At 39.5% G+C, this 115445-nt stretch overlaps 2 protein-coding genes across 2 annotated transcripts; both read left to right on the top strand.

The window, feature by feature from the left end:
- The first annotated feature begins 40065 nt into the window (after positions 1-40065).
- Positions 40066-57808, top strand: med1 (mediator complex subunit 1). The gene is made up of 16 exons (XM_057825804.1): positions 40066-40206; positions 42413-42519; positions 42596-42674; positions 42748-42802; positions 42882-43014; positions 43109-43137; positions 43211-43282; positions 43360-43434; positions 47475-47638; positions 47706-47817; positions 47887-48011; positions 48087-48214; positions 48327-48528; positions 49867-49962; positions 50074-50179; positions 52368-57808. The coding sequence occupies exons 1-16, from the start codon at positions 40089-40091 to the stop codon at positions 56146-56148; spliced, it is 5382 nt and encodes a 1793-aa protein (XP_057681787.1). The 5' UTR covers positions 40066-40088; the 3' UTR covers positions 56149-57808.
- A 7163-nt stretch (positions 57809-64971) lies between these two features.
- Positions 64972-107631, top strand: LOC130909971 (SH3 and cysteine-rich domain-containing protein 2-like). The gene is made up of 11 exons (XM_057826946.1): positions 64972-65348; positions 78156-78498; positions 82422-82516; positions 91421-91505; positions 91581-91693; positions 91769-91832; positions 94173-94228; positions 94354-94442; positions 100651-100702; positions 103928-104065; positions 104423-107631. Exons 1-11 carry the CDS (start codon positions 65259-65261, stop codon positions 104519-104521), a joined length of 1224 nt encoding a protein of 407 aa, XP_057682929.1. The 5' UTR covers positions 64972-65258; the 3' UTR covers positions 104522-107631.
- Positions 107632-115445: the final 7814 nt, after the last annotated feature.

Below are 115445 nucleotides of genomic sequence, written 5' to 3'. Positions count from 1 at the left end.
AAAAGCAGTCATTTTAAAAAAGGAATTGTGTAGTTTTAGACTAATATTTAAGTCCATTTAGCAATATTCCACATAACACTTTAGTATGCGAAAGTGACAATCCACATTGTGCATCCACATATGTCCATCAGAATTTGGAAAGCCGATACAGGTGGCAGTCATTGGCAGCAAATCGCCATGCGGACTCCACGAGCACGTCCTCGCTCGCGCTGTCACGTCGTTGGCCCTCGTGCAGCTGCGCCATGCATCCCGCAGCAGCCCGGCCAAACGCGGGCCCTTGTGGGAGGGCCCCGGTGTTTCTTTGCTAATTCCGCCAGCATCTGTTCATTACTCTGCGCCTGCACAACCTGCTGGAAAAAAACAAAGCCGCATTTTTTAATTCCTTACATGTGAATAATGTATTTTCATTTTATATTTTACGCTTATTTTAATGCATTAGTTGCATTTATGAACAGAGCTCCCTTGCAAAGATTGAAAATTTAGGGCCCACGGATATTAATAAGTAATAACAAATCAATTAGTTTAAGCATGTTTGTCGAAATCAATGTCTTCAAAATGCATTAATATAAATACCGTGCAGGATATAATTCAATTAACCAGGTAACTTCATTTTTGTATTGGCTTGAATCTCCACCTGAATAATTTTACAATTATCACTGTCATGCATTAATTAGTCTACATTTTTCCAAATAAAAATAAATAAATAAATAAATAAAACACAGGTGTCTATACAGTAGCAGTGCATTAAAAATAAATAAATAAATAAATATATATATATATATATATATTGGAGGAATGATTATATTGGTATGCGTGCGTGTCTTATATGGACATACTTTTGCACACACCCAAAGTTGCATTTTTATCTACAAACACAAAAGATCAATTCTGATGAATATATTCCACTCAACTCAACAATTTTATTTAATAAATAAATAATAAAACACTCTAAAACAGTACAAAGTGCTAATTAAAGTTAAAAAGAATGGAACAATTAGGTTTTACAATTATCTGTGTCGACATATCATTATAAATTTACCTTTACTGTAGATTGTATACAGTAAATATCTCAAATAAATAAATAAATAAGCAGTGGGGTTAAGACTACTCCAATTTGTGTTCATTTCAAGCAAATCACTAATCAAAAAAGCCCAACAGGGAAGTTGGGTTATCTAACCTCCCAAAATTGTGTTACTTACTCATAGATTGTCCATCCCTTTTTGATCAAATTAAATAACCCAATAAGAAGTGTAATTAACTGTCATTTGACCTGTTTTGCAAACAAAAACAGCAGTACTTACTGAGTCACTGAAACATGATTCCATCGCTGCCAGCCCCTCACATTTTAAATGGACTGGACGTCTGCCGTCATCAATGGCAGTGAATGAGTTCAATGTTTTTTGAACGTAGAAAAAAAATGCCTTAATTCTTATATATATATATATATCCCTTTCCCCTGTAGCTGGTAATTTTCAGAAAGGTGCAGTTGTATGTCAGCGCAAAACATAATAAGCATATTCATACATGTTATTGTTTGTTATGCAGCTCTTGTCATTGAGCTCATTAGCTTGTGCAGGTGTACCTAATGAAGTGGCCGGTGAGTGTCTATTATGCAGTGGTGTTTGCTGCACAGATGGCAGGAGTGTTTTTTTTTTTTTCCCAAATTTATTTATTTATCTTTCAGGGAGTGTGAGGAAATGAGGAGGGTGAAGGAGAGGCGAAGAGGAAGAGGAGGGTGAGAGAGGAAGAAGCCGCCGTGGCACGGTCACGCGGGCAGCAGTAATTGGCGTCCATATTGAGGGGTTTTGCAGTGCTGCGGGGCGGGCAAACTCCCAGCTGGACCCGTCACATGGTATTCAGTCCAACTCGTTGCCTCCAATTTTTTGGGTTCTTCTTCTTCAGTCTTTACTCTTCCAGCCTCAACTAACACTACTTTTTTTCATGTTTTTTTTCCCCTCAAATCACAAGTACATTTTTCATCTCACCTTTCTCGGCACACGGTCACTGCCGGTTAACACACTTTCTCAGTACATCACACTCTCGCTTGGCTCTTTGCTATTGGGTGGTCAGCTTGTTATAACACACAGACACTCTCAATACTCCACATAGTTCTTGAAAATTTGCACTGGACAAAAGTTTTGACACATATATGCGAAAGAAAAACGTTTGTATTTTCTTTTTACCCTTCAACGGTGAAAAATACTTGATTACAGTACTGTCATCTATTGCTATTAATGAGTTGATGAGGAGCCAAATGCAAAATGGTTTTCTTCTGAGTATCTGTATTCTGTGCCGACATGTCAAAAAACTGCATTTCCATTGATATAGCACTCCTAGAATAACAAAGATCTTAAAGTTGGATTTACGTTTGTACGGGGGACGCCATTTTGTCCAGTAACACCCTGTGCTGTGCTGAAATTGGCTTTACATTTTGTGTGCAAATCATTGTTATCAATCCACAGTGATGCTAGTCATGGTAGCGATACATTAAATCTAGTTAACAGAGGACACCCCCCAGGGGGAGAAAAAAAATCGAAATGGTAAACAGTTTAACACTGTATCGCTGCAATTGATTAGATTTTTCAACACAAATCTTCAAACAAAGTAATTAATTTACACCCTTGCAAGAGATAAACAAATTAGCACCAGGCTAACACCAACACAAAATATATTTTTAGTTGAAATCATATTATGGGATTTTTTAACCCCGCCCAAAATCCTCAGAAAGGCAGTGATGTTTTTCTGGTCCTTATGTTCATGCCTTCACTGCTTGGAGACGTGAGCAGTGTGGGCTTGTCAAAGACTAATGAACATCTGTCACTGAATTCAAACACACAGATGCTCCTAACACACAAACACGCACGCACACATACACACAGTCACTTTAATCGCTGGTCTGGAGTCCTCAGCCGCCACCCGCAGGTTTCGACTTTGACCTCAAAGCGTGTTTGACCTTGTACCGATTTCACCTAGTTGGCCACTGTCTGTCAACCCAAGTCCTTGTATCTGAAATGACAACTAGCAAATGAGGTGGCCAAAATATTGTAAACAGCTAGCGGGTGGATGAATTGCAGTCCTGCACCTCGTACATATATTGTTGAATTATCACCTAATAAATGAGCTGTAAATAAAGCAATACAAAATATATTTTTTAGCATAATCAAACTATATTTGCATTTATCTACAACTTTCATTCTATGGATTTTCTCTAAAAAGACAGATTGTACTTCCTGGAAAAATACAATTCATGTTGCACCTTCTAGAAAAGGAAAACTACTGATGTTGCCCTTTCTGTAAAATAGAAAATATTGATGGTTACCTTCCTGAAAAAAGCGGCTTATTGCTTTGAAAATACTTTACAAACACAAATTACTCATGAGTTGACAAATCATGTTGCACTTGCCTAAATATACACACTATTATTACTGCACTTTCCAGAAAAGAAGACAAACCCTTAATGTTGCACTTTTCTAAAAAAAAATAAAAAGAATTACATTCCGACACAGAATAAATTACTATTAATATTACCGTATTGGCCCGAATATAAGATGGCCCTGATTATAAGACGACCCCCTCTTTTTCAAGACTCAAGTTTGAAAACAGACTTTTTGAACACCAAATTATTTTTTTTATACAGAAAATAATTACAGTACATCTGAAACAAATGATTCTAACAATATATTTGAGAGAAAAAGCATGTTGTTTTGCCTCATTCAGATCTTAATATCTGAACATTTAAATATGTAAACTAAAGTGCAATCACATTCATAAATGAATGGCTTCTGGTTTTTGAAATGTAAATAAACCAATCTATTCTCATAAAACAACAAAATTGCAATAACTGCATTAACCATCAAAGTGAAGTCTTAATGTAACTGTAGTCTTGAAACAAATCTGAATAAGGAAAAACATTGCAATAAAATAATGCAAACTGGTTAAACTAGAAGCCGAGCTCTGTCATAACAGAACAACGCTTCAATGATCCCTGGCGCCATCTAGCGTCGTGAATGGGGAGAGTAGCTGAGATCTGTCATAACAGAACATCGCTTCAATGATATCTGGCCTCATCTAGCGTCGTGAATGGGTATAATGTCTAGAACGCGAATATAAAACGACCCCCTCTTTTTCAATCTTATTTCAATGCAAAAAAACACCATCTTATATTCGGGCTAATACGGGTAAATCAAAAACTTTGTGCATGAAATGTTTGCTGTAATTGTTAGTGCTTATAATGGCTTATAGTCCAGTGCATCTTATTTGTTGATTTATTTAGGTTAATACGTAGCACTTCATTTGACAGCGGCATCATAAGACCGTCATAATTATGACATGACACTATCATGGGCATTACTGAATGCTTAGAACAGATGTTATTAAGTGTCATCCAGCATGTTAGGTCACTCCATTTATGTCCAGCTCGGAACTTTTACATCCATTCAAAGTGAGATAATTTGCCGGATGACACTAAATTACATCTGTTATAAGCATTCATTAATGCTGATGACAGTGTCATATCACAATTATGATTGTCTTATGATAGTCTTATGGCGCCACTGTCAAATAAAGTGTTACGAAATACCATAACTATCAATTAATGAAAAAACTGGAACAGTAACTGAAGAAATAATTAGCACAGAACATGAATTTTGATTGTTATTTACGTCTGAAGTGCCGCAATGCATGCTAAGCGGAATGTTGGATGACAACAGTGTTGACAGAAGGTGGCAGCAGAGGTTGACTGTCTCCCCCAAGGGAGCAGTAATGGCCAAATGAAGCTTCTTAAAGCAATGAAGCTTTGAATCAATTGGCTGCAATTGGCAACAAGTATTTGATACACTGCCTATGGGTTTTCCCATTGGTAGTGTATCAAATACTTGTTCTCCCCACTGTATATCATTTGTAGATAAATTGAGGTCACTGAATGCAATGCAAGTGTCAGAATATAGAAATTGGCTCTAGTTAGCGAGGTGTGTCCGAGTGTTCTTCTTCTGCCGATTAAAGCCTACCGTGTTAACTATGCAGAAATGAACATCATCAATGAGACGTTTAGGCTCGAGCCACGCTACTGGAATTCCGAAATGCATTGCTTTCATGTGACCGTTAGTCCATTTCCTCAAACTCTCCGTACATGAAACACAAGAAAAGCCCAAGGCTTTTCTTGATGCCCTATTTTCATGCCAAAATAAGCTTCGTATTATCTTGTAATGAACCTAATAATACTGTTCTTTTAGCATATACTCTGCGCAAATGTTGCAAAATACATTTGAATTATTTTTCGCTTACATCTCCGTTCTGCCATTATCATAACCCTGTGAAAGCAACGTGTAACTGGAATTAAGATCTGAAAAAATAGAGCCAATTAGGAAAACCCAACACCACATTTGAAATCAGCTGATTCTATTTATCTAGAAATTACAAAAAAAAAAATCTCATGCACTCAAGAAAAAAAGTTTAGTCTTTGTTTGTATGCCTGTGTTATTAACGATTCGAAGCACTTCCCCGAAAACCACAGGAAGTATTGACATAGCACTTTCCTAAAATGAAGAGAGACACATTCATTGTTGCTTTTCCCAAAAAGAAGACTTGCACTTTCCGTATAAAAAAAAAAAACACACTATTAGTGCTGCACTTTCAGAAATAGATGCTATTAGTGATGTCCAGTACAATGCAAAAAAAGACTACTGTTGTTACACTTCCCTAAAAAGAAGATAGACCTGTTGTTGCATTTCCTCATCAAGTAGACAAACTAACAGTGTTGTTTTCGTCAACTATGACGATAACGAAAACATTTTTTTCATGACGATTACATGATGATGACGAACTAAAAACGTATCTTGGGAGACTAAAACATAACGAGACGAATGCCAGTTTTCGTCTGACGAGGCGAGAACGGGATAAAAATTGCCATAGTTTACGTCATAAGAACACAATGTGTGACATTTTCTTAATTTATGTGTAGTTAGCACGCGTCGTAGCAGTGCTTGTCCTCTCCAGGCTCCAGACTTGCCTTTTGTGAAACACGTGTCAGGTGCTGCTTGGTGAGTTTTTTTTTTTTCTCATCTTGGCTAGATATACTATGTTGCTTCAGCCCTTAGTGCAGCGTTGTTTTGGGCAGCCCTTTTAATTTTCGTCTTAGTCGTTTGGACAATAATACTTATTAGACTTAAACATATTTTAGTCATCTTAAAAAGTGTTTGTATTCGTCTAGTTTTAGTCAAAGTCGACTAAAATTGTTTTCGTCTGTAAAACATTGACAGACGAGCCCATATAGTAGCGTTTACAAGGACAACGTCAACACACACTCAGCAGGAAAACTACATTATTTTCAATGAATTATGCCACAAACTGTATGTAAAATAGAAAGTTGTCCGAGAGTTTGAGGACGTGCACCAGTTGTATGAGCCTAATGCCAATGCTATGCTAATGCTACGAGTTATATTTAGTGTGTGATGATCACTCAGCATAGACCTTTAACCCTTTAAGGTCTGGGCCTATTTTGTCTGATTTTGCATGCCTTTGAAGTTGCCTTTATATTTCAAAGAAAGAATTGTTTACGATGGCCTGGTTTGGTCCGTTTTTTTGTGACACCTTGAACTTCATGTCCAAATTGTTGTTTCCTTCACTAATCAATTATAAATCATCATTTTGGGCCCAAAAAGACCAAAAATTCCAAAATCGTTTTGTCAAAATTTTTAATATTGATGTCCAATTGACAACCAAACATGCGTAACGAACCGTTTTGAAACTTTGTAATATTTATTCAACATGTTAGGATGAACATTCAACCAAAAAAATTTAGAATAGTCTTATATTTGACAATTCAACATAAACAACAGGTATAGCCATAGGCGTTTTTTGCCTTTATACATGCTCCAGTCAAAACAGGTTATATACAGCAGACCTAACAGTGAAGAACAGTGAAAAAATATATACCATCTAACACAAAAAGTCTCTTTATGAGTTTAGGTATTGCGGCCCATCGCCTGATGAAAACTATGTACACACAATCAAGCTTCTTGAACACACATTTATATACACAAATTGAGAAGATTGATGTGGGAAAAAATATATATATAACATTGGGGGGAAAAAGCATTTTCAAAAATATTTACAATAAACAAGTTAAATTTTTTTCAGTCATGCCACTCCGAAAAGCAGTTTCGTCCTGGAATTAGACACGGCTACATCACACAGCTCACACTTCCATGGGGTGTCGGTCCTCTTTCCACCCTTCCATTTTCATTTCACTTTACTTTCATTGTCACTATAAATGTACATGAAAATAAGTCAGTATTTATGAAAATAATAAAGTATAAAATAAAAATATATACAGCAATAAATAATAATGGAAATCTATATGTATGACAATAGAAAAAATACCATAGCTGAATATGTGCTACATCCCTAATCTTCATATAGAAAGAAGAACACCACAAATTATAAATTCCTGCCTGGGATACCCACAGTGCACGTACGACTTTGATGTGATATGCACATATTATTATTATATACACAAACACACACTTATATTGCATCAAAATTAACTTTGTCTTGCGATATCAAAAGAAACTTTCAAAAGAAACGTTTTCAGCATGAAAAAAAAGAGTGAGTTGGTTTACCTCTGCTCGTCGATGGCGTCACCCACGTGTTCAAATCCGTCACTCTCTTCACTCAAGGACTCTTCCGAAGAAGACGATGATGACGAATTTGGACCATCCTCTTCCTCAAGTTGATCAGAAGCACAATTGCTTGCGCTAAATTTAGTTTTCCGTTCACTGTCAAAGTCACACAAAGTCGCTGCTCGATCCAGCAGTATCCAACTGGCCGTCGCTCGCCACCTCGCTGCTTCAGAACACTCCTTCCTCTCGTTCGGTTGAACCTCGCACCGCAGTTATATTTATTTTTAAAAAAACGCATTTTGTGCTTCCACTGTGACTTCGAAAGGGTTCGTTTGATTTGTGTTTTTTTCATGGAGCTTCCGTTTTGAAAAAGGACTAGAAATGATGGAAATATAGACATAAACAAATGATCCATGCAGCGTTTTAATGTTTTTTTGAGAGGACAATAAAACTATAAAACTTAAATGACAATATCTCACGTTCTAGTTGGTCGATTGACTTCAAATAATAACGAGAGTAAACCGCAACTTCCGCACTTTAAAACGAGACCAACCAACGGCATGTGGGTGACGTAATTAAAACGTGAGGGCGCTTCAAAGATGACGTGCGCTGAGGATGCGCCGGCGCGTCCTTCGACTCTCAAGGGTTAAAGGCTAAGGCAACATTGTATATTCTCTCTGGCCAAGATAAGAAAACAAAACCTAACGTTTGTGCAATTTGGAGTGACTGGAGACGACGCCGGTGAGTCGGGGTGGTGCAATATGTCACGAGTGACACAACCAGACACTGCTATTATGCTGGCTAAAGACGCATAAAATGTCACAAATTGTGAACATGTGATAGAAAGTATCACACATTTTCGTCTAGTTATGTTGTAGTCTCCCAAGACACGTTTTTAGCTCGTTATCATCATGAAAAAAGTGTTCGTTGACGAAACATTTTTGTATGCGTCGTCGTTGACAAAAACAACACTGCTTCAAAGGTCTGTGCTGAGTGATCGTCACACACTAAATGTAACTTGTAGCATTAGCATTAGCATTCAGCGCAGTGACTGTCATCTTAAAGTCTTGGAAAACTTTTTACATACAGTTCGTGGAGTCCAGGTGAGTTTAATTAATTGAAAATAATGTACTGTTTTACTTCTGAGTGTGTATTATCATCACGAAGATGGTGGTGATGTCCTTGTACACTCTACAATTATGTGCTCGTCTGTCAATGTTCATTCGAAATTGTGGGAAAACTTATTTACTTATTCATGGACTAAAACTTTTAAAGTTCACAGATGAAATTGTATGAGTAGTTTGTCGACTAAAACTAGACCAAATTTGTCTGAGTTTTTGTTGACCAAAACTAGACGAAGACAAACACATTATGAAATGACTGAAATATGACTAAGACTAATAAGTATTTTCGTCCCAAAGACTAAGACGAAAATTAAAAGGGCTACCAAAAACAACACTGCAAACTAACTATTGATCTTGAACTTTCTAAAAAAGAAGACATTTTTAAAGTTGCTTTTATCATAAATTAAGTCATACTTTCCCCTCTCTTGAAAAGAAGACAAAGTATTGATTTTGCGTTTTCTGTTGACGTTGCAAGAGAATGGCAATTCTGGGTGAGGTGTTTATTTGTTCAAGTGGACTAATTGAGGCACGGCGTCAATTAGAGTGCCAATATTTGAGGAAACACATCAGCGATGCATTTTGATGACTTTGTCAAGTGTGTCTGGGCCGCGAGTAAATGGAATGGAGTGCGCGCCTCTCTGGATTAAAAAAGATTATCAGAAGAGGATCGCAGAGGAGTGGTGCTTCCCGTGTGGCGGCTTGAGGAGTGGGGCGCGGTCATCCGCTGAATTGGGAGGGTTGCGTAGAGACATGCTGCTATTGAACATATGCTCATGCATATGCGCTCATGAATGAATTAATGCACATAGGAACATAAACACTCGTCCAATTATGAATTTAGCGACAGAGTCACTTTTAACCGGATGCCAGCGATCGCAAAGACTCTAAAAGTGTCCTAAAGGGTTTACAAGATTTATTCACGCGGGGAGTTCTTATGTGTGATTGATGGAATCAGCTGAGAACAAAATGAAGGCCTCATGTTCTTTATGACTTGTTACTGCTGTCGGTAAACACTGGGAGTTATTGTTCCGACATTTTGTGAATTTACTGCGGCTGTAGGAAAAAGAAAAATGTGCAGTAATTGGGAATTAATTATTGTGATTGTCGGCGGAGGAGAATGTTACTACATTTGTCAACTTGTGTGGCTTGATTAAAAACTTGCTTTTGTTATCCATCAGCTGTCGGTTCATATACACATTAATGATAATGATAATATTAATTATTGTATTCAAGTTTTCCCTTCTATCAATTCCTAGCAGTATTCAAGATTCATAATAACGGGTTGTATTTGGGTTTTTTTTTCCATAAAAGAATGCTTTTTCCTAAAATGAAAACAAAATGAATGAAAAGAAAAATGATTGCAGCATTTTATTAGAACAATGAAATTTTCAAAAAATTAAAAAGATTATTTTTTCTTAAATTAGACATTAGATGCACTAAATGATGACATACTACCAATGTCACAATCCCCAAAGAAAGATAGTCTTAATGTTGCACTTTCCTAAAATGAGACCGACTTTCAATTAGACATTTTTTAAAAAAGAAAACAAGTTGTAACAAACATGTTGCAATCCCCAAATGAGACTGACTATATTGTTAACTCTTCAAATTAAAGCCTGCTTTTGAAGTTGCACTTCTGTGCATAGGCGGAGTTTGACTTTTGGGGTAGGGGGGCACAAAATGTTGATGAATGACCCGAAACGCAGTTTCAGCAATAAAATTAACTTCCAAGAATAATATAATAATAAATATGTGTTTTTTATGTTTCCCATCATTTTTGAGGGGAATTCTAAATCAGGCTGCTTAGGACAGCTATACTTTTCACCAAGATCGTCATCATTGAATATGCTACGCCCACCGGTGTCAACAGGTGTACTGTCAAATTTTGCACCCCATCAGAAATTTCAACTTTGTGTTATAAATGGCCGCAAATACAGCGGTTACAAAGTAAACACTACAAGCTTTCTTTAAATAAAGGAATATTTACTTACGTACGTTTGATCATGGACTGACATGTAGAAAAGTTCTCAGACACATTTTGCAATGTTAGCTGTACACGACAACTGCACACCGCTCTATCCCTGTTTATGTCTTCGGCGTGTAGTTAAGCATCAATTTACGCCATATTCGTGTGGAACATGTATGTTTATGATGTTACTTGTTTACTTAGCACCTATGGAAAACATTGAGAATCCAATTGAATGTGAAAGAGGGCTTATTCACCGCCACAACAGCTGTGGGAGCAAAAAATTATAAGGGTGAAAAATTTGTTGTACAATTAGCGTCTTTAGGGGGGCAAAGTGAAACTCCGCTCACCATTTTGGCGGTGCTCTCTGGCTTTTCATGGTCCACATTTTCAATCCTTGGTTCTTGCTCAGTAGTTGTTGTCCTTTTGAAAGCTTAGGTTTGAAAAAATTACGTAGGCTATATCCATCTTGCCTCTTCATTCCTCAGGTGGATTTAGCTAAGCAAAGCAAATGACCGTCTAAGGTGCTAGTTTTGTTACTTTGCAGGTTTCTTGTATAAGACAACTTACTGAAAGGTTTGACTGACAGATCTTTAGTTAGAGAACAGAAGAGAGGCATCATCAACATTAACTGTCCACTGGCAGGCTGTTTATCAGCTGTCTCGAGCTCGCTGCGTATCTCTGACCTCCGTGTGCTGTGACGAGCAGACAGTACTAATCGAACATGCAGATACGATTTGCTCATATCATTACAATCGTCACTTGATCTGTTTGAAAAATAATTTTGACCAGTTAAAATTTTTAATTTTGTTCATTTCATTGTTTGTTTTATTGCTTTACAACTTTTATAGACAATATTTTACTGAAAAATTCTTCATTTTAAAATCATATATAGGAAAGTCAATTACGTGCAATGACACTTTTCTGTCAACAAGGCCCCCCATCCCCCCCCCCCCCCCCCCCCCCCCCCCCCCCCCCGCAAAATCCGCTTATGCTTTCGTGCCTAACTAAAATGCGGACAATCAAGGTTGCACTTTTCAATGCAGCACTGTCAAACGAGACAAACTTTTGAAGTCTCACTTCTCTAAAATGAAGACACAATAGTGATGTCACACGTTCTAAAAAAAAAAAAAAAAAAAAAAAGCAAAATAACTGATATCGTAATCTTCAAACAAGAAGACAAACGATTTGTTGTACTTCACTAAAATGTAGTTAAACTTCCACTGTTGTACTTTCCTAAAAAGAAACTATCTGTGCACAAAAGATTGTGCCAAGTTACTAAAAGAAGTATTATATTGTTACTAGAGTTGTCTGATAATTATTTTTCAACCATTAACCGATATTTTCCAAAAATCCCATACCGATATCAAACCAATACCGACATATGTGGTTGTGGACTTAACATATTATGGCTAATTGTATTGTGATGCCCCACTGGATGTCTTAACAATGATAAATGTTCAAGGTTTTTCAAATAAACATTCTATAAAAAAATAGAGAACAACTTTAACTGAAGTTATGGAGAAAGTGCCTATATTTCAACACTATATGTAGTTTATAATTCATTATTTTTCAATCATTTATTGTTCATTTAATTTTTGCACCATGAATGCAAAAGGTCTGCTCACATAACAAATCCTGAGCATCTTTATCTAGTGTATTTGTTGAGCTAAACTTAATGTTTGAATAGACTATTATTTTGCATGGCTATTTTGATTGGGAATGCCAGATCTCTTTACATTGAGCGCTTTTCTTTTTGTGAACATTATTTTATTTTTGACAGATAGGAATATTATTTTTTGTTGTGCTTTCACTAAATGATACTGTAGCGACTTAAATGTTCTTAACTGCCCAAATGCATGATGGGAGTTCGAGCAACCATGAGTCACAGTGGTTGTTGCAAACGGCATATCTTCTCTGCGTTGAGTACAATGCGTGGTGTTAAGAAAAAGATTTTCTCCTGTTATTCTTCCCCATGTTGCATGCCACAATGGTTATAACAGTTGTGGAGGAGATGCCACCGCTTACTCCATTAAATAGCGCGGCTCCAATAAATGTCTGCGTTACCAATTCGCCCTTCATAGTAATTGGCGGTGCTATGGACCGGAGATTCATGTTGGCTCGTTGTCGTTGGTTGGCTCGGTTCGTCAGATTTCCTCCTCAGGAAGACGTTGGCCTGCTTTTGTGGGTACTTTTATTAACAAAACAAAAGCATGTGGGGGACACAGCACTTGAACCTGCGCTAACTGCGCACTTTCTCTACGCTCTCGCTCAACCACTTTCTTCCTCACTGCTCAATCTGACAGTGCCGGTGTCATTGAAAATCACAGCGGCCCCCTTGGCGGGTGCCGGTAACACCTGCATCCACTCCACTTGCTTGTCTCTGCCCTTAGCTCTCAATATACTTCAAACGGCGCCATTGTAGTCTGTTCGCGGCAATGCTTGAGTGGGTCGTTCCGCGCATGCGTTAATTGCGTTAAATATTTCAATGTGATTAATTAAAATAAATATTTAGGCTACCGCCCGTTAATGCGTTAATTTTGACAGACCTATTATATGTACAATACATACCCTATAGTATTTCCTTGTTACAACAAAATCCGTGTCAGCCCATCTGCATTCGGCAAATGTAGTATCATTTGTTAATCTCACCTCATTTTGGTCACTCAAGTGGCCGGCGTATCAATCTGTACCTCATGTCAACACAGACTGACAGGTTGTTATAATTTGGTCCACGAATGATCAACGAAGTAATAAGAACAATCATACAATCTCAGCTACGTCTCATCTACGTCGTGCTGAATCCATTTTTCGAGATTCCGTGAGTTCCTCTGCTTTCATTTTGTAGTTTTAATTTTGTCAACACACTGCTTACTTTAACCGTAATTCATGTTGTTTTTTTCGGAACCGGAAGTTCGAGGCAGACATTGTCCAAGATTGTGCCGCTCATATTTCGCTCAGGAAACTTGTCTATACCTTGAAACGGGTAATCGGCACATGTCTACTGCCTTGTGCAAAGGCAGAGGGCTTCTACATAGAGTGGGGCAAGTAGGTATTTAGTCAACCACCAATTGTGCAAATTCTCCTACTCGAAAAGATTAGAGAGGCCTGTAATTGTCAACATGGGTAAACCTCAACGAAGAGAGACAATGTGGAAAAAAAAAAGAAAATCACATTGTTTGATTTTTAAAGAATTTATTTGCAAATCATGGTGGAAAATAAGTATTTGGTCAGTACCAAAAGTTCATCTCAATACTTTGTTATGTACCCTTTGTTGGCAATAACGGAGGCCAAACACAGATCAGTCGTCCTGGTCCCTTTGCAGAAAAACAGCCCCAAAGCATGATGTTTCCACCCCCATGCTTCACAGTGGGTATGGTGTTTTTCGGATGCAATTCAGTATTCTTTCTCCTCCAAACACGAGAACCTGTGTTTCTACCAAAAAGTTCTATTTGGTTTCATCTGACCATAACACATTCCCCCAGTCCTCTTCTATATCATCCAAATGCTCTCTAGCGAACCGTAGACCTGCCTGGACGTGTAATGGCTTCAGCTGGGGGACACGTCTGGCAGTGCAGGATTTGAGTCCCTGGCGGCGCATTGTGTTACTGATAGTAGCCTTTGTTACTGTGGTCCCAGCTCTCTGTTGGTCATTCACTAGGTCCCCCCGTGTGGTTCTGGGATTTTTGCTCACCGTTCTTGTTATCATTTTGACGCCATGGGGTGAGATCTTGCATGGAGCCCCAGATCGAGGGAGATTATCAGTGGTCTCGTATGTCTTCCATTTTCTAATAATTTTCCCACAGTTGATTTCTTTACACCAAGCGTTTTACCTATTGCAGATTCAGTCTTCCCAGCTGGGTGCAGGTCTACAATTTTGTCTCTGGTTTCCTTCGACAGCTCTTTGGTCTTGGCCATAGTGGAGTTTGGAGTGTGACTGACTGAAGTTGTGGACAGGTGTCTTTTATACCGATAATAAGTTAAAACAGGTGCCATTAATACAGGTAACGAGTGGAGCCTCGTTAGACCTCGTTAGAAGAAATTGACCTCTGACAGCCAGAAATCTTGCTTGTTTGTAGATGACCAAATGCTTATTTTCCACTCTAATTTGGAAATAAGTTCTTTAAAAATCAAACAATGTGATTTTCTGGTTTTTTCCCACATTCTGTCTCTCATGGTTGAGGTTTACCCATGTTGACAATTACAGGCCTCTCTAATCTTTTCAAGTAGGAGAACTTGCACAATTAGTGGTTGACTAAATACTTATTTGCCCCACTGTACATTCCTTTGAAGGCAACGCGCATATTGGCCCAAAACTGATAATGAATAGCAGATGTCGATATCATTTTAAAAGATAAAATCAAACAACCCTAATTGTTAACTTTGAGTCAAAATATTTTCCTACTAAGTAGTGCTTCTACGTCACTTATGCAAGGAATGGTACCTTTACCTCCTCTGTGTGAAATGACATCACACTTTCTCTGGATTCTGTGCAGTCATTTCAAACCTTGAGAGTTCCCCCAGCTGTGAGTTTACGGGATCACTGTGTAAATGAAGATAAGAGTAGCTTTTCCTAATTTTGCAAAAATAACAAACAGAAGGTGATGAAAACATAAGCTCCTTGGCAGAGGTAATAAGCGTCCGTCAGAGCCGAACATCAGAGCAAATGCGGGGGAAGCTCATCGGCGTCCGACAGAATGAATAAATCAACTCTTTCCCCCTGAATTAATCCCTCTCAAGTTGAGATTCTATTACCGATGAGCTTGGACATCTCCATGGTAACCGGAATTCCGCCGGGTGTTCCCGAGCGGCTCTGCTAGCGTGACAGGTTGCGTTCGCTTGTGTACGTTAAAACCTACGGGGAACGGATTGCGTTCTAATGCTCGGAAATACCGTGTGAAGTTACGTTACATCCGTGCATAAAGTATGGCCATGAATAGTGAACGCCGTGTGTGTGAATGTGTCTTTCCAGTTGCCAGACGCGGCCGAGTTGCCAGAGTGGGGATGCCAGAGGGAATGAAGCGCCACATGGCACGTTGATGGCGGGGCCAGCTGGGGGGGTGTGGGGGGTTCATGTGTATTATGGGTGTGTGTGTGTGTGTGTGTGTTTTGAATTGAGTTGGGGCTTTTTTTTTATTTTGCATGTTAAATTCCACAACATCTGTTCAGTAGGCAGCACCATATATACCAACTGGGCTGGTGTGAGTGGTGGGGGGTGATGGGGGGCCATTATAGTTCATATAGGAAAAGTCAGACTCAATTTAGATAGGAAATAGAATTCAATGATCGGGATTATGTGTTTGAACATTTGTAAATTATCCTCAGGGGTTTGTAATTTTATTTTTTGATTTTCAGAAAGTGCAACATCAATAATTTGTCTTCTTTTTAGGAAAGTGTAATGGCAGTCGTTTGTCTTTAGGATAAGCCATTAACTTTTTGTCTTACTTTTCAGAATGTACACATTGTATACAGTAGTTTGTGTTCATTTTTGGAAATTGCTAAATTGAGAGCGTCGTCTTTTTGGGAAGGTGAGATGTCAATAGTTTTTCTTCTTTTTTTTTAGGAAACTAACATCAATCATCTTCAGAATATCAAAACATCAGTAGTTTGTCTTCTTTATTATGAACCTGTAACAGCAATAGATTTTGTATTTGGCGGAAAACACAAGACGAGGCTGAAATAACTCTTGCAACACTTGCTCTTGCAACCCTTTTTAAAAGAAACTGCTGTATTTTAAGCCAAAAGAACTGTTGTGTTTGATAGAATAACATGTCTATATGCTGCCGTAGCAGATTCATGGCGCATTAAGCCCCGAACTATTTTTAATTTGTCCGTTTTACCCTGGAAACCCCTGTTTACAGACGTCACACAACGGCTTTTGTTTCAACCCAGCCATAAAACAAATGTAATTAATTATATTTATCATTCAAAATGTTTGTCGTTTTTAGCTTAGAATCATTAATGGATGTCTCATATTTCGTTTAAAAAAAAAACGACTTTAGAAAATTATTCATTCACATATTTTAAACTTTTCAACAAATTATGTCACAATGAAAAAAATGGTGTCTGTAAAAAAGTCATGGATATCTACCTCATAACTATCGCTTAATTGGAGGGGTGTCAAATGATTAAAATTTTTAATTGAGGGAATTACAGCTTAAAAATTAATCGTAATTAATCGCAATTACTCGCAATTCAAACCATCTATAAAATATGCCATATTTTTCTGTAAATTATTGTTGGAATGGAAAGATAAGACACAAGATGGATATATACATTCAACATACGGTACATAAGTACTGTATTTCTTTATTATAACAATAAATCAACAAGATGGCATTACCATTATTAACATTCTGTTAAAGCGATCCATGGATAGAAAGACTTGTAGTTCTTAAAAGATAAATGTTAGTACAAGTTATAGAAATTTTATATTAAAACCCTTCTTCATGTTTTCATTTTAATAAAATTTGTAGAATTTTCAATCAAAAAATAAACTAGTAGCCCGCCATTGTTGATGTAAATAATTACTTACACAATGCTCATGGGTGCTGAAACCTATAAAATCATTCGCACCCAAGCGCCAGCAGAGGGCGGTAAAACACAACAAGTACACCTTTCACTGTGCTGTCATTTTAATCTGTTTGAGCGGGGCATTTGTGCGTTAATTGCGTCAAATATTATAACGGGATTAATTTTAAAAATTAATTACCGCTCGTTAACGCGATAATTTTGACAGCCCTACTTAATTGTATTTTTTTTGTGTGTGTGTTTTTTTGTTACTGTCGCATTTTCTCCAATATGTTAGACCAGAGGTCACGGAACTGCGGAACTCGGTCCAGTTCCGGACCCCCAAGCCATCTGGACCGAATCTCAAGCTGTCGCGACTAATACACGTTGCAACAACAAAAATCATTTTTGTCTGCGGCCATGCAGAGCGGAGGTGGGCAACAAACAAAAACCTTAGCGGTGACGCGCGTGAGCCAGCCAATATGAGTGAAGCATTTGAAAGTTATTTTTAGAACAGCATGTCTCACACTCGCTTTCCAGACTCCACGGAGTGACAGCCAAATACTGAGCCGAATGAGGTTGGAGGAAGAGGCGAAAAAGGTACGGCAAATGGCATGCTCAAAACTATGCAAGATTGATGCAGAAAACTGAGTGTTTAAGGAGGAGTAGACCAACACATTTTTGTTCATTTTACCTGGCGGCAGCACAAGACCGCTATGGCTCATCTGTTCAGAGACGGTACCGCTTGTAAAGAGCAGCAATTTGAAAAGGCACTATGAGACGAAGCACGCAGCTTTTTCGCAAAGTTTCCCTATGAACTCTGCCATCCGTTCTCAAAAAATAGCGGCATTAAGGGCTCAAAATGATCGCACCTCAAGGCTCATGGTTCATTCATTCACTGCACAGCAACGCTCAAATGAATGCTCCCTCAGAATAGCGTGGATATTGGGTAAAAACAAAAAGTCTTTCAGTGACGCACTGATTGTCAAAGATTGTATGCGTGCAGTTGCTGAAATTTTGCTTCATGGAAAGCAAAAAGAAGAGATCTGTCAAAAAAATAAAGCAAGTCCCCCTGTCAGCATCTACAATTAAAAAAAAAAAGTCTTGAACATGCTCTTATGTTGCTATTTAATGATTCAATTAAAGCACTTTTTTAGTTTTATGCACCTTTTATATATTATTTACATTTTTGAATGTTGTAATTATCAGCATGGCCACGTAAAGATACGTTTGCATTTTTTGGAAAAAAGAAGCATTAAAAATATTTCCAGACGCGAGATCGTTGTAATTTTTAAATTTCGGACCCAGAGAATTTTTAATTCATGATCCCTGTGTTAGATGACAAAAAAAAATCGATCCAAACAAACAAACAAAAAAAAAACGTTTAAAAGAGTAAATATATGAAAAAGAAAACCTCGACCACTCCTTCTGCATCACGACCCTTGCTATATTACCATGTTTCACGCATAAAATCTCCAAAAAATCAAGCTGTGGCCATTCACAGCTGTGTCTTGACACTCAGTGATACATGCTACATGGAGTTTTTGAATCGAAACAAGGTAAGTACGTGATAATATCTCCTTAACGTCATGGCGTCTGTAATTCTGCTCACGCGTGCTCTCACCTCCAGAAAGGTTTAAAAAACTTTTTTTTTTTTTTTTTTTAAATACCCTCCTGTTCAAAAATTTTCATCCCCCAGAAAATTGAGATTTTAAGCTGTCCAATGATGTATCACACATGCATATCGGACAATTTTGAAAGTTGGCTAAATTGGGGGTCTCAGAGCAAGACTTCAAGTCACCTGAGTGTTTTCCGCTATTTATAAAGTACAACATCAGAAGTTTTCCTTCAGTTTAGGAAAGTTGAAAATTAATTCTTTAGGATCGTGAAACATCAGTTTTTGTTCATAAAAGTGCAGTTTGGCTACCTTTTAGGTAAGAGCGATATTGATAATTTGCTATTTTGTCAAAGTTCCTGGCTGAGCACACCAAATGATAAATTCATTATGACGGAATAAAAAACAAAAGCAGTGTGATTACATTTCCTTCACACATGTTCGTTTTGCCGCGGGCTGATTAATGTGACGTGACCATCCCGATTTGTTGTTCATCACAACAACTGGGTTAAAAGTAATTTCCAGTGTGCTCGCGTGGAGGCTTTTCCACTAGCTGCGTGCAGGTGTGTGTGTGTGTGTCAATCTCTGTCTTCACACATAGAGGTATGTACACACACACACACACACACACAACTAGTCCTCATCATCATCATCCCCGCTGGCTCTATGGGGAAACAGTCACCCCCCTACCCTCCTCCCACTTTCATTTATCTGCCCCCACTTGCCCCCCTAACGCCCCTAAGCCCCCCATCCCCACCCGTGGCAGCCGATGTCTTTCGCAGCGTGGCGCGCCATCTGTTGTGTTGCCCCCCTTCCGCCTCCTCCGCTCACAAACACACAACCTTACTAACCAACATCTACTTTGTCTTTACACTTTATGACGGCTAAATGTTCCTTCAGACTTTTGTTTGTTATAGTTTGTGTAATGTTGAAAGTTGAAGGCAATTGTAATCCTGAATTTAGGGTGGAGCCTATTTCATTTTACATTATACTTTATTTATTCGTTTATTTTTTACTAATTATTTTACCATAAACACATCATTACAACTAGTGCACATACTGTTTTATTGGTTTACTCTTAATATGTGCATTTTGAAAACAAACAAAATATACAATGAAGGTCAGTAATTAAAAATAGGTGTGTAAAGCATTCCATGAATGAATTGAAGAATGCCTTTATTGTCATTGTACTGTTGCACATTTAAATTAATGAGCTCTTTACAGTGCAAATAATAGAAGTGCAAAATACTAAACTATAGAAATCTTAAAGTATTTAGCAATAGAGAAAGATAAAATGATACAATAATGGAAATATTGCACAGAGTTTGAAATGGCAGCAACAGGGATATACAGTATGTACGAGTGGTAAATACAGTGTCATTGTTGTCGGGTGTGAGAGTTCAAGGTGTTTATGGCACATGCAATAGATTTAACCCTTTATTGCCAAATTTATCAAATTTGATACACCTAAAATTAGTAATTCAGAATTTTGACATATCTTTTTGAAAAAAAAAAAATGATGGATGCAAATCAACACTGCAGGTTCCATGAGAAAAAAAAAGCAGGATTTAGCTAGGGTTATAGATATTAGAGTGCTTATTACACATATTCATTATGACATTGATTTTTAAAAATTTGAAAAAAAAAGGTTCCATTAAGAACTAATTTTTCAAATTTTGGGATTCTCTGATAATTGCTTCATGTTGCAGGTCTTTAAGGGTTAATAATGTAAAGACAAGCAAAAATTATATACACACACCACCCAGTACTATAAAATATTGTTAAACTCTTTATCCGATTTAATCATTACATTACTGTCTATTTTATGTCATTAATTTTAATCATTTAGCGTTTTTTTTGTCTTTTTTTAAATTTGGCAAAATCAGACAAACTGATCATTTGGCAGCCTCCCCCCCCCCCCCCCCCCAATTATTAACTAATTGGTTGCCACTGACAACAGTTGACACCCGATTCATAGTGTACTTACTGTTTTATTAGTTTACTGTTCATTTGTAATTTGTAATAATTTAAAATAGAACGCTATGTACATGAATTATATTTAAAAATTACAACAACAACAAAAAATACAGTGAGCAACAAGTACTATGAAATATTCTCTTTTGCGCTCAGCAGCTAAACTATACACTGCAAATCTACATCTTCATCAGATTATTTTTTTCTTAAATCTAGTAATTTTCCTCAATCTTGTTTTGAGTGTTAAAGACTAGGTAACAGATTAATGTGTCAGATTATTCCATTTACTTGAAGTAAATATTAGCATTTGTTCATATTTAGACTATAATTCTAAAAGTTGGTAATTTTTCAGCTAAATCATGAAAAACCTGCTTTCAAATAATGTTTTGAACAATATCTTTTTTCAAATTAATTAACATTTCAGACATTTCAAAGCTATTTTAAGATTCAGTTATTTAAGATTAAATTTATTGCGTAAAATATGTCTTAATCTTGTTTTTAGCAAGCTATTTTTCTTGTTTGAAGGAATCTAAATGAGTAAAATTTACTTGAAGCACTAGCAGACAATTTCAAAGGGATTTAACTAGTTTTAAGGAAGTGTGTTTTTGCAGTGTAATTAATTACAATGTTTTTATTGAGCTAAATACAATAATTTAAAGGTTTTTTTTGCATTGGGCAAAATTAGACACTGATTATATAGCAGGCTTCTTTCCACCCAATATTTAACTAATTGTTTGTCCTTGACAATGGTAGACATCCATTCCTTTTGAACTGAGTTCAAATGTCTATCGCTGTCAATGGTGAGATTCCAATGTCCAAACGGAGGTTGGCACCTGCACTCGGGGGTGTCATTCTGGTTCATCCCGCTGATGAAAATGAATGCGCTGTGTTTGCTTTGGCTAAAAAGCGGAGTGACACCTGAACTTTGTTGAGCGGACCTTAATAAATCCTCTGCAAAGCTTCTCTTGAGGTGTAAATAGAGGAACTCAATGATGTCGACAGCTCATCTGTCAGCCAGGGGGCTTCCACTGAGTCTCCTGGAACAGAACCAAAACAATTTCTCTACCGAGGCACCGGCATGCTGTTTTATGGGGCGTATTAGAGGAAAGTGTCTTCATTTGCTGCTACCGAATAGAATTAAAGCAGCGACGAAAGGGCGCCGACATTTCCTTTTTCACAGCGAATACTCCAAACCGTCGTTTGACGCCACGCTCCTCCCGCGTTAGGGAAAAAAATAGCTTTGCAATTTAGCGGCGGCCATCTGTCGAGGTTACCTGTTTCCGATTGAGGCTCGTTTGGTAGAATTCCCCAGTAGGAGTGATGCGATACATACAAAATGGCTACCTCGACTGTACGCTTGGGTTCTCCAAATTTAGGTGTTGAGGTACGGTTCCATGGCTGTTTCAAGGTAGTCTTAGAGTTTTGAATTGGTTTTTCAAGCCAGGGTTAGGGTTTTGAGATCGCGGTTGATTGGTAAATGAGTGATTTCAGACTGGGGTAGAGTTTTAAATTAGGGTTTGAAGTATGGCTGCAGTTATCGAATATTTTAGTAATCAAGTATTGTACTGAAAATGCCATCGAATAATCGGATAAAACATTTTTTTTTGTAAAGACCAATCAAAAATATATATGGCGGAAAACACAGACAAGATTGAAAAAGCAGTTTCTCCTCTTGCACTCCTCTTTAAAATAAACTGCTGTATTTTAAGCCAAAAGAACTATAGAACAATATGTCTATATGCTGCCATAGCAGCTTTATGGCGCATTAAGCCCCCAAACTATTTTTAATTTTTCCGTTTTACCCTGGAAACCCCCGTTTACAGACGTCACGCAACCGCTTTTGTTTCAACCCAGCCATAAAATGAAGGTAATTAATTGTATTTATAATTCAAAATGTCTGTCATTTTTAGTTTAGAATCACTAATTGATTACTTTAAAAGACTTTAAAGAATTATTCACTCGCATATTTTAAACTTTTAAACAAATTACGTCACAATGAAAAAAATGGCGTCTGTAAAAAAGTCATGGATATCTACCTCATAACTATCACTTAATTGTCTTTTTTTTGTTACTGTCGCATTTTCTCTGATATGTTAGATGATAAATAATCGGTCCAAACAAAGAAAAATTGAAAAACGAAAACATTTAAAAGGGTAAATATATGAAAACGAAAATCTCAACCAATCCTTGATGTCTGCGATTTCTGCATCGCGACCCTTGTTATATTACCATGTTTCACCCATAAAATCCCCCAAAAATCCAGCTGTGGCCATTCACAGCTGTGTCCTGACACTCAGTGATACATGCTCCATGGAGTTTTTCGGTCGAAACACGGTAAGTACGTGATAATATCTCGTTAAAGTCATGGCGTCTGTAATTCTGCTCTCGCGTGCTCTCACCTCCAGATTGGGTTTTGCTGTTTAAATTTTTTTTTTTAAATGCCCTCCTCTTCAGAATGTTTCTTCCCCCAGAAAATTGATTATTTTAACCTTTCCAATGATGTATCGCACATGTATATCGGACAATTTTGAAAGTCGGCTAAATTGGGGGTCTCAGAGCGGAACTTCAGGTCACCTGAGTTTTTTCCACCATATGAGAAATCAAGATGTTTCACCTAATAACATTTTTAGACAATCAATGTCTTTATTGTAGATGTACGTTGTTGAAAACAGCCAACCATTGTATCTCAGATTTGACTGGACAAAAAAAAACAAATTCATTGCTTTAACTAAAAAAACAAGATCTTATAAAAAAAATTTTTTTTTTAATCTTACCTAAAAATGTCGTTACACTTGATAACACACATCACTTAAAAGTTTGGCGTTTTTCTCCACGTGTTTCAATTGAATTTCCATTTGTGTCAAGCTATTTTTGAAATAAATGTAGTATACCTGCTGTATTGGAGAACATTAGGCACCAGTGCTTCTTGATGTTTTATCCATCAATGACTACTGAGCTATAATTGACAGTTAGCTCTATTATGTTTTTCTTTTACACCATCATCACTCTACAGCGCTGTGGTTTTACAGATTAAATAAAGCCGGTATGAAAGACACGCATCGACATTGGTCATAATTAATAGAAACCTAGTCCTCCGCAGGGCTAACATTACGTTAGCAATGTGCAGTAAGGGTAGTCTTATTTATTAGCGCTACGTTAACTTAATTTTATTTTTTCCCGAGTATTGCTCTTCCGCTCTCAGGGTAAACGGGGTGCCTTCGGTGGAGTGGGGGCAAGGCGGGCGTGTTGCGCGGTGGCACCCGGCCGGGGTTTCAGGGGGCGGTCATCGGTCACATGGTCCAGCCGGAGGTGCGGAAGCGTCAGAGGGGCCGCGGGGGTAGTGTGATGCAAGCGCTGTCTTACAATGAATACATTAAACAGTGTTCGACTTGGTCTCCAGCTTGAAATGCTCCTACACTTTTGACGTTTTCTGCTTTTTCTTGGTGGGTTTCGCATCGCTTTCGTCGGCTTCCTCGTCGTTGCCTCTATATCCATGCGTGGTTAAAATCAAATGTATCCGCCGCTTTTCTCGTCTTCCTTTACACACGTGACGTCAGCGCGTTGTGCCGCATTGAAAGTAGTCCGGGCAAAACATTATGCATAGAGTTAGCAAAAAAATTTTTAAATCAAGTTACTCAGATTATTTGAGTAATCGTTTCAGCTTTAGTTTGAAGATTTTTTAGGTAGAGTTAGTGTTTCATATTAGGGTTTCAAACCAATGTTACGGTTTCAAAACACGGTTTAAAATGGGAAAAGATTTTCAAATGAATGTTTTCAAACTGGGATAGGTTTTTAAATATACTTTCAAACCTGGGTTTTGGTTTGAAAATAGGATTTCCAGCTGTTGGAATTCGCCCCCCCGGCCAAGCCGCATGGAAGCTGCGACAGCCGAACGGAAATGGTGCTCCGCTGCTTACCGCTTCCGTGCGCCAACCAGGAGGGCGGATATTCCGTGCGTTCACCTCTTGTATTAACCCTTTGTACTGACTCCATATTCCAAAAGTTTAAAGATGGCTCACCGAAAACAGGTTGACAATTTATTTGTCGACAATGGTCAAAAACAAGGCAAAAACAGACGACGGAGGGGCTAATGCTGGATCCAAAACAAGACTCCATAAAAAATGCTTCCGAGCAGCGAACAACGTTTGTTATCTCAGTGTTCAGTCTTTTTGAAGTCTGCGGTGCAGAAGGTGTGGCTTGGTGTTGTTTCGGGATCATCCCTCTTGACGGTTTTGGGCAGTTTAGGTTCGTGCGTGGATGGGACGTGGTTGCCACAGCGACCGACGCTGGTCTTGACGTCCCAAGCGCCCGCTATCAGCTTGTTATCCGGGCTGGGCGAGAGCACCCTGCTCTTTGTCCTTGGAGTGGCCAGGAGAACTGATTGCGATAGTTGGTGCGTCAATCTTGCTGGTGACGCACACGTTGGGCTTCTGTTATAAGATGGCGTTGTATATCTATTCTGCTTCTTTTCATTACACTATGGCAGGGGTGGGCAAACTATTCCACAAAGGGCCGCTGTGGGTGCGGGTTTTTGTTGCAACCCATTAAGAGGACACCTTCTCACCAATCTGCTGTTTTACAAGTGCAATCAGTCAATTGCAGTCAGGTGCTTCTCATTTCTGCTGAAAGGCATTGGTTAAACCTATCTGTGCTGGGTCAGTTAGAACAAAGACCAGGACCCACTGCGGCCATCGAGAACCGGTTTGCCCACCCCTGCACTATGGTGTGCTATTTATTTAGGTGTTTTAGAGTAGTACAAACAATCCTACAGTACATATGAGAAATGATATTATTCCCTGATTGATTGTATTACGTGTGTTAGAGTAATGCAAACAGTTAGACGGTGCCTACGAGAAACGGTACCATTTTTCCATTTCCCCCTCATGAGCCCTGATAAGGTGATTCACTTTACTGTGTCCAAGGGCATGGAGTGAAGTCTGCGTACACTACAGTTTGATGAATGTGTTAGACTAATGCAAACAATTATATGGTGTGCGCGAGAACGGTACCTATTCCCTTGTTTACAAACTTTTAAACCAAGGTTTTAGTTTCAGGTTAGCGTTTGAGGCTATTGATGGAGTTGATTAAGTTAAGCTTGAAGTTCAAGGTTAAGGTCTAAAGTTAAAACAGGGATAGATTTCCAAATAAGTGTTTTTAGATGAGAGTTTTGAAATGGAGTTTTAGTTTGAAAATTGGGTTTCTAGATTAATCTTTTTGGGGAATGTTTTCAGACCGGAATAGGGTTCAAACAAAGATTTTTGTTTCACTTTAGTTTTTGAGGCACTTGATAGAGTTGACTAAGTTAAGCTTTAAATCCAAGGTTTAGGTTAAAAGTTGAAACAGGAATAGATTTTCAAATGAGTGTTTTAGTTTAGTTTAGAGTTTTGAAATGGGGTTTAAACAAGAGCTATGGTTTGAAATTAGGGATTCTAGAGAGAAAATGATTTTCAAATTTTGTTTTTCAGACAGGAGTAGGTTTTCAAATATTCAAATTAGGGTTTAAAAGCAGGGGCAGATTAGTATTGCCAACAGACAGAGTTTCAAATTAGTTTCAAGAAAGGGTTGTCGTTAGAGTTATTCCGATCATGTTTTTTTGCTCCCGATCCGATCCCGATCGTTTTAGTTTGAGTATCTGCTGATCCCGATATTTCCCGATCCGATTTTTTTTTTTTTTTTGCTCCCGATTCAATTCCAATCATTCCCGATAATTTTCCCGATCATATACATTTTGGCAATGCATTAAAAAAAAAAAAAAGTATAAAACTCGGACGAACATATACATTCAACATACAGTACATAAGTACTGTATTTGTTTATTATGACAATAAATCCTCAAGATGGCATTTACATTAGATAGAAAGACTTGTAATTCTTAAAGGATAAATGTGACTTTGTATATTGTGACTAAATATTGCCATCTAGTGGATTTTTATGAGCTTTCAGTAAATGATACTGCAGCCATTTAATTTCTGCCCAAATGCATGATGGGAAGTGCAACCATGACTGTGCGTAATGGTACCAATTGATATATGTTCTCACTGTTGGGAAATAAAATAGGGTGTTAAAAAGATCAGTCACTACCTTGCTTCCCCATATTGCTTCCCACGATATTTCTAATCGTTGAGAGAGGGATTGTAAAGCTTTAGCCAATTAAAAAAAGGCTTCAAAGGCTGGCAAAATTCTCTCTACTCATTTTACGTTGCCTTTTAGCTCTATGTATACGTAATACGGTGCCATTATAGATTTAACGCGACAATGCGTGAGTGGGTAGTGCAGCGCATGCGTTAAATATTTTAATGTTATTACCGCCGTTGACGCGATAAATTTGACAGCCCTACTTTAAGCCAAAACTAAAGATTCTGGATGAGTGTAAGACATTTTGTCTGTAACGTTAAATACAATTAGAAAACGATTTAATTAAAAATATATATAAACAGTATATTAAAAAAGGCATGTCCGATATTTTTTTGCCGATTCCGATACTTTGAAAATGACGTGATCGGACCCGATCGATCGGATCGTGACATCTTTAGTTGTCGTTTCAATTTAACTTTAGGACAGGTATAGAATTTCAGATGTGTGTTTTCAAATATGGCTTCAAACCCAGGTTTAGATTTTTAAAGTTGGGTTTGACTACCACCTGTTCAATTTTTTGCTCGTGACTTTTCGACTTGTCCAATTTTGCGTCGAACATGGGGTATTGTTCAAGCCTGAAAATACAGAGTCCATTTTCCCTCAGAATAAACACACACACTCGCTAAATTAGGTTTGCAACTAATGATCTCATATTACAGTCCTTTTTATTTGCAATTGAATTTTACATTACATAAATTGTAATTTAACCTTAATGTTGTTTCATCTCCAAACCAAGGCCTCCTTCCTAATAAGTGAGAAGCGAGCCAGAGAGCGAGTGAGAGAGCGGAGCCGCCATGCAGCAGCTGTCCACCTAATTCCTCCTTAACCGGAGCGCTTGTGCTCTGATTAAGAAAGCGATCTGGCCTTTAATTTCCTCGTGACACCGCTTAATGCGCGACGCGCGTCTCAATCGCCCAGCCAGGGAGAGGCACCTTGGCGCCATCACACAAGCGGCAACAGAAAATTGACTTGAGCTTCCAATGACAGTGAGAGACGTCCAATTGAGGGCTGACAACGATCAAACTAGGTTTAACACTAGAAATTCAATTTCGCATATCCTTAGCAGCATCTGACTGCATTTGTCATTCTTCCTTTGTTTCCCTTCTCAAGTAACACTCGCGGCCCGGCTTCATGTTAGCACAGACGCCACCGATGATGCTTCGGTAAACACCACACTGCGTGTGTGTGCATGCGCCACGCAGGCCGCCATGTGGCGCGTGCGAGGTGGCGTTGCTAGGAGCGCCAGGTTGCGTGCAGACAGCGGCACACACGCAGCCTGGCGCTGGAGAAGAAAGGAGTGGAGCAATGCCAACAAGACCCCCACTCGCACCACCAGTCGCCCCCCTTGAGAGTTCAGACGGGGGAAGATGGAGATGATTGTGCGGCCTCTGTTGGGCACTTGATGTGGGGTAGGGTTTCAAATTAGTTTCAAGATGGGGTTAGAGATTTAAAGTAAATTTAGGGTATTGAATTATGGTGTCAAGATAGGGTTTTTAATAAAGATTTCAAATGATGGTAAGAATTTTAAATAAAGGTTGAAGCTTTTGAAATTAACGCTTCAAGACAGGGTTAGCATTTCAAAATAGTTTGCAGTTATGGTTTTAAGCAGGGTTCATGAGATGGAAATGACTTTTTCAAGACAGGGTTAGGGGTTCAAAAACAGTTTCAAGTAGAGATGTCCCGATCGATCGGGTCCGATCACGTCATTTTCAAAGTATCCGAATCGGCAAAAAAATATTGGACATGCCTTTTTTTAATATATATATATTTTTTAATTAAATCGTTTTCTAATTGTGTTTTAATGTTAGAGACATAATGTGTTACACTCTTCCAGAGTCTTTTGTTTAAGCTTAAGGTAGGGTTATCAAATTTATCGCGTTAACGGCGGGAATTAATATTTTTTACATTTGTCATTTATAATGTTTTGTGTTTGTCACTGAATAAACAGGTCAGTTTCTTGTTACCAACCGTTGTGTGTTTTTGAAACTCACCTAATTCAGCTGGCTAGCTGTTATCAAGAGTACTAAAACCTTTTTCAAAATGAGTGACAACTAAGTAAGGAGGCTAAATAACTTTAAACTTTATCACATGCTCAGATAGGTCGGTATCGGTATTGGCCAGTATTGGTATCGGATCGGAAGTGCAAAACATTATCGATATCGGATCAGAAGTGCAAAAACCTGGATCGGGACATCCCTAATACTAATATTTATCTTTCAATAATTACTCGTCTTAAAGATTGAGGATCACTTTAAGGTGCACCTGCACCAAATGTAGGCACACCCACATTTTTTATTGCATCACCTTCAACACCATACTTTTAATCACTCTCCATAACATTCATATAATTCATTCATTCATTCATCTTCTGAACCTCTTATCCTTACGAGGTTCGCTGGGGTTGCTGGAGCCTATCACAGCTAACTCTAGACAGATGGCGGGATACACACCGAACTGGTTGCCAGCCAATCACTGGGCACATATAGACACACAACCATTCACGCACACACTCACACCTACGGGCAATTTGGAGTGTTCAGTCAGTATACCATGCACGTTTTTTTTGGGATGTGGCAGGAACCCGTAGAAAACCCACGCATTATTTTTAAACAATAATAACGTAGAAAAATACTTGTCTTTATTAAATGCTTCATTGAGTGAGTCCACTCGAATTCACTCACGCTTTGATGCTCACAATCTCTCACTTACACAATTAATGAGTTGCCAGAGCACACGTCAGACTAGGCTATCGCTAGTGTGTAACAAGCGTAACGATGATTAACACATTTGTGTCTTTGATCGTACCGAGTCTTCATTGTCCAGATCAAAACTACAAACCTGTCAATCATCGTTAAACTTTAAGTACCAAACGCCAGCTGCACTGGTGACCAGGAAAAACAGTTTGGTGCCACTGCTTAGCAGGAGGTAGGGTGAGAGGCTGTGGCACTGTACAAGCATGAAGCAGAAAAATAGGTTTGCATGTTCAAAAAATTTTTTTTATAATATTGCACGTCCTTGTGATGCGAGTATTGCACATCTGCAATATGATATATCATTTAGGCCTACTCTAGCAACAGCATTCTCTCATTCTCACTTCGGAAAAGAAGGATTCACCGATTGCCATGTTTTGTGCTAAAATGTGAAGGATGAGGCATTTCAGGGGCCATTCAAATTAGAGGTGGGGCCAGTGCCCTTGTGGCCCCACCTCTAAAACCGCCACTGCGTACAATTCATTTGAACTGGGAGGGCTGGCAGTTAATGAACATTCGTTAGATGGAATGGATTCGACGTCTATCACCGTCAATGGTAACAAATGAGTTTTGTTTGTTTTTTTAAATAGAAAGAATCGAAATTGTTCAGTTAAAAAACAAAATTGTGATCCTTTTTTTAAACCAGAAAACCCAGCCCTTGTTTCAAGTATACAAGTTGGAGTTGGAAATGCAGTTGCAAAGTTTTAAACCTTTTATAAGATTTTAAATTAAGGTTTCAAGGCCGGATTGTAGTTGTGTATGGATTTTTTTTTCTCCGAGAGAAAGTAGAAGTTTGGAATCGGGTTTACAACTCAGGGCGTGATTTCAGATTAGGGTTCAAAGTGTGGATTTTTATTTATTTATTTATTTTTTTCCGCATACGTAAATGCGCCACTGCCAGCGAGTTAGAGAATAAAGGAGCTGCTTCGCTAGTTTCCTGGTGGGAGGAGACTGAGATCACAGCAAAGACACCCGTTTGGCTGTCAAGCGCAACCCCTCAGCTTTCAGGATCTGTTGTTTGTTTTTTCAATAGCGCAAACCGTTTTGGAGTCACGGCTGTTCAGAGTACGCATGCAGAAATGTGTCGCCGGCGCCCCATCCGTCGTTAAAGGGTTAATTTGTTGCCAATGTTAGGGTCCGCTACTGCGGAAACAAGGTTGTGCTTCAAAGCACAAAACTATGGAGGGATACGTTCAAGGGTTTATTAAATACAAACAAAAATACACAAGATCGCGGAAAAGGGGGAATAACATAGCCTGGTACTCCAGACTCACCGCTGTTCCAGCTATTGAGTCTGGCCACCATTAAGCGGATAAAATTTCCAGGGCGGAGCAAGCCAAAGCAAACAGACAGTGAAGTGGACCAATCAGCGACGGGCGTGACGAGGGACTTGCGCGCGGAAGTAAACATACGAGGAGAGCGGAGTTTATTCAACATGGCTAGCGCGAGACAGACTGTTGTCAAAGACTTGTGTCGATGTGTTTTTGGTAATTTAAAACTGATTTTACCGTGGATTGGAACATATTCTCGGCTCTCCTGTTCGCCATCTGTGTTGTTGTGGAGACGACTTCCGACGCGGAAGAGTGACGTTGCTCGTTAAGAACACATCACGCAAATAAGTGAATCTGATTTGACGATTGATTTTGTACTTGCTCGAGAGGCCGTTAATGGGCTGGGTCCCAGACTATTCTCTCAGTGTTGGAAAAATGCAGAGAGAACAGTCTGGCAGTGCCAGGCAAGGAATAACACAATGTGCCCGTGACAGTAGAGCTGAGGAAGAGAGTCCATCGTCCATCTTTGGAAATGTTTGGTTAATTTTGTTGCCGATGTTAGGGTCCACTACTACGGAAACAAGGTTGTGCTTCAAAGCAAAAAACAACAGAGGGATACGTTCAAGGGTTTGTTAAATACAAACAAACACACACGCAATCCCGGAAAAGGGGGAATAACACAATGGATCAGTTATAGTAGGTCGACAGAGATCAACAATACTAACCTAAGCGGTAGGCAGAGAGCCTGGCCTTAAATACAGTCTTGATGAACTTGAATTGGCTGTAGTTACGATGTTGGGAACGCTCTCTCTGAAACAAAACATGATTTGACCGACATTATGACAGCCGATGCTGACCAAAAATGACGTAATGTCCGGGTTATAAAATTGTGAGTCTGTAAAAGTGTCCAACTTGGGACATCTCTACATGCGTGAAAATAATGACACGAGTAAATCCTACCTCACCTTACACAGGAATTTCCCCGGACATGTGTGTGAAAGGTTTCAATTCTGACTATACAATATGTTCATATGAGTATCAAAACAAGAGTTAAGGTTTCAAATTAGAATCTCAAGGCACAGTTAAGTTTCTTAAGTAGGGTTTCACAGGCAGGTTTGAAGTTGCGAGTTTGAAATTTGGGTTTCGAGCCAGGGTAAGAGTTTTCAAGTGGTTTTGTGAGTAGTCAGGTTTTCTAATTAGTGTATTACACCAGATTTAGGGTTTGAAATAGAGTTTCAAGACAGGGTTACGTTTTTAAGATTGGATTTCAAGCATGGTTTCGGGTTGCAAGTTAGCCAGAAGAAGGTGTTTTCTCTCTGTTCTTCTCGTTGGGTCTGCGTGCGCCTTTAAAAGGGGGCGTCATGCGAACGGGCCTGTATGCAAATGAGGCGGTTATTACCCCACTGCTCATCAAGCCGCGCAGAGGAGACATTAATAGGCTGATGAATATGCATGCCGATTTGTTAATTAAGTTAATTATTCTGCTGAAAATGCATTCGTCTTCCAAGGACATCTTCCCCAGGATTTCAACCTGCTCCGCTCATTAGTCATGCGATGTTTCACGCGGGTGAGAGGAAAAAAAAGAAGGGGGGGGTGATGGTGTTGTTTTTATTTTTTTCTGGGGGGGGCATAATGTGTCTTAATGTCACGTGTTCACAACAGGATGCACTCCAACTGCTCGTAAGGGCGTCTCCTTCCCCCCCAAACCTTTTTTTTTTTTCCCCAAAAATATGCCGCATTACCCTCCCTCCAAAAAAGCTGCTATTTTCATCCTCTCTTTGGTACGCGTGTGCTTCCTTTCTAGCTCGCCGCCTTCTCCCTAATTGCATATTAAAACCCTTTTAAATGAACTTTTGCTGCCAACTTTCCAACACATTAATTAATTGTTTTAGCCAATTAAGTGGCGCCGTGCAAATGAGCCTCGTCGCAAATGGTCCTACAGGGCCCCCGAACACCCCCCCCCCCCCACCCCACATTCCTCCTCCTCCTCTTCCCGCTTCCTCTTCCCAGCTGCCCTTACACTTCAAGGCACACGGCACCACGGAAGCAGAAAGTGTGTACCCCCCTTAAGACCCCCGTAATGCCGCACTGTTTTCTGGACCGTGTCCAGCCTTCAGGCTTCTCACTGATCGCCAACTTATAGTAGAGGAGAAAGAAGCTCCTTCAAAAAAAGGGTTTAAAAGTATAATGGCTGATTGGAAAAGTAAGTGAACCACTTGTAATTTCTTATGTATCTGCATGAATTAGTTTTGAAATGTCGCCAGATCTTTGTGTCATGTTTTCATAAAAGCACGTTGGAATTTCGTAAAATGTTGTAAGATATTCATCCAAGTGACAACAATAAACAGAGTCTGATTTAACTAGTACCACATACACAATGTTTTCATATTTTGTCAGACACATAAAAACATTCAGGGCAGGGAGAGAAGCTAAACTGAATCCAATTGAATTTCTTAAATTTCTGCTAAAAATGTTGGTTGATCTTCATTCTAAATTACAAGAGTAAACTATCTGATTAAACTAATACTACACAAACTATTACATTGTCATATTTTTGTTGAGAAATACCCTAATTTCCGGACTATATAGCGCACCGGATTGTTAGCCGCACCGGCCAAATTTGACAAAATTTTAGAAATGAATCCACATACACTCACCGGCCACTTTATTAGCAACACCTGTCCAACTGCTCGTTAACACTTAATTTCTAATCAGCCAATCACATGGCGGCAACTCAGTGCATTTAGGCATGTAGACATGGTTTAAGACAATCTCCTGCAGTTCAAACCAAGCATCAGTATGGGGAAGAAAGGTGATTTGAGTGACTTTGAACGTGACATGGTTGTTGGTGCCAGAAGGGCTGGTCTGAGTATTTCAGAAATTGCTGATCTACTGGGATTTTCACGCACAACCATCTCGAGGTTTTACAGAGAATGGTCAAAAAAAAAAAAATATCCAGTGAGCGGCAGTTCTGTGGGCGGAAATGCCTTGTTGATGCCAGAGGTCAGAGGAGAATGGCCAGACTGGTTCGAGCTGATAGAAAGGCAACAGTGACTCAAATAACCACCCGTTACAACCAAGGTTGGCAGAAGAGCATCTCTGAACGCACAATACGTCGAACTTTGAGGCAGATGGGCTACAGCAGCAGAAGACCACGCCGGGTGCCACTTCTTTCAGCTAAGAACAGGAAACTGAGGCTACAATTTGAACAAGCTCATTGAAATTGGACAATAGAAGATTGGAAAAACGTTGCCTGGTCTGATGAGTCTCGATTTCTGCTGCGACATTCGGATGTTAGGGTCAGAATTTGGTGTCAACAACATGAAAGCATGGATCCATCCTGCCTTGTATCAACGGTTCAGGCTGGTGGTGGTGGTGTAATGGTGTGGGGAATATTTTCTTGGCACTCTTTGGGCCCCTTGGTATGATGAGTTCACTGTACTCAAATGGCCTCCACAGTCACCAGATCTCAATCCAATAGAGCATCTTTGGGATGTGGTGGAAGGGGACATTCGCATCATGGAAGTGCAGCCGACAAATCTGCACCAACTGTGTGATGCCATCATGTCAATATGGACCAAACTCTCGAAGGAATGCTTCCAGCACCTTGTTGCATCTATGCCACGAAGAATTGAGGCAGTTCTGAAGGCAAAAGGGGGTCCAACCCGTTACTAGCATGGTGTACTTAATAAAGTGGCCGGTGAGTGTATATGCCTTACCTCACTATAAGCCGCAGGTGTCCATGTCTTAACATTGGATATTTACATCGATGTTATGCAAACATTTTTGATTGATCGAAAATAATATTTATTAACGTATTAACACGTATCAACAGCACCAACTTGTGTTGTCTGAATGCTTAAAAACTAACTTTAAAAAACAGGTCACCACAAAGATATACTGTATAATCCACTTTACCTTTCCTTCTAAATTTTCCACCAATGTTTTCCGCTATATACATACTAGTATGTATGCATGCCTATATACAGGTAGTCTCCGGGTTACGTTAGCACACATATTTACACTTATATTCAAAACAACACACCTTTTAACAATAAAACGCCTTACAAAATACAATGTTCAAACGTCCATCTCGTCTGATCAAAATGTAAGTTTAGTAGATTAGATTAGCCAAATTTGCCTAGCAAAAGTCCGCTATCTTAAACGCTACAAATGCTAACGTGTTTACAATTTTCATAGCAAATCACTTACAAATAACTCCACAAACTGTAGCTCTGAACTTAATTACAAATGCATAAACAAACATATATTATCTGAAAAAACATACAGCCTTATGTGGGCTAAACAAGAAGGCAGCTGTCCTGTATCAATGTCAGACGAGTCTCCTACTCAGTCATAGAAGCCAAGGTGACAGTTTAGCCACACCCAACGCTGCCACCAGAGGGCAGTGTATCCTCCATCATTAAACAAAACACAAAATACTTTTTGACTTTTTGGATTTTTTTTTTTTTTTAAGCGGTTGATTCCAACTCACATGGAAATTAGGATTATGTCACCAGCGTAGGAACTCGTTCGTAACCCGGGGACTACTTATATATATATAAAATCAGATGTAGTTTTGGCTAAGCAAAGCAAAGGTGCTAGTCACATGATTTGTTTTAAAAAATAATTTTGACAATAATTAAAATACTTTGTAGGATTCTTATTCATTCCATTCATTTTTATTGGTTTTTATTGCTTTACAACTTTTTAAACAACATTTTACCAGCTACCAGGTCTTTATTTTAAATTCATATAGAGGAAAGTTAATTCCATGCAGTAACATTTTTGGGCCATGGAGTGGGGCAACGCCACAAAATTCAACTTCAAGAACAGACATCTCATCTTTCAAGGTAATTTAAAATAAAAATAGAATAGAGAATAACAGGCTGAATAAGTGTACGGTATGCTAACGTTACATAATGCATGAACAACGATCTGAGAACGTGCCAGGTATGTTCATGTAACATAGCTATTTAGAGTTATTTAGATAACAATAGCATAAAGAAAATACTAACAAGCAACAATGATATAATAATGCGTTAATGATTTGACGTACAAGTCGCTCCAGAGTATGAATCGCACACCCGGCCAAACTATGCCTATGGCCTAACTGCGACTTATGGTCCAAAACACAGTACATTTAGAGGACAGCAACGGAAAGTAAGTGAACCATTTGGAATTTCTGCATAAATTAGTTGTAAAAATGTTATTAGTAGGACTGTCAAATTTATCGCGTTCATATAATTAATGTTTTTAATTAATCATGTTAAAATATATGACGCAATTAATGTATACACAGAATATCCTGTTCATGTGTTGCCTTAACACTTTACAATGGTGACTACTACTGACAGTCATGGTGGCCCAACTTCCCATCATGCATTTGGGCAGAGCAGAAGACATTCTTTTTCTTAATATAAAATTACTATAGCTTGTACTCAAATGTATTGTGACCGCACATGAAGTAGGCCTGGCCAGGAAGGAGCTTGAGACGCCAAGGTGTCCAACCAAAAGTTTTTTAATCAGAAAAAACTGCAGGTTTCCCCAAAAGAAAATGGCCAAAATGTGGCACAAACAGTAACAAAGCAAACATTCATTCATTCATTCATTTTCCATGCCGCTTTTTCCTCATGAGGGTCGCGGAGGTGCTGGAGCCTATCCCAGCTAACTATGGGCAGTAGGCAGGGGACACCCTGAACTGGTTGCCAGCCAATCCAAACAATCAACCAAAATGTCTCAAAATGGCAACTTAGGTCTGTTCTCCTCAAAATACTAAAATGTCTTAAAATGGCAACTTAGGTCTGTTCTCATCAAAATACTTTCTTCCAAGTGTTTCTGTCAATCTCCTTCCACCTCCCTCTTCGCTTCGTCTGGTCGTCTCTTATATTGTCCTCCAGACCAGCTGCAATTAAGTGGCTTAAGCAGCCACACCTGGAGGTGTTGTGCGACATGCTGGGAAATGTAGTCTTTGGGCTGGCGGCCATTTTGACTGGATTCTTCAGCTCCGGAAAGAGAATGTAACGGCCCTCCACTACCTGCCCCCGCATGATGTCACAGTATCTTTTAAGAACTACAAGTCTTTCTATCCGTGGATCCCTGTAACAGAAAGAAAGATAATAATTTTAATGCCACCTTGTGGATCTATTGTTATAACAAACAAATACAGTACCTATGTACAGTATGTTGAATGTTTATGTCCGTCGTGTGTCTTATCTTTCCATTCCAACAATAATTTACCGAAACATATGGCATATTTTAGAGATGGTTTGAATTGCGATTCATTACGATTAATTAATTTTTAAGCTGTGATTAACTCGATAAAAATTGTAATCATTTGACAGCCCTAGTTATTAAATGTTCATCAAAATTGCACGAGTAAATTTCTTAAAGACCATGCAGATAATTTTAATATTTTTAAGGTGTCTAGGAAGGGTCAGGTTTTCAAATTACAGCTTCAAATGAGAAATGTAAAGGCTGACTAAGTCCAAAAGCAATGAAAATGTCTCAAATAAACTTGTGATTGTTTTGAACGCAAGTCAGCAATTGAACTTGGCCAATCGGCAGTGGTGCTGTTGCAACGGGAGGATTAGGCTAGGCTCGTGCCAGTCTAGTTCCTCGTGCCACCCCTCATCCCTTGGCATGGAGGGGACCCGGTGCATGCCCACCGCCTTCCCCCAGTTGGCACGCTAAGGTGAACAAGCCTGTGATTGATGGGCGCGGCTTCAACTCTTCGAAGGCCTACCATTCCCCTTCTTTGGCACCGGTCCCCATCGCCTCATCTCACTCGTGCCAAACCCAGATCTGCTGGGGAACATCAATTACAAAAAGGGGGCCGCCGCCCCTCAGTTTCCCCTTGTGGCTGTCTACGGTCGAGCTAGGGGAGGCCTCAGTAGGCCGCGCTGTGGATGGAAGGGTTGCGGTAATCGCCTTCCCAAAGGCACAAGGTTCAAGTTAGGATTTGAAAATAGGGTTTCAAGACTAGGGTTCCAAATATGGGTTTGTAAACAGGATTAAGGTTTCAAATTAGGGTTTGAAGCCCAGCCACAGTAGTGCGGCGTGTGACGAGCAGGTCCTAACGGTTGGTGGGAAAGACTCCCCTGAGAGTCGTGAGCGCGTCGGCTGGCACTCGCTCAGCTGCTCGACTGGGCTCAGGTGCGCCGTTTGGATGGTGTCTCATCCACTCGCTTAATGACGTCGCTCGGAGAGAAAAAAAATGTACACATTGTTAAAAGGCGGCATTCATCACCACGGGTCGATTAATGAGGCGCTTCGGAGGAGGGGGGGCTGGTGAGGGAAGCGCCCACCCGGACAGGGAGGGCTCGTACGCGGCAGTCAGGCGCCATCTGGAGGATAAGCAAGACATTACATTACGTTCAAGTCTAATATAATGTTATTTGTTATTTGTTAATGTTATATACTGTTACATACTAAATGCAAATTTAAGAGCTCTAGTTTTACCAGCATTAAAAAATAAATGAATATTTATTCTTTATTGTCATTGTATACAGAGCAATGAGATTTGAAACTTCGCCATATCTTGCACCACACAAAACTAAAGCAAAAGTACAGTAGGGCTAATACAAAAAACAGTATATTATAGTATACACTTACAAAATAAGTAGAGAGAAAAATAAAGAAAACATGAAGAACGTTCCAAGAACTTCAGGTTCCAAAGATCAGACAGCTTACTTGAACTGCTTGTAGCTACATTTCCTTGGGTGACCAAATGTCCTCTTTTGTCCGGACATGTCCACTTTTCACGTCCGGTCGGATTTTATAAATTCATGAAAATGTCCGGTTTTCATTATTTTTCACGGGACCAATTAGCGTGTGTTGAAATTGACTGACGCGTTGCGAAGAATGCTACGATACTGCGCTGCCTGTGACGAGTTCCCAGAGAGCCTGCCCAGTTGTTAAGACTTTTGTCACGATCAATACGTAAATAATCAAATGCTCATGTACTCAAAAGAGTGATTAAATCGAAAATACCTTTTTTCTACTCTGGATACAAATTCGCACATGCGTGCGCAGTCACAGGCTTGCTTTATCATGGCGTTAACTGTCAATTCTCATTCACAAACAAACTCCGTCCCAACAGGAGCTCACAGGCTATCGATACGTACACTTGGTAAACTTACTTTTTGGCAACTGTTGACTTCTGTTGGAGCTTTGTACTGGTGTGATCACTAAAATCCCGTTTGGTGTCGCATCGTTGGGCTGCTGATGATTGTAAACTTTAATAGCAGTGTTTGATTTTGCCTTGGCTACCGATGCTCGCTAATAGGGTAGCTGTCAGTGAGCTAAGCCGCGCTAGGCATTATAGTAAATTCCAGTTTTTCTTTTTTTTTCGTTTTTATTGTTTGATTTTTTTTTTTTTAAGAATTATAAAGCCTATTGCGTAACCTCTGACAATTTGAATTTTGTGTTTGGTTATATACTATATGGCTATAATTTTTTTTAATTAAATTTTTTTTATCCAGACAGAGGAGCCACACTTTAAATGTATTAAAGTGAAATAGGCATTTTTGAGTGAACCTCGAGTAAAATTCAAGTATCTCGAGGCCGGAAGTGTCCTCCTTTTTGGAAATCAAAATATGGTCACCCTAACATTTCCAGATAAAGTTCCTGTAATTTTGGGTTGTGGTGACTATTCCAAGAGGACATTTTCAAGTTAGATTCCATTATCACGAAGTTCTCGGAACTCTACGTTTCCTGCAACAGTTTGAAGCTGCATTTCTATTTTGGTTGTTTTGGTTGTGGGGGCTAAAATTTCACAGAAAAAAATCTATCTAAATTTTAAGTTCCAGCAACTTTAAAACAAAATTTCCCCTCAAATGTCTGTAGCAACGATTACAATGTTTAATTTTAGTTTTGGTGACCAAACATTCTTTGAACCGTCTATATAGATAGGCGGAATGGAGTAAAAGGTCTCTTGAACCGAAATTTCCCACTCTAGGAACTTTGAAATTAACGGTTTCATCTGGCCATATATCAATTCTAAATGACAGTTCTCCAACCTGCGCTTTTTGGGTGCGCATTACGGTAATATACGGAAGCCCGAATGCATAGTAGAGTTGTTGTGGGCGGGGCAGTGTCAGGGACCGCGAAGCAGACAGACACAATGGCGGCGGGGCCTGGAGTAGTGATGCAGCGCAGTCCTGCAACGGAGCTTTCTCACCCGGCTGCGCCGGCGGCGGGGCAACCTCTCGGGGAACGGCTGAAGACCGAAGAGGTCACCGGTAAGCGTGATATACGGCAGGACCACTTATCCATCACTTTGTCCTCATTGGTTAGCCTGGCGGAGCTAGCCTGGGAACGAAAGAAGGCTAACACTAAGTTAGCCATAATGTAGCTTGAGATAAACATTATTATTTTGCGGGGGCAGTAATTATTTCTACGCAGTATGCTACTCTGGTCTGTCTAAAGCAGGTCGGGTGGACGATATGTTGCTATTTTTGTGTTGTAACATAGGAATACATGGTGAGCAACCTGGGAGCTTGTACAACTTCAGTACCTCTGTAAATATTAGTAACTACGTAGTAGTAGTAGTAGTAAGCTGTTTTGAGTTGACAATAGGAGTGTGTTTTAGATGGCAGTGATGATATTTTTTATGTACAGCAAGAAAGAATATTTAAAAATAATATGAGATACCAAAATAAAAAATGTAATAAACATGACTTGCATATATTGTGCAAAAATACAGTAATATGAATGTGGATATTAATTGTTGAAAGTTAATTGATATTCTCCCATCATTTTAGGATAGTTAAATGACAATTCTTTTACAAATATGTTTGGGTTTCCCTTGATTTGTTGGATGAATTTTATTTCTGCTCGTACCAACAGCTTCAACAGTATGAACTAGGGCTGCAGCTATCGATTATTTTAGTAGTCGATTAATCGATGAACTAGTTAGTTTGAATAATCGAGTAATCGGATAAGGAACATGAAAAATTAAAATACCTGAGCTGAGCCACAAACGGTCTAAAAAAATAAAATAAATAAGGATCCGTGTACATCGAAAGGAAAATTGGCTAATTTACACTGCAAAATTCTGCTAGCTTAAATGCTATAGAATCCTAACGTTTTTTTTTTTTTTTTTTTTACAATGCTCCTAACAAATGGTTCAAACATATATTCCCACAAAAAACGGCTAAACATACGTATAAACTAAATTACGAATGCATTAAAAAACAAGAGCTCAAACAAAAACTTTGGTTATGTTGGTCTGAACAGGGAGCAGTTGGATTGAGCCATGTGAAATGAGGCAGACCAGAGTGTAGTGTATCCACCATAATCAATAAAACGAAATGCAAACACTTTCAGACTAAACCATAACAATGTCACTGTAATTAAACATTTTTTTTCTAATCAAATACTCGAGTTAATCGATTAATCGTTGCAGCACTAGTATGAACTAAACATGTTTCTTTGTAGATAATTGCAAAATAAATTTTTGCATTTGTCAAGACGTAGTACATCTTAAACCAATCAACTATAGTGGTACCCTCTACACACGAAGTAAATTCGTTCCAGGACGTATTTCAAGCTTGAGTTTTCCATAAGAATACATTATAATTCCATTAATTCGTTCCACAGCCCGAAAACCAACACTAAATCCTTAATAAATACTGCTGGTACTATTGGAAATAGCAATTACATTGAGCAAAACAAATGAATTATAAATAAAAATTGGTATAAAAATAGTAACAACAATAATAATAATATCTGTAATAATGTAAAGAATTGGGTTCTAATGTGGCGGATGAGTTTTAGTGGTGTACATGAACGCACCACGTGGCTGATGAGACAGCGTCAGCTGCAGCGGACAGTAAGAGTTTTGTGTTGCACAAGTTTTGAAATAAATGATTAAAAACCTGACGAAGCTGGCTATTTGTTTGGCGATGTTACAACTTAAAATAATAATAATTGTCACCTTAACGTATAAAGACTGGCCAATGGAGGTCGGAGGAGGTCCATCGAGATCATAGACATTTTACGGCTGTATTGTCGAGGCAGTTCACGGACGAGCAAACCACGCTCATATGTTGCCATTATTTCCATCTTCATTTCAATGGTAAGCTTCACCTTTTTTTCACCACCTGCACTAACATTCTTGGAACCCATGTTGATTTCTCTCACAAGAAAATCGGAAGTGCGTCCGTCCTGAGGGAAAACAAAGAAATGGCGGCGCTGTCGTAAATCGTTGTATTTCATGCGTGTCGTCGGAAGTAGAAACAAATGGCGAGCCAAATTTTACGTCTGATGGCGAAAAGATCGTGCGGCGAAGCGATTGTATGTCGAGGTATTTCATTTATTTTGCGTCACTGGATGAGCCATCAAACTCGTCTTGGCCTCTCCACATCTGTTGACATGTGCTCATTGTTCAGTTTGTTGACCGCCCAGTCTTATTGGACAATCTATAAAAGTTGAGCTGTTTTCCAGAATCTGAGAAGCAGAATCGCATGACTGCCTTGCTGGAGAGGCTTCACGCCAAACACAACGCGTCGCGGCCATGGCAGGAGACCAGCAAGGTTGTGCGGCAAGCCATGGTGAGACATGCGAGTCTATATAATTGTGATTAAAGTGCTGCCTTGACTTACGTCGATTTTTCTGTCTCCTTTGCAGGAGAAACGTGGGATGATGAATACTGGTGGTCACCAGCTGCTCCTCACCTGTTTGGAGACCCTGCAAAAGGCGCTCAAGGGTGAGAAAACCATTTAAAAGGTCTGCAATTTCACCACAATTAAATGATTCTTTTTTCCCCTTTGTTTTTCCAGTCTCATCTTTGCCCTCCATGACTGATCGTCTGGAGTCCATAGCGAGACAAAACATGTGAGTGTTCACAATTTCTGGGTCAGTGCAGAAAATGTTATACAGTAGGAGATATAGGTTTGTGGTGTTTTCTGCCTAGGCTGGGCTCCCACCTGAGCCCCTCTGGAACGGAGTGCTACATCACGTCGGATATGTTTTACGTCGAGGTGCAACTGGATGGCGCTGGTCAGCTTGTGGATGTCAAAGTGGCTCATCAGTGTGAAAATCCCACTGTGAGTTTTAGGAAAAATAAACAAAACAAATCTTTCTACAAGATGCTTTTCTATATGATATGTATAAAAAAAAATACAAAAATATTTCTTACAGAGCTGCCCTGAGTTGATTCAACATCTGAGGTAAGCTTAGAATTTGCCTCTGATATCCACTAGCTTATAAACTAACTTAATTTTGATGTGTCTTCCAAAAAAGGGAAAAGAACTTTGAGGAGTTTTCCAAACATCTTAAGGGGCTAGTTGATCTTTACAAGCTCCCTGGAGACAAGTGCGTAATAAAATGACATTGAATTTTTTCGACACAGCGTCGCTATACGTTTTGATTTTTGTTTTTTGTCTTTTCAGTAAACTGAAAACAAAGATGTATATTGCCTTGCAGTCCCTGGAGCTGGATCTCACCAAGATGATGCACATGTTTCGGTGAGATGGCATGCCTTGCTCCCATAAATATGTGATTTAAAAAAAAAAAACTGAGGAATGTCAGATTTAAAGGGAACCACGGAAAGAAAGACTTGTAGTTCTTGAAAGATAAAAATTAGTATGAGATATAATAATTTGATATTCAAACTCCTCTTAATGTTTTCGTTTTTATAAAATTTGAAAAATTAGTAGGTCGCCATTGTTGTTGACGACGCAATGCTGTGACATCACTGGGCAGCGCTGCCATACTTCCACAGTGTCACTTGTTAGCTACATAAACATTGCGTTGGTTCTGCCCTTCCAAGTTTAACCCGATAGATACTTCATAAAACGAGCAGCAAAAGCAATTCAATGAAAGTCTCGAGCGGGATTCGAACCTGCGATTCCCATGCTCCAGACGAGCACTTATAGGACTATACTTCTGTTGACGTTAGAATCATAATTCTCCTTATAAAGCAATTGCAACCTACATTTGCTGTCTGAATGTGCGGTAAACCTGAAAGGGAAACCCAACTGAAAAGAAAGTGCAACTGGTATGACCACGGATTAAAAAACGCGGCTCACTTCAAACAGCAAGCAGACAACAAGAACATAGGGATTGCATAAAAGGGTTTATTTAACACACAAAAAACACGTGATTGGAAAAAGGGAGACACAAAAAGAGTCCGTGACAGTAGGCCGGCCTCAATTTAGAAAAAAAAACCTGAGGGAAAACCGCAGTGAAAGCCATACAAATGAAAAAAACAAGGCAATGATGCCACTAACAACAAAGGGATATACAAACTGTCACGTGGCAGCAAGTCAATACAAGCCGCCTAGGATCGGTTTAAAGACTCTGCTGATGAGATGGAATTGCATGCAGGCACAACATTGGGAACTGATCCCACATCTCTGTAACAAAACAATCTGACCAGCAGCAGAATGAGACAAAATCATGCCAGTCGTCATACTAGCTTCGCTTGGTAGCTAGCACATCTTGTCTCCTAGTCCAAGCCAACTGCGTCATCACCCCAAGTAGGCCTGAACAATATTGGAAAAAAAGATTTTTGGGGGGTTTGCGATATATTGCGATATTGTATTCCGATATTAAAAAATACAGTGATACCTCAGCTCACGAACGCTTAAGCTCACGAACTTTTCGCCTCAAGAACATTAAATTTGCGAGCATATAGTCTCTGCTGACGAACTAGTTTTCGGCGGACGAACCAATTCACGCGGTCGAAAAGCGCCACGAGAAGCTGACGCAAGCTCACGGCGTCCCAGTTCGTCCCCTCACTTTCGTTGAGTGCGGACGTGGTTTGTGTTTGATAGACATTTTGGACCATATTGAGTGTACTTTTGCTATTATGGGACCGAAAAAGAGTTACCTACAGTCCTTATGGAAGGTGACTCGTGTTACCAATTCGCCCTCGACTGGTAATTGGCGGTGCTTTCAGTTTCCCACCGTAGTGAGAAGTGGACCGGCGAGTCACGTTGGCTCGTTGTCGTCGGTTGTCTTCGGTTCGCCCGATTTCCTCTCCAGAAAGGTGGCGGCGTGCATACAAACACCCAGAGGCGTCGGATGGCTTTTTATGGGCACTTTTATTAACAACCAAAAGCATGTGGGGGGCACAGCAGTGGAGTCTACGCTAACTGCGCACTTTGCCGGTAACACTCTCCTTCCAAACAGTAACTCCCTCCCTCCCTCCCTCCTCCTCCCACTCCATTCCATCAAGCCATCAACTACCATCACAAAGGTAAATAAAACGACTTTATTATACAGTACAGTTTATTTCTTTAATTATAATACAATAGCACATTCATTATACATAAAATAAGGTATATTTTTGTGTAGTTTTAAGGCTTATTTAGTAGAAAATTATGTTTTATGGGGACCTGGGAACGGATTATTCTCATTTTAATGGTTTCTTATGGGAAATAAATGTTCGGAAGACGAACTTTTCGCCTTACACACACTTTCTGGGAACCAATTATGTTCGTGAGCTGAGGTATCACTATATATATTTTCAAAGAAATTTTCACTAGATGACTTGAATAGCTGTTTGGAAAGACTTTGGATGACTCACCATGACCACAGTGTACAGTATTGCATCGGTTTTTTTGCGGTTAATAGGGACCAGAACCTACTGCGATAAGTGAAAAACGTAGCACCCACCCCCCCCTCCACCCCCCCAATTTTTTTTTGTGTGTGCTCAATGTATTTATTCAGATTTAGCATTGGAAAAAGATACATACAGTGGGTTCTCCCCACTGTATAAGACATGGTTTTTTCTCACTTTTTTTCCCAAAGTAGGATTTAAAAATATATATATATTTATACATTTTAATAAATGTTTTTTAAGCACTTCAAATGTAATAATTATGATTAGTTCTAAACATAACTGTCCCACCGAATCATTATTAAACAAGAACAAAGTACTGTCGCAGAAAAATGCTTGGCTTTATTAAATACTTCTGTTTACCTAACTTGACTTTGACTCTTGGAGTGACATGAAGAAATTACAAACTCCTTATGATCACTTCTGGCGTGTATTTTATATGTCTCAAACGCCCCACCCCCCACACACACACATACACCCACCCACACATTCATTCCAGCCCGCGCTTCCTTGCAGAAACTGTCTAACAAGTTAAACGATGATTGACACATTGCTGCCTGTGTGAAGTCTGCTTCTTTGGCAAGATCAAAGACATCAATAACTTTAATAAGCGAGTGCCGCAGTGACTGACAGCTGGGTGAGGGAGGCTGTGCGAGCGAATAAAGCAAAACAAAGGTTTGTGGATTGGAGGGGGGAAAAAAAAAAAAACTATCGCACGTCCTTGCAATGGGACTATCGCGCATGCGCACATCGTGATGGCGATGTTTAAACGATATATTTTTCAGGCTTAACCCCCAGCGTGCATTGCGTGCGTAAAAAAGCCTACAAGTCTTTCAGTCCGAGGATCCCTTTAAGATTAAAAAGAAATTGAGAAATGTCAAATGTAAGTAAGGTTGTTCCGATCATGTTTTTTTGCTCCCCTTCCGATCCCGATCGTTTTAGTTTGAGTATCTGCCGATCCCGATATTTCCCGATCCGATTGCTTTTTTTCTTTCTCCCGATTCAATTCCAATCATTCCCGATAATTTTTCCCGATCATATACAATTTGGCAATGCATTAAGAAAAAAATGAATACAATTCGGACAAATATATACATTCAACATACAGTACATAAGTACTGTATTCGTTTATTATGACAATAAATCCTCAAGATGGCATTTACATTATTAACATTCTTTCTGTGAGAGGGATCCACAGATAGAAAGACTTGTGACTTTGTATATTGTGACTAAATATTGCCATCAAGTGTATTTGTTGAGCTTTCAGTAAATGATACTGTAGCCATGGCCAAATGCATGATGGGAAGTGGAACCATGACTGTGCGTAGTGCTACCAATTCATATATCTTCTCTGCGTTGGCAAATAACATAAGGTGTAAGAAAAAGATCAAGTACTACCTTGCTTCCCCACATTGCTTCCCATGATATTCCCTATCGTAGGGAGAGTGATTGTAAGGCTTTAGCCAATTAAAAAAGGCCCCAAAGGCTGTCAAAATTCACTTTACTCCTTTTATGCTGACTTTTATCTCTTTATATAGGTAAAAGGGCGCCATTATAGAGTGAGCGTTAGTGGGTCGTGCAGCGCATGCATTAATTGCGTTAAATATTTTAATGTGATACATTTTTGAAAAAAATTAATAACTGCCGTTGTTGGGATAAATTTGATAACCCTACCTTAAGCCTAAACTAAAGACTCTGGGTGAGTGTAACATATTATGTCTGTAACGTTAAATACAATTAGAAAATGATTTAATTTAAAAAAATTATATATATTTAAAAAAGGCATGGCCAATATTTTTTTGCCGATTCCGATACTTTGAAAATGACGTGATCGGACCCGATCGATCGGGACATCTCTAAATTTAAGAATTGGGGTAAGGAATAGCTGTGTCATTTTGCTTCAATCATAGAATATTTAAACACAATTTCGTTCTTTGTTAGGCTAGCGACCAATGCCAATGCCGTCGAGACGATTCTACACGGCAACGTGGGCCTTCTGACAGCTAGGAGTGGCGGTCATCTTGTCACTCTTCAGTGCTACGTTTCGCCATATGACATTTTCGAGCAGGGAATGGGCGTGCACATAAACATGGCGGATGCCAACGGTAAGCCAATCAGGAAAAAGTTTTGTTTGACCCTTTAAAAAAAACATACTGTAAACTGTTTTTATAGTCCCAAGCACGTTGGGCATTGGTGTTTCCGTCACCATCGAGGGAACAGCCAATACCTACAAGCTCCCCATTGCGCCGCTCATTACTGGATCCCACGCAGTGGACAACAAGGGGTAAATTCTGTCTACGCTGTAACTGAATCAAATAGAGTGTACTGGTAGCTAAATTCGGAAATTTTTCAGAACACCTTCCTTTTCCACGGTGACCAACTCCAACTGCGTGGACTTGCCGGCTTGTTTTTTCCTTAAGATGAATCGGCCAATGCCGTTCTCTCTGTCCTTTATTCTCAGATTGGGAAATGCTACAGGTGAATTTCATAAATATTTTTAGATCCTACAAACAATTTCTCATCAGGAACAATTTGATTTTATTTTTTTTACAGCTATCCCTGTGTTTGAAAACCCCCCCAACCTGTCTGCTCTCTACCAGCTTATTGTCCAGAGTGAGCTTCAGAGCCCAGAGGAAGGGGGCACAACGCTGCCGCCCTCCCATAGTATGCACTTCTACTCTGTAAGCAGACACTCATTTTTGTCCCCTAGCATAGTACTAGGAGTTGACTAAAATCTTCACATTTTAGTTGAAGATGTTCAATATCTAATGTATTTGATTTCTGCTCCAACAGGTTCTACCAGACCAGCAGCACTGCTACTTCCTGAACGGCGACGCCCCGGTGCAGGACGGCCATTCCCTGCAAGGTGCTCTGGTGAGCAAGATCCCCTTCCGCCATCCGGCTCAGGTGCCCCTCCTGCTGGACATCATTCGGCACCAGGCGGCCTACAACACATTGATAGGCAGCTGTGTGAAGCGAACGTTCATTAAAGAAGGTAGGGGTGAAGCCATTTAAAAAAAAATTTTTAGGGCTGTCAAACAATTAAAATTTTTAATCGAGTTAATCACAGCTTAAAAATTAATTAATCGTAATTAATCGCAATTCAAACCATCTCTAAAATATGCCCTATTTTTCCGTAAATTATTGTTGGAATGGAAAGATAAGACACAAGACGGACATAAACATTCAACATACTGTACATAATTACTGTAATTGTTTATTATAACAATAAATCCACAAGATGGCATTAACATTATTAACATTCTTTCTGTTAAAGGGATCCACAAGAAAGACTTGTAGTTCTTAAAAGATAAATGTTAGTACAAGTTATACTAATTTTATATTAAAACCCCTCTTAATGTTTTCTTTTTAATAAAATTTGTAAAAATTTCTATCAAAAAATAAACTAGATACACACGAGTTTTAAATTAAATTAGAACTCAAGCCAAATGGTGTGTTTTGTCCCTCGACTGACGCCATAGTTTCCTCTTTACTAGTCCATCCATTGTAATTCACGTCATTTGAGTGCTGACTTTACAACGTTCTTGACCTCTGATAGTTTGTATATTGTGAATAAATATTGCCATCCAATGTATTTGTTGAACTAAAAAAATGTTTGAAAAGAGTTTGACCGAAGTCTTGAGTAAGTTCTATGTGTTTGTTGCATAGCTATTTTGATTGGGAATGCCAGTTCTCTTTGCACTGTTGTTTATCTGTGTGAGAATAGGGCCTCATTAATACAGATTGAAGCGCTTTTCTTTTAGTTAACATTATTTTTTTGAGATATTATTTTTGTTGTGCTTTCACTAAATAATACTTATGTTTGTTGTGAAGGAGTTGCCGAAGCTTATGCCAATAAACGGCGCGGTCCAATGAATGCCTGTGTCCATCCGCCTTTTGTAATATTCTGATATAGAATTATCCGAGGCACCTTGAAGTGCACACGGCGCCAACATGTTGTTTACGCACATGATGCGGGAGTGAGTTAGAGTTACGGCCTGCCGAGAGCCGTAAGCTGTGTTAATGTTGAAGCTCAATGTGCTAATAAAGAAACAAACTGCCAGCACGTCGCGTGTGGTATACCTTTGTTAAGAAAAAGCACAAAACAAGACACCTTTCTCTCCCTCTTAGCTCTCAACTGCGTCATTGTAATCTGTTTGAGGCAATGCATGAGCAAGTCATTCTGCGCATACGTTAAATATGTTAAATATTTTAACGTGATTAATTTAAAAAATGAATTACCGCCCGTTAACGCGTTAAATTTGACAGCCCTAAAATTTTTTATTAGAATTTTTCATCTGAATTTTTAAATCATTTTTTATTTGGCCATCAGACAATATTGGCTTGCTGCAATTTGAGGTCTGCCCTCTCACCGACTCGAGCTTCAGTGTCTCGTTCCAGCATCCTGTTAATGAATCCTTGGTCTGTGGTAAGCTCCCACCTAACGCTAACCCTGATTCGATGTTCAGTGACCCATACGCAGGTTTTAAACACTACCCCATACCTATCCATAACTTGCCTTTTTTCCCCCCCATTTCAGTGGTAATGGACGTGATTGACTCCAGACAGGTGTCCTGCAAACTATATAAGGGGCTTTCCGACGCATTGATCTGTAATGACGACTTCATCACTAAAGTGGTCCAGAGGTATTTGCCACATAAGACACTTGTGTTCATACTAATTAGTAGGGCTGTCCCAATCGACTAATTTTCTCCCGATTAGTCAGCCGGCTATTATAACGATTATTCGACTAATCTAATAATGTTTTTTTTTTTCTTACTAATTTAGCAATGAGATTTTTGTTGACGCTTATTAATTCACAAAAACATTTTCGAACACTTAAATGTTTTATTAGAGTACAAATAACCATGTAAATAAGTAATTTATATGACGAACATGACGTGCTTTTATTTTGAAATGTTCTCCGGAAGTACGTTCACTAAACCGCTAACCGTAAGCTTTACACACCGCAAAAAAGTGCAATTTTCGTCATTGCATGTGGTGTCAGTAATATATATTTTTTTTCATTTGCAAATGGTGTTAACCATCGGTTTTTCCTTTTTGAAGTGTCACCTTTTAACCGCAACTGCCAATGTTTTGTAGCAGGCTAAAGTAGGTTGTCTTTTTTCCCCATTAGCCTCAATGTAGCACTGCTAACATTAACAGTGTTTAACTCATTCACTCCCAGTCATTTTCACCGGAGCAACCCTTCGCTCCCGGCCGTTTTACTGTATTTTGGCTGATTTTGCAAGGCCCACAGAAAATTCTGTTGTATTGCTATATAAACATGGTACCCACCAAAAGAAAGATTAGACACTCTTCTTTCAGCAGGAAAAAAAAGTTAGTTCATATCTTTTTCCATTGTTTAGAAATCAGCATTGGAAAATTGCTCAGTGTGAGCAATTTTCCAATTTCTGATGAAAAAACAGAGAAATTGAGCTTTTTGCAAAAGCATATATCTCAAACATAACTTTGACTTTAACACAGCTATTTTTTGCTTTTGTGACATCCCAAACATCTGAATAATGTTTTCCTTCTACAAAATAACATAAACAACAAGACAAATAGAGCTTTTGATAGCAAAGTAACAATATATCTACACATAACTAAACTATTGAACTGAGAGATGACGCTGTTGTGGCCGCTGCTGTATCGGCAGACGGGGTAAATTTTACCCTCATCGCCGCCTGTCTCATCGAGATAGATTTTTTTTTATCTTTCTTTTGTAGAGACCACTACCTCATAACGGAATTCACCTGGGGAACTTGTTTGGGCCATGTGCCTTGTGTTTTACATAATTCTCCACATTTTTCTCACACTCCTTACTTCTTCCAACTTCCGTTTCCTGACTATTTCTCTTCATTCATTTCCTTTCATGGTCCGATATGAGTTCTTACCAAATGCGCTACTGCCCTCCAGTGGCCAGTTTTATTGCTTTAAAATGGATTTTGAGCGTTGTGCTTTGCTTTGGAGCGAAGTTGCATCAGTACCTAGAGATGTCTCTTGTGGGAAAAAAACGTAAAAGACATATAAATACATTTTTGGGACTCTGAAACAATTAAAAATAGAACGTATTTATACATTTTTGGGAGCAAATGAGTTAATATAGATGTTTTTTCTTATTTTGTGTGTCTGAACTTTAATTCTATGGCATGTTGATGACCAATAAACATCTGTGGAAGGAACTGGAGTCTCATATGCCATCAACACGTACGTGTACACACACGCACAAATGTATGCATGGTGGCAATAAAACACAGCTGTGAAAATTACCGCCCTCATTTTTATTTACCGTGCGATAAATGGACTTATTGCATATTGTGACCGGCTTAGCAACTTCAATATCGTTAGTGAGATGGAATTACGATCTGCCAGCTTTTTGTCTCTTGTCGTCTTCCAAAATAACAACTGCTTTGGGTGTTGATTCATGACCGACGTGCAGCCTGGTATGCAAGCATTGGCATTGAAGAGACAGGACACAACAGTGTACCCTCCTTTTTTTTCTTTGAAATAAGTCAATGTTTTTGCCACTCTGGTGTACTTTTTTGGCTTTGTGCCACTTTCCCTGCATGTATAACCGAGCGTCCGACATTCTCAACTTTCCACGCATATATTTTTTTAACCCTTCATTAACTGTCAACGGGATTTTGTGCTCGTGACGCATTTACGTCATCGATGACGTCGACTAGTCGGGACAGCTCTACTAATTAGGCTAGTTTTTTTTTTTCAGACTAAACCTTGTTGCATGAGTTGATGAAGCTGCTAAGATTAGAAATCAAGCATTTGTTGTGACAACCAGAAGAGTTGCGATTGATTTCTGTCGCCTTTTCTTAGGTGTATGTCCATTCCTGTGACAATGCGGGCCATCCGGAGGAAAGCAGAGACAATCCAGGCAGACACTCCGGCCCTGTCTTTGATTGCACAGACTGTAGAGACCATGGTAAAAAATAACCCACCGCCATCCGGCAGTCCCTCTTACAACATTGCAGGCGGAGATATGGCAAACACAATGGGCCTGTTGGGACTTACCGGGGGCAGCACACCCACCGGCGGAGGACCACCAGGTGGGCCTAATTTTGCCGGGCCTATCACGTCTCTGTTTGGGATGTCTCGCAATGAAAGACAGGGATCCGAGTGCCAAGCCCAAGGTGGGCAACAACAGCAGGTGCAACAACAACAGCAGCAACAACAACAGCAGGGTCAAGGCCATACGGATGACTATAGTAAAGTGACACAGAACCCAATCCTGACCAGTCTTTTGCAGATAACAGGAAGCGTAGGTTCCAGCCCTAGCTCCCAGAATGCACCTCCGCCTCACCAGACTCCGCCGCCAACATCGTCACCTGCTAGCAACACCAAGAATCATCCAATGCTCATGAATTTATTGAAAGACAACCCTTCGCAGGAGTTTGCCGCCCTCTATGGTTCAAGCCCACTTGAGAGGCAGAATTCTTCATCCGGGTCACCTCGTACGGACAGTATGGGAAGCTCCTGCCCAGGAGGAGTTGCAAAAGGCAAGAAGAAGCGACCACGAGTGCCAGAAAAGGGGGGGGTGCTGCCTGGGACTCCTGGTGCGGGTGCAGCGGCTGGCGGTGGCTTAGGCATGAAAACTCAACAGCCATGTTCCATGCCACACCACCAGCACCACGCGGTTACGCATGAGGACGATTTCCACCGCGAGCTCCTCTCCATGGACGTCGATGCATCTCAGAACTCAATTTTTGACGTTAACTTGGCGGGAGATGGGTTGGACACGCCCCACAGCATAACTCCTGCCCCAAGCCAATGTGGAACCCCACCCTCTGGTCCCAGCATGCCTTATCCGCCGTCTCACATTCAGGCTCAGCCACCGACAGGCGCCGTACCACCCCGCATGGTGCGCCTCTCCAGCTCTGACAGCATCGGACCTGATATCACGGAAATTCTATCAGATTTGCCTGAACAAACCGGTAAAAACGGCAGTGGAAGCCAGTGCGCAATGGGTGGGAGCGGGGAAGACGCGGGCCCACTGGGGACGCCTATTCGCGACTCCTCAAGTTCAGGACAGGGCAGCGCCGTGTTTGACTCAGCAGACATATTCAACACCAACAGCAATGAGAACCCGTTTACAGATGCTGCAGACTTGATTGCTGAGGCCGCGGCCACACCAACCAGCGATTCTTCCTCCACTAACTTCTTCCCCGACGCCGCTGACTTCAACCCTGAACTTTTAAACTCTGGTCACGGTCTCTCCCAGAACTGCTTTGAAGACAGTTCCCCGAGCGCTGATGGAGACATGGATCTGGGCAAGGGTTTTGGCGGCAGCAGTCAGCAGAATACGCCATCAGGTACGCCTCAGAATCCCACACCTCACGGACAAAACACCCCGGAACCCTCACTAAAAGACCCTTTTGACATGGGAATGTTTTTTGGAGGCAACAGCGGCACTGGCAAACCGCTTCTTGGGCAAGCTCCGGATTTGGGAGATACTCATTTCGGGGGCTCCCAGAGTCCGCTCATGATGGCCATGGGGTCGGTCGATTTCAAAAGTACAGAGTCCAAAGCCAAACAACAGAGCCTCATGCGCCAAAAGGATGAAAATGGCGGCAGTGGAAGTAGCGGATCTGGAATGGGAAGCATTTCCGCAGATGGTAAACAGGTGAAACGGAGCAGGACTCCATCCAGTGAGGGGAAGTCCAAAGATAAGCCGCCTAAACGGAAGAAATTAGACCCAGACGGGAAGTCGCCCTCTCACAGCTCAGGCGGACGACCGTACACGCCTCCCAGCGGCGGCTCTGGCTCCGGGGGGAGTTTGAGCGGTGGAGGCTCCAAATCCCCTGGAAGTACAGGCTGCTCCCAGACGCCACCCGGCGGGGCCACTCCTCCCATTCCCAAGATTACAATTCAAATACCTAAAGGCACAATAACCGGCGGGAAGACCTCTTCCCATAGCGGGTACACCTCTAGCAGCTCGGCCTCAAGCAGCACCGGCGGAACGGGGGGAACCAGCAGCAGCAAAAGCCACCATTCCCATTCCGTTTCTGGAAAGATCAAGTCCAAGGAAGGCTCCATGGCACAAGGCAGCAGCTCTAAGTCTGCAGGTGGTGCAGGGATCAGTGGTGGTCCATCCCAGTCAAAGGGTTCTTCACAAGGAATGAGTTCCGGAAAACAGGGTTCATCCCCAATCACTAAGCATGGACTTTCTGGTGCAGGAAGCAGCGGAGGTGGGGCTAGTAACAAGATAAAAACTCAGGGCGGTAAGCCTCCTGGCTCCTTGATGAATCCCAGCATTAAGCCAAACATCTCCCCTTCCCACTCCCGCTCAAACAACTCTGGTGAAAAACTGTCTTCCCCTATGAAAATCCAGCAGTCCCAGGTGCCGGGAACACCGCCTTCCTCGAAAGCCAAATCCCCAATGGGCTCAGGAAGTGGCAGCTCCGGAGGGTCCAAGTCTTCCTCCAGTGGAGGTATGAGCTCCCAAAAGCCAATGGGAGGGACCTCTTCGGCTTCCACATCCTCGTCCTCTAACTCCTCGTCTTCATCTGGTTCCATGGGCTTCTCCGGAAGCTCTCAGTCTCAATATAGTGGAGGAGGTGGCGGAGGTGGGGGCAGTGGAAGTGGCAGTGGTGGGAGCAGCGGTGGTGGGGGTGGCAGCGGTGGTGGGGCATGTCAGAACAATTCTAACAACCCAAATGCCAAAGGAAAGAGTCCAAGTCGAAACAAGAAACCCTCTCTCACAGCGGTCATTGACAAACTAAAAAGTGTGGGCGGTGTGGGGGAGGATGGTTGTGAAGTCGGGCCGCCTGGGGGCCCAAGCGGATCCGGGCCCCCGCCTGGCAGTGTCCCCAGCACCGTCCCTCCTTCAAACATGGGTCCCGTCAAGCATGCAACATCCTCCCAAAGCGGGGAATATAAGCGGGAGAGGTCCGATAAAGAAGGGAAGGCAAAAGTGTCTGTTTCAGGTGGGAACAGCGGTGATAAAAAGCTAATGGACCCTAAAATGGGAGGCGTTAGCGGGACCGGCCTAGCCAAGATCATCATCAGCAAACCCGACGGAGGCTCGCCCAGCATTAAGGCCAAAGTCACCCTGCAGAAAGGCGGCGAAGGCCCCGGCGACTCCATGCGGCCGCAGATCAGCAGCCTGAAAGCCTCGCCCCTGTTCAGTGGCTCCACTCCCAAACACGACCGCTCTTCCCCGAGCCACAGCCGGTCACCAGGCCACACACCACTCAACCACGACAGCGAGAGTGAATCGGGCAGCAGCTCTGTGGCCGAAAAGTCCCACCAGAACAGCCCCAGCTCCGATGACGACCAGACACCGCGACAGCTCCCAGCGCAACAGGACTACATGTGTGCCGTCCCGCTCGGCTCCGGTGAGAAACACAAGAAGCACAAAAAGGAGAAGAAGAAGAGGGAGCGCGAAAGGGAGCGCGACAAAGAGAAAAAGAAGTCTTCCATGTCCTCCGGGCCGTCATCGCATCCCATGAAGGCGGACAGCTGGTCTCGATCTCCAATCTCAGCCTCGGATTCCTCTTTGTCGATGCTGTCCTCTGAGCGGCCCTCGCGATCCAGTCCCATGTACATAAGGAATGAAGATGACGATCTCATGGACTCAGCGCTCACTGGCAACCTTTAATGTCACTGTTTGATCTTATCCATTTGAACCGAGAGGACTGGTCATGTTTCAGTGCCATTGACGGCAATAGACGAATGATTGCTGTCAGACCTCCTAGTCCAAATGGATTGGACGTCTATCGACATTAATAGCAACAAATGAGTTAATGAAATGAACGCACATAAGTCTCTATGGAAGGATGCAAGGGCCACCTTGATATTCTTTCATTGTCGGTAAAGGTGTATAGAGCAATTATATATACTGTATATATTTTACAAAGCAGATACGTAATGAAGCTAAAACAAAAAAATAAATCTTCTAGCTGACTTGCATGTCGAGCAAAAAGCGAAGCTAACATTTGCTATTTCAAGGCCAATCTTACAGCCAAAACAAGGAAGTGAAAGATTTTTGAACAACTTACCGTACTCTTTGACAAACTATGTTACTATTGTTTTTTCTCCTTTCTACTGAAAATTTATATGGGGGAAAAATCTGCATTCAAATCCACCACAGTCTGTATTTGTGGCGCATGTATCTGCAAATAGCTGAGAACAGCTCCTGCTGAATGAGTCACTTGCAACTTTTTAGTGTTATTTAGCATACATATATTTTTGTAAACTTTTAATTAACCTCATTTAACTGCTATTTATTCACATTTGAACATGGTGACTTTGAATATGCCGTTTCGTTTTTTGGAATGGTGGGGCAGACTTTGAGTATTCACTACACCATCACTCAAATACCATTTTAACTTTTAATTCTAACCAGGATGTGTATATCTATTATCTAACAAAAAATGTTAAAAGAGTGACTGGTGCGATTAGGATGTTTATTTTTTTTATAAACACCAACAACAACAAAAACTTGTTTATGTGGGGTGATGCTGTTTTGTTAAGCAATTGGTTCTACAGGTAATTCCTTCTCCCTGGATTGCTAATTAAAGAAGTGTAGGTTTTCATAAGCGTGGATGTTGGTTCTCGCCATTTTTGTATGTGTTCAATAAAAAAAAACTGAATTTGTAAGAACGTATTAACAATCTATTGTCGTGTTTATTTCAAGGGCGTAGGTTTGGTCTCAACATTGGTAGGAATGATATTACAGCATAACCTCCATGTACAATTTTTCCTTGGGATGGGACATTAATACCATATTGGCCCGAGTATAAGACGGCCGTTATTATAAGACGACCCCCTCTTTTTCAAGACTCAAGGTTTAAAAAAGAATTTTTGAACACCAAATTATTTTTTATACAGAAAAGAATTGCAGTACATCCGAAACAAATGATTATAACAATTAGAGGCGTGCGAAATTTCCGATTCATAGATGATTTGCGATTCGGCCGTGGAAGATTCGAGAACGATTCATAAACATCCAAATTCCGATCATTGAATTATACCAGTTAAAGCGGAAATAAAACAGTCCGCGCGGTCTTTGGGACGCTGCGGTCTTCGGAACGCAATGAGAAACGGACCGAGAGTAAATATCTTGTTCAACTCATGCCACTAGATAAAAAACAAAACAAAAACAAAAAAACAATCATACCTGGCTGCGGCCGACAGCCGCTACAAACAGAGACCGGTTGCTAGTTGCTACAAACATACGGCAACATATGGCTATGGTAGATATCACATATTGTAGAACTAGATGTGAAATGACAGTAACAACAGTGTTGGAACATATACAAAGAACTAGAAGCGAAATGACAGACTTGTCGCCATCTTAAAGCAGTAGATTTCTCTTGAAGGCTTTTGTAGCGAACCTAATTACTTTTTATCTAAAATATCCCTAAATCGGCAAAATCTTGACTTTAATCTATCTTTAAATTATGAAACAGTTTAAAACATTGACATGTCGGAACTAGACAGATGGGAAATTATGGAATAACGGGAACAATTTTAACAACAGTTGATTCACAACATTAAATTTACTGAACGTAGTTTAAAGCTTTTGATACAGAATGGGGACTTGAGTATTTTATTTACTGTTTTTAACTGTTTACTTGATACTAAAATAGTTTGGTTTAGCCTGAGAGGATTTTTGAACAATTTTGGAACTAGTGTACAAAACATTAAAAGTGTGGTGGAGTGCATCAATAATCGATTTATAATCGAATCGGAGCCTCTGAATCGTAATCGAATCGTTAGGTGCTCAAAGATTCCCAGCTCTAATAACAATATATTTGAAAGAAAAAGCATGTTATTTTGCCTTATTCAAACCTTAATATCTGAACATTTAAATATGTAAACTAAAGTGCAATCACATTCATAAATGAATGGCTTCTGGTTTTTGAAACGTAAATAAACCAATCTATTGTGATAACTGAATTAACCATCAAAGTGAAGTCTAACTAACTAGTCTTGAAACAAATCTGAATAAGGAAAAACATTGCAATGAAATAATGCAAACTGGTTAAACTAAAAAGAGTAGCTGAGATCTGTCATGACAGCATCGCTTCAATGATATCTGGTGCCATCTAGCGTCGTGAATGGGGAGAGTAGCTGAGATCTGTCATGACAGAACATCGCTTCAATGATATCTGGCGCCATCTAGCATCGTGAATGGGTATAATGTCTTGCCCGCGAATATGAGACGACCCCCTCTTTTTCAGTGTTATTTTAATGCAAAAAAAGCCGTCTTATATTCGGGCCAATACAGTGATACCAAACAGATTGGATGAACAGGGTTCAAGGCTACATTTGTCACGAATATGAACCTAATTAATTGATATGCTAAATCAGGGGTGCCCATTATGTCCATCACAATCGACCAGTCGTCCGCAACGCTAGTGTGGGTAGCTCGCGGCATCCAAAACCCTTTTTTTTATTTTTTTTATTTATATAGTTGATTATGGTGTATGTTGTGTTGTGTGAGCAACATATGAGGTTATGCAGCACCTGTCTCTTTCAAAGCAGCTTCTTGCTCACGTTTTTCTGATTCTATAGTTTGCAGCAGAGTTCACTATATTTCTCAGTTTAATTAACATCAACAGTAGAAACCACAAACAGAAGGACACTTCTAAGCAGCTTTCTACTCGAGTTTTGCAGGTTAACAAGTTCAAACAGATTAATGTTATGCAAACTCTGATGCAGGTCGGACTTTCAGCAGCAAAATTAGTGGTGTGTTTCCCACCTCCACAACATTGGTGTCTTTTTAAATTACTTACTGTGGCTGCTGCTGGCCGGAAAAAAAAAAAACTTCTATTATCCCTCGTATGCGGAGGAGGCGGCATGTTCTTGACCTGTATTTCTGTCCAGGTTGTGTGAGTATGAGCGTGCATGTGTTTGTTGGGGGTGGGTCAAATCATCAGCCAATCAAACGTGCTTTTTTAAATTACCTACAGTGGCTGCTGCTGGCCGAAAAAAAGCTTCTAATATCCCTCGTCTTTGAAGGGGGCGGAGGAGGCGGCATGTTGTCGACATGTATTTCTGTCGGGGTTGTGTGAGTATGAGCATGCATGTGTGTGTGTCAGGGGTGGGTCAAATCATCAGCCAATCAAACGTGCAATTGAAATCCTTACAAGACAATCTAAATTGCCTTTATAACTGAACTCATTATGTAATGCATATAAGGTTGCGCAAATGTTGGTGGGGACAATTTGAGCATTCTAAACCGTCCCTATACAAACCTACGCTCTTGTGTGTATTTACAGCAAATTCAGGGATTAAAATTAAAAGAGAGCTCTCCATTCTTTAATTTTGTTATTGTTTATCCTCACGAGGGTCAGGGGGGTGATAAGGCCTATCCCTTAGTGAACTATGGGCAGGAGGGCGGGTACACTGAACTGCATGGTTGCCAGCTAATAGTGGAATTTGCTTTCTATGCATTATTGGGGCCACGTATGTACCCTAGGGGGCAGCATTGTACCACAGAGTGCTTTGAGGTTTGCTATAGGTTAGATAAATTGTGCCTGGATTTATGTAAAAGATTGTATTAAATTTGGAGTACAGAGCGGATTTATTGTACTCCGCTAAAATTTATTGAATGGTAAATTGATTATTTTTGTAACATGCGGTGAAGACTGACTTTGCGAAAATTGGCTCACGTTCTCCCGTTGGTTTTCCGCCTCTGACATTCCCAGCACAAATGAACCCCTGGGGGAGGTCATTTAACCTTTTTGTACAGGAAAATGTCATCTTCTGCCAGGTGATGCAATAGATACACTAGTCAGTTTCAATGTCATCACTGAGCCACTGACTAAAATAGATGTCCTTTCAAAACCTTGGATATGCTTGTGTTGTGTTCTCAAAAATATTGGAAAATGGTTCAGCACCGGAATCATATTGTTTTTTAGGGTTGTTCCGATCATGTTTTTTGCTCCCGATCCGATCCCGATCGTTTTAGTTTGAGTATCTGCCGATCCCGATATTTCCCGATCCGATTGCTTTTTTTTTTTGCTCCCAATTCAATTCCAATCATTCCCGATAATTTTTCCCGATCATATACATTTTGGCAATGCATTAAGAAAAAAATGAATACAACTCGGACGAATATATACATTCAACATACAGTAAATAAGTACTGTATTTGTTTATTATGACAATAAATCCTCAAGATGGCATTTAAATTATTAACATTCTTTCTGTGAGAGGGATCCACGGATAGAAAGACTTGTAAAGTTCTTAAAGGATAAATGTGACTTTGTATATTTTGACTAAATATTGCCATCTAGTGTATTTGTTGAGCTTTCAGTAAATGATACTGTAGCCATCTGTTCTGCCCAAATGCATGATGGGAAGTGCACCCATGACTGTGCGTAGTGGTACCAATTGATATATCTTCTCTGCGTTGGGAAGTAACATAGGGTGTTAAGAGAATGATCAATTACAACTTTTCTTCCCCCCATTGCTTCCCACGATGTTTCTAATCGTAGGGAGAGGGATTGTAAAGCTTTAGCCAATTAAAAAAAGGCTCCAAAGACTGTCAAAATTCACTCTACTCATTTTACGCTGCCTTTTAGCGCCATATATAGGTAAACTGGCGCTGTTACAGATTGAACGCGATAATGCGTAAGTGGGCCGTGCAGCGCATGCATTAATTGCATTAAATATTTTAACGTGATAGATTTTTTAAAAATTAATTACCACCGTTAACGGGATAAATTTGATAACCCTACCTTAAGCCTAAACTAAAGACTCTGGATGAGTGTAACATATTATGTCTGTAACGTTAAATACAATTAGAAAACGATTTATTTAAAATATATATGTATATATTTAAAAAAGGCATGTCCAATATTTTTTTGCCAATTACGATACTTTTAAAATGACGTGATCGCACCCGATTGATCGGGGCATCTCTATTTTTTACCATTACTGAATGACACATAGGCTCCTTTGATTCAGGAAAAACTGCATAAATGTCTTCTTTGGAGCACAGAAAAATTCAGTGCTTGTTTTTTTCTGCTTTTCAACACAAGTGCATGCCTCCTCTACCACAACAAGCACCTCATTAGAACGGCCGTGTGAATTCGGAGCAATTTTTCAAATGTCAAGGGAAATAACGGGAAAAAAACAAAGCTAAAATACATCTTTGTTTCTACTGTCGGGAGAAACAAAATCTTTTAACTTGAAATTTCATTGTTATAATTTAATAAGCATTGTTTTCAAAAACACTCTTGGATAACAAAAGATTCTTCTGTAGTACTTGGTGTAAAAAGGTTTTACAACTATTGATGAAGTGCTTTGTACCTTCTTAATTAATGACTAGGTTAAAAGGAAATGAAGGTCTAGTACGCAGCCATGAAAAAGCAAAGCACATTTAGATGAGTGTGGAAATAGCTTAAGAGATGCAAACATTGTCTGACTAGGACAGAAGTAGGCCACGGCTTCAAAAAGAAATCTTCAAAGAAGAAGAATGGGGAAAACAAGCGTGTGTGGTATATGTGTTATATACGAAGGAGATTTGTCACCAATTATGAGCAAATATGCGTTCATAATGTGCAGAATGGAACGGAATCTAATATCTCAAATTTCTAATGTACTATTTTTAACCACAGAAAATCATGTTGAAAGGCTAATATGCAGAACTCCATTCCACTTATGACATTCACAAAATAAAGTCACAAAAACTGCCGTTTATAGTCAGTAATAAGAAACAAGTTCAGTTTTGATGAATTGTTGTTTATTGTTTATTTGGTTACGCTAACACAAGCACTTCCTTAAACATTAGCATTAGCCTCAGATATAGCTAATAGGGCAGCTAGCTAGCCAAAGTGTCACCCCTCAACATTGACAAAAAAAAAACTTGTTTTAGATTTTCATTTTGTCGAGAGAAAATTAAAATCATGACAATTCACAACATTATATTGCCTCTTTATTTGGCGCTAAATTACAAAAAAAATTACAAAAAAAATTGAAAAAAGTGACGACTGTATGCGTTAGCATGTTGGCTGAGTGTCCACTGTTGTTTTACTGCACTGAATGTGGCAATTTACATTATTGCTATGTTTTTTATTAGGTACAGAAACGTAGAGTGCATTTTTCTAAATACAGTGATCCCTTGCTACTTAGCGCCCTCGGTCCATCGCAGATTTTTTTTCCAATTAAAAAGTAAATAAAAAATACAAATGAGCTAACCCGAGCCAATCACGTCGTCTCACTCTACCTCCTGCTGCTCTTTGTTGGTCAGGCAGTGAACTGGAGTTGCTTATTAACGATGACATAACAGACGTTTAATGTTTGATCTTGCCACAGATGCTTGGAAGCCAAAGATTCAAAGCGCCGCGTGGGTCAATCATCGTTTAACTTGTTAAACAGTTGCTGTGGCAACTCATTGTTAGTGAACAGCTTGAGCGGATTTGAGTGGACTCACTCAATGAAGTGTATAATAAAGACAAGCTTTTTTCTACTTTAGTCTTGTGTAAAAAATAATTGGGTGGGACAGTAACATGTTTACAACTTATCATAATTATTACATTTTTAGTGCTTAAAAAGCATTTATGAAAAAAAATATATATATATACATACATACACACATATTTATATACATACATACTGTATATATAGTATATAAATATATATATACACACACACATAAGTTTTTTTTAAAATTATACTTTGGAGGGAAAAAGTGAAAAAACATACATTATGTGGATCTCTTGCCAATGCTAAATCTGAATAAATACGTGGGGCGCCCCCCCCCCCCGCCCCCCCAGGGGGGCGCAGAGCGATGCCAGGGGTGGCGCATGTGACCTCGGGGAACATGCCTTTTTTTTTTTTTTTTTTGCCGTACTAGAATAAAGTGTACTTGCACATCCACTCAGTGGGTGGCAGTGGCGCTCTCATTTTCAAAGTGCACGCAGTATTTATGAAGTAAGCAAGAGCGCTCAGCACACGGAAGAGACTCACGAAGAGCTTGAGAGCTGTGTGCAGTTATCGAAAGCCGTTTTCCGGCCGGACTCACGCAGCGACCCACTGTCTTCTCCGGTTCTCACATGTCCGCCCGAGAAGTGCCATTTTCGGCTTGAGATCGTCACGACGACCGCCCTCACCTACGGTTCTCCCTCGGCCGGCGAGAGTGCACTTTTTTCGGGCCGTTTGCCTTTTGGCTTTGACATTTAATACAGTGGTAGACGAGGAAAGACCACTGTTTACTGTGTCTAAAAATGATTATAGCGGACAGCCGGAAGCCAAATCAATTAAGATGCCACTTAAAGACATTAGACCCCAATCTCATTGATAAACCGCTTGGTTGTTTTTCAGCGAAAACGTGCCGAATATTGCCAACAATCGTCCTGCTTTGTCAGTGTTATATCAGTAAACCAGTGAGCACTGTTAGCATGCTCAGTGCAAAATAACCCCACATCATTGCAAACTGGAGGTGATACTGGGAGCAGCGAAAATAAAAACGGTCCTTCTGTCCAAAGACACTTTTTTTTTTTTTTTTCCTTCTATTCAGTTTTGTTTTTTCGGTCAAATTTTTTGGCATTTTGTCCTCATGAGTTAATGTTTCTGATCAATTTGAATTTGTTATTATTTACTGACTTTATTTTTCAGTACCAAATGGTCAAAAATGTACCTTGAGTGTATTTTTACAGTTTGGATGTGACTTTTTTTTTTTTTTTTAAATTCAGGCAAATTGATGCGCGCTAAGTCTTTTCTGTTACAAACAAAACAATGTTAATCAAGTTCTACTTTATAAGTTCATCTCTGTTATTTTCTCTAATAGAAAAAAAGGATACAATGTGAGACAGAGGTGTACTTATAATAGTTATATTATAGACAAATGATACTATTTACAGTGGCGGCAGAGTTTGGGGGGGGGGCGCGAAACATTTATGTCTTCCTTGGGGGGGCGTAACAGAAAATAATTGAGAAGCACTGCATTAAACACACACAAAAAAAATAAAAATTGGGAGGGGGGGCGCTACTTCACGGTTTTTCCACTTATCGCGGTGGGTTCTGGGCTCCATTAACCACTAAAAACGAGGTAACAATGTAGTAACTCAACATTTTTCTAAGATTTTTGCCTAGTGTTTTCTGGGATTGACATTGCCTTTCTTTTTAATTGGAACTGATTTAACTAAACAATGTTTTGACTTACGGCCATGGTCGCAAGAAATTGAACTTGTAAATTAAGACAGCACTGTGATATTTCACATCTGAAAGTTGTAAAAATAAATATAAAAAATAATAATAATAAAGAAAAATATAATTTGGTCAACACGTTTAGCAATATGCTCTACTATCAACGTCCGTTTGTTCAGCCAATCCTCGTCCACTTTATACCTGTGGGTGTTACTCAGCGAATCATTTTTGACCTATCAGGAGCGAGGCGGGCAAAACGTCACAGCTAAATCAAAGTTGCCATAGAGCGCGTTAGAAGTACAGTCTACAGTACAGTACAAGAGTGAAGCTGGAAAGTAGCCATTCACCCATTTGGATGAGAGAGAAGCCGGGCACTGTCTACACTAAGTTCCTGGCCCCGAATTGGACTTTAAACGTCGAAACAGTCACAATATCACGATGCGTCGTCATCCAAGTCATCAACTGGAACGCTCTTGACGGGATAATCGCCCGAATGTCGGCCAAGAGTACATGCGACGTCCGCGCCATCGCTTGCCTCAATTCTTCCCCGCTTGCCTCTCTTTCTCGACTTTAAACAATTGAGAATTTGATTTATTTTCAGTCGTCATGACGGAAATAAGCGAGAAGGATAACGAGCCCCAGCGGCGGGACCTCCAGAGACCACCGGCAACTGCACCCAGTCAGCCAGAGTCCAAGGTAATTGGACAACACCTGCACGGAGTATTTTTTTAAAATATCCATTTGTTACAATTGGGAGTTCATCATCACAGTTGTAACTCATCAAGTGTCCCGTGAAATTTATGTAATCAAGATTGCAGGAATATTTATTGCAGTCATTGAGACGCGACCTAATATTGGTTATTTTTAATGCTGGTAGTTGATTGAGTGTGTTTCCTAGCTTTTAATTTCAAAAATGTCATTAGTATTACTAGTATCCGTATCACCCAATATTATTCCGCTGTTTTACATTTTTTTAAAAGAAGCAATTAAAGTGACTATACCCTATTTCATTTACCTTTTTACATTTAGCGTTCATAATAAATGGATAACATAACCCAATTATTCTTAAAAATAGTCACATAAATAATGAATATAAAAATGGACAACTATTAAAATAGATCAATTAAATTGACTGAATTATTTTATATTGTAAAAATTTATTTGAAAAATAACCTAAATTTGAAAAGTCTTATTTTGTAACCACAATTGAAATAATTTAAAAAAAAAAAAAAAAAAAAAAAGGGTCTCAGCATGTCATTAAACTGCATTTTTATGTTTCAGGTCACTTTATTTGTCTTAAATTTTTTATGTTTCAGGTCACTTTATTTGTCTTTAAAAAAATAAATAAATAAATAAACCCAGTAATGTCACAATGCAGTTTTTTTAAAAAAAAAAATGTATTTATTCAATCACTCACCGAGCCATTTAAAATAAAAGTATGAAACTAGCGGGCTACAATTGAACAACTCAACTATTTTATGTCTATTATTCTATGAATTTATTCAATCACTCACCAAGCCATTTAACATAAAAGTATAAAACTCTAGTGGGCTACAATTAAACAATACAACTATTATATGTCTATTATTATTTTTTACCCAAAGTTTCAGTCAGTTGGCGAGGCTAATTAAGATCTTACATAACAACTCTTAAGCTGCTGTAATTCCTGCCATTTGACCTTATGCTTGTACAACATTGATTGCTGCATCTAAATGCTGAACACGGAAAATTCACATTCATATCATAATAAATACCTAGTCACAGCATTTCTACCTAAACGTCTGATTGTCTGCACTACCTGGAAACACGAAGCTGTAATTTGTGACCACTTGACCTGCAACAAGTCATTTTCAAAGAAACACGTCCAACAAATCACAATGAGCCTGGCAGGTGACATTGTTGTTTTTGTGCTCGCCTCCACACTACACAATGTGTGTGAGGTGGGCGTGAATTTATAGGCCAATTTCAGAACAGATGTTTGCCGTGTCTGGCCTTGACTCGTAATTCACAACAAGTGACTGGGCTTGTTGTGTGCATCTCATTGACGGCAATAGATAGCAAATTCATTTGAACTGGGAACGGTGGCACTTAACGATCATTTTTCAGGTTAATGTTTCAGTATTGACCTTTTTCACAATTATGTTACCTAAACATTTCAGACATTTGTATGAAAATCATTCTTTTGATCAAAATGAGGCCGAAACACCGTTAAAATCCCGGGATTTAAACGGACAGCTCTTGCATGTGAAAACAATTTCCCGGGTCGACTGACACAGAGATTACGCGGACATTTCACGGGTCGCATCTTAGTATAATGTCAGTATTGTCCCTGGACGAGGCGTATGAAAGCAAGCGTTAAATTCCCGGGTCACAGCACAATGGCTGATGACGTAAATATCATGGCGGGCCGATCGTCACTTTCTCTTTCTTCGCAGTAAGACGAAAAGCGGTAAACAAACGTCGCAATTATCAACATAGCAAGCTGTAAATGGCTAAATTAAACTGAAAACATAACAAAATTAAATTGCTGCTGGATAGTAGAGCCGAGGAAGAGAGACCATCGTCCATCTTTGGAAACGTGTGGTCTATTTTGTTGCAGATGTTAGGATCCGCAACTGCGGAAACAAGGTTGTACCTCAAAGCAGAAAACAACGGAGGGATGCGTTCGAGTGTTAATTAAATACATACAAAAATACTAGGGCTGTCAAAATTATCGCGTTGACGGGCGGTAATTAATTTTTTAAATTAATCACGTTAAAATATTTGACGCAATTAACGTACATGCCCCGCTCAAACAGATTAAAATGACAGTGTCATGTCAATTTGTCACTTGTTTTTTTTGTGTTTTGTCGCCCTCTGCTGGCGCTTGGGTGCGACTGATTTTATGGGTTTCAGCACCATCCATGAGCATTGTGTAATTATTGACATCAACAATGGTGAGCTACTAGTTTATTTTTTGTTTGAAAATTTTACAAATTTAATTAAAACGAAAACATGAAGAGGGGTTTTAATATAAAACTTCTATAACTTGTACTAACATTTATCTTCTAGGAACTCCAAGTCTTTCTATCCATGGATCGCTTTAACAGAATGTTAATAATGTTAATGCCATCTTGCTGATTTATTGTTATAATAAACAAATACAGTACTTATGTAAAGTATGTTGAATGTGTGTATCCGTCTTGTGTCTTATCTTTCCATTCCAACCATAATTTACAGAAAAATATGGCATATTTTTTAGATGGTTTAAATTGCGATTAATTACAATTAATTAATTTTTAATCTGTGATTAACCCGATTAAAAATTTTAATCGTTTGACACCCCTAAAAAATACACATGAGCGCAGAAAAGTGGGAATAACACAATGGGTCCGTGACACTAGGTTGACAGGGATCAATAATACTAACCTAAGCGATAGGCAGAGAGCCGGTAAGACAACAAAACAAATACACTCAAATACCAGCATAACATAACAGATTTTAAAACAAGGGAGTCATAGGTGTTGAATGGCGCCCAGCAAGTTAATATCTCGGCACCCTTCTCTTGGATCGCCTGGGCTTAAACACAGTCTTGATGAGCTTGAATTGGCTGCATTTACGACGTCGGGAACTCTTCTACAACCGTCTCTGTAACAAAACACGATTTGACCAACATTGTGACAGCCGATGCCGACCAAAATTGAAGTAATGTCCGGGTTATAAAATCGCGCCAGCAGGCCTCCCCGCACAGAGAACGCCAGTTGGCAACACGGGAAAAATCTGTGAAAGTGGGCAACACGGGACAAATCTGTGAAAGTCTGCAACCCGCGTCATTCCCGGGATATCTATACATGCTTGAAAGCAATGACGCAAGTAAATCTCGCGTCACCTTACACGTGAATTTACTGGGATATGTTGGTGAAAGAGGCTATGGTGTATCTGAAAAACGCCAGTGTTAAGCGGTTTTGCGTTTCGATGAATTCGATTGGATCGTTGCTTAACCAATCAATGTAATGATCCAGATCCATGTTTTGTTACACCCTGATAATCTATGCCAATGCAGTACTAAAGTCATCAAGCGCAAAATACTTGAATGGCGTACTGCAAGCAACACGTCACTTCCGCTCATTAATATTTATGACATTAGCTACTGTTGCTAAGGGGGGACACGCCTCCTTTTTGTACTCTGAAAGACCATGCCAACCCAGCAAAATGTTTACTGCATATGAAATGTGAATGGATTCACCAAGCTGCCGTTAAAAGTCCGCGCAAGTTGATTCATTCTTCACATTTTTTCCGCCGAATTTTTGGTTTCGGGAAATGTATGAAGAAAACATCCTTCATATGTCGGAATGTCTAGAGTCTTTCTACAACTTCCAAAAAAAGCATGCAATGTATGATCGGCATGTTCGTTTTTGAAAGATTACCGGAGAAAAGTAGCAGTATTAAGATAGTGTCTATGCGAGGGCGGGTCTATAATGTCCCACTTCTACTTTACTTCCGCTTTACGATGTGACGTCACGGTCTAAAAATAGCATGCGTAAGGTACGTCATTGAAAACACTTGAGCATTAAGATAAAAGAAATATAATTTACTATTATAATTATTAGGGTTGTTCCGATCATGTTTTTTTGCTCCCGATCTAATCCCGATCGTTTTAGTTTGAGTATCTGCCGATCCCGACATTTCCCGATCCGATTGCTTTTTTTTTTGCTCCCGATTCAATTCCAATCATTTCCGATAATTTTTCCTGATCATATACATTTTGGCAATGCATTAAGAAAAAAATGAATAAAACTCAATTCAATTGCTCCAAGTATCTTTTTTTATTGTCCAACATGACATTGTTCCACTGCTTTGGATCAAAACAAAGCTTATCAGCACTTAAAATTAAGGTACACGACGTCACTTCCATGTTCCAAGTTTTTTTCGGTGCCACACTTTGTGAGTGCGACAATAAATGGCAGGGGAGGATGTTTGTTGTTATTATGAACCAATCTTTAAACCAAAACTAAAGACTCTGGATGAGTGTAAGACATTTTGTCTGTAACGTTAAATACAATTAGAAAACGATTTAATTAAAAAAATATATATATTAAAAAAAGGCATGTCCGATATTTTTTTGCCGATTCCGATACTTTGAAAATGATGTGATCGGACCCGATTGATCGGCATCCCGATCGATCGGGACATCTCTAATAATTATACTATTACACTGCTGCAAAAACTAGTTCACTGTATGCTGATTTTACATAGTCGAAAATCTGTGTTTATGTATGGTACAATGTCAAAATCTGTGGATTTAGTATAGAACCTTGTGGAACACCGCTGCTATCTGTCTACAAGGGGTGCAAGTTAATGAAGTGGCTATCAAAAGTGGAACAAAATGGCTCTTGTCTTGGATCTCGCTGGACACGATGAAGTGTCCACTGAGTGCTTACTACAAAAAGATGGGATTTGTTTTGATATAAGAAAGAGTAAGCATTGAAGCAGAAGCGTGAAAGAAGACTTGAGGGAATTGAGTGTACATAAAATAAAAGGGGTGGGTTGGGTAGCAATGGAAATTTTGTTACTGCATAGTGTTGCCCAGGGATAGGATTGACCTAAGTTTATTGAGATATTGAGTTGAAGCATGGCTGTTTATTTATTTATTTTTTGCTTTTATCTGTCGGCAAACAGATCTGAGCCCACCAAGTTCAAATGGATTGGACGTCGATAGCTGGCAATGGCAACCAATGAGTTAATCTTGTAGAGCAGCCTTAGATGTTTTTATGCCATTTTCTGCAAAATCTGTAAAAGACACAAAACATCTCTTTGGCACTAAATTGAAAATGTTTAATCAGTTTAATTTGGATTAAAAAAAATATTTCGAAATCTCCATCTCTGTTTAAATTGTTACACCTACTTAAAATGTACTACAACGCACCTACATGTAATCTAGTAACTACTAATTTAATTTCATTAATTTGATAGAATGTTGCTGGGTTCTTGGAAGAACAACATACTACTGCTACTCCCACCTCTACTTTAGACTGCAACAAAATTCTAAAAAAACGACCTCAAAAAAAAGGCCCCAGCACAAAAATATAGCATGCACCTTCTTTTCATCCTTACACTCCTTTGCGACAAGAGCCTTGCTCTTGAGCCCGTATGGAGAAAAAATGAGCACAGAGACTAGTGCCCGAGGCTTCTATAAATAGGCTGTTGTGAAGAATGCTGGGATAAATTAATGATTGAGTAGTGGGTGTGCGCGAGGAGAGGGGTGGCGAACACAAAACTCATGCTGCTGCCACTACAATGGAGATTTCACACCACTCCCTCGCAATAGCTAGTACTATTTCTGGTTAAGGTGGGAACCTCTGGGTACATCACCATACAATACGATTTGTGATACACGGCTCACGATAACGATGCGCTCACGATATGGCGACACAATAATTATCAGGGTCAAGAAATTATTCTAGGATAGTCTACAAAACAAATAATAAACAGAAAAACAAGCTATTTTCATCCTTCTGCTGTGAATTGGAATGAGTTTATCACCACTACAGTGGTATGAAAAAGTATCTGAACCTTTTGGAATTTCTTTGTCAAAATCACACAGATGAAAAAACAGTGTCTGCTTTAACTAAAACCACCCAAACATTTATAGGTTTTCAGTTTTTTAATGTGGATAGCATGCAAACAATGACAGAAGGGGGGAAATAAGTAAGTACACCCTCTGCCTAAGGAGACTTAAAGAGCAGTTGAAACCAATTTTTACCAAACTATATAAGTCAGGTGTGTGGCTGTTTGCCCAATCACTGATGAGGGGTTTAAAGCTGCCCTGCCCATTATAAAACACACACCTGGTAAGAATTGTCTTGTTGAGAAGCATTGTCTGATGTGCATCATGGCTCGGTCAAAAGAGCTGTCTGAAGACCTGCGATTAAGGATGTCTATTTGTGTAAAGCTGGGAAAGGATACAAAACCATCTCTAAAAGTCTGGATGTTCATCAATCGCCAGTCAGAGAAGTTGTCTACAAATCAAGAGAGTTTGGCACTGTTGCTTCTCTCCCAAGGAGTGGCCGTCCACCAAAGATGACGCCAAGAGTTCAGCGCAGAATACTCAGAGAGGTAAAAAAAAAAGAACCCTACAGTGTCTGCTAAAGACTTACAGAAATAACTGGCACAGTCCAATCTCTCTGTGCACACATCAACTAAATGTAAAACTATGGCCAAGAATGGTGTTCTTGGGAGGACTCCACGGAGGAAGCCACTGCTGTCTAAAAAACAACATTGTTGCTCATTTAATGCTCCACAGAAGTTTTGGCAAAATATTTTGTGGACTGATGAAACCAAAGTTGAATTGTTTGGGAGTAACACACAACGTCATGTGTGCAGGAAAAATGGAACAGCTCACAAATATCAACACCTCATCCCCACCGTGAAGCATCGTGGAGGCAGCATCATGATTTGGGGCTGTTTTGCTGCCTCGGAGCCTGGACAACTTGCAATCATTAATGGAATAATGAATTCAAAAGTTTATCAGGATGTTTTGCAGGAAAACCTGAGGCCGTCTGTCAGACAGTTGAAGCTTAAAAGAGGATGGATGCTGCAACAAGACAATGTCCAAAACACAGAACTAAGTCAACTTCAGAATGATTTCAGAAGAACAAAATACTGTCAGGAATGCGGGCAGGCAAGTGGTGTGTGGACCCAAAAGCAGGGAAAGGGAGGCGAGGCAGGTAGACGGTGCAAAAATGATTTAATTAAGGCAAGCAAAAAACAAAGTATCAACAAATAATGTGGCGATCCCAAAAAACACCGCAGCAAACAGCAAACAAAACTCAGGTCACTAACAAAAGGCTGGGTATCAAAAACTTACTGAGGGGAACACGAGGGCTTGGAGAAACCAGACGTGGTTCGGGCGTGCACATGGACATTGACATAGACAATGAGTGAAAAGAAAATGGGAGCTTATCTACACACACGCAGACAAGGGGTAACAAGACAACGAGGAACAGCTGGGCAACACATGAGGATGCAGATTGGAGGATACACTAGGAGCAGGTACAACAGGTGAAATCAATGGGCAATCACAAGTACAAGTCACACTAGGAGAAAACTAACACAAAACCTAACAAACACACGTTCTGGAGTGGCCAAGTCAAAGTCCAGACTTGAACCCCATTGAGCTGCTGTGGCATGAACGAAAGACAGTGATTCATGCCAGGCATCCCAGGAATCTGACTGAACTACAGCAGTTTTGGAGAGAAGAATGGGCCAAGATTAGTCCTAATCGATCATCTGTCTTTAGTCATTCAGTCATCATCTTCAGTCATTGTTTTGATACTATCCTCATTAAAATATGAAAACCTATAAATGTTTGGGTGGTTATAGTTAAAGCAGACACTGTTTTTTCATCTGTGTTATTTCAACAAAGGTCAGATCACATTTGATGGTAATTTTATGCAGAAATGTGAGAAATTCCAAAAGGTTCAGATACTTTTTCATACCACTGTATACATTGCTTACTATTCTCTGAATGCCATTTGCGTGGTCACATGTCTTGGGTTTTTGTAATCTGGCATGTGTAGTATCATGCCAGGCGCACGCTCGCAGTTCATGCCGGGTGCAAAGCGATTAGTCTCGGCGTGGAACCTGAGTGTTAAATCAAAGGTGACCTCATTTGGTGTGGTTCCAACCAGCCACCAGGGCCCGGTTTGACGGGCGAACGACCTTCTGTGCAAACCATGGAGAGCGCCGAAGCCTCTGAGCGTAAACTTCGCTTCCAAAATAGTCTTGCTTGGTTCCACTCGTTAAATCCTCTGAGGCTATTTTGCAGCAAATTAATGGGCTTTTTATGCATTATTCATGATACATTTCATCTGTGAGAGGAGATGTTATTACTGCTGGCTGTAAATTTCTAGCCACAGAATGAAAGGTGTTTGAAAGTGCAACATTGGCAATGCTGATAATATTCACAACATTGCTGCCTTAACTTTAGCCAGGAAAAGAAAAAAAATATCCACTTAGTATTTGACAGAAAGCAGTCAACGCTGACAAGCGGCTCAACCTCCTTGCACAAATCCGCTGAACAAGCAGCAGCAGCCCAAATGCAGCAAGCCGGGCTCAGGAAGCGGCGTTGTCACCGCGCTCGCTCTTTTGCTCTCTATCCTCTGAGGAGGTTCTCTTCAAATTCAAGCACTGCATTTTATGCCAACTCACTTGAAATGACGTGCAAGGGCTGCTGTATATATAAAATCACCATGTCATGCCAGCATGAGCAAAGTACTTTTTCTGTAAGGACAGGTAACTGCTGCACTACATCCAAGTGGGAATTGTTCCTTACATAACCTAAAAAAATAACATTCAAGTGGTAGGAACTAAAGATGTCCCGACCAATCGGGATGCCGATCGATCGGGTCCGATCACGTCATTTTCAAAGTCGGCAAAAAAAATATCGGACATGCCTTTTTTTAATATATATATATTTTTTAATTAAATCGTTTTCTAATTGTATTTAACGTTACAGACAAAATGTCTTACACTCATCCAGAGTCTTTAGTTTTGGCTTAAAGTAGGGCTATCAAATTTATCGCGTTAACAGCGGTAATTAAAAAAAAAAAATTTAATCACGTTAGAATATTTACCGCAATTAACGCATGCGCTGCACGACCCACTTACGCATCTTCGCGTTCAATCTATAATGGCGCTGTTATACCTATATATAGAGCTAAAAGGCAGCGTAAAATGAGTGGAGTTAATTTTAGCAGTCTTTGGAGCCTTTTTGCAATTGGCTAAAGCCTTAAAATCCCTCTCTCAACAATCAAAAATATTGTGGGATAGCAATGTGGGGAAGAAAGGTAGTAGTTGATTTTTTTCTTAACACCCTATGTTATTTCCCAATGCAGAGAAGAGATATTAATTGGTGCCACTACGCACAGTCATGGCTGCACTTCCCATCATGCATTTGGGCAGAACAGTTAAATGGCTACAGTATCATTTACTGAAAGCTCAACAAATACACTAGATGGCAATATTTAGTCACAATATACAAAGTCACATTTATCCTTTAAGAATTCCAAGTCTTTCTATCCGTGGATCCCTCTCACAGAAAGAATGTTAATGATGTAAATGCCGTCTTGAGGATTTATTGTCATAATAAACAAATACAGTACTTATGTACTGTATGTTGAATGTATATATTCGTCCGAGTTTTATTCATTTTTTTCTTAATGCATTGCCAAAATGTATATGATCGGGAAAAATTATCGGGTATGATTGGAATTGAATCGGGAGCCCAAAAAAAAGCAATCCGATCGGGAAATATCGGGATCGGCAGATACTCAAACTAAAACGATCGGGATCGGATTGGGAGCAAAAAAACATGATCGAAACAACCCTAGTAGAAACAGCAAATGTATTTTCCCCTATAATGTAATTCCCACTAAGGTCTCTTATGGCAGTAATTTTCAAAAAAGCCAAACTCAAGTGATATCTGTATATAAACACATAGATTATCTAATTGAAGATTAGACTCTTGTCCTTAATCTCCAACAAAAATCTCTCCTTTAAATGATTCATTCTTTTTAGTAATCGGCAGTTGAACATATGTTGCTTTCACAAAAATCATATACTGTATGTATTTGGGATAGAAAAACAGAAAAGTAGATAAAGTATGTGAAAGGATTAGTTGACTTTTCACATCATTGCAATTTGCCACTGAAAATGTAGGCACACTTTTATCAAACTAGCATTGCTAAAAAAATGATAAACATTACTGCCACTTTTACATCATAATGACGCAAAACTGCTCACTCATTTTAACTTTTCAGAATAGAATAGAACACCTTTATTGTCATGACACAGTGTCATGAGATTCAAAGCTGCCACAATGGAGTGCACACACACACAAAGAATGGATTAAAAAAGTATGTACACAATAAAAACACAATATAAAAAAGACTTGGAATAGTGATACTCTTGCAGTATAAGTAAGGTGACCTGTGATAGCAGCATTCAGTAACACATTAAATTTGGATCTCACAGCACCAATACTTAATTCACATATGTTATGTAACATATTTTTGTATTTGAAATACATTTTTTGTTCGATTTTCACACTACTTTCTGTAGGCGACAAAACTTTTGTCTTGCCAAAATTGGACCTTTATGTCCTAAATGATAAATCTTTTTTCATTGTAACAAATATATTTTTGGACATTCAACATCATTTGGGAGGGTCTTAGCTTTCATATGAGCCATTTCTGAAACCAACGGAATAATTAAAAGTCAGGTTATTAGCAATTGTTTCTACAAAATGGATAAGCGACAAGACATATCAGGGACTGTACATTTTGGGTCATGTAGGCCAAACTATTAACATTTGTTGCACAAGAATGGCCTACAGCTATGGTCAAAAGTGTACATACACTTGCGAAGAACATAATGTCATGGCTCTCTTGAGTTTCCAGTTATTTCTACAACTCTGATTTTTCTCTGATAGAGTGTTTGGAACAGATACTTCTTTGTCACAAAAAACATTCATGAAGTTTGGTTCTTTTATAACTTTATCATGGGTGAACAGAAAAAAGTGATCAAATCTGCTGGGTCAAAAATATACATATAGCAGCGCTAATATTTGGTAACATGTCTCTTGGCCATTTTCACTTCAATTAGGCGCTTTTGGTAGCCATCCACAAGCTTCTGGCAAGCTTCTGGTTGAATCTTTGACCACTCCTCTTGACAGAATTGGTGCAGTTCAGTTAAATTTGATGGCTTTCTGACATGGACTTGTTTTTTCAGCATTGTCCACAAGTTCTCAATGGGGTTTAAGTCAGGACTTTGGGAAGGCCATTCGAAAACCTTAATTCTAGCCTGATTTAGCCATTCCATTACCATTTCTGATGTGTGTTTGGGGTCATTGTCTTGTTGGAACACCCAACTGCGCCCAAGACCCAATCTTCGGGCTGATGACTTTAGGTTATCTTGAAGAATTGGAAGGTAATCCTCCTTCTTTATTATCCCATTTACTCTCTTCAAAGCACCAGTTCCATTGGTAGCAAAACAGCCCCACAGCATAATACTATCACCACCGTGCTTGACGGTAGGCATGGTGTACTTGGGGTTAAAGGCCTCACCTTTTCTCCTCCAAACATATTGCTGGGCATTGTGGCCAAACAGCTCGATTTTTGTTTCGTCTGACCGCGAAACTTTCCTCCAGAAGGTCTTATCTTTGTCCATGTGATCAGCAGCAAACTTCAGTCGAGCCTTAAGGTGCCGCTTTTGGAGCAAGGGCTTCCTTCTTGCACGGCAGCCTCTCAGTCCATGGAGATACAAAACACGCTTGACTGTGGACACTGACACCTGTGTTCCAGCAGCTTCTAATTCTTGGCAGATCTGCTTTTTGGTGATTCTCGGTTGAATCTTCACCCTCCTGATCAATTTTCTCTCAGCAGCAGGTGATAGCTTGCGTTTTCTTCCTGATCGTGGCAGTGACAAAACAGTGCCATGCACTTTATACTTACAAACAATTGTTTGCACTGTTGCTCTTGGTACCTGCAGCTGCTTTGAAATGGCTCCAAGTGACTTTCCTGACTTGTTCAAGTCAATGATTGTTCAAGTCAATAATCACTCACAAGAAATTGCTAATTCGTGTTGCTGTATGTATATTTTTGACCCGGCAGATTTGATCACTTTTTCTGCTAACCCATAATAAAGTCATAAAAGAACCAAACTTCATGAATGTTTTTTGTGACAAAGAAGTATCTGTTCCAATCACTCTATTGGAGAAAAATCAGAGTTGTAGAAATAACTGGAAACTCAAGAGAGCCATGACATTATGTTCTTCACAAGTGTATGTAAACATTTGACCACAACTGTACATGACAAACAACCTCTTCCAGTCTAAATGGATTGGACGTCTAGCGCCGTCAATTGCAGGCAATAAGTTAAATGTACTTCGGAGGCATCCATTGAAGTAAGTGTGCATTTTTCTGCGAATAGAATGTGCTTTTATATATTTTTTAATCTTTACACCAAGGTGCTGTAAAAAAGTGGGTCAGCAGCTCTTCATCACTCACACTAATTGGCATCTACGCTCTAAGAGGAAGAAGAGCAGCTACCTGCTCAATAATATCCACTGGGCTGTTTGCTCCGGGTTACAAAGTAAGCCTTAACCTCATCACCTCCTTTTTTCTTGTAGCCGCGACGAGATGAAAAGAGGCAGATTTGCGGATAAACACGCCGCGTCCGGCGCAGGCGGGCGTGTCCGCTCGATGAAACCAATCAAACGTGAATTTTTAAAAGGCCCATCGATCGGCGTCCGCTCGCAAGGGATGGCAAATTTGTGAAGTCAGGAGCAGAGACGAGGTCGAGGAGGAAAAATCATGAGTGAGCAAGGACGTTCCATGAAAAACGGACAAAAGTTCTTGTTCTTGATTCAAAGTCATGCGTGGTCACTTGGGATTTTTACACAAGCATGCGGTTAGATAATTATTTGATGAAGCAGCATGTGGCTCATGTTCAATTTCCTTGCAGTTGCAGCGTCTGAAGCGCTCCCTCTCCTTCAAGTCGGTGATGCGCAGTAAGAGTGTGGACAACTTCTTCCAGCGGAGCAACGGCGACCCAAGGCCCCCATGCACGCTCATCATCGCCCCCCCGCCTTCACCGCCGCCCGCTCCGTCCGAGTCGCCTCTGGCCTACGAGCGATCGCCCTCGCTCTCGCCGGCCGTCAGCCCCATCCCGTCGCTGTCTCACTCGCCAATCGTCAGCCCGTCGTTGCCCAAAGTTCAGTCTGTGGCGCCAGTCAAGACGCACAGTTTCCACGAGCACGTGTTCCGTAGGCCCACCAACTGCGAGAGATGTAAACATGTCATACAAGGTACGTGGATAATTATGTTTCATTGCCATTGGATGCAAGGGCATAGGTTTGGGACATTAATAAGACCATACAGATTTGGTGAACGGGGGTCAGAGCAACATTTCTCACGAATATGAACCTAATTATTTAAAGGCTATATGATGATGATGAACTTTCATATGTATTAGTTCAAGTGATACATCATTTGATTCATTTGTTTTCAAAAACTACTAAAGAAACATTTTGAAAACTTAAAATGTCTAAAAAAAAATTTTTGTGTGCAAATTTAAAAATTGCAATACTTGAACAGAATTTAAATTATATTAACACACACAATAATCTCTTAATGCAAAAAAATAAACAATTGTCTGAAGACCACTCAACACTGTCTAAATAAATTAGGGCTGTCAAAATTATCGCGTTAACGGGCGGTAATTAATTTTTTGAACTAATCACGTTTAAATATATGACGCAATTAACTAGAGCTGAAACGAATACTCGAGCAACTCGAGTAACTCGAGTTTAAAAACTGATCCGAGTAATTTTATTCACCTCGAGTATTCGTTTATTTTGACAGCTCTAAGCATCACGTTTTGCTCGGACTACTTTTAATGCGGGACAACGCGCTGATGTCACGTGCGTAGAGGAAGAAGCAAAAAAAAAAAAACTTACTGCAGCAGACAGCCACTACAAACGACTCCGACGTTGCTAAATACTAGCCTGCACATACTACGTTAGTTGCAGGTAGCTCTGATGAGTCTCATAGAGATCACATGCATGTTGAACTAGATGCTAAATGACAGACTAGGCCGCGTCTGGGCAGCGTTAGCAAACAGCCGCCATCTTAAAGCAGTAGAGCGCTAAGCGCTAATAAAGAGCGCTAAGCGCTAATAAAGAGCGCTAAGCGCTAATATATAAGATTAACGTTACTGTCACTACTAGCTCACGTAACGTTAGCCCTGCGGAGGGCTAGGTTTCTATTAATTAAGACCACTTTCGATGCGTGGCTAACGTGTCTTACATACAGGCTTTAACATAACATAGCGTTGTGGAGTGATGAGGGTGTCAAATAAAAACTCAATAATGCTAACTATCAATTTTAGCTCAGTAGTCATTGCTGGATAAAACACCAAGTAGCACTAGTCCCTAATGTGCTCCAATACAGCCTGTATCATACATTTATTTTGAACACTGCAAAAGTTCTAAATCCTATCAGGACTTGCAGTTTAGACTAACTTAAAACTTTACTAGAACTTAAAAATGGCTTGACACAAATAGAAATTCAACTGAAAAACGTGGGAAAAAATCGTAACTTTTAAGTGATGTGTGTTATCAAGCGTAAAGGCATTTTTAGGTGTGTGTATGTATATATATATATATATATATATATATATATATATATATATATATATATATATATATATATATATATATATAGTGAATTAGTCTTTTTTTTAAATTCTAGTTACATCTGAGATGCAATTGCTGGCTGTTTTCAACAATATACATAAAAAATAAAGACATTGATTGACTGAAAATGATAAAATGTCTTGTTTTCTCATGTATATCTATAATTGCTCTTCACCTAAAAATATATTTTTTTTATCCGATTACTCGATTAATCGATAGAATTTTCAGTCAATTACTCGATTACTAAAATATTCGATAGCTGCAGCCCTACAATTAACGCACATGCCCCGCTCAAAAAAACTAAAATGACAGTACAGTGTAATGTCTGCTTGTCACTTGTTTTTTGGTGTTTCGCGCCCTCTGCTGGCGTTTGGGTCCAACTGATTTTATGGGTTAGTACCATGAGTGAGCATGGTGTAATTATTGACATCAACAATGGTGAGCTACTAGTTTATTTTTTGATTGAAAATTTTGCAAATTTTTAATAAAACGAAACCATTAAGAGGGGTTTTAATATAAAATTAAATAAAACTTCTACTAACATTTATCTTTTAAGAACTACAAGTCTTTCTATCCATGGATCGCTTTAACAGAATGTTAATAATGTTAATGCCATCTTGTTGATTTATTGTTATAATAAACAAATACAGAACTTACGTATGTACCGTATGTTGAATGTATATATCCGTCTTGTGTCTTATCTTTCCATTCCAACAATAATTTACAGAAAAATATGGCATATTTTATAGATGGTTTGAATTGCGATTAATTACGATTAATTAATTTTTAAGCTGTAATTAACTTGATTAAAAATTTTAATCGTTTGACAGCCCTAAAATAAATAAATTAAATATAACTGGAAAATGATCATAGCGTATAACAAAAATAATTAAAAATGGAGCCTTCCTTCAGGTAAAACACAACTGCTTTTGTCCACAAACACAACCAAACTTGACAAAAAAACAACAAATTGAAAGCTCCTTTGGGCTGCTTTAAGACCACATATATACAATAAAATAAAAATGAAAATTGGAGAGAAGGGTTAAACCTTGGTTCACTAAATTTCTCACAATTAACGTTAACAGTAGAAAACATACTGAAGGACACTTCTCTCTAAGTAGCTTCCTACTCGAGTTTTGCAGGTCAGCAAACTTTTACAGTTTAACGTTATGCTAACTCTGATGCAGGTCGGACTTTCAGTAGCAAAATTAGTGCTTTGTTCCCCACTTCCACAACATTGATGTATTTCTACATTACTTACAGTGGTTGCTGCTGCTGCTGCTGCTGCTGCTGGCTTGAATAAAATTCTAATATCCCTCGTCTTCGAAGGGGGGCGGAGCATGTTGTCGACATGTTGTATGTCTGTCTGGGCTGTGAGTGCGTGAGTGTGTTGGTGTCATCAGCCAATCAAACGTGTGTTTGAGGTAAAAAAATGGACTGACACATTCAGCAACAAGCCAACAACAAAGCATCCAAAGATTGTACAACAAATGAGGGCTTTTGATCGATTACATTAGTTAATCGTGATTAGTCACTTGATTTTCATAGTTAAATCATTCCTAATCCTATGTTTCGTTAGGTTGCAGACGAGTTAAAGCAAAACTTGGTAACTTTTCAACCGTTATAAAATATTTTCATAACATTTTTGATAATATGTCGACTGAAAACTAGTTGAATGAAACCTCTTTTATATCTTGAGGGGGTCTGTATCGCTTTCACCGGCACTAATGAACTTTGAGGTGGGTGGCAGGAACCCTGCCACACAAAAAAACTACAAATGTGCTGACTGCTTTACAGCATATGTCACTTCCCTCTTTTCCCATTCATTGTAGGGACTGAAGTCGATGTGAACGGTTTCGCGCAAATTCTGCAAAGATGGCAGAGCAACAGAGACAAAAAGTTTTGTCTGAGGAGGGAAAAAAGAAGGCTACCAGGATATACAGAATAAACATTGGCGCGGCGTTCACTCGCTGGCGTGACGAGTTTGGGTGGGGCGGGGGGCATAGCTACACTAAGCCACACAGTTGCTAACCATCATAGCCACGACTGGATTCATTACCTTATTACTATCCGTCCTTCACACAGCCGCTGAAAGCCGAAATGTTGTTTAATCCATCTGAAAATAAACAAAATGACAGCCAAGAAGAGTCAACCTTTTGTTGTTCATAACTTCTTAATTTCATAAAATATTGATTTATGCTCATTTTCCTTTAATCTTCAGTCCAGATTGGTTCTTAAAGCTATCAGTTAAATAGATTTGAAAAAAAGTTTTTTTTGCCAGATTTACCTCAGACTTTTTGCCTTTTAAGGGGATTATTTGTCCTTTTCTCTCCTTCCCGGAACAAACAAAGTTGATTTGTGCTTTGTTGTCAGTCCACAAATCTCTGTGCAGACACCGTCTCCAAAGCAGCGCTGATAAATGTTACTCCAGGGCCATCGTCATCTGCGCTATTCAAGCCCGACGCGTCTACGATCAGTCTCTCTCTTTGATTTCTGTAAATGTAATTAAGTTAGCCATGCGGATGTCTACGCAGGCAACTCCAAGCAAGGACTGCGGTGCAAATCCTGCAAGATGGCGGCTCATCTTTGGTGCTCGTCGGAGCTGTCCCAGCAACCATGCAATGGCAAGGTAGTCATTCTTAGTACTGTGAATTTTGCACATGACAAAAAGCCACAATACCAAATTTGAATGAAAATCTGAAAAGATACACATACAGGCCACATTTTACTATCTGACTGTATTTTACATAGAGAGATTTTACATGGAAGCATTTTATTGATAAAAAATGTATTTATTAACAAAATTTATATCATCAACATGCCCAGTTGCATCGTCTCATATATATGCTGTGCTTTCGTCATTCATATAAAAACCAGTATCGAAAGTCTCGCTGGTCTGTTCACAGCTAGTCTGAAACAACAAAAGAACTTTATTTTACAAACAACAACTACAAAGATGGAAAAAAGTAAAATTCACTTTACCTTTTATATCTAAGCTTCCTGCCGACGTACTCCTTTTAAAATCCCCATAGTGCTTAATGAACTTGGTGATGGATGTCATCCATATCCCTAGCATAGCAGCCTGGTCATATACAGTGGGGCAAATAAGTATTTAGTCAACCACCAATTGTGCAAGATCCCCTACTTGAAAGATTAGAGAGGCCTGTAATTGTCAACATGGGTAAACCTCAACCATGAGAGACAGAATGTGGAAAAAAACAGAAAAACACATTGTTTGATTTTTAAACCTTATTAAATAATTATGTTGCTGACTCAAGCTAACTCGGACATAATAAGAACTGTACAAATGTTACCATGTGAAGGACACTGAGATAAGGCATCTGGTCGGGACATTGGGAAACAAAACCTTGGACATGAGGCTTATAAAACTTATAATAGATGACATTCTTCAGCCTTTAACATATATTTAAATAATGTCTGGTTTGTACAAATGTTAAATAATGTCTGGGTGGCAACTCAAAGCTGGAAGTGTACCCAAAACAATGGAAGACAAAAAAAAACAAAGGGAACTCAAAGCCAATGCAAACAGAACTCACAAGGTCATATCATCTGTTGGCTGTAAATGCACGGACAACTGACTTCAAATTCTTCAAATTTGTAACGACATGGGACTGGTCGATTGGCCACTGTCCTGCCTGCCTGGAAAACATTTTTACGTCTGGATATTGTGGAGGATAGCTGGGGTAGATGGCGGCCGCTGTGTCTGACCACACTCGAAGAGGAACGATATCGAGGATGTTTGATCCTTCGATGTCGGCTTTCCTTATGGTGCGCTGCTGGCAGCTTCTGATTGTGCCAGGTGGGACAGTGATCGCTGGGACGGTCCTTCTGAAGGACCTAGCGACGCCAGTCCCCCAGGCCATGAGTCCACAACCGAAATGGCGATGCAACCTACTACGAAGCTGCGCAACCTTGAGATGAATGTTCGTCGGGAGTCAGCAAGGAACAAAAACTGCGACTAGGATTAAGTCAATAAAAGGAGTGTGGCGGACACGGCCTACCATCGGTCCTCAGCTATTCCCTATCTTCTGGATTGAATCAACTGAATAAACTAAGTACTAAATTATGAACTAGTCTACTGGATCTTATCAACAAAACGAGCACATTGATCGACTATGGACTATTGGGAAAATGAACAATCAGAGGGGATGGTTATTATTTTAAAAAAAAAAAATTGTGATCATTACGAAATCTGAATGTCAAAAATTTGATATTTGATATTTTCTGCATCCTTTATGGTATACTGGGGACGGGTTTCAATAAGCTTCGGCTTCTCCCGTCAGCCCTTTTCTTTTCGGGTTGAATTAATTGTAAACACATATAAATGCTGTTTGTTTGTTTGTTTGGATTGTCATGCCTGAAGGGAAAATAAATAAATAAATAAATAAAAATAAATAAATAAAAATAATTTATTTCCAAATTAGAGTGGAAAATAAGTATTTGGTCACCTACAAACAAGCAAGATTTCTGGCTGTCAAAGGGGTCTAACTTCTTCTAACGAGGTCTAACGAGGCTCCACTCGTTATCTGTATTAATGGCACCTGTTTTAACTCATTATCGGTATAAAAGACACCTGTCCACAACTCAGTCAGTCACACTCATAACTCCACTATGGCTAAGACCAAAGAGCTGTCGAAAGACACCAGAGACAAAATTGTAGACTTGCACCAGGCTGGGAAGACTGAATCCTCAATAGGTAAAACGTTTGGTGTAAAGAAATCAACTGTGGGAGCAATTATTAGAAAATGAAGACATACAAGACCACTGATAATCTCCCTCGATCTGGGGCTCCATGCACCCCGTGGCATCAAAATGATAACAAGAACGGTGAGCAAAAATCCCAGAACCACATGGGGGGACCTATTGAATGACCTACAGAGAGCTGGGACCACAGTAACATAGCCTACTATCAGTAACACAATACGCCGCCAGGGACTCAAATCCTGCACAGCCAGACGTGTCCCTCTGCTGAAGAAAGTACACGTCCAGGCCCGTCTGCGGTTCTCTAGCGAGCATTTGGATGATCCAGAAGAGGACTGGGAAAATGTGTTATGGTCAGATGAAATCAAAATAGAACTTTTTGGTAGAAATACAGGTTCTCGTGTTTGGAGGAGAAACTGAATTGCATCCGAAGAACACCATACCCACTGTGAAGCATGGGGGTGGAAACATCATGCTTTGGGGCTGTTTTTCTGCAAAGGGACCAGGACAACTGATCTATGTAAAGGAAAGAATAAATGGGGCCATGTATTGAGAGATTTTGAGTGAAAATCTCCTTCCATCAGCAAGGGCATTGAAGATGAGACGTGGGTGGGTCTTTTAGCATGACAATGATCCCAAACACACAGCCAGGGCAACAAAGGAGTGGCCTCGTAAGAAGCATTTCAAGGATATTGGACAGAAGTGGCACGTATTATGTCATATATTGCTGGGATTGATGTACCGTATAATGCAAAATTGTTTATACTGGGCATTTACCCAAGGGACTTTGTGATCTGCAAAAAAAACAGACTTTGATTGATTTTGGACTGCTACAGGCCAGGAGGCTCGTTGCGTTATTTTGGAAGAAAATGGACACACCTCCAATAAATCACTGGATTAAGGAAATGACCAACTCTGTTATGCTGGAAAAACTAACCTATGTAGTTAGAGGGAAGGCAGATGATTTTGAGCAAATATGGAAACCTTTATTGGACTTCATTGACAAATGGGGTGTACAACTACCTGTGGTATAATAAGTTGTGAAACTACTTGACTTGTGGACTGCTTTGTTTTTGTTTGTTTATTTTTTGTTCTGTGTTGTCGTGTTGCTATAAAATGTGTATAATCAATAAAAATATTGTTAAAAAAAAAAAAAAAAAAGAAGCATTTCAAGGTCCTGGAGTGGCCTAGCCAGTCTCCAGATCTCAACCCTATAGAAAATCTGTGGAGGGAGTTGAAAGTCTGTGCTGCCCAACGACAGCCCCAAAACATCACTGCTTTGGAGGAGATCTGCATGGAGGAATGGGCCAAAATACCAGCAACAGTGTGTGAAAAGCTTGTGAAGAGTTACAGAAAACGTTTGGCCTCCGTTATTGCCAACAAAGGGTACATAACAAAGTATTGAGATGAACTTTTGGGATTGACCAAATACTTATTTTCCACCATGATTTGCAAATAAATTCTTTAAAAATCAACCAGTGTGATTTTCTGTTTTTTTTTTCCACATTCTGTCTCTCAGGGTTGAGGTTTACTCATGTTGACAATTACAGGCCTCTCAATTATTTTCAAGTGGGAGAACTTGCACAATTAGTGGTTGACTAAATACTTATTTGCCCCACTGTAATTGATTCAGCAACCCAACCTGAGTTCCTCTAATCACTGGCGTGCGTGCCCGCAGCCTCACAGTACACACAAACAAGGACCCTACTCATAGCTGCCGGCAAAAATCAACTATCAAATTTGTCGGCAACTAATTTATTAATCAGTTTTAATTGATTAGTTTTGCAGCCTTACTGGATGACGTTTTCAGCCCCCCAAAACGTTGTCGCTGTGTAAACAGTATAGTCCCCAAAAATATAGTGTATGGTATTTGTAAGTGTTACCTCCGGTTTGAAATTCCACTGTAACCTATTTAGGCAGCAAATAAGCACAAGGACACATTCTCCTTATTTCGTTGTAGTAACTAATCTGCTTCTCAGTGGATGCCTATTTTCACACGGTAATAACAGCAGAGTGACTCACGGAATGCTCCACCAGCATCTGGATGCTGCAATGGTTTCCCAAGCAAATGGCGTTTGAATCTCGCTAATGGGCTTAGCCTCAGAGCTCCCCCATCCTGTACAAAGAGGATCAAGTCCCCTTTCAGAGCAAATATAAGCTGCCCCGCAAAGACGATTAAGACACTGACCAATGTGTAAAGGTTAGAAAAGGTGCAGAATTTACGAGAAAATTCTTCACGTTTAGTTGTACGGCACAGAGTGACTTTTCTATCGCTAAATCAATATCTGCCCCCAACCAGCTGGTCCGGTTTAATTCAGTGTGAAATTTGGCGCATTTGAGGGCAAGGAAGCATCCGTCGTCGCTTTCCTTTTGGGTGGCTGCGCACTCATCAAAGCGGGGATTAGACATTTTAGAAAGGAGCGCACATCCGCATAACTTCCTACAGTAGAAATGTGCTTACGTTGACGTGAGGATGAGCTGCTTCAGCCTGAAATATGCTTATTAAATATTCATTATATTCATTGATGTCCAATCCGTTTGAACTAGGAGGACTGGAGGTGAATGAGCGTGTTTCAGTGCCTTTGACGGCAATAGACTGTTATCACTAAGCTGCAAAAACTAATCGATTAATAAATTAGTTGCCAACTAATTTGATATCGATTTTTACCGGCAGCTATAAGCAGTCCCGTTTGAGTCCTTGTATTTGTGCAATGTGAGGCTGCGCGCAGCACTGTTTAGGGCAAGAAAGAGGGAGTTCACTGTAGGAGTGGGAACCTCTTGGTACATCATGATACGATACGATTTGCGATACAAAGCTCACGATAACGATGATCTGACGATATGGCGATACAACGATTATTGATACATTGGTCAGAAAATCATTCTAGGATATTCTACAAACAACTAATAAACTGAAAAACAAGCTTCTGCTGTGAATTGGAATGAGTTTATCACTGGTAGACGTCCAATCCATTTGAAGTGGGAGGGTGGCAGCCAATGAACATTCGTTCAAATGCAATTTTGTTGTTTTATCACAATAGATTGGTTTATTTATATTTCAAAAACCAGAAGCCATTCATTTACAAATGTGATTGCACTTTAGTTTACATACTTAAATGTTCAGATATTAAGATTTGAATGAGGCAAAATAACATGCTTTTTCTCTCAAATATATTGTTATAATAATTTGTTTCAGATGTACTGTAATTATTTTCTGTATAAAAATGAATTTGGTGTTCAAAAAGTATTTTTTCAAACTTGAGTCTTGAAAAAGGGGGTCGTCTTATAATCAGGGCCGTCTTATATTCGGGCCAATATGGTATTGTTTTTTTAAATGAACTTTTTCATTGCCATTGACAGTGACAGACGTCCAATTATGTGGCTCATAAAAACTAAATTAAAATCATCTTTAAATACGTTTATCACTAGTCTATGTCCAAATGATTTGAAGTAGGAGTGGTGGCCATCCCTCCTACCTTATTTGGATTTGGACGTCAAGTGCCGTCAATGGGAACCAATGTGTTAAGAAGGAAAATGCAAAATTATACTCCATTACTATCAAAAGTAGTGCAAAATCAAATTTGAAAAGACATTTCTGATGACCTGTGGTCGAGCAAAAACAAATAAATGAGTATTTATATTTTTGCACTCAAATACCTTATAGAGATACAACATTTCAGTATCGATATTTTGATACTTTTCAATACTTTTGACTAGGGATGTCCCGATCCAGGCTTTTGCACTTCCGATCTGATACCGATATTGTTTTGCACTTCCGATCCGATACCGATACTGGCCGATACGATACCGACCTATCTGAGCATGTGTTAAAGTTTAAAGTTATTTAGCCTCCTTACTTAGTTGTCAGACTCATGTTGAAAAAGGTTTTAGTGCTCTTGATACGACTAGCCAGCTGAATTAGGTGTGTTTAAATACCACACAACGGTTGGTAACAAGAAACTGACCTGTTTATTCAGTGACAAACACAAAACATTATAAATAACAAACAGAAATGGCATAGTCAGTCAGTAAAACGTGCATATGATATTGTAAACTGTCTTAAAAACGTAAAACACACCAACAACCTCAGTTGAAAATCCCACAAATCCCCAAGCTATTAGATGCTTTTAATGTTTCGTGCATTAGTTTAAAAAATTGTATAAAAAGCCCCACAGGTTTAAATAAACGACTATGTCAGTATCAAGTTAACATTTTAAAACAGTAAATAAAATACTCAAGTCCCCATTCTGTATCAGCAGCTTTAAACTACATTCATTCAGTTTTGCGAATCAACTGTTAAAGTTGTTAAAATTGCTCCCGTTATTCCATAATTTCCCTTCTACTTTCGACATGTGAAAGTTTTAAAACTGTTTTGAAGATAGATTCAAGTCAAGATTTTGCCGATATAGGAGTATTTTGGATAAAAAGTTAATTAGGTTCGCTTGGAAGGTTCACAACAGCCTACTAGGGAAGTCTTCTGCTTTAAGATGGCGGCTGTTTACTAACGCATCTGGTTTTCAATACTTCAATGTTGCTAACGCAGTCCAGTCTGTCGTGTAGCATCTAGTTCTATATACATGTGATATCTATTATCTCCAGTAAAACGACGTTGACGTAGTTTGTAGCGGCTGTCAGCAGCAGTCAGGTATTCTTGTGTTTTTTATCCAGCGGCATGAGTTGAGCTAAAGCCGTGAGTTGAGCATTGGCATTACCCGGGTCTACGACAAGCTTGATGTTTACTCTCGGGACGCAATGCGGTCAGTTTCTCATTGCGTCCCGAAGACCGCGCTGTGTATTAGTTCCGCTTTACTTGACATATTTCAGTAATCGGAATTTGGATGTTTGTGAATCGATCTCGAATCTTCCACGGCCGAATCGCTCAAGGATGTAATGACGGCTGGGCATGTTGTACCGTGGTTCTAAGTGTTGGATGGTGCGTCTTTACTCACGTGAGATAATGGCTCGTCATCCAGAATGAATTCTTCGGCAATGACTCTTGTTATTCCCTGGGCTTTGGGACTGTCGAGTGCCAGTTTGTCACGCATAGCAAAAGTTTCTGCCAGTGTTAGTTGCGCAGGGCCTTTCTTTTTGTCTTCGGTTTTTCTTAACATACTCCTCATATTGTTTGTGGTGGTATTTCGCTACATGCTTGATTAGGTTGGCTGTATTAAAACTTCTTACAGCTTTACCACTACGCTTGACTTTATTGTGGCATATGTTGCACTCTGCCTCTTCGTCTTTGTCGTCCTTTAAGGTGAAATGATCCCAAACAGCTGACATTTTTACCGATAAAGTCTCTCGGTAAATTGGGAGACGGTTATGTAAATGTAGTGTGTTGAAGGTGTGCCGTAAAATGCGGACCGGATTTTAGGGAAACCGAAGCAAAAACTGGAATGGATTATGTAAATCGGTGCGCTGGAAAACCTGCACCAGATTTTTTTTAAAAAACTGGATCGGAAGTCTGGATCGGAATTTTTCCATGTTCCGATCCGATACCGATGCACATTTTTTTGTCCATATCAGCGTCCGATCCAAATATCGGATCGGGACATCTGTACTTTTGACAACCCTAATAGATATACAATCAAACGATTGCTGGCAGTGGCAATGTTTTAATTGTATTCAATGGAATATTGCGATTATACTGCTTGCTTGCATGCTTGCTTGAAAAGTGAGTTTTTTTTTCATGACTGTCAAATTTTTGTCGAAGGTGGCCATTTTGTAATAAGGGAGCGTTTAAAACAGGGCAGCAAATAAATGCTGACAACACCCGAGTGCGTGCTCACTTTCAATAGCAGAGTGCGCCCGTCTTGGTTTTTAATTTAAGATTGCAATAAAGCAGCTGAGTATTATTGCAGTGGTGGCATCAGCGTTAATTTAATGTAAAGAACAGTAGCTTGATTAAAGAGGTCTACTGGGCTTCGCCTCAAGTCATAACCTGTGGAGACATTGCATTTCCATGATTTGGAGTCTCTTTTTCTCCCCGAAGTTGGCCTTTTACTGTGCGTGATTATTATTAGAAAACAAAACAACTTCAAGGTATGAGGAAAAAATGACTCGTGTTCTAAACTTATTCCTTGTGCTAAATAAAAGCCCTTATTGATATTTGTAACACTTGATCTTCTGCAGTCTGTCAGTGAATCGCGTGGTCATTTTTAGTCACGCTTGATCAACATAAAAGAGTCATGTTTTTGTGGATATCAGGCCATTAGATCTTTTTCTTAGAAGATACTGTTGGACCATCTGGCTAACCAATGACACTTTTGGCATCTGTGCTAATAACTCGCATCCTATTTTTTCCATCTTATGGACCTTTTTTTTCTGTCAGTCCGATCGGGCTGATTTTCAGGGGTGACCTCGCCTGCCCCGAGGGAGGACAGCCAGACTATTTACGGCTCGGGGTGACTTTGGCCGTACGCCGTGGTAGTGAAATGAAGTCAAAATGTCCAAAATGTAATTAATTTGATATTGCTTGTCATTTAGTTAAATGGCAATGACATTTTCGCTGTTATGATTCATTGAAGGCCTTTAGAAATGCCAAAACATCATCTTCTGTGCAATGTACCAAAACGGATTGCTAAACGGTCCAATGAGCAATGACTGAAACGTCAGGCTTAAATTCCAGTAACTTACTCTGCATCCATTTGCGTTCTTTTAACACGTCATCTGACCACGTTTCACAGTAATCTATGCACAGAAATGTGCCTTTGTTGCTTTTTTTCCTGCTTCTTTTCACTCTCACATCACTTTCACCTGCACTTTTCCTTACCTGTCACTTCTCGTCTTTCCCCCGCACGCCGTCTCTCGTCAGACGGGAGCTTTTAAGCGAAACTTCAGCTCACCTCTACTAACCACAGAATCGCTGGGCGTCGTCAGGGAGGCGCCTGATGTGCAGGGTGAGTGAGGGAGCGTGTTTGGTTGACGGAATGTTCGCATTCAAGTCAAATTTTTCACTGTTGGTTGTCTCGTAGAAGTCGATAGCACCACAGTGGACCCCATTTACGAAGCGTTACGCTATGGGACATCACTGGCCCAGATGAGTCGCTGCAGCTTTGGTAGCATCTCTGAATCGCCTTTTCATGAGGTAGCTGTTATGCAAGTTTAAAAAAAAATGTATCCACTCTGAATGAAATTAAAATGACTTTTCTTCTATATATAGGATGAAAAGCTTCCCGACAAGCTGGAGAATCAACCAATCGCAGAAGAGGAGACCATTCCAGGAAGTATGTTATACAGTGGTATGAAAAAGTATCTGAACCTTTTGGAATTTCTCACATTTCTGCATAAAATCACCATCAAATGTGATCTGATCTTTGTCAAAATCACACAGATGAAAAAACAGCGTCTGCTTCAACTAAAACCACTCAAACATTTATAGGTTTTCATATTTTAATGAGGATAGCATGCAAACAATGACAGAAGGGGGACAAATAAGTAAGTGAACCCTCTTCCTAAGAAGATTTAAAGAGCAATTGAAACCAATTTTTACTAGGGCTGTCAAAATTATCGCGTTAACGGGCGGTAATTAATTTTTTAAATTAATCACGTTAAAATATTTGACGCAATTAACGCACATGCCCCGCTCAAACGGATTAAAATGACAGCACAGTGCAGTGTCCACTTGTTGCTTGTGTTTTTTTGGAGTTTCTTTGCCCTCTGCTGGCGCTTGGGTGCGACTGATTTTATTGGCTTCAGCACCCATGAGCATTGTGTAATTATTGACATAAAAAATGATGGGCTACTAGTTTATTTTTTGAGGGAAAATTTTACTAATTTTTATTAAAACGAAAACATTAAGAGGGGTTTTAATGTAAAATTTCTATAACTTGTACTAACATTTATCTTTTAAGAACTACAAGTCTTTCTATCCATGGATCGCTTTAACAGAATGTTAATAATGTTAATGCTATCTTGTTGATTTATTGTTATAATAAGGAAATACAGTACTTATGTACCGTATGTTGAATGTATATATCCATGTTGTGTCTTATCATTCCATTCCAACAATAATTTACAGAAAAATATGGCATATTTTAGAGATGGTTTGAATTGCGATTAATTACGATTAATTAATTTTTAAGCTATAATTAACTCGATTAAAAATTTTAATCGTTTGACAGCCCTAATTTTTACCAAACAATTTAAGTCTGATCTGTGCCCAATCACTGATGAGTGGTTTAAAGCTGCCCTGCACGCTATAAAACACACACCTGGTAAGAATTGTATTGATGAGAAACATTATCTGATGTGCATCATGGCTCGGTCAAAAGATTTGTCTGAAGACCTGCGATCAAGGATTGTTGATTTGTATCAAGCTGGGAGAGGATACAAAACCATCTCTAAAAGTCTGGATGTTCATCAATCGACAGTCAGAGAAGTTGTCTACAAATGGAGAGAGTTTGGCACTGTTGCTTTTCTACGAAGAAGTGGCTGTCCCCCAAAGATGACGCCAAGAGTTCAGCGCAGACTACTCAGAGAAGTAAGAAAGAACCCGAGAGTGTCTGCTAAATACTTACAGAAATTACTAGCACAGTCCAATATCTCTGTGCACACATCAGCTATATGTAAAACTATGGCTAAGAAAGGTGTTCATGGGAGGACTCCACGGAGGAAGCCACTGCTGTCTAAAAAAAAACATAATTGCTCGTTTAAAGTTCGCAAAAAGGCACTTGGACACTCCACAGAAGTTTTGGCTAAATATTTTGTGGACTGATGAAACCAAAGTTGAATTGTTTGGGAGTAACACACAACGTCATGTGTGGAGAAAAATGGAACAGCTCATCAACATCTTATCCCCACCTTGAAGCATGGTGGAGCGAGCATTATGATTTGGGGCTGTTTTGCTTCCTCAGGGCCTGGACAACTTGAAATCATTAATGGAAGAATGAATTCACAAGTTTATCAGGGTGTTTTGCTGGAAAACCTGAGGCTATCTGTTAGGTATTTGAAGCGAAAAATAGGATAGATGCTGCAACAAGACAATGATCCAAAACACAGAAGCAAATCAACTTCAGAATGGTTTCAGAAGAACAAAATACACGTTCTGGAGTGGCCGAAGTCAAAGTCGAGACTTGAACCTCATTGAGATGCTGTTGCATGACCTAAAGACAGCGATTCGTGCCAGACATCCCAGGAATTTGACTGAACTGCAGCAGTTTTGTAGAGAAGAATGGGCCAAGATTAGTCCTAATCGATGTGCCAGACGGATCTGCAGCTACAGGAAGTGTCTGGTTTAAGTTATTGCTGCCAAAGGGTGGTGTGGAGGCCACAAAATAAAATGTGATGGTTTTATTTTCCCCCCTTCTGTCATTGTTTGCATACTATCCTCATTAAAATATGAAAACCTATAAATGTTTGGGTGGTTTTAGTTAAAGCAGACACTGTTTTTTTCGTCTGTGTGATTTTGACAAAGATCAGATCACATTTGATGGGGATTTTATGCAGGAATGTGAGAAATTCCAACAGGTTCAGATACTTTTTCATACCACTGTAGTAATGTTATAGTCCACTTCGTTAATTTACAGTTTTTTTCTTCTTCATTGGGTTTGTGTGCGTGTGTCCAGTGCTTACACCTCCTGAAAGCGAGAAGGCAGATTCTGAAGAACGAGTCAGCTTGAAGGTATACACTCAGCTCTTCTACTTCTTGATCTTTCTCTCCTTATTTTACTTCCTCCTCCTTTATCTTAATCTTCTTCCATGTCTTAGTCATGTTCTCCTTTGATTAATCCATCTTATTTCCTTTAGACTCCCAAGCGTGTGGAAATCCATTCAATGCACACCTACGTGGCTCTTTACAAGTTTCTGCCTCAGGAGAACAATGACTTGGAATTACAGTCAGTCCTATTATTATTATAAATATATTATTATCTGTTGTAGTTGTGACAATATTAGTATGAGCTATTACATTACAAGCTGGGCGGGATGCTGTGAAGTGCAAAAAGCTGTGTCGCGAGAGGCTATTACTTGCTGAAAGTATATTATGACGCCCGCCAGTAACTTGTACGCAATGAAAGCCTCACAACAAATCACCTTGTGACATTTACAACAGTGACATATAGAATAGATGGAGAGTCCTGGTAAGTGGCTCCTGTCAGACCACAAACCCTGTTGGAACGCATCCATGTATCACTGCTGGGCAATATGACAATTTATATTGCCCAAACATAAGTTATTTATGTATTATCATGATTTTGTCACTGTCCTCAATTTTTATGAATAGGTAACGACTATACACAAGTCAACTCAAGTGCTGATACAGTGGTACTTCTACATACGAAGTTAATTCGTTCCGGGACCTTGTTTGTAAGTCGAAATGGTCGTATGTCGAGCAGGATGTTCCCATAAGAATACATTATAATTCCATTAATTCGCTTCACAGCCCAAAAACCTACACTAAATCCTTAATACCGTATTGGCCCGAATATATGACGGGCCTGATGATAAGACAACCGCCTCTTTTTCAAGACTCAAGTTTGAAAAAAGACTTTTTGAACACCAAATTAATTTTTATACAGAAAATAATTACAGTACATCTGAAACAAATGATTACAACAATACATTTGAGAGAAAAAGCATGTTATTTTGCCTCATTCAAATCTTAATATCTGAACATCTAAATATGTAAACTAAAGTGCAATCACATTCGTAAATGAATGGTTTCTGGTTTTTGAAATGTAAATAAACCAATCTATTGTGATAAAATAACAAAATTGCAATAAATGCATTAAACATCAAAGTGAAGTCTAACTGTAACTTTAGTCTTGAAACAAGTCTGAATAAGGAAAAACAATGCAATAAAATAATGCAAACTGGTTAAACTAGTAGCTGAAATCTGTCATGACAGAACATCGCTCCAATGATATTTGGCGCCATCTAGCGTTGTTAATGGGGAGAGTAGCTGAGATCTGTCATAAAAGAACATCGCTTCAATGATATCTGGCGCCATCTAGCGTCGTGAATGGGTATAATGTCTAGACCACGAATATAAGACGACCCCCTCTTTTTCAATCTTATTTCAATGCAAAAAAACACAGTCTTATATTCGGGCCAATACGGTAAATGCTGCTTATACTACTGCAAATTGCAATTACCATAATTTTCGGACTGTAAGCCGCTACATTTTTCCTTCATTTTGAATCCTGCGGTTTATAGTCCAGGGCGGCTTATTTGTTAATTTATTTGGGTTAATAGGTAACAGTTTATTTGACAGCGAATAGTAAGACCGCCATAATTATGACATGACACTATCATGAGCATTACTGAATCCTTATGACAGATGTCATCAAGCTCGGATCTTTTACATCCATTCAAAAGTGAGATAATTTGCCTGATAACACTAAGTGACATCTGCTCATGACAGTGTCATATCATAATTATGATATCTTTATGACAGTCTTATGGCACCACTGTCAAATAGAGTGTTACCAAATAACTTAACTAGCAATTAATAAAACAACTGGAACACTAACTGAAGAAATAATTAGCACAGAACATGAATTTTGATTGTTATTTACATCTGTAGCGCATGCTAGGAGGTATGTTCGACAACAAGTGTTGACAGCAGGTGGCAGCAGGTGTTGTCTGTCTCCCTCAAGGGAGCAGTGATGGCCGAATGAAGTTCTTGAAGCAATGAAGTTTTGCAGGCAATTGGTTCAAAGCTTCATGGTGGTTCATTTGGTCTTATGAGAGTCGCATGATGCCGCTGTCAAATAAAGTGTTACCGGTTGATATCTTTTGGTGTAAATATCCCATAGTACAGTAAGGAGAGCTGCGGCTTATAGTCCAGTACGGCTTATCTATGAACAAATGTCGTTTTTGTGTCAAATTTGGTGGGTGGCGGCTTATAGTCAGGTGCGACCTATAGTGTGAAAATTACGGTACACAGAGCAAAAGAAATAAATTATGAATAAAAGATGGAATAATAATGTAATAATAGTAATAATAATAACCATACCTGTATTAATGTAACAAACTGTGATGCAAATGTATTTTACGTGGTGTACCTGACCGCACCGCATGGCTGACTTGACAGAGTGATGGAGGACTTTTTACGCACCACGCTCATATTTTTCTATCATTCCCATCTATATTTCAATGGTAAGCCACACCTTTTTTCCTTCTTCGCCACCTGCACTAACATTCTTGGAACCCACGTCTCACAAGAAAATCCACCGTGCGCTAGTCTTGCGGAAAAACAAAGAAACTGCAGCGGTGTCATAAATCGTCGTATTTCGAGCGTGTCATCGGATGTTGAAACAAATGGCTGTTAGGTTTTGTGTTGGTTCCTTCCTAGTGTTTCCCTGTGATTGCCCATTGATTTAACCTGTTGTACCTGCTCCTTGTGGATCCTCCAATCTGCATCCTCCTGTGTCACCCATCTGTTCCTCGTTGTCTCGTTACCCCTTGTCTCTGTGTGTATATAAACTCCAAGTTTCTGTTCACTCCTTGTTGCATCATTGTCAGTGTCGATGTCAAGTCCTGTCCAAGCCCTCGTGTACCAGTCCCTCCGATTCAGTAAGGTTTGTTTGAACATTGCCTTTTTGATCCCCAGTCCTTTTGGTTGTAATTTGTGTTTTTGTTAGTCATTATTAAAACATTTTTTTTTAGTTAACTGCAACCTGCCTTGCTGCGTTTTGGTTTCCCTGCATTTGGGTCCACACCACCTGCCTGCCCGCGTTTTCCGTGACAATGGCGAGTCAAATTTTACGTCGGATTTCGGAAAGATCGTGTGTCGAAGCGATCGTATGTCGAGGTACCACTGTACTTCCAAAATGAATGATGCAAAAAGGCCACTAGAAGTCCTTACACCAGCTAATATGGGTGTGATAAATTACCACACAACGCAAACATATGGTGCGTAAATAAAACAAACAGAAAAAAAATGAGGTGGTGAGCAAACATAGCCGCTACAACTAATTAGCCACTAACAAGGACAATTAACAAAATAATTATTGATTCAGTGGCAACAAAGGTGTCACAACCGTTGCGTAAGAAAATGTTACATTTGAAACTTGCTTTATGTACACTTAGCTTGGCTAAAAAAAAACACGCAGGAAGTTTTTGTGGAGGTTGGTAGCTGCTTGCCCAGCTGCTGTGATAGCAACCCTCTTTATTCAGGTGCAAAGAATAGGATGGGCGGGGCAGGAAAGCAACATAGAACATAGAATAGAATACATAGACTACATGGGGTCCACATCGCCCAAGACAAACGAAAAGCTGACTGGACAGAAGTTATCCTATCTGATGACTAACTATAATAAGGAAAGCATAACTGTTAACTGTATGCACAATTCTAACACTTTTCATTAAGTAATTATAATTGCACTATATCAGATGATGTCGTTATCGTGATATCAAGTGATCCATATCGTGATGGAAATAGTTTTTTCCCCCATATCGCCCAGCACTACCGTGTATATTCAGTGGCGCCTCCAGAAATTTTTCATAGGGGTGGCCAGATGGGGCCACTTAAAATCTTGGGGTGGCCAAAATTAAAAGCCATAATTTTAGATTTTCATTATACTATTGCAGTAAAAAGGTCAGGGGAAAACTATCAGAAAGACTTAAGGACACGGCTACTGATGATGATGATGATACTGGTGTATTGTGTAATATTTAATGTTACTAATGATTTAATGTGCATAGTCCGTAATAGGCATGTGCCGGTTACCGGTTTCACGGTTTACCGTGGTGTGAAAACGTTGCGGTTTCAAAACCATTAAAATTTTCCGTCAGACCGTAGGACGGTATTCGCTATTTTTCTTGTGTCAAAAATGCAGCCAGAAGCGGCTTGCGCAGCAGCGCTCACCCCCTCCCGTTTGTTGCTGTGTGTGAGAGTGACACTATCGGCTACACAGCCAGCTAACCCAAAAACAATTACTCCAAACATAAGGCGTACCGTTCTTCAATTTATTGAGCTCTCAAATCGTGGTAAGTTTAATATACAAAATGAATACATTTAAAATGTTGTACAATTAGATTTTTCCATGTGAGTAGCTTCCACAGATTAGCACCATGGGAAAAGTTCGCCAAAAACAAAACACACATTTTCCTTTCAAATTCAATATACAAACTAAGTAAAAGCTTACAAAGATGAATGTTAGCCTAGGCTCAGCTGGGAGAGCAACTTCGTTGAGTGTTACAGCCACAGAGTGAGAAAACAAGCTTGATTCGCTTGAATGAAGGGGAAAAAGTGATAGCATCAAAGATCGCTAATTGTGTACGATGATCTTGCCCTAAGCACAAATCCACGTTCGCTGGATCAAGGTGAGGTCTCACTCTCAATGTGTTTTTTTTTAATTTTTTAGATGAAACCTTTCCACAACAATATTGACATTTTAACTAATTTATACATTTTTACCTAACTTATGAATTCCTCATGTTCTTTTTAACACCAAGGCATGACATCATGTAGACTAGAGTTGACACAGTGGCTGAAAATGGCGAAACTTCACTTAAGCTTTTCCACCCTCAAAAAAAAGTCATGCAGTATAAATTTTTTAAAATTTTATTCAGAAGTGTTTTTACTTTATAGAAATTATTTTGTTCTTGCTATAATCTTGTGCAAATTGAGCTGTGGCTGTGAGTATAGTCTATAAGTTATATTTATTTTAATTTTATTTCAAATATTTTTTTATTGATAATTTATTTATTTTAACAATATATTCATGTTCTAATTTGCAACTATGGTCTGAAAAAAAAAATCCTGTTCAATGGAAAAAAAGTTGTTGTTTTTTTAACCCATACATCTCAAAATTTTTGGGAGCTATAATTGCAATACCGTGATAACGTGAAACCGCGGTATTTTTGCTCACGGTTATCGTACCGTCAAAATCTCATACCGGCACATGCCTAGTCCGTAACTGTCCAGTCAACATTTTGAATTCCACAACAATTCTGTTTTATTGTATTATGTGTATATTAGGCGTAAGGTGTATATTTAACTAGGGCTGTCAAACGATTACAATTTTTAATCGAGTTAATCACAGCTTAAAAATTAATTAATCGTAATTAATCGCAATTCAAACCATCTCTAAAATATGCCATATTTTTCTGTAAATTATTGTTGGAATGGAAAGATAAGACGGATATATACATTCAACATACTGTACATAAGTACTGTATTTGTTTATTATAATAATAAATCCACAAGATGGCATTAACATTATTAACATTCTTTCTGTGGAAGGGATCCACGGATAGAAAGACTTGTAATTCTTAAAGGATAAATGTGAGCTTGTACATTGTGACAAAATATTGCCATCTAGTGTATTTGTTGAGCTTTCAGTAAATGATACTGTAGCGACTTAACAGTTCTGCCCACATGCATGATGGGAAGTGGTGCAACCATGACTGTGTGTGGTGGCTGCAAATGCTATATCTTCTCTGCGTTGGATACACTACAGGGTGTTAAGAAAAGGATCAACTCCTGTCATTCTTCCCCACGTCGCTTCCCACAATATTTATAGTTGCTGTGGGAGAGATGACAAAGCTTTTGCCAATTAAAAGCATGGCCCCAATGAATGCTTTTATCTATTCCACTCACTTGACACTGCCTCTTATCTCTGTATAGAAGTAAAACGGCGCCATTGTAGGCTGTTTGCGGCAATGCGTGAATGAGTCGTACTGCAAATGCATTAATTGTGATAAATATTTTCGCGTGATTAATTTAGAAAAATTAATTACCGCCCATTAATGCGATAAATTTGACAGCCCTACATTTAACAAAACAAAATAAATGCATTCATTTGGGATGAAATGCATAACTGATGCTACAACAATCTAACAATATGCTGGCAAGCGGGGTGGCCAATGGGGTGGCAAACCAATTTACAGGGGTGGCCCTGGTGGCGCCACTGTGTATATTCTGTTTGCCATTGGCGGCGATAGACGTTCAATCCATTTGGACTGGAGGGCTGACAATGAATCGCTGTCTTCCCTCCCAAATGGACTGAATGTCTATCACTGTCAATGCCAGTCAATTAATTAATTTAGCGTGCTAGTAGGAAGTTAGCAATTAACATGCTTGTCTTTTCCCCACAGGCCCGGCGATCGAGTCAAAGTCACAGATGACGCCAACGAGGACTGGTGGAAGGTAAGTGGGTTCTTTTGCCGTCATCTTTGTTCTGGCGGCTTCCGTTACCTTTTGTGAGCAAATGCCAGCCCGGCACTTGTGCAATCAGTTAAGCCTACTCCAGTCCGATGAGCGTCGAGACTTGAGAGCCGCCTGGTTTCTTTTGAAGGTCAATGGACGTGGGTGGGGAGTGGATGCGTTCACTTTTGATAAGACGTGTGAACAAACATTATAAACGTGTATGTGTTGAATTTGCCAGTTAATCCGCGTTTGACACCTTGTTGAAGGCTGCAGTGTGAGATTAGCGTGCCACAAACGCCGCCGTGACACTTGTTCTAATGTTTTTAATTATAGAAACAGATTATTTTTCTTTTAGCTCGTTTTGTAATAGACATAATAAAAATTCCAATTAAATGAGAAAAGAAATGTGGCTGCATATGATTTGACGTCATTTTAATTAGTCGGGTATTGCGGCGCGAAGCATATGCAATATGATCCACTACGGCAAAGGCACATTGCAAAACGCATTGCTATATACGGGGAAATGCTTATCAAGCCTTTTTGTATTTACAACAAAACAACAGACATGTTTAACTAATTCTATTTATGACATGCTACTGCCAACAATTTTTAGAAATTATAGCTAGCTAGCTATAGCCTTATACTCAGAACTATAAAATTGAATTTTATAACTCCGCAAAAATAATTCAATAAACGATAATCGTTAGATTGTGATGGTTGGTGTCATGGGCGTCGCCAGACATATTTCACCGGGTAACGTGCCCCAGTATAAAATTCACCGTTAAAAAAATATATATACTGTATATACTTTGGAGTTTTAAGTCTAGATAGCGTAATCTATAGAATGTGCTTATTCGATATAATCATATTTCTCTATTGATTCCATATAGAAAATCTGCACATGGCTCCTTAATATGATAATTTATGCGCGTAACTTTGGCTGGGAGAGGCATATGAGTTGAAACTTCGGCGAAGGACCTCCGGGAGATATGCTGCATTCATGTATATCGGGAGAGCTCAGTTCCCAAGTTGGAAAATCGTTTTGATGTGTTTAAAAGTCGTAATGTGGGATAAAACGTGGTTGCTACAAAGAAGAGTGGCCTATTTTAATGCTCCAAAGATACATCACAGGCTGAGTGACTGTTTTGCGCTTTTTATAGACACCAATAATAGAGAATGATTTTTTTCGATTGCTTGTACAACACGTGAATGCATCATCAACATTACGGTGTGTGCTAATATTATACAGTCGACGGTGCAAATTACATCTTCCCACCAGATAAACTGCCAATCCTTGTTGTCCATTTTTACTTCTGTGTTGACATTTGTTTTGTCGCCTATTACCATAATCTGTTCAACTTCAGTCTTTACGAATCAGGCATTTCATTGCTGTACTCTACTCTGGTTGCAAATTGAAGTAGCAGATTAGCTGCCGTCTTTTAGCAATATGGCTGTGAATACAATGATATTAAATCTGATCTGAGTGAGAGGCTCTCACTCAAAAACTTTGTCTTATATTGTGTTAATATGATATGTGGTATATGAACTGTATTAATACTGATGCTATTTATTGCTATTTGTTTAAATGACCAAAATGAATCAATGAATCAATCTGTATGAATTAATTGCCAGTCGTTGGGATATAACCTCTAACAATTTTGTATGTGTGCGCAGCATAATTTCCAGCTGTTTTAAAAACATTTTATTTGTTACTGCAGTCCCTGTAATCTGCAAGAAGTATTATTTAGGGCTGTCAAATTTATCGCGTTAACGGGGGTAATTAATTTTTTAAATTAATCACGTTAAAATATTTAACGCATTTAAGGCATGCGCGGAACGACCCACTCACGCATTGCCGCAAACAGACTACAATGGCGCCGTTTTACGTATATTGAGAGCTAAGAGGCAGAGACAAGCGAGTGGAGCGGACACGGGCATTCATTGGGGCCGCGCTATTTATTAGCAAAAGGTTTGGCATCTCTTCCACAACAATTATAACTATTGTGGCGAGCGAGTATACTGTAAAAAAGGGGAGGGCAATTTTATTTTTCAAATGGTTTTTTTCATTGATTGAATGATTTTTGGGGATTGAGTGATTTGGACACAAATGTCCTACCCATAATATGGCCCGTACACAAAAAGAATTGCTTTAATCAAAGAAAACTTTTTTAATGAAAAATGAAGTGTTCAAATGCAAATTTTTCAATGTGAAAACATTTTTTCGCATTAAAAAAACGTTTTCTATGATTGAAATTTTTCTTTTTTTGATTGAAGGGATTTTCCTCTTTGAAAATATATATTTTTTTGAAGCAACTTATTTTTCGATTGAATAATAAAGACTAAAACATCCTAGCCAAAATGTGGCCCAAACACAAATCAACATTACTTCAATCAAAAAAGTTGCTTCAATCAAAATCTCCCAAAAAAAAAAAAAAAAAAAGAAAAAAGAAAAAGAAAATAGCTGTCACATGCATTTTTTTGAGTTTCAAATTTGGCATTTTTTTGATTGAAGCGACTTTTTTTTTCATTGAAAATATACTGTATATTTTGATTGCAGCAAATTTTTATTTTTTTTATTGAAGCAACTTTTTTTGATTGAATAATAAAGACACAAATCTACCTCCATGTGGCTCCGCCCAGGATACAATTTTTGACTGGGGTAACTACATTGGCACGACTCCGGCGGGCATACCATATTGATTGGATGACGATCTTGACTTAGCAGCCTCATTTCGAATTCCTCTCTAGAATGATGGGAAACAAAAAATGCTCATTGTTAACTTATTATTATAAATATTCTTGTAAGTTAATTTTATTGCTGACACTGCGTTTCGGGGTCATCAACGTGTTGTGCCCCCCCTGTTCCAAAAGTCAAACTCCGCCTATGGTGTGCCTTCATATCACAATATTCTGAAGCACATGTAGTATTGCCCAGATCTAATCTTAATCCATTCATTTTTGTGATCATGTCCTCAAAAGACCAAGATTCTTTGCGATTGGAGTATGTGCAGCACCTCCTTTCAAAGGGGCGCTATCCTTGTGGTTGTTTACCAGATATTACAAAAGGGTTAACCCAGATGTAGTCATAGGGTATTTAAAAGATGCACTTTGGGCATATTCAGGTATTGGGGCCTGTTTACATGGCCTTGCTGCCAAAAACACGATATTGAAAGTGTTTTTGGCTGAATGTAAACATGGCCAGTGTGTGTTCTGTTTTCTCATCAGGGGAAAAGCCGGAACAAGGTGGGATATTTCCCCGCCAACTTTGTGCAGCGGGTGCGTCCTGGCGAGCGGGTGTGGAAGGTCACGGCCAGTTTCCACGGCAACCGAGACAAAGGCCAGATGACAGTGAAAGAGGCCCAGGTGAGCACTCACACAGAGTGAATGTGTTACTAAGAATGTATGCAAATGCATGCAAACGTAAAAGTGCTGAAATGACAGAAGCGTATTTGCATTGTGATGTGGCTCACTTCTAGCCTTTAATTTTTTTTTTTTGTTTTCTGTCCTTCCTTCATCTGTATCTTCCCCGCTTATCACTTTCCATTGTTACCGTCACCTCATCATTCACCGTCATTTTGAATCCCATCAAATATCTTTACCCACGTCCCCAATCCTTACGTTTTCCCATTTCCGATTCATTTTTAATCTCTCAAATTGACATATTCCTCCATTCCTCATTCCCAAACCTCGCATTATTCGCCCCGCATTCTCCCGTCGCAGATCTGCGTGGGCAAGAACGACGAGACGGACGGCTGCCTGCGGCTAAGCAGCGGCAAAAAGCGAGGCTTGGTGCCGATGGACATTTTGCTTGAAATATGACAGCTAATGCTAATAATTCTAACATAAATTGACAAAGAAACCCTCGGGAATGCTGTTTTCCCCTGCAAAATGATGCACACCGGCATTGAGAACGACAGCTTTGCTTGTTTTGTTTTCTTTCGAACTACTGGTGTAGCGCAACGTAGCGTCCGGAGAATAGCAAGCAGTAACTTGGGTGTACTTCAGCGCTAACTGGGAAAGCGTGATTGAACTTTGGACAAGATTTTGTTTTCATTCCTGTATTACTTATGTTCAGAATAATAATACCGTAATTTTCTGACTATAAGCCGCTACTTTTTTCCTTCATTTTGACTCCTGCGGCTTATATTCCAGTGCGGCTTATCTGTTGATTTATTTGGGTTAATGGGTAACACTTTATTTGACAGCGGCGTTATAAGACTGTTATCTGGCAAATTATCCAGCTTGGATCTTTTACATCCATTCAGCCAAGGGCGTAGGTTTGGTCTCAACATTGGTAGGGACGATATAACAGCATAACCTGCATGTACACTTTTTGCTGGGGACGGGATATTCATAATGATCAATGCAAAATAAATCTGTATTGATTTATACTAACTTTTATGTGTATTGGTTCAGCATACACTGTTCAATTCAAACCTTTGTTTTCTGAAATTACTAAAGAAACATTTTGAAAACTTCCAAATGTCTGGCTTTTAAGAGCAAATTTATATTGCATTATTTGAACATAACTTCAATTATACATATTAACATACAAAATAAATACAAGCTTGTTAGTTATCTCTTAAGGATCCAGGAATTAAAAAACAAAAACAAAAACATTTGTCTACAGACCACTCAACATTGTCTAAAGAAATCAAATATAACTGAAAAAACGTCTTTGTCAGGGAATAACAAAAAAATTAATTAAAATTGAGTTGTTCTTCAGGTAAAACACTACTGCTTTTGTCCACAAGAACAGCCAAACTCATCAAAAAAAATGAAAGCTCCTGTAAGATGCTTTAAGACCACATAAATAAATTAAAAGGAAAAATTGGGGAGAAGTGGGTGGACCTCGGTTCACTACATTACATTACATTACTTACATTACTAATTTAATGTTAACAGTAGAAAACACATACAGGAGAACCCTTCTCTCTAAGCATCTTCCTAATTGAGTTTTGCACGTTAGCCATTTCAAACAGTTTAATGTTATGCTAACTCTGATGCAGGTCAGACATTCAGTAGCAAAATTAGGGGTGTGTTCCCCACTTCCACAACATTAATGTCTTTTTTACACATCTTACAGTGGCTGCTACTTGCTGGAAAAAAAACTTCTAATATCCCTGATATCTAATCTGAGTGTGTGTTGGGCGGTCAAGTCACCAGCCAATCAAATAAGCATTTCGGAGGGGAAAAAAATGAACCGGCACATCCAGCAACTGAAAAGAGGTACAAGTCCCAAATAGCAGACCAACATTGAAAAGATGTTGGATCAACATTCCGCTGTCGATCTTATATCATTGAATCAACGTCACTTTTGCACACTTAATTAATGTTGTTTCAACGTTGAAATCCTTACAGAACCTAAACGTCATTCCGATTGTTAATAATATTGGAACAACGCTGAATCAATGTTATGTTTTCGATCCAAAAACGCCCGCTCATCCATAATTCAATGACTTTGTAATCATCTTTTCAATCATATTTCCCAGTCAATCATAAATCAACTATTTGTCAACATTAGTTCATCAACCATAAAACAATGTAAACCCAACCATCGCCTGACATACCATAGAACAACGTTGTTTCAACATCACTTGGCGTTGGAAATTTCCATGTCAACCATACTGAAGATTTTGATGGAAAATCAACGTTTATTCAATGTCGGTGACTGTCAGTCTGAACATAATGAAAATAATTCACTTAATAATGGTGGGCTCAATTACAACAACTAAAACATATAGGATGACAATCTAAATGACATATAACTGAAGTCATTATATAACGCAAATAAGGTTGCTTAAAAGTCCTGAAAAGTTGGTCGTGTTTTGTCCCTTCCGTCCCTATGCGAACCTACGCCCTTGCATTCAGCAGTGAGATAATTTGCCGGATAACACTAAATGACATGTGTTATAAGCATTCATTAATGCTCATGACAGTGGCATGTCATAATTATGATTGTCTAATGGCAGTCTTACAACGCCACTGTCAAATAACGTGTTACCAAATACCATAACTAGCAATTAATGAAACAACTGGAACAGTAACTGAAGAAATATTTAGCACAGAACATGAATTTTGATTGTTATTTACATATGTAGCACTGCAATGCATGCTAGGAGGCATGTTGGACAACAACAGTGTTGACAGCAGGTGGCAGCAGAGGTTGACCGTCTCCCCCAAGGGAGCAGTGATGGCACAATGACGCTTCTTGAAGCAATGAAGCCTTGCAGCCATTTAGTTCAAAACTTCATGGTGGTGCATTTGGTCTTATGACAGTCGTATGATGCCGCTGTCAAATAAAGTGTTACCAGTTAATATCTTTTGGTGTAAATATCCCATAATACAGTGACGACAGCTGCGGTTTATAGTCCAGTGCGGCTTATCTATGAACAAATGCCATTTTCATGCCAAATTTGGTGGGTGGCGGCACATAGTCAGTTGCGCCTTATAGTGCGAAAATTACGGTAATCTGATTCCAATTTGCCTTATCTGCCGTATTCATGGTCACGTTATGGTATTTCGAATCAAAATGGCGTCTTTTGCGTGAAAGCAATAAATTGTATATACAGTAAAGCCTTCTAGTGACACGCTAATCTGAACAGTATAGCCATGCTGGAAGCAACTCATAAGGGCATGGATATCTCACATTTGAAAAGTGACGCGTTGTGAGAGTATTCACAGCGTCTCACTTTCCCACTTTTTCCTATTTTGATTAGATTGCAGAAATTTCTGGATGCTCAATTCATCTTAACACTATGCACACGCCGTTTAGTCGCCAGCTTTTTCTCCACGCACACATAAGTGCATCCAGATGGTATTTACAGCGCTTCACTTTTCAACATTTTCTATGCACATGCCATGTAGTCGCTCACTTGGGCTCAGGATCCCTTTTTGACGTTTCGGTGTCGCCTAATAAAGTGCGATGAACCCTCCACGTGTGTGTTTGTGTATTTATATTTCATACCTGTCAACACGAGGCTGTTGGCAATCTTACAAATAGTGACGTATGCCATTACAAATTGATGACTAATCTTACAACGTTTTTTATAGTGTGCAATATCAAACAAAAATAAACTCAATTTTTAAAATAATATGAATTTATTGGTAATATTGTAACATATAACCTGGTGCAATCAAAGAACAATCAATATCTTCAGCTACATCATGATTACTAAAATTTAAGTGACTTTTTTTATAATTGTATGTAGCACTTTTGGCTATTTCTATCATGTGTTTTGATGGCTGCACTTGAAATGAATGAATGAATGAAATATTTATTGTCATCATCATCATCGGTATCATTGACAATCATTGACAATTACAAAATGTGATATGATTTGCCCGAAGGAAGAAATAACCAAAGAAGAAGACAAAGGCAGACGGGAGGAAGCATTTGCTTATCTGTTTCCTGTCCCCTCATACAGCTAAAGACGCCCAATCAGACATGGTACAGTTCCATACATCACATGGCCACAAACTGTACAATAACACAATCCACAGTCTGGGTTTACAATAACTCAGCGTCCAGTCAAGCAGCTCCATTGCGGTTGTTGACACAGCAGTCTAGTGCAGTGATCTGAGTTTCAGGGCGTACAAGGTTATGGCTTTGTCATTGTCCCTGACATTCTGGCATCTATTTGTTGTGGGAGCATTTTGTTGTGGCTATGTGTGTGGCAAAAGTGTTATGTCTTATCACAGCTGGTGTGAGTAGCGACTCAAAATGCTTTTCTTATAAGTCTCTTTAAAGGGTACATTCCTAAAGTGTACATGGTGGCAACAATTGCCGCACACAAAGATTACTGTAACAGTTTCATCAGACATGAATGTATGAGGAAAATCAAACAACATGTTGTACATATTTTATCACAAGATTAATGTCTCCACAACAAAAGACATGCTTATTATTCGTTTTAAACAGTATCTATTCCATATACTCAGTAAGATGGACATTTGAATCAGGAGCTCTGTAGATGCCCGATTCATTTGTGCCAAGTTATATCCATGCAAATTAAAGTCAGAGCCTTTGTTATCTTTAGTAGATAATCCTTAATGTGTTCAAAATTCTTGTAGAGACTCCTGCCGTTGATAAGTTTCAGCTTACCATCCACATCCACGGAGTTGTTATACTGGTCCGCTGTGTAGTATTTACAGTTATCCAAAATGCTATTGTAGAAGTTAAGGTCCGGAAGTGTGGTTTCAGATGTCATCATTAATTTTCGAGTGGGGTCAGCTCGTCGAGACTCCTAATAGCTTTAATCTTCATATCTTGCATCTTGTTAAGGATCCTGCAATCCGAGACCCAGGTGTTGGCTATTTTCCCAGCTTTCTTGAGTTGACGTGCTTTTCTTGCATTTTCGGCATTTCGGCGAGTCAAGTTGTCATTAAAAAAAAATCTTCAACCCTTTCAGGTGGCGGCGCTGGTTAAGCAGGGCAGTCTTGGTCTTGTGGTCTGCCAGCTTCATGAGCACCGTCGCCGGTCCTCTCCCCCAGATGGGAGCAGAAAGCAGTGACGGATGTCCAGCGGTTCCATGTTTATTCCATACTCTTTCAGCTTAGCGATTGCCAGTTGCGCCACTGTATCACCTGGAATAGGCGTCACTGATTGAGATCGTCAGCCAAAATTTCCAGCCTTTTGATGCGGACATCTCTCTCCTCGACCGCCTGCTTGAGTTTCTCGGTTTCAGCACGCATTAACTGGAGCTCTCTGACGATTTCTTGATTTCTCCTTTGATTTTCTTGATTCTGGCTTTGAATCAAGCCAGTCAAGGAGACCTCCAATTTCTGTATGGAGCATTTTATTTCATCCAAGTCTCCAGATTTTGAATTCTTTGGAGCCATACTGGGAGTCGAGCTTGCTGGTCCTGAGTTGGCCCTGAGCGCTTATCGGTTGAGATAAGTTGCTCGAGGGAGCTCAGAGGAGTGCGTCTGCACACAGCTTGAGCTGAATCAAGAATGACTTCATGGCACTTCAGCTCGCAATTCAGTTTGACTTAAGGTAGTTTGGTAGTCTGTCCAATTATAAATAAATATAATAAAGTAATTGAGTTAGTAACTCAGTTACCTGAATGTAAGCGTAATTAGTTACTTGGCAAAGTAACTGGTGTTACCTGTCATGTTTTTTTTTTTTTATTAAAAAAAAAAAAAAAGAAAGAAAAGAAACATAGAAACCTTTGCTATGTTTGAAAGTCATTTAATATTGTGAATCAACCGTTAAAGTTGTTAAAATTGCTCCCGTTTTTGCATTAGTTCCCTTCTGTCTACTTTCGACATGTGAAAGTTTCAAAACTGTTTCATCATTTAAAGATAGATTCAAGTCAAGATTTTGCCGATTTAGAAGTATTTTAGATAAAAAGTTACTTATGTTCGCTAGGAAGGTTCACTACAACAGAGCCTTTCTGAGAAGTCTACTGCTTTAAGATGGCGGTTGTCATTAGGCATCTAGTTCTATATGCGTATGATAACTAGTGTTGCATCAAGTGGGAGTAGATTGTAGGTCGTTGGCTACAGTCAGGAAATATTGGAGCCACCTAGCCTAGCATTGCGTTTGCAACAGCGTCACAACACTCTTCCCTCCTTCTGACTCCCGCTCTTCTTTCTCCATGTCCGTGTTTCTCGCGTCATTCAACCAACCTAGTAATGCATAGTACCGCACATTGTCTCGCTGCCAAAACGGTGACAAAATCCGAGCGGAGAAAAAAACCCGTAATGCACGAAAAACGTAGTTTTTGAGCGTACGGCGTACACATTTAAAAATCAGTGCTCACTTGTACAAATTACGCCGAAATCGTACAACTTGACTGTATTATATTTACTGGATGTGATTGACAGCCTTCTGATAGTGTCGCTTGTCAAGCATAATGACGGGAAGCCATCCAATGAGCTGACAGAAGACATTTAGTACAAGTGTCTTTCTATCCTCGTTAGTCGGTTTGTTCGTCCGTAGAGCTCAGGATGATCCAACACGTTCCCTGCGCGGCCTTCCCGGGAAAACTGGCCCGCTCGTAATGAGCGTAAGTAATACCATTAACTCCCAATAAAAGTCATTGGCAGCGGAAAAGCTGCTGGCAGGCCATTGACAACTCTGGCGCAGAGTGTGTGCGTGTCTGCTGTGGCGCAATTTCTCAAATGATGACCCAATTCTGTTATCAGACTGGATGAAATATGTATTGGGAAAAATGAGAGTGGCAGGACATCAAGCTTGTCGTGATGGAATAGATATTCGTCTTCATAACAAATGTATATGACGACCAAAGTCCATACACGAATGCTGGAGATTACATTTTAGCTCACAGCCTCAGAACTATGAGGGGAATAATAAATAAAATCTGGGTACTCTTACTAAAGGTAGTCCCTGGGTTACAATGTACCCGATTTACGTGATTTCGACTTTACTTCACCTGTTTGTTTTTTTTAAATGCTGATTTTTGTTTTGTGATGCATGCTTTTATTTAGGAAGCGTAGAGCAGGTTGTACTTCCGCACGCGAGAGCATTTACACACCGCACCATCCCACACACGCACATATGAGGAAAAGCGTAGCCGAGTGAAGAGGTGACAGCCTGCGCGCACATTTGCTGCTTGTGAAGCATCCAGAGGCGACGACTGTATATAACCCCTTTTGTACTGTTTATTGTGTAGTTTTCAATTGTGGTGGAATACAGGGCGAGTTTATGTGATTGTTTTTGATGATGTGCGGACGCTAACTGATACATGCTAATCGTCTGTTATAGCTGTATCAGCAGCTAATTGTAAACGCAAATTTGAATTGCTGTTGTGCTAATTTAATTACATTTTATTTTAGTTTCATTCTGCAAGTTTTGATGTCATGAGCAGCTGAATGAAGTCAGCAAACCACACGGACGTCTGACATCATCATTTCAGAGCTTAGCTCGCTGTCTAGCTAGGTCTTAGCTCCAACGTCTTAGCGAGGATAGTACGATGACATATAATACATGTTTTTGGACAGTTTTTTTTTTTTTTATGTAGAGGGTGTTTTGAGGTATTTAAAGGGTTAATTCCGACTTAAGCGGAAATCCAGGGCGGAAAGGGGTTAATGCGCAATCGCTTTTCCATCACTGTGTACGGTATCGTGGCGTTGCCTGGTACACCAGACTCACCGCTGTTCCAGCTATTAAGTCTGGCCACCATTCACGCGGATACAATTTCCAGGGCGGAGCAAGCCACAGCAAACAGACAGCGGAATGGACCAATCAGCAACGGGCAGACGTGACGTTAGTAAAATGACGAGGGAAGGACGAGGGACTTGCGCGCGGAAGTAAACATACGAAGAGAGCGGAGTTTATTCAACATGGCTAGCGCGAGACGGACTGTTGTCAATGACTCGTGTCGATGTGTTTTTGGTCATTTAAAACGGATTTTACCGTGGAATGGAACATATTCTCGGCCCTGCCGTTCACCATCTGTGTTGTTGTGGAGACGACTTTCGACGCGCAAGAGTGACGTTGCTCGTTAAGAACACGTCACGCAAATAAACAAATCTGATTTGTCGATTGATTTTGTACCTGCTTGAGAGGCCGTTAATGGGCTGGTTCCCAGACTATACTCTCAGTATGTTTGAAAAATACAGGGAGAATAGTCTGGCAGAGCCAGGCAAATCGTGGCGAGTGACGTGAAGAAGAATGAGAGAGACTTTTTATTTTTCACACTTGCTGCTCTTGTGCCCCATCCACCGCACAACCCCAAGAGATAGCGCCTTTATTGAACCGAAAACACCAGAACATCACAACGGCAACCGTCACTCTCAGACATGTTTGCCACAATCATGAATCACCCATGAATCATTGCGGGCGTAACACATAACAAATAACAGTCGCTACAGTATGAATGTCCAGTCGAAATGAATCCCTTAGTATTATTCCGGAAAATTGTAAATCTTTTTTTTTTTTTTTTTTTTTTTAAATCCAGTGTCTTGTTGTGGAGTGCTCAAAGCCAGAACATATCGTCAGAGCACATTTAAATTTGTACATGAAACCGTATCGTTTGAAAGGCAACTGCAACATTGCAATGGCAAGAGACGTGTCTTTTGTCGCCTCCACAATCAGGGATTTTCTATGCTAATTTTGGGAGTTTCTAATTCATTCACACTAAATGGGGGCCTACAGAGATCAAACCCAAGAAAACTCACAGAAACATAAAGTACAACTGTGTAAAATTTCGTTAAAATCCCCCCAGCTGTTTCGGAGTGCATAGGGAACGAACGCTCATGCACACCCACACAAAGTTCCATTTATATATGAGTTTAGGTTAGGTCATCAATGTATATACTGTAAAATTTGAATGACATAATCTGTTCCATTATTGATTTATCGCGAAATTCCTTTTAGTAACTTTTTGTCTTTTGACCTTTGACCTCAGCACTCCAAAATTAACTCACTGCTAAAGTTTAATGTTATAAGCATATCCTTCAAGTTCAATAATAACTAGGGGTGTAACGGTACACAAAAATCTCGGTTCGGTACGTACCTCGGTTTTGAGGTCACGGTTCGGTTCATTTTCGGTACAGTAAGAAAACAACATGCAAAATATAAATGTGCTAGTTGTTTATTACACACGTTTGTGCTTTCAACGATAGAAACATTCGCCTATACAAAGCTAGAATTCTGCTCAAAAAGTAGCGGGTATTTAAAGATAATCCAACAACAATTTGCCTTTCAGACCCCGCGTATTGGTCAGCTTTCTTTCTGAAAGAAAGAAGAAAAAAGAAGTCCTGTGCTAAAGAGAAAAGCAATCCCAATGACAAAGATTTTAACATGTATTTTACAAATGAAATGCCTCAATGAATCTTTTTTTTTTCTCATGAACGGTTTTCAAAGGCGTTATTGGTGGATTTTCTCAAGTTAAAGCGCCACACAGAAATTAATAAATTTAATAGTGTAAGCAGGATCTGTGTATTATTTTTATTTAATTACAGGTGTTTTAGCTCATTTCAGTTTATTTTATTTAAATGGGCCATTATTTATTTTATTATGTGTTTATATTTTACAAATGTGATGTAGTATTCATTTATATTGTTTATTTTATGTTGTATAACTTTAATTCCTTTGTGAATATTAGTTCCTACTTGTTTTGTTGTGGTAGGAGGGTTTTGTATTGAACACGGGGCCGTGTTGATTATTATTATAGCTGAGAAGACAGCAGTAAATCAACAAAGACAAGTCAACTGTGCCCCGATCTACCACTCAAGAGATCTGATGGACTCAAAAAGTGGGTTACGATTGCATATTAGTTTGAAAATCGACCGGATCCACCGTATTTTTACACGACTGACTTCCGGTCTGCCCGATCCTCGGGTCGCGTCTCACGTCAAATAATAAACTCTGCCGTTCTTTTCGCGTGCGTCGTGTTGAGCCGCTTCTGGGACGCGTCTAACACGCAGCCGTACTGCGACTGGTGTGTATTGGCTGATTGGCTTTAACGCCCGTGTTTCACTGCATTCTCGCGGCGGCCACGTTGTCGCGCCATTGACGTTTCTGGGTTATACTGGCCTACCGTGTTGGTCCTCATTATAGTAGAGAAGACGGAGTAAATATAATCTACACAAAGAAACTGTAACCCAATCGCCTCGCAGCCTCGAAAAGTAAGGGTTACATTACGTCAGAAACTCGTTCGGTACGCCTCTGTTCCGAACCGAGCACCACGTACCGAAACGGTTCAATACAAATACATGTACCGTTACACCCTTAATAATAACCCTATATTCGTTCTTGAGTTATCTTGAACACAAATACAGATAGACATACGAAATCGGATATATAAACTTATGTCGGATTCACCTACTGGCGGAGGTAAATACATCATATATAAAAATACGTTGTTGTTTAAATGTTAAGACAACAATTATGCCCCTCAATCGAATCGACTCCTTTTTAGCCCTATTAAAGTGCCCTAGAAACATCATGCCAATGTCCCCTTTGCCGCGTTCACACTCGTTGCACCTCTTTCTCACGCGACGTAGACAGCTCGACGGAAACAAAACGTCCACACGGCAAAGTGCAAAAGCAAATTGCAGGCTGAAAATAGCACTTGATTACACATTCAAGTTGAGAGGGGAGGAAAGATTTGCAAAAGCAGGAATACTCTGCGCATAATATTTGACCTTTGCTGGCTTTTAATGATCACCTTTCCATGTTGTTGACGGCAATACACGTCCAATCCGTTGGAACTGGGAGGGACAGGCAGCCAAGGTGTTATTAAATGATGCCGCGTATGAGTCAGCGCTTATCACAGATGGTTTTTTGTTTGTATTTTTACCAGCTGGATTAAACCTGTGTGGCACATCTTCACAACTCAACCCTCAGCCCACCCACCTCAACACCTGTTTTTCCTCCTTCTTGTCTTTTTGATGTCAAGTGACCCGACCTGATATGAACCGTCACCGTGTAGCCGTTTGGAAGATAGTGAACAAACCTTCTCAAAAAGCACTTGAGTATTTATATTCAAATAGTGTAATTAAGTAAAAAAGTATTTGTACTTTGAAGCAGGGAGGTTAATGAGGACGCCGCTGTTGGCGAGACGCTTGCTTCTTTATCTTTAATGTTCCCTTTTAATGACCCTAGGGAGCGCTGCGGTGATTTATCTCTGCTCAACGCAGCTCCTCATGCATTAGTCAAAGAGAAAAAAACTTTGTTGTATCTCCCTAATGGCTAGGTAAACACAGTTTTCACATAGTAGAGCTTCTGGTTACACATTGACTCAATGTCAAAGTGACAATTAAATCTATT

The sequence above is a fragment of the Corythoichthys intestinalis genome, chromosome 21 (genome assembly GCF_030265065.1).
Source record: "Corythoichthys intestinalis isolate RoL2023-P3 chromosome 21, ASM3026506v1, whole genome shotgun sequence".
NCBI lineage: Eukaryota > Metazoa > Chordata > Actinopteri > Syngnathiformes > Syngnathidae > Corythoichthys > Corythoichthys intestinalis.
This window is presented reverse-complemented; position numbering and strand designations above follow the sequence as displayed.

What these genes read in the sequence shown, in the direction of transcription:
- med1 (XM_057825804.1), top strand. Translation starts at nt 40,089, where the DNA reads ATGGCGGCGGGGCCTGGAGTAGTGATGCAGCGCAGTCCTGCAACGGAG. An exon ending in AAACATGGCGGATGCCAACG is followed by an intron (nt 47,639 to 47,705) that starts GTAAGCCAATCA and finishes CTGTTTTTATAG; the next exon opens with TCCCAAGCACGTTGGGCATT. An exon ending in ATCACTAAAGTGGTCCAGAG is followed by an intron (nt 50,180 to 52,367) that starts GTATTTGCCACA and finishes GCCTTTTCTTAG; the next exon opens with GTGTATGTCCATTCCTGTGA.
- LOC130909971 (XM_057826946.1), top strand. Translation starts at nt 65,259, where the DNA reads ATGACGGAAATAAGCGAGAAGGATAACGAGCCCCAGCGGCGGGACCTC. An exon ending in AAGAACGAGTCAGCTTGAAG is followed by an intron (nt 94,229 to 94,353) that starts GTATACACTCAG and finishes TATTTCCTTTAG; the next exon opens with ACTCCCAAGCGTGTGGAAAT. An exon ending in TGACAGTGAAAGAGGCCCAG is followed by an intron (nt 104,066 to 104,422) that starts GTGAGCACTCAC and finishes CTCCCGTCGCAG; the next exon opens with ATCTGCGTGGGCAAGAACGA.